The 144,179-nt window shown below is 46.3% G+C and overlaps 1 protein-coding gene across 2 annotated transcripts; it reads right to left on the reverse strand.

The window, feature by feature from the left end:
* Nucleotides 1-22,148: 22,148 nt before the first annotated feature.
* On the reverse strand, nt 22,149-100,272 carry LOC143776332 (sodium-coupled monocarboxylate transporter 1). Of its 2 annotated transcripts, none has more exons than XM_077265601.1 (15): nt 100,100-100,272; nt 68,677-68,742; nt 56,903-56,954; nt 50,162-50,229; nt 49,569-49,723; nt 49,169-49,309; nt 47,661-47,790; nt 43,725-43,813; nt 43,486-43,598; nt 40,322-40,389; nt 39,970-40,056; nt 39,480-39,679; nt 38,138-38,241; nt 26,412-26,506; nt 22,149-23,095 (listed from the first exon to the last, which is right to left on the reverse strand). In XM_077265601.1, exons 1-15 carry the CDS (start codon nt 100,142-100,144, stop codon nt 22,955-22,957), a joined length of 1,554 nt encoding a protein of 517 aa, XP_077121716.1. In that variant the 5' UTR covers nt 100,145-100,272; the 3' UTR covers nt 22,149-22,954. The 2 variants fall into 2 exon arrangements, with proteins under 2 accessions (XP_077121716.1, XP_077121714.1); XM_077265599.1 differs by lacking the exon at nt 100,100-100,272 and adding an exon at nt 70,661-71,089.
* Between the last annotated feature and the right edge of the window lie 43,907 nt (nt 100,273-144,179).

A 144,179-nucleotide genomic window follows, 5' to 3' on the forward strand; every position in this document is an offset into this window, starting at 1 on the left:
TCTAAGAGATAAAGACACATATAAATAACTTGACTCCAACCCAATGGAGAAATTTGTCTGTGAATTGGAGCACATTCTGGTTGGTGCTTATGATAGGGGCATAATTCCCAAACGTGTGTTGGATGGGTTGCTTACTGTGTCCCCGAAAGTTCCAACTTTATACTTTATTCCTAAGATCCACAAAAATCCTGTTGACCCACCGGGGCGTCCGATAGTCTCTGGCATGGGAGGCTTGAGCGACCCCATATGTAAATTTGTGGACTACTACCTTAAGCCTTTGGTTGAGTCGCTCCCCTCCTATGCCAGAGATACATCGGATGTCCTGCGTCGGATCAACGGGATACAGTTGGAGGATGATATGTGCCTTGTCACGGCGGACATACAATCTTTATACACCTGCATTGGTCACAATGATGGATTGGAGGCGGTCCGCTTCTTCCTGGGTGCGAGCAGCTGGGATGGTGCCATTTGTGAACTGGTCATGGAATTATTGACATTCATACTCACAAAAAAATGTTTTGTTTTCAAGGACGTTTTTTATTTACAGCAGCGTGGCACTGCCATGGGCGCGGCCTGTGCGCCCTCCTTCGCCAACCTTTTCCTGGGGTACTGGGAGAGGGAAGTTTTTGGTGGGGGGGGCGCGCGGGCCGTGGACCATGTGCAGTGCTGGTTACGCTATATAGATGACCTGTTCATAATCTGGCAGGGACCTGATGACGCATTGCATGAGTTCATGCAACAATTGAATAACAACGCATATAACATCAAATTGACATATCAGATGAGCATGACCGAGGTGGACTTTCTGGACATCAAAATTGAGGTGGATAGTGAACGATATTTACAGACGGATGTGTTCAGAAAGTCCACGTCGGTCAACTCTCTTTTGCATGCAAATTCAGGTCACCCTCAGAACACCATCAAAGCCATCCCAGTTGGTCAGCACCTGAGGATGAGGCGGATCTGCTCCTCTGCCACCAAATTTGAAGCGCAGGCGTTGGATCTTAGGTCTAGATTTCAAAATAGGGGATACAGTAATTGAAGTATTAAGAAAGGCTATTTGAGAGCCAAATATACACCACGTGAGGAGTTATTATGCCCTGTGAATAGGGGCAGCAAAAGAAAGGTAGAACAACAGGACCTAGTTAGGTTCATCTCTACTTTCAATAGTGAATGGCTCACGATGTGGAATTGTCTCCAGAGACATTGGGGCGTCCTCAGAAGTGATCCTACACTCTCCAAATGCCTGAAGGAGTACCCCTCGATGACCACTAGACGCAGCAAAAATTTGAAGGCCCTGCTGGTATCCAGCCACTATGTCCCTAGATTGCATGAATACAACTTTGGGTCTAGGGGTCCATCGAGGGGTTGCTTCCCATGTGGCAATTGTATCTCATGCCCCAACATCAGCCGTATTGCCTCTTTTGATGCAACAAATGGTGAAAGGACTTTCACCATAAACTATTATATAACCTGCAATACCATGCAGGTTATATATTATGCGGTGTGTAGCTGTCCGAAAGTATATGTTGGCCTCACCTCTCGCCGCCTCGGCACACGTATACGTGAACATGTACGTGATATAATGGCTGCAGCAAAGGAAACTGATATGGGAAAACTTAAGACCATACCACGCCATTTTAAGCAATTTCATGATTGCGATCCTAGGTCCTTCATGGCACGTGGGATCGATCACGTACAGTGTGGCATAAGAGGCGGTGATGTTAGGCGCATTCTGGCGCAAAGAGAGTGCCGCTGGATTTCCATCTTGGGAACCATGACACCCAGAGGCCTCAATGAGGCACATGGCTTTTCATCATTCTTATAATTTTTGTTTGTTGAGAGGTTTTCTGTGTTGTCCCTGCTCCTGACCTTCAATTTTAATTTGGTTTCTTCATTTTATATTAATTCTAGTGCGTTTATATTTATGCCAGCGTTCACATGATATTTGATGATGAAGTACACATGGCAGAAAATACATGATGGACGGATTCAACTTACCTGGTGGTGATGGAGGAGTATTGATGTCCGTTGGTGGATCGTTCCATCCATAAGAAATCTACAGATGAAATTTATATATGTATATGATGGGGGCTACCATCTGATGGACTCCACAGTTGCATAATATCATATTTAATGATGTGTTATATGGTAGATATGTGTTTCTGTATTTTCTAAAAAGTTCTTCTTACATCTTATATCTATTGGATGCGTCGATTGGTATATTTTAATGTTTCAAATAATAGTGAAATAAAGTTGTTATACTGTTTTTATAATGGTGCTATTCACTCGGTTATTTTGCTATCACTATGCACGAGTCACTTTAATGCACTTTCACTTTTATAACGTACATATACAGTACTTGCTATGCAAATGTGGCATTCATTCTTGTTTTTAGCACTTATTTTAAGTACCGTATTTTCCGGCGTATAAGACGACTTTTTAACCCCCGAAAATCTTCTTAAAAGTCGGGGGTCGTCTTATACGCCGGGAATCGTCTTGTACGCCGGTGTATATGGTGGGTGGGGAGGGGGAGTGATCCTGATGACGAGGGGGCGTCTCACAGGAAAGTGAGTAATCCCCATTACCTTATCCTAGCGGTGCAGCGTGGGGGTGTCAGTGCTGGGAGCGGCGGCGGCTGCTGTGTTCTGGTGCGGCGGCTCCTCTTCTGTGTGGGGCCTCTGTGCTGTGGGGTGGCGGCGGCAGCGGCGTATCTTTATCCAGTTGGGGCTCCTCCGGCATCTCCTTAGCCCTGGAGGCCCCGCCGCAACTCCATCGGTGCAATGTGGTGGCCTCCGGGAAAATGGCCGCTGCTCAGATTCAGATCTCGTGTCCCGAGATTTCGGGACGAGATCTGAATCTGAGCAGCGGCCATTTTCCCGGAGGCCACCGCATCGCACCTATTGAGCTGCCTCCGGGAAAATGGCCGCTGCATTGCACCGATGGAGTTGCGGCGGGGCCTCCAGGGCTAAGGAGATGCCGGAGGAGCCCCAACTGGATAAAGATATGCCGCCGCCACCGCCACCTCACAGCACAGAGGCCCCACACAGAAGAGGAGCCGCCGCACCAGAGCACAGCAGCCGCCGCACCAGAGCACAGCAGCCGCCGCCGCCACTCCCAGCACTGAGACCCCCACGCTGCACCGCTACGATAAGGTAATGGGGGATACTCACTTTCCTGTGAGACGCCCCCTCGTCATCAGGATCACTCCCCCCCCCCCCCCAAAAGGCACATATTCACCGGCCCTATAAGACGACATAGGGTGTATAAGAAGACCCCCGACTTTTAAGAAGATTTTATATTTTAACTGGTAAAGTTGGGGGGTCGTCTTATACGCCCAGTCGTCTTATACGCCGGAAAATACGGTATATATTATACTTACCTGCACTTGTCACTTGCCTCTGATCTCTGTCTTCTCGTCGGCGGTCCGGTGTCATGTGTAGTGGGCGTGGCGCTGACCCGCTCATGTGACCCGGCCTTACCTGACGAAATCGAGGCTTGAGGCGCTATACGGCATATTCACCTGCGGTTCACCGCAGCGCACTTTTTTCAACGTCACATGTGATCGGAAATGAATTGTATTTATACCGGATGGAGAGCCGGATTTAGCCACGCCCCTTGAGGAAGCGGCAACACGTGAACGCGAAACGCGCGTTGGAGTACGGAACCGGGACCCAGTTTGGACACTCTACCACAAATGGGTAATTAGTTTGTTTACCTTTTTCCAACTTATGCAATATGGGCAGCATTGATGTGGTGCATGATGATGGTATTGACTTCGGCAGTATAGCCTTGTAAATATAGTTACATCCTGTTATGTGCTGAAACGTTGGGCCCATTTTTTGTGGGTATGCACGGATACCTTTTACTATTTTGATTACTAGTGTCCTTCCTTGCGTACCGGTTTATGGGTTGCACCTTTTTTGATTAGACACTTTACACTAACCTTGTGAAAATTACTATTCAGTATATTATGTGTACATCTGTGTTAATAGGATTTTATTGGTTTCATAAATCTTAATAAATGATATCTTTTATATATCCAGGCGAAATATGACTCGTTTTTCTCCAGTTTAAATAGCTAATGATCGAGTAGCCGCATGTATAAATAAACTTACTGACGCGTTCTTTTTGTATAAACTGTATGGAGCATTATATGGGGCAAATATTTCTATGAAGCATCTTATGGGGCCCATCATAAACTGTATGGAGCATTATATGGTGCGTATTTTGTATGGAGCATCTTAAGAGGCCCATCATAAACTTTATGGAGCATTATATGGGGCGTATTTTGTATGTAGCATCTTATGGGGCCCATCATGAACTGTATGGAGCATTATATGGGGCTCCTGATTCAATATGGATATTCAAAAACACTTAACCTACTGATGTCTCAATTTACTTTTATTGGTATCTATTTTTATTGTTGAAATTTACCAGTAGCTGCTGCATTTCCCACCCTAGGCTTATGCTTGAGTCATTAAGTTTTCCCAGTTTTTTTGGGCAAAATTAGGGGTCTCGGCTTATACTCGAGTATATACGGTACTTTTTGTTTTCCGTTGGCTAATTTTATATACTTGACTGGTCCTCCATACATATCTATAGTTGCGCCAACCACAATTTCTCTCTTCCCCAGGTTACAGCTTCTATACAACTTGCAGCACTAATCACAATAGCTGTTGTTACAGCTGATTCGGCTCCCCTTCACAATGACCTTTGCACAGGCTCTTTAAATGTTTCAACACAAAAGATAGAGGGTCACTGGCAAAAAATACATTTAACACAAAATTCTGTTTAAAGCCCTTAATGACAGCCAATTTGGACCTTAATGACCAAGCCAAATTTTACAATTCTGACCACAGTCACTTTATGAAGTTATAACTCTGGAACGCTTCAAAGTATCCCACTGATTCCAAAACAGTTTTTTCGTGACATATTGTACTTCAAGATAGTGATAAAATTTCCTTGATATGACTTGCGTTTATATGAGAAAAAGGCGAAAATTTGGTGAAAATTTAGAAAATTTCACAATTTTAAACTTTTAATTCTTATGCCCTTAAATCAAAGAGATACAGTGGGGAAAACAAGCATTTGATCCCTTGCTGATTTTGAAAGTTTTCCCATCGAAAAAGACATTCTATCCTTTACCGGGTAGGCTAATTTTAACATTGAGAGATAGAATATCAAACAATAAAATACAGAAAATCACATTTCAGTGAGAAATAAGTATTAGATCCCTCTGGCAAACAAGACTTAATACTTGGTGGCAAAACCCTTGTTGGCAAGCACAGCAGTCAGACGTTTTTTGTAGTTGATGATGATGAGGTTTACAGACAAGTCAGAAGGAATTTCGGTCCACACCTCTTTGCAGATCATCTCTAAATCATTAAGATTTTGTGGCTGTCGCTTGGCAGCTCGGAGCTTCATCTCCCTCCATAAGTTTTCTATGAGATTAAGATATGGAGACTGGCTAGGCCACTCCATGACCTTAATGTGTTTCTTTTTGAGCCACTCCTTTGTTGCCTTGGCTGTATGTTTTGGGTCATTGTCTTGCTGGAAGACCCAGCCACGACCCATTTTTAATGTCCTGGCGGAGGGAAGGAGGTTGTCACTCAGGATTTTACGGTACATGGACTCCATCCATTTTCCCATTGATGCGGTGAAGTTGTCCTGTGACCTTAGCAGAGAAACACCCCCAAAACATAATGTTTCCGCCCCCATGCTTGACAGTGGGCACAGTGTTCTTTGGGTCAAAGACAGCATTTCTCTTCCTCCAAACACGGCGAGTTGAGTTAATGCCAAAGAGCTCAATTTTTGTCTCATCTGACCACAGCACCTCCTCCCAATCACAGACAGAATCATCCAGGTGTTCATTGGCAGACTTCAGGGGGACCTGCACATGTGCCTTCTTGAGCAGGGGGACCTTGCGGGCACTGCAGGATTTTAAGCCTTTGCGGCGTAATGTGTTACCAATGGTTTTCTTAGTGACTGTGTTCCCAGCTGCCTTGAGATCATTAACAAGTTCCCCCGTGTAGTTTTAGGCTGATCTCTCATCTTCCTCATGATCAAGGATACCCCTTGAGGTAAAATTTTGCATGGTGCCCCAGATAAATGTCGATTGACAGTCATTTTGTATTTCTTCCATTTTCTTACTATTGCACCAACAGTTGTCTCTTTCTCACTCAGCATCTTACTTCTGGTTTTGTAACCCATTACAGCTTTGTGCAGGTCTATGATTTTGTCCCTGAAATCTTGAGAAAGCTCTTTGGTCTAGCCCATGTTGTAGAGGTTGGAATCTGAGTGATTAATTGAGTCTATTTATTTCATTAATTATCCAATATTCTTTCAGTTTTTCATTTTTTTCATTATTTTTATTTTTACCATTATCTATCTATTTCATTTTTATTACTTATTTTCTAATTTATGTATTCTCATTTTATTCTTATTTTTTCCAAGTTCAGTTCCACTTTTATTTTTTATTTTTTATTTATTTTTTATTATCAAGCTCAGTTTACTTTAATTTTCTCTCGCATCAACTCAAGCCACTATGCCCATCTCTTCTCATGTTTCAATACCCCTATTCTTTTCTATACAGCCATTACTATTCCCTTTCTCTCTATTTCTCTCTCTCAGCCTGGCTACATCCACTGTGTGCCCACATCATTGCGCTATTACGCTGACACTATCGGTTCTTTGTGTCAGCAGCGCATCCCACTACCGTATGGCGCATCCGCCCATACCATCCTCATACTGCTCAGGCGCCCGCCGTCATTATACAGCGCTTGCGCTCACAGCCTCTCCATCTCCACACTGCACAGGTGCCCGTTCCTCTAGCCTTCTTGTTGATCTATACCGCACGTGCACTCCGCCTCCTACTTCCGCTCCTCTGCTATATTAGCCCACTGACTACCAATGACTGCGCACATCACCACAGGCACCGCTCTTGTCTCCGCAGGTATGCTCCCTTTATTTTGGCACCAGTGTTTCTAGTTGCACACCATGACTGTACACCTTCTTCACCCCCCTTTTTCCCCCGTCCTTGCTTTTTACAGCTCCTTCTGGGACCTCTGTCCCCCTCCGTGCCATACCGGACCCCTACATGTATTACCTATAGGTATGTTCCTCTTTCTCCCCCATACTTATGTGGCTTGTATTTGTTCTCTTAATTGATATCACTCCCTTCCTCTACAGCCCGTACTGGGAACTCTCACATTTTCTCCACTGCGGCTTCTCACTGAGACATATACACTCACTGGCCACTTTATTAGGTACACCTGTCCAACTTCTTGTTAACACTTAATTTCTAATCAGCCAATCACATGGCGGCAACTCAGTGCATTTAGGCATGTAGACATGGTCAAGACAATCTCCTGCAGTTCAAACCGAGCATCAGTATGGGGAAGAAAGGTGATTTGAGTGCCTTTGAACGTGGCATGGTTGTTGGTGCCAGAAGGGCTGGTCTGAGTATTTCAGAAACTGCTGATCTACTGGGATTTTCGCGCACAACCATCTCTAGGGTTTACAGAGAATGGTCCGAAAAAGAAAAAAAATCCAGTGAGCGGCAGTTCTGTGGGCGGAAATGCCTTGTTGATGCCAGAGGTCAGAGGAGAATGGGCAGACTGGTTCGAGCTGATAGAAAGGCAACAGTGACTCAAATCGCCACCCGTTACAACCAAGGTAGGCCTAAGAGCATCTCTGAACGCACAGTGCGTCGAACTTTGAGGCAGATGGGCTACAGCAGCAGAAGACCACACCGGGTACCACTCCTTTCAGCTAAGAACAGGAAACTGAGGCTACAATTTGTACAAGCTCATCGAAATTGGACAGTAGAAGATTGGAAAAACGTTGCTTGGTCTGATGAGTCTCGATTTCTGCTGCGACATTCGGATGGTAGGGTCAGAATTTGGCGTAAACAACATGAAAGCATGGATCCATCCTGCCTTGTATGGAGCATCTTTGGGATGTGCAGCCGACAAATCTGCGGCAACTGTGTGATGCCATCATGTCAATATGGACCAAAATCTCTGAGGAATGCTTCCAGCACCTTGTTGAATCTATGCCATGAAGAATTGAGGCAGTTCTGAAGGCAAAAGGGGGTCCAACCCGTTACTAGCATGGTGTACCTAATAAAGTGGCCGGTGAGTGTATATCGACTGTATATATGTTTTCACGAATATTTGAGGCCATGGATTCATTATATGTCCATTTTGCAAGCCGGCGAGAAAATCTCGCCATACGGATGACATACGGATGTCACACGGATACTTTGATACAAGAAAATCGCATCCTCGCATTGCACACGGATGACATACGGATCACTGTTCAAGGAACTATTATGCGATTCTCGGCCGTAAAAAAGGACCAATTTTTATACGTTATGTGTGACTCCAGCCTTAGAAGGAGGAAAGGGGTTTGTATGGGAAGGATGGATGTGATCACCAGTACCATAAAAGAACGTTTTGGGTGACTTTAGGTTGGGATGATGTCATTTGGAGGGCTTAAAAACTGTGGCGAAATCGAGTCCTTGTTAAATTTTATCAGAGTCAGCCTGTCTGCATTCTCTGTAGTTAGCCGTGCGTGTGCATGTAACTGTGATGATCGCCCCAGAGGCACTGAAAACACGCTCTGACACCACACTAGCAGCAGGGCAGGCCAGAACCTCCAAGGCATATAAGGAGCGGTCTGGCCAACTGTGCAGCTTGGATACCCAGTAATTAAATGGAACCGAAGCATCAGGAAGGATGCAGGTATGGTCACTTAGATACTTGTTGATCATGTTGTTCAACTTTTGCTGCCTTGACATTGTTACCGGTCTAGATAGCCCTTGCTGATGAGCCGGTTTATTGAAGATGGCCCAGTTTGTGGACATTTCCGCCTACCTCTTTTGGACCTGCTGGGTGTGTCTCTCCCCATTAATGCATGCTGTTGCAAAGAGCTGGTACCTCTGCTACCAGCGATGTCTGAGTCTGATGTTGTCATCAAATGATCGACAACGGCCCTCTTGATGGCTGCTGTGTTGGCTATGTGTACCAACAGTATAGGTCAGATCAGTGGACTCATCATCGACCACCTCGTCATCCATGACATCCTCCTTCCGTGTTGATGTTGTCGGCTGGCCAGATGGCAACTGTGTCTCATCATCATCAGCCTCCACCTCTTGAGCCGGTATATCACGTGGCTCAAAGTAGCTTTCTTCTGTCTGTGGGTTTTCAAACATTTGGCCATGAACAGATGATGCCTCCTCACGTTCCTCTTCAACGTTTCGCACTGAGAGGCTAGAGGCAACCAATTGATCATATGTACCAAACAGATCATCGGAGTGGCCAAGCATGGTGTCAAATGTTTCCTGCGACTGCTGAGGGGGGGAAAGTAGGAACAGGTTGAGGATTGGATGACCCAGCATTCTGTGTATCGACAGTAGACTATGTGGCCATGGAGGATTGGGTGCTACTAGAAAATTTCACTGAGGCCTTATCTGCCATCCAAGACAGCATAATAATAATAATAATTTTTATTTATATTCCGCCAACATTTTCCGCAGCACTTTACAATTGGAGCGCCCCCACACCGCCGCAGGGCCGAGGGGTACCCGGAGCCGGGCCTCTGGGTCTCAGTCTCGGGGTTGTCACGGTGGCTAGACCAGGTCCGTGGCCCTGTCCGTCAGTGGGGGACGTCCGGTGTAATCGGTGGTAGTAATGGTAGCGATGTAGCGGTGCAGTTGTGGGGTGTAAGTCGCGGTAAATAACGAGGACACCAGGTTGCAGTCTCTTTACCTCTTTACTGGAGATCTCGGAGTCCTCAGTCCAGAATACGGTTCACCAGGCTACGCAAGTCCGGCCGGTCCAATGGCACCTCCAGAGTTCTCCTCTCAGGTGGAAATCTGTGCCTTCCTACTTAGCGCTATGTGTTGTAGTCATTCCCTGCTGTGCTCTCGGAAAGTGACCCCACAACGGTTGTGTCTGTTTCTTAAGTTCCCTCACAACTCGATTTGATGTTCCTCTGTAATCCACCCCTTCCCTGTATTCAGGTTGGAATGGCACCCGTTTGTCAGGTAGGCCTGGAGTTCTTCCGGGACCCTAGAGACGCCCCTCTCCCGCAATTGCCCCCCAAGACTTCATAGGTGATATGTGGTAGACAGCCCGCCTGAGACCGACTGTCCTGCCGCTGTTTGGAGTATGGCTTGAAGCTGTATTCTAATCCACTCCCTCGGCGTTCCGGCCACCGGTATTGCGCCTCAGCAAGGTGCTGCCTCTTTCAGCACAACCCCTGCTGGTATTCTCCTTCTGCTTGATCTCGTTTCTCACTCAGCACAATCTGTCTCGCTTCTAGTCCTTTCTTGAGTCCCGCCGCTTCCAGGAGCCTGCGCGGACCCGTTACGTTCTTTCAATGCCAAGCCTCTGCCAGGATCCCACCCCTGGCAGAGACCCTACAGTCTCTCCCTTCACAACACCCCCTGCCACAGGGTGTTGCTCCGTTCAATCCCGTCAGCGTTCTCTCTAACTTCCTGCCTGACCCCCAGTTTACCCACTATGGTGGGGAGTGGCCTAATGAATAGCACCCTTAGCTCCCCCCGGAGGCCCAGCTGTGAAACATATTGGTGTCTGTGATACCTGATTGGAGGAACTCCTTCGGTGCCATCGAACGTACCATGGCTCCCCTTAGCGGCGAAGCCACAGCACTGCAACGACCAGGACTCTGGGGCGCTGCACTCCCCCCTGGTTAAACACAGTACTCCGGGACTGGGAAGAAAAACAACAATACAGATTAGCAAAAAGACATACAATTTTGTTGAGTGTAAAACAATAAGTATACTTGAACAGGCTTCCCTTTATGGGAGGTGAGGACACTTTTAACGTTACAAACATGGTCAACATTATAAATTACAGGCTATGCATAACTCCTGTTACCCAACCGGGTATTCTACTTAGTGCAAATTCTGGAACAATAAATTAACATTGCCTTTAAGAAACATACACTCTTAGTTTACCAAAGGCCTTCCTATAATCACATTACAGGGTAAGGTAACTTCACATTCTCCTACTTTGAACCTGCAGGACCGCCTGTCCCTATGGCACCAGACCTACTGCCTCTCCTTTCTTTTACAGGACCGCCCCGTTCAGCCAGGGCCTACTGCCTTTCGCTACTATACATAGTATAGACATAACATTCCTTTCTTTTTAGAGAACTCTGAGCCAGCTCTACTCGGCTCCTTTAAGGACTCACTCTCTAACCCCTACGGGTTCGCTCTCTGTCCTTAGTAACAAAGTAACTTTCTATGGGGACGCAGGGTTGACCTTCTATCCTCACCTTCATCATTACTTCCTTACTTTCAGCTATGCAGATCTCTATCTCTACCCCTACGGGCTCTCTGCATCCTTTTCTTTCTGCAAAACATTATTTAGATTTCACATTTCAACAAATTCAACACATATAACTTTTCATGTAAAACAGTTACATTTCTTTTCAAAGCATCATCATGGCATTACTGTTCTGCAACAGTATCTTTCTCAAGTTCAATTCTTCACATCCCCTTTAAGAGGGGACCAAGTCTTTCTGAGGTAGCTCGTCTCCTCAGCCTACCAGTCCATGCAAAGGTCCCGGTATGGTATCTTCGCAAAGTGTCTTTAACTAGAACCAGTAGAAAAGGTATCTTCACAAAGTGTCTTTGGCTCAAACCAATAAGGCAAATATCTTCGCAAAGTGTCTTTGGCTAAAACCAGTAGGGAGCACCCTTAAGAAGGTGCAAACTATTTACAAAGGAAGTTCGAATCATGCACAGTCCATGATTACTGCAGTTTGTATAACTTTGTGCAAAAACTTCAGAAAAAGGAAAACAAACAAAGGGGATCCCGGGTCAACAGAGGGATCCATTAACCCTGGGCGGGTTTAGCAACTTAAAGGAATAAAAGACAAACAGTAACTATTTACATTTTCATGGTATCGAGGTTTATTCTTCTTCTGGTGGCTTGGGTTCCTGAACCCCGGCCACTGTAGCACGGACACCAGCGACAAGCTCCGCAGGGACCACCTGGTCGCCTGCTGTCTGAATCTGAAGCCTAACTCTGTCGGCAAGTTCAGGAGCTGCTACAAAGCGTACAATAGAAACAGTAACAAGGTCTGGCAGCCCTGGATTGACCACAGTTGGGGCCGCAGGTGCCATTCTCTCAGACTCGTATCGCTGAACTTTCCGGGCACGCCATCCTTGTGTGTTCCAGTGACGGGTATACGTCACCTGATCCCCCTCCCGGAGTGGTTCACCTTCTCGATCACAGCAGGGAGTCTCCACATCGTAGCCGGCAACGAAGATGCCAGTAGGTAGACCCGACTCCCAAATGGAACCCCACCCCTTCTTTGGGTGGAATGCCGCCACCGTCCCTCGCCTGACAGCATCCGTCCCATCATAGATCATTTTTTTGCCCTGCAGTTCCCGTTTTTCAACTTCAGTGCGCTGCCCCCAATGCTGGAGCACGCATTGTTTGTATTGGTCCCAGGTAAGTACCGCAATAGTGAGACCTTCCATTGGAATCCCATCCTGCTCGACCCAGGGAACATCCCATCGGAACATCACCCCTCCTGGGTCCATTTCTATGGGCTCTCCCCACCTGGTTGGCAATGGTGGTAACAACTTCCCCAACGCGCCGGGGGTGAGAACCGCCCGGTCGATTGTAAACGCGGGGTTACTGCTGTGAGGAGGATCGGTCGGGAGAGCAGAACCGTCCAGGGGAGTAGGGGCGCCGCCCATACCTGCGCCTGATGTGGTTCCACCGGCGTCGCTCTGGTCCGTTAACGAGGACGCTGGAGTCTGCTGCAGCCCGGACCGGGGCTCCTCCAATGGGATGCTCGGACTCCGCTCCGCTTGCTGTGGTTCCTCCTCCTCTAACTCCGAGGTCGGGATTGGTGGACGTAGCTTCGCTGTCGGATCCGCAGGCTTCCGGTCTATCTCCGGTGAAGAAAGGCAGGCCTGAACCGCTTCTTCCTCGCTCAGGCACTCGCCGTTCATCATCGCAACCTGATAGTCGCTGGCAGTGCATGCACCTAACTCCGCCATTTCTCTGAGGTCGGGCTTCTCCGTCTCCAGCCTCTCGCCGTTGCATATCAAGGGGTGTTTCTCCTCTGCTTTGGGGCAGGTCATTCCTCTGCAGCCAGAAGTGCAGGGGGCGGTAGCCATTTCTCGCGCCACACTGGGAATCTCCGCCCATAACACGCCCTCCTTCCCCTTGGGTGTAGCAATGGCGGCGCCTTTTGGCGGGAACTTTTGGCGGCTAATGGCGCAGCACAGTCTTACAATAAAGTACAGTCCAAGCACAACAAATCACAGTCTCTAGGCACACATGACCTGATTCTTCAGGCTTAAGTAGATCCTGTTCGTGACGCCAAGTTGGAGCGCCCCCACACCGCCGCAGGGCCGAGGGGTACCCGGAGCCGGGCCTCTGGGTCTCAGTCTCGGGGTTGTCACGGTGGCTAGACCCGGTCCGTGGCCCTGTCCGTCAGTGGGGGACGTCCGGTGTAATCGGTGGTAGTAATGGTAGCGATGTAGCGGTGCAGTTGTGGGGTGTAAGTCGCGGTAAATAACGAGGACACCAGGTTGCAGTCTCTTTACCTCTTTACTGGAGATCTCGGAGTCCTCAGTCCAGAATACGGTTCACCAGGCTACGCAAGTCCGGCCGGTCCAATGGCACCTCCAGAGTTCTCCTCTCAGGTGGAAATCTGTGCCTTCCTACTTAGCGCTATGTGTTGTAGTCCTTCCCTGCTGTGCTCTCGGAAAGTGACCCCACAACGGTTGTGTCTGTTTCTTAAGTTCCCTCACAACTCGATTTGATGTTCCTCTGTAATCCACCCCTTCCCTGTATTCAGGTTGGAATGGCACCCGTTTGTCAGGTAGGCCTGGAGTTCTTCCGGGACCCTAGAGACGCCCCTCTCCCGCAATTGCCCCCCAAGACTTCATAGGTGATATGTGGTAGACAGCCCGCCTGAGACCGACTGTCCTGCCGCTGTTTGGAGTATGGCTTGAAGCTGTATTCTAATCCACTCCCTCGGCGTTCCGGCCACCGGTATTGCGCCTCAGCAAGGTGCTGCCTCTTTCAGCACAACCCCTGCTGGTATTCTCCTTCTGCTTGATCTCGTTTCTCACTCAGCACAATCTGTCTCGCTTCTAGTCCTTTCTTGAGTCCCGCCGCTTCCAGGAGCCTGCGCGGACCCGTTACGTTCTTTCAATGCCAAGCCTCTGCCAGGATCCCACCCCTGGCAGAGACCCTACAGTCTCTCCCTTCACAACACCCCCTGCCACAGGGTGTTGCTCCGTTCAATCCCGTCAGCGTTCTCTCTAACTTCCTGCCTGACCCCCAGTTTACCCACTATGGTGGGGAGTGGCCTAATGAATAGCACCCTTAGCTCCCCCCGGAGGCCCAGCTGTGAAACATATTGGTGTCTGTGATACCTGATTGGAGGAACTCCTTCGGTGCCATCGAACGTACCATGGCTCCCCTTAGCGGCGAAGCCACAGCACTGCAACGACCAGGACTCTGGGGCGCTGCACAATTAAGCGGGGACATGTACAAACAATAAATTCGGTACGAGTTAAGACAATTTAAACAGTGACATTAGGAGTGAGGTCCCTGCTAGCAAGCTTACAATCTACAAGGAAATGGGGGGACACAATAGGTGAAAAGTGCTTGTTATTTCAGGTCTGGCAATTATAATACATAGGGATTTTCATACAATGCTGCATGATCCGGTCATCAGCCCATGTATTTAAGTGCAATAGTCAAGTATCAAGTGCAGTTATTGTGTGCATGGAGGGTGTGGAGACAGATGAATAGTAGGGTGCAGATTCAGAGTAATATTTGGAAGGAGGAAACAGGGCAAAGTAAGTGTACTGAGTAGTTGATGTGGTAGGCTTGTTTGACAGCATCTGCTCTTGCTCTTCTGGCTTCCAGGCACTTTACGTTCCAGACCAGGAATTTTCGCCAGGAACATAGATGCATCAACCTTCTTCTGTCTCCCAGACTCAGTGCCTTGTCGGGCACCACTGACGACCCCACGCCCACGTCCCTGTCCCTTTACAACAGGCTTTTGGGGAATTTGGGGGTTTTGTGACATAGTTGCAGATGTTCAGATGCAGATATTGGGGAACAAGGAGCAGTTTGTGCTTTGTGGAAGGTAGCACTACAGCCTAGTACTGCTTTGCATTTTACAAACAGGAGGACTGTCTGCAATGTAAAAAAAATTGGCCTGAGTTTAACACTGAATATTTTGCTTGCCAGTCACCACAGAAGACAACGGTACTGGCTGCGTGTCAGTTGTGCAGTAACATGCGTGCTATTTGGTGTGCAAACAGCACCGTAAGTGAAAAAAATTGGCCCGAGTTTAACGCCGAATATTTTGCTCACCAGTCACCACAGAAGACAACGGTGCTGGCTGCATGTCAGTTGTGCAGTAACATGCGTGCTATTCGGTGTGCAAACAGACCGTAAAGGCAAAAAAATTGGCTGGGTTTAACGCCAAATATTTTGCTCGCCATTCACCACAAAAGACAATGGTGTTGGCTGCGTGTCAGTTGTGCAGTAACGTGCGTGCTATTCGGTGTGCAAACAGAACCATAAAGGCAAAAAAATTGGCCTGAGCTTAATGCCGAATATTTTGCTCGCCAGTTTCCACAGAAGACAACGGTGCTGGCTGCATCTCAGTTATGCAGTACCGTGCGTGCTATTCGGTGTGCAAATAGCACCGCAAGAGCAAAAAAATTGGCCTGCAGGGGTAAGTGTGACCCTAAAAATAGTTGAGAAAACTGTTATTACTCCCTGACCTTATACAGTACTTTCAGCAAGAGCTGAGATATTGAGGTACTATGTATGTACTGTAACTCTTCTGCCTGTATCCCTGTACTACTGCAGTCACCTACTACTAGAATAGCTCTCACAACAGCTTTTGTGTTTTTTAGATCATTTCTGGACGATTTCCAAAAGCACAACTCTCTCTAGGAGCTGCACACACTCTCTCTACGCTAGCACTAGCTGTGTTCTGGATGCAATGTGCAGAAAATGGCACCGGCTGGGCTTGTATAGAGCCTATGAGTCATAGCCTACTATGATGACTCATTTATGATGCTGTGCAGCCAGCCAATCACAGTAATGCCGCCTACAACCAAGAAGGCTGCGGCATTACTGTGATTGGCTAATGCTGGGTGGGAGATACGAATATTGCGAGGTGAGTAGTGAAATACTCACTAGGATTCGAGGACCGCGAGTACCGCATTACTTGCTGAGTACCGAATCGTAACGAATATACTCGCTCATCCCTGTGGAGAACGTCTAATATTCTGGAAATGTCTGGGCAGGCTGTGCTCTAAGTAGATTCCCCCACGTAAGAACAGAACCTCTGCCATATTTTGGAATAGATCGCCAACGTCACTGGTTTCCTACTCGCCTGCACGGTAGTTATCACCTTGTCTGATAACCCCATGGAGCTTAGGATTTTCCGCTCAGGATCCAGGCCATCAGGCACAGAAGATGAGGGTCTTGGTGCCAGAGGGGACCCTGGGACAGCAGGTCACGTCTATCTGGAAGGGGAACCAGATCTTCCAAAGCCATGAGGTGTAACACTGGAAACCAGCTCCTCTTGGGCCAGAAGGGGGCTACCAATATCACTGTGGCCTGTTCTCTGATTTATCACTGGTATGAGGGGAAAGGGGGAATTGCATACAGAAGACCTTCTTCCCAACTCTGAGATAGGGCATCTATGCCTTCTGGGTTGTCACCTGGATTCATGGAGAATCTTGCCACCTTTGTATTCTTCCGGGTCACAAACAGGTCTATGCGTGGTGTTCCCAATTTCCGGGACAACTGGTGGAATACTTCCGGGTTCAGTTCCCACTCGGAAGGTCAAAGTTTTTTTCTGCTGAGAAAATCCGCTGTTATGTTTTCAAAGCCTTTCAAGTGCACCACGGAGATGGACTGAACGTTACTTTATGCCCTGTGATGCAGCAGTATGACCATACACAGTGAAATGGCAGTGACCCAAACAAGTTCAAACAAAACGTTCTTTTATTGTGTTACTTTGCACAGTCAATATAGTATACGGCTTCTTCATACATCCATTAATAATGCATGGCTATATGATGCAGTCAATATTCAGGCCGAACTTCCCTCTGTCCAGTTTCCCTGGGTGACCACACGCCGGTAACAAGTCTCTGTACTCACTCAGCACACTGCACTCTTTATCCTCTGGAGTGCAGCCGGGTACACATAAGACAGCCCAAGACGCAGGGTGTCAGTCTCTCTGGTTCCTTTAGCCTCTGTGTTGCTCCACACAGAGAGAGCTCTGCAGACAACTGCCCTGTCTGCTTCCAAGAACACACTGACACACCTCCCCCACTGCTACAGGGCTTTTTAATCAGTCACTGCTTCACTATTCTAATTACAGCCACACCTGTGTCTGTAGTACGCCCTCATGGCCTCACTACGCTTCCATGCACATTCTGGAGAGCACATACAGCGCCCCCTAGCTGTAACAGGGGTCACTGCCTCACAGCCCATTGAAATATATTTTCTGCTAAGGTCTGTAAGAGCTGGCCCCTTGGACCTCCCTGGCGCCGCAGAAAGGAAACTGTTGTGATGTTGTTCGACAGCACTTTCACATGACGATCTATGACCGTATCCCGACAATGTTGCAGAGTCTCATACTGCCTTTAGCTCTCAGTAATTGGAGGATCTTTTCTGGTCTTCCAGGGACAATGTACCCTGCAGGAAACGACCCTCCACGTCTGCGCCCCATCCCTTCAAACTTGCATCGGCGATAATACGGATCAGGGAGAAAGGATCCATGGCACTCCTCTTCTGAGATTGTTCCTGGATGTCAACCATGACAGGGAATTTCTTGGACTGGCAGGGATTCTCATCTTTCTGTCCAGGCCAGAGTGATGCCTGTTCCAAGACACACGTATTGAAGCCTGAAGCCGTCTTGAGTGAACCTGACTCCAATGTATGCTTGGAATGCAGGATGTCATCAGGCCTAGGATCCTCATGGCGTATCTGATGGAGATAGTCCTCTTCCTCTGCAATGCCCGAATCCTGCTTCTGATTTCCTCATGTTTTAAGCGGGGCAGGGAATTCATCCTGCAACGGAAATTGACAAGGACTCCTAAAAACACTTTCTGGGTCCCTGGATGTAGTTTGGATACCTCCCAGTTCACTTGCCAACCCAGGCCCTCTAGAATGTTAACAGTTTGGGCCAGTTGTCGATTGAGGCAGGTAACTGAGTCTGCTACCAGCAGGATGTCATCCAGGTAGGGGACCACGATAATACCTTGCTTCCTCAGAAAAGCTGCCACCTCCGTCATTATCTTTGTAAAGATACGAGAGACTGAGGAGAGGTCAAATTGAAGGCACGTAAACTGGAAATGGTGGCCTGAACCCTGATAGTCTAAAGCAAACCTCAGATATTGCTGATTGTCTGGGTGAGGTGGCACGTGATAGTATGCGTACCTCAGATCTAAAGTGCACATGGTGCGGTCTCTCCCTATTAGCTGGACGCTTGATTTTATTGTCTCCATTTTGAATCTCCTGTACCTAACCCACTGATTCAGGGGCTTTAGATTTATGATGGTACGATATTTGCCTGAAGGCTTTTTAAGGAGAAAAGGGAGGAGTAGTGACCCTGACCCATCTCTAAAACAGGTACCGCTCGACAGCCCCCAACTCCAAGAGGTTTCCGACATTTGCCGAGTCTGTTTTGCGTGGAGAGAGATTGGGGTTTGGTGGTGCAAAACCGTTGGGGTGGAAGATGGGAAAGTCTATCATGTAATCTTTCCACATGGTCCGCAGGATCCACTGGTTCCCCATTCTCCCAGGAAAAGCTGCAGTCTCCCCCTTACCCTCCTGGCATCAAGATCTTCTATGTGAGCTGGAGGAGAACTGGGTCGGTCTACCCTTACTTTCCTTGGGGTAACTCCACCTGCCTGATTTACCCTTCCCCTTATAGTCCTGCCTAGGGGACTGACAGAGTCTACCAAAGGGATGGAATCTCTTGTCTTTTTCCTCTGGGAACCCCTTCCTGTCATCAGTGGCCCTCTCTAAAATGTCATCTAGAACTGGACCAAAGACATGTGTACCTGAGAAAAGGATGGAGCAGAGCTTGCTTTTAGACTGACTGTCTCCTTACCATGTTTTAAGCCAGATGGCCCCCTGCACCAAGTTAGAGAACACATTGCTACTAGCTGCAAACCTTACAGACTCCGCTGAAGCATCTGCAATAAACTGAGTTGCCATCTTTAACATAGGGAGGGACTCTGATATAACCTCTCTAGGGGTGTTAGATTTTATCTGGGTGGACAGCTCATCAATCATCAATCCAGACACACATGGACCTAGCTACCGAGGTGGCCGCTATACTGGTCTCAATAATCACAGCCGAAGACTCCCATCTCCTCTTCAACAGTCCTTCTGCTTTCCTATCCATGGCGTACCACAGCTAGGAAGAGTCCTCAAATGGCATAGAGGTCATTTTTGCCACTCTGGCAAAAGGAATATCCACTTTGGGGATTTCCTCCCACTCCTTGATCTCCAAAGGGGAGACGGGCCTTGAAGTCCAGAGGGATGACCAGGCGTTTTTCTGTATCTTTCTATTTTTGACCAGTAACACTCTATTCCGTTGTGTTCTCAATCCCCCAAACATCTCATCCTGAATTGTGCGAGGGACCTCCGTTTCTTCAATTTTCATAGTTGCTCTAACCGCCTTCAATAAGTCATCCGTATTTTCGGATGAGAAAAAATACTTTTTCTTCTCTTCTGATGGCCTCTGGGAAAAATTCACTTCATCGTCCTCAGCATCTTCCTCTGAGTAATACGAGCATGGGTATGCATCCTCCGAGGATTCTTCCATCTCCCATCTAGCTCTCTTGTGAGGGGAGGTGCTTGGATCCAGCTGCGGCGGTACGAGACTGGCAACGGTGTTCTGGACCTCTTCCCTAATTATGGTCAGCATATCCATTAAGAAGGACGCTTGTTCTTCTTTCAGGAATTTTTCAACACACTCCACACAAAAGTGCTTTTTGTATGAATCCGCTAACTTAGTGTTGCATGTCAGGCAACTCCTCATTCTTTTCCAGGAAGAGGAGCCAGATCTTAAGGGAGTCCCTTTATCCTAATACAAAAGATGGAACATTTTCTATTCTTACTGAGTGACCACTAACATGTGGTGAAGCAGGCGCTATTGGGGTTACTTACACTGGCCAAGAACTGCTCAGCTGGTGCTTCTGAGCAGGGCGGATTAACCTCCATGGCTATGCACACCGCCCATTCCATGAGTACCCTTTTAAAGGGTCTTACGTTGTCCAGGTGGCCTTCAAATTACACCCATAGCTCTTTCATGCATTCCTGCGCCACCCCGATCGGAAGTGCCCCTCTAAACCAGAAGTGTGCATCCTTGAAAGGCGTCCGGCTGGAAGCGCGTTTCACGGTGGAACGCATGCTCACTCATGCGGCCAGAAGTCAGCGGCCGGCTGTGGCATGGAGTCTAGAGCCCTCCAGAGAGGGAATCGGCAATGTCGGGAGCTCCCCTGCTCCACCGACAAGCTGAGGGACCCCTGCCCAGTGAGGTATCAGCATCGGAGCCTCTAGACAGCAGGTAGGGAAGAGATCCAGTCCCCTCCGATCCTGCTGTGCCCCAGTAAGTATCTCGCTCCTGCGCTCCTCTTGTGTGCCCTGTCCTGCTAGGGACAGGAAAAACACTGGGGGTGATGTGGAAGGTGGGGGGCTTTTAACCTCTTGTGAGTTTCCTGTCCCTAGAGGATAAATAGGAGTACTCATGTCGTGCTGTCATGAGGGACATCCTGGGGAAAAAATTATGAAACATTTATTTTATAATTTAAATCTAACTAAGGGGTGAAAAAGGGGGATTTGATTTACTATTGTTTTTATTTTGATAACTGTGATAGGGTCTATCACAGTGATCAAAAGAAACCAATAGGAAAAATGTCCAATTGTTGCGGGGTGCTGGCCATCAGATTTTGGCGCGTGCACTGCGCATCCGCCCACCATGTTTTTTTCAGGAAGATGACGACAGGCCCGGTGGACGGATCAGAAGGGCCTGGGGATGTCAGTGACTGGGGAGGTACCAGTGGGTCTCGGGGGGACATCATTTCTCTTTCCTCTGACATGTACAGTTGAAACCCGAAGTTTACCTACACTATATAAAAAGAAACATATGCATATTTTTCTCAATATCTGACATGAAATCAGAATAAACCTTTCCTGTTTCAGGTCAAATAGGATTACCATAATTAATAATATTTGCCAAGTGCCAGAATAAAGAGAGACAGAGAATATTTTGAGGCATTTTTACTACTTTCTGCAAAGTCAAAGGTTTACATACATTTCATTAGTTTTTGATACCGTTGCCCTTAAACTGAATGACTTGAGTCCAACGTTTGGAATATCCTTCCACAATAGTTGGTTGGAATTTGGGCCCAATTTCCTGACAAAACTGGTGTAACTGATCCAGGTTTGTAGGTCACCTTGCTCGCACCTGCCTTTTCAGCTTTGCCCATAAATTTTCAATAGGATTGAGATCAGGGCTTTGTGATGACCACTCCAAAACATTGACTTTGTTATCCTTAAGCCACTTTATTATCATTTTGGCAGCATGTTTGATGTAAAACGGGTAAGGTTTATTCTGATTGATTTCATGTCAGATGTGGAGAAAAACATGCATATGTGTCATTTTATATAGTGTATGTAAACTTCTAGTTTCAACTATATATCATGTCAGAAGAGAGAGAAATCATTGAAGCAGCGAGCACACCTTTTTTTGTGATCGCACACTAGAAAATCCAGCCCTGATCATGTTCTCCGGGGTCTCAGCTACACCCGGTATCCAAGACCCCAGAGATTTTCTGACTCATGGGGGCGCTACAGTCTTATTCCCAATCGCTTTAAAATGGCAATGAGGGAATAAATAACCTTAGCAGCCACCGTTTTAATGTGTATCGGCGGCTGTTAAGGGGTTAAACAAGAGGTCACTTTCTAATTACAGCTTCCCTACACTGTCTTCCATTTAAAGGGAAGCTATCATCACAAAATGACCTTTTGTTTAAATCAGGGTTTTGTGCTACATATATTTTAAAAAAATCTAAATCAAATGTTTTCATTTTTATATCACAATCTTTATTTTTTAAAAAAAAATCATAATCTTGCAATTTTCCCACTACACACTGGGGATTGTGTTTAAATCAAATTTGCTGTTCTTTCAGGAAGAGTTTACAACAGGCTCCTTACCAGCAAAGACATAATGACAATGACAGGTAACACCTCTATACCCTGCTGATAACACTGGATCCACAAATCACAATAGGTGATGTCACAGCTGACCCCTTTCAATGCCCTTTGCACAGTCTCATTAGTCACTTCAATATAAAATATGTGACTATGTACATGTGTTGTTTCTTGAGACAACAGAAAAATTAGAGTTAAAAAAAAGCTCTAGTGGTCAGTGTGAAAATTGTAAAGATTTTTTTTCTTAATTTAGTACAAAAACCAATAGGTTTAAAAATAGGTCATTATTTGATGACACATTTTCCCTGTAAGTACATCTCAGTTAACGGTCAAACAAAAAAGTTTGCATTGTACAAAAGTGTCTTTTGCAATACTGATATAGAATAACTCATTTTTATTTAGAAAATAATGTGACGGGTAAACTATATACAAAAAGATGCAAATACATAAATCTATAAAATATATTGTATCACAACGGAGTGAATTCCCTGAGTGAACTTTATGCAATTACAGCAGCGCTTCTGTGAGTAATCCCTATGTATTTATTTTTATATACATATCATTTCGACAAGAGAAGGTTGGCTGATGTGTTTTACGTGACTTCTACAGATCCATATAGACAGTATGGAATTGTTTCTGTTGTCTTTTGTTAATACAACAATATTATTTAAAACCTCAGTAACATCTCATGGGTTAACACCGTTAACTTTCTCGTTTTTTTCTGTGTTATACATTTCCATGTGACTGAAAGCAGGATTGTCTGTCCCTTTATCAGGATTTGGATCACTGTCCCGGATCTTCCAGTTCAGCACTTCAACTTTCTCAGTCTGCAGAAAAAAATAAAATCAGCAAAATGAATATAAATTGTTTGCCCTATAAATAGTAATGCAGTTAACATGTATTAAACACTAGTCAAATCAGCTAAGCCATGTGTACCTCATAAACAATACTGCAGTATGCTGTGTCCAAAATATATTAACAAAGGCCTGATTGGCTGCTACGGCTTATGATGCCCATACAAAATAATTTCCAAAATGAATTTAACATTTTTTCCTACAGTACTGTATTTTTCTCCATTTTTCAGAATTATTATTCCATGTACAGGCGCTTCTCACAAAATTAAAATATAATCAAAGTGTTAGTTTATTTCAGTTCTTCAATACAAAAAGTGGAACTCATATATTTTATAGAGTCATTACAAACAGAGTGATCCATTTCAAGTGTTTATTTCTGTTAATGTTGAGGATTATGGCTTACAGCCAATGAAAACCCAAAAGTCATTATCTCAGTAAATTAGAATACTTTATAACACCAGCTTGAAAAATGATTTTAAAATCCGAAATGTTGGACTACAGAAATGTACATTCAGTAAATGCACTCAATACTTGGTTGGGGTTCCTTTTGAATCAATTACTGCATCAATGCGGCGTGGAATGGAGGCGATCAGCCTGTGGCACTGCTGAGGTGTTTTGGGATTAAGGTCAGGCGAGTTTGCTGGCCAATCAAGCACAGTGATACTGTTGTTTCAAAACCAGGTATTGGTACTTTTGGCAGTGTGGACAAGTGTCAAGTCCTGCTGGAGAATGAAATTTCCATCTCCAAAAAGCTTGTCGGCAGAGGGAAGCATAAAGTGCTCTAAAATTTCTTGGTAGATGACTGCGCTGACTTTGGTCTTGATAAAACACAGTGGACCTACACCAGCAGATGACATGGCTCCCCAAACCATCACTCATTGTGGAAACTTCACACTAGACCTCAAGCAGCTTGGATTGTGTGCCTCTCCACTCTTCCTCCAGACTCTGTGACCTTGATTTCCAAATGAAATGCAAAATTTACTTTCATCTGAAAACAACCCCTTGGACCACTGAGCAACAGTCCAATTCTTTTTCTCCTTGGGCCAGGTAAGATGCTTTTGGCATTGTCTATTGGTCTTGAGTGGCTTGACACAAGGAATGCGACACTTGTAGCCCATGTTCTGGATACGTCTGTGTGTGGTGACTCTTGAAGCAATGACTCCAACAGCAGTTGACTCCTTGTGAATCTCCCCCAAATTTTTGAATGTCCTTTTATTAACAATCCTTTCAAGGCTGTGGTTATCCCGGTTGCTTGTGTGCACACATCTTCCTTCCACTCAACTTTCCATTAATATGCTTGGATACATGTTATGATCCGGTGACCTTGGAGCCGCATGAGACGTTCTCTGGAGTAGGTGGTACCTGTACTGACTGCAAACCCTAAACTGACACCGCAACTAGAAGTAGCCGTGGGGTGTACCTAACACGTCCTAGACACCTCGACACAGCCGGAGGACTAAATACCCCTATAGATGGAAATGGGAATTCTATCTTGCCTCAGAGCAGAAACCCCAAAGGATAGGCAGCCCCCCACAAATATTGACTGTGAGTATAAGAGGAAAGACACACGCAGGCAGAAAACAGGATTTAGCAAAAGAGGCACTTCTAGATAAATAGAAAAGGATAGGACAGAATTCTAAGCGGTCAGTATTAAAACCCTAAAAATATCCACAGCAGATAATACAAATATTCTACATCTAACTAAAGACATAGAATGTATATCTGCATCTCAAGAGAATCCAGCATGACTGAAAAATCCAAACAAAGTCTAAGCTGGACAAAAACACAATGAATTGCACTGAATTGTAAAGCACACTGCATGTGTGCTGCAGAGACAAAAAACCAGACACTTATCTAAGGGTACCGTTACACAAAACGATTTACCAACGATCACGACCAGCGATACGACCTGGCCGTGATCGTTGGTAAGTCGTTGTGTGGTCGCTGGAGAGCTGTCACACAGACAGCTCTCCAGTGACCAACGATGCCAAAGTCCCCGGGTAACCAGGGTAAACATCGGGTTACTAAGCGCAGGGCCGCGCTTAGTAATCCGATGTTTACCCTGGTTACCATCGTAAATGTAAAAAAAAACAAACAGTACATACTCACATTCCGGTGTCCATCAGGTCCCTAGCCGTCTGCTTCCCGCACTGACTGAGTGCCGGCCGTAAAGTGAAAGCAGAGCACAGCGGTGACGTCACCGCTGTGCTCTGCTTTTACTTTCCGGCCAGCAGTCAGTCTGTGCGGGAAGCAGACAGCTAGGGACCTGACGGACACCGGAATGTGAGTATGTACGTTTTTTTTTTTTTTACATTTACGATGGTAACCAGGGTAAACATCGGGTTACTAAGCGCGGCCCTGCGCTTAGTAACCCGATGTTTACCCTGGTTACAAGCGAACGCATCGCTGGATCGGTGTCACACACACCGATCCAGCGATGACAGCGGGAGATCCAGCGATGAAATAAAGTTCCAAACGATCTGCTACGATGTACGATTCTCAGCGGGGTCCCTGATCGCTGCTGCGTGTCAGACACAGCGATATCGTATGGATATCACTGGAACGTCACGGATCGTACCGTCGTAGCGACAAAAGTGCCACTGTGAGACGGTACCCTTAGCTGAATTGACAGCAGGGCATGAGGATCCAGACAGAGATGTAATCCCTCCAAGAACAATGGACAACTGGCAAGGACTAATGGATCCTGCACACCTAAATACCTAGTAGAGCTGCAATCAGCAGAAACACCTGCCCTGCATTACAACCCAGAGACAACTGCACTACCACCAACAACCACCGGAGGGAGCCCAAGAACAAAATTCACAACAGATACAGCACTCTGTGAACAGCCAGCTTCTTTAGTAACGACCTTTTGGGGCTTACCCTCCTTGTGGAGTGTGTCAATGACTGCCTTCTGGACATCTGTCAAGTCAGCAGTCTTCCCCATGATTGTGGAACCTAATGAAACAGACTAAGGGACCCTTTTAAACGCTTAGGAAGCCTTTGCAGGTGTTATTTGTTAATTATTCTAATTTGCTGAGATAATGACTTTTGGGTTTTCATTGGCTGCAAGCCATAATCATCAACATTAAAGAAGTAAACAGAAGTAATGACTCTATATAATATATGACTTTCACTTTTTGTATTGAAGAAATGAAATAAATTAACTTTTTGATGATATTCTAATTTTGTGAGAAGCACCTGTACATGACTATATTGGCATTCCACCCTTATTACAATAAATGTTACCACACACACCACCAACAAAAAAATCTTTTAGTTTACTTACTTCTTTGCCCCAACGGGAAGGAAGCAATACTTGAAGGTAGTCAAAGTCTTGAGATGTTAATAGGTAATCCCGATTTACATTTTGTTTTAAGCCTCCTGTAAGACAATATAGTATGATAAGTTAAGAAGCATTTACCAGCAGATTGGATATTAATCACATTGATTATTGCAGGTCTTCATATTTTTCTAACAACTCTCACTGTATATGTATATGTAAAAGACTTCACTGCGCTATAGTAAGTTCCATCAAATGTAACACTCCTAGGAAAGATATGTTCTAATCAATATAAATTTAGCGAAAAAAAACTGTTTTGGGTTGTTTATTTTGATTATAAGACTTTGTGACCAATGGCATTGGCGGGTTATTCTCACTACAGGTAATTATGGCATAACTACAGGATATCTTGGACTGCCACATATCTTGAGAATGTGGTTCTCTGCTGCTTACTGCTTCTCCCATAGACATGCTTTGCTAATATAGCAATGTCATATTCCACAGCGCTTTACAGACATTATCAGCACTGTCCCCATTGGGGCTCGCAATCTTAATTCCCTAGCAGTATGACTATGGAGTGTGGGAGGAAACCAAAGTATCAGAAGGAAACCCACGCAAATACGGGGAGAACAAACAAACTCCTTTCGGATGTTGTCCTTGGTGGTTTGAACCCAGGACTGCAAAGCAACAGTGCTAACCACTGAGCCACCATGCTGCCCATTGACTTGAAGTGAGAGAGTCACTCACATGCACAGACACCTCCTCGATCATTCTGTACTCAGTAAATGGGAAACAAGGTTTCGGGATCTAAAATCAGGCTCATCCGTAGATCCTCTGTGGGGCTCTTATTATTTCGCTGCTCCCCACCTCAGCATAATCTTGCAGTCTTTTGGCATATCTTTGCTTCACCTACGCACACCATGCTGATGCAGGCATATCTTTGTTAGCCCTTCGGGGCACATTTCCAGGTTCATGCCCTTTCGGCATTTTCTCTGTTTATCATTGATATGTTCCATATCCATCCTGTCATCAGTTCAAGCATATATTGTATTTCATTGCATCTAGGTGCAGTCCTTTTTGACTGCTCCTCTTGATACATTTATCTTATCAGATCATTATCTCTATTTTATTTCTCTAGATATATCTTTACATGGGTTTATTCACACAATTCATGCTGCAAGAATAACTATCACTACCTATTATATGGATATATGCTTCTATTGGTGGTATCGGCAGAGGTATAATCATTTTCATTATTATATTGTGTTATATATTTACTTTGTATGTCATGATATTTACATATTTTGGCATAATACCGATTTATGCATTGTCAGATACTATGGTCTGGGGATCCTTTTCTTTTCATTGTATTTTTAATTGTTTTTAGATGAATCTTGTCTGGTGTTAGATGTCCAATAAAATTATTAGTTTTTACATTATAAATTTTGTATGTGTGCACTAATATTCAGGTAGCCCTTTCTTCTTTGCGCTATTTCATCTTTTTTCTACCTGATATAGCACCTTATTTTGGTTATTCAATGTCCTAAATTGTGGTGTGCCCGATACTACATTATTTCAGAGATCCACAATCTTGACATAGGTAGCTATATCATAGGTGAGAACTGTCTCTTTTAAAAATGTGTAGAAAACCCAGTGAATATGCCTTAATTATAGTAGAAATACCCTTTTATTTCAGATTCTCTTTAACAAACACTTATTGCTCCCTTAAATTTGGACAAGTTAGTGGAGTCCATTAGGATGATATTGGTATTTATGATTTGACAAACCATACACTTATTCCGGTCTTCTGGTATAAATGGAAGCAAGGATGAAGATTTGAACATAGCCTGAAAGAGCTCTCTGCAGAGGTGTCAAACTCAACGCCAAATCCGGCATGCCATGTCATGTTATGTGGCCAGTGAGCTCAATATACAGAAGAATCAGCTCTCCACTTTCATTGGAAAGCTGGTTGGAGCAGTGTGGAAATGTGCGCCTGAGAGCAAAATCTAAGATACCACCAGCCCCGTGCTAGCGCCACCATTTCTACTAGGTACTGGCTGTGTGTAACGCTCGCGCCCAGACTGGTTGGCGCGGGGGTGCGGGGGTGTGGCCCCACTGGACCACAGACCAGACTTCCCTGGAAGGGGCGTAACTAAGTAGCTTCCTAGGTGTTCGCTGGAGCCTCTGATGGTGAGGTCAGACTTGTGCGGCAGGTTTCTACCAGGTACCACTCCAGGGTGGAGTCTGACTGTGGATGCTGATCCCATCGGGGGACAGGACACAGGCAGGCAGGCACAGCAGTAACACTGGCTGATGGATGGGTATGGCAGAGGCCCTGATGGTCAGACTGGCTTGACGGAGATACTGGCAGGCAGACGGGCATGGCTGGCACTCTGGCAGACAGGCGGGTGTATGGAGACAGGTAAGATACTGTTCAGACTGGAGGGTATATGGAAACAGGTAGGGACCTGTTCGGACTGGTGAATATAAAGAGACAGGCAAAGACCTGTACGGCAAGTTGCAGAACAGAGATAGAGCAAGGCCGCAACAGCAGATGCAAAGCAGAACAGGAGGTGGAGTTAAGAGCAGGAGGTGGAGCCTAGAACAGAAACGCAGGAAAGAGCAGAGAAGAGGAAGGCGGAGCTAAGAGTAAAGAAGAAGGTAGAGAAGGAGAGAAAAGAGCTAAAGACGGAGCCACTGGAGGCGGAGCCAAGAGCGGATACGCTGGAGGCGGAGCCAAGAGCGAGAATTTACAGAGCCACAGGTAGTGGCGAGCAAAGCAGAGAAGAACAGGACCACGGGTAGTGGCGACCAGAGCAGAGAAGTGCAGAACCACAGATAGTGGCAAGCAGAGCAGAGAGATAGCGCAGAGATACACACAGCAGAGTGGGAATGGCAACAACCAAAGCAGGAACAGGAACAGACATAGACCAGAGTACAGACAGGAGCGGACATAGACCAGAGTTCAGACACGGAAGTAACGGAACACAGATTCAGACCAGGGTATGACGCCCCAATGGGTGGAGAACACAGACCAGGGTACTACACCCCACTTGGTGGCAGACGCAGAGACAGAACCAGACACCTCAGCAGCAGAGTACTGACTGAGGAAGTAAGTTTGCTCCGGCATCCTCCAATGGGTGAGGACGCCTTAAGAATCAATGGCCTCTAGGCTATTGGCCAGAGACACCTTAGGGTGGTGCACACAGACTGAATAAGAAACAGGAGTTGCTGGCGCCACCCCCCTATGCACGCAGACAGAAAGTGTACACAGAGCAAGCGGCCATGAAGCACACGGCATGGAGCCGGCAGCAGACAGATCTCACAGCATGGCACTGGGTGAGTGAGTTGATGTAACAGGCAGGTGGGGTATGGAAGGCCATGCAGTGATGCCGGCAGGGTTGTTACACTGTGTTATACATCAATACAGTCAGAGCTTAGCAGACGGAGAGGAGTCAGCACAGGGAGCTTGTGTCATCTTGGAATCTGAGTGGACGCAGCAGTGCTTACAATAAAGGGTGGCGCCAGAACAAGGAGCAGGTGCCATCTTTGAAACCAAGTGAACACAGTCAGCCAGCACAAAAAATGCTGTCCACCAGTACAAAAAGAGAATGCAGTCAGCCAAGAAAAAGTGAATGCAGTAAATGCAGTCAGCCAGCACAAAAAGGGAATGCAGTGAACAAAAAGCCAGCACAAAATGTGAACGCAGAAAGCCAGCACAAAAATGCGAATGCAGTCATTCATCACAAAATTTGGACACAGTCAGCCAGCACAAATAGTTAATGCAGTCAGTCAGCACCAAAAGTGAACGCATCTGATGCAGTCAGCAAGCACAAAAAGTGAATGAAGTGAACGCAGTCAGCCAGCACAAAAAGTGAACACAGTCAGCCAGTAGAAAATATGAAAGCAGTCTGCTAGCACAAAAGGTAAACACAGTCAGCACAAAAAGTGAATGAAAGTAATGCAGTCAGCCAGCACAAAATGTGAATGAGTCAGCAAGCACAAAAGTGAACACAGTGAATGCATTCAGTCTTCCCAAAGTGTGAATGCTGTTAGCCAGCACAAAAATTGAATGAAGTCAGCTAGCACAAAAATTGAACGCAGTCAACCAGCACAAAAAGTGAACATAGTCAGCCAGCACAAAGAGTGAATGCAGTAAATGCAGTCAGCCAGCACAAAAAAGTAACTCAGTCAGTACAAAAAAGGAAGAAAGTCAGCCAGCACAAAACGTGAAGGCAGTAAGCACAGAAAGTGAATGCAGTTGACGCAGTCAGCAAGCACAAAAATTGACTGCAGTGAATGTAGTTAGTTAACACAAAATTTTAACACAGGCAGCCAGCACAAATACTGAACATAGTCAGCCAGCACAAGAAGTGAACACAGTCAGCCAGCACAGAATGTGAATGCAGTCAGTCAGCACAAAAAGTGAATGCAGTCAGTATCCACAAAGAGTGAACACTGTCAGCTAGCACAAAATGTGAATGCAGTCAGCCAGCACAAAATGTGAATGAAGTCAGCAAGTACAAAATGTGAACACAGTCAGCCAGCACAAAAAGGGAACACTTAGCCCTACTACACAGGTGTAAGAGGAGGTGACAATGCTCCTGAGAAATCCCGACTATGTGTATTATTGGTGTGAGAAGGCTGCCACCTGCTGTTTAGAAGGGACCGTGTGGAACTAACTGAAGCAGGAAGAATTGAAGGAGGGACAGATTCAGAAGGAACACCCAGCCAGGTGCCACCAATGACAGAGTGGGTTTTGATACAAAGAGATCCATGAAAGATACACTCACCGGCCACTTTATTAGGTACACCTGTCCAACTTCTTGTTAACACTTAATTTCTAATCAGCCAATCACATGGCGGCAACTCAGTGCATTTAGGCATGTAGACATGGTCAAGACAATCTCCTGCAGTTCAAACCGAGCATCAGTATGGGGAAGAAAGGTGATTTGAGCGCCTTTGAACGTGGCATGGTTGTTGGTGCCAGAAGGGCCGGTCTGAGTATTTCAGAAACTGCTGATCTACTGGGATTTTCACGCACAACCATCTCTAGGGTTTACAGAGAATGGTCCGAAAAAGAAAAAAAATCCAGTGAGCGGCAGTTCTGTGGGCGGAAATGCCTTGTTGATGCCAGAGGTCAGAGGAGAATGGGCAGACTGGTTCGAGCTGATAGAAAGGCAATTGTGACTCAAATCGCCACCCGTTACAACCAAGATAGGCCTAAGAGCATCTCTGAACGCACAGTGCGTCGAACTTTGAGGCAGATGGGCTACAGCAGCAGAAGACCACACCGGGTACCACTCCTTTCAGCTAAGAACAGGAAACTGAGGCTACAATTTGTACAAGCTCATCGAAATTGGACAGTAGAAGATTGGAAAAACGTTGCTTGGTCTGATGAGTCTCGATTTCTGCTGCGACATTCGGATGGTAGGGTCAGAATTTGGCGTAAACAACATGAAAGCATGGATCCATCCTGCCTTGTATGGAGCATCTTTGGGATGTGCAGCCGACAAATCTGCGGCAACTGTGTGATGCCATCATGTCAATATGGACCAAAATCTCTGAGGAATGCTTCCAGCACCTTGTTGAATCTATGCCACGAAGAATTGAGGCAGTTCTGAAGGCAAAAGGGGGTCCAACCCGTTACTAGCATGGTGTACCTAATAAAGTGGCCGGTGAGTGTATATATCTTTGTACCATGTTAGCCAGTAGATAGAATAATATATGGAATTGAGAGTCCTCTGTGGCTGATACCTTTTAATGGCTAACTGAAAAGATGGTAACAAATTGCCAGCTTTCGAGATTATGCAGGTCCCTTCATCAGGCATAGTTTATGTCTGATGAAGGGACCTGGTAGTCTCAAAAGCTTGCAATTTGTTACCATCTTTTCAGTTAGCCATTAAAAGGTATCAACCACAGAGGACTCTCAATTCCAAATATTATTCATGACACCAAGAGAGACAGAGGTGCACAGGAGAAGACGCTGCATGACAGGCCGCAGCACGAAGCGTGTGCGCACAGGTTGATGCCTGCTTGCAGATGGGATCCAGATGACACCAAATCAGATCCAGTCCCCGAACTACACCACCATAGTCTGTGCCAGACTGTGCCATTCAAGGCTCAAATCCCAGACCTGCACCGGTCAAGGTACCAAATACTGATGACGCCAGTCAAGATCCGGAGCCCATCCCTCTTCTCCCCATATCCAGGAGTCAAGCACTGTCGGTTAAGCACAGAAGATCCCTGAGGAGACTCCACCAGGAGGAGGATGCCTGCGGTGGTACAAGGAAAGCACAAGAGAGCCGAGCCATTGCTTCCAGTACTAACGTACGGAACAGTGATCAGCCTGGGCTTGGACAGCGGACAGAGTGGGGGTAAGGTGGAGTGAATGAGGCTCAATGTGCATTAATAGACTTTGTCAGGAGAACATACAGACTAGCGGGAACAACCTGCAACCCATGCTAGTGTAACACCCCAGGTAACCGGTTGTTACATTGATGTTGCCTTCCTTTCGGGGAGGGTGATATCATGCTTGGAGGCAAGGAGGATTCTCTTTATCAGGTAAGCATCTACATTCAACACATTCTGAAGTCCAGGTCAGAAGGAGGAGCTGTGAACCCGGATTCAGGGGAGCTTCCCCAACTTTATGTATGCTGGTCCGGAGGAGGAGCTAGTTAGTCTGTTGGAGGGAGAGATAGGAGAAGGACGTCTGGAACAGACAGTGGGGCTGAGCAGCCACATGGGAGCTGCAGCCCCTGGAATAGGAAGAGATAACCTGGGTTGGATTGTAGCGGAGCTTAAGAGGAAAGGAGCACAGTGGAAGAGATAGGGCTCAGAGGGGAATGGCGACCGGACACTCTCAGAGCCAGAACGCAGAAACCGGGCACCGGGAGCCCAAGGTCGTGTTGTTCTCCAGGATGCACGGCAGAACCGGTGGGCATAGGACTGTATGTTAATTGCCCACACCAAGGTGAGGTGAAGCAGTAACCTGAAGAGCCCGGGTCATGATAGAGACCCTATAAAACGGCTCACACTGCCCACCGTGTAGACATCTGTCTCGGGACAGGAGAGAGGGGACTTTGCCAGCAAGCTACAAGCAGCAGGGACCTTGCCAACTAGTGCAAATAGGAAAGGCTTACGAACCTCACCTGAGAGAGGGATCCCCTATTGCCTCCAAGCCGGCCGGACCACAGCTACCCCTGCACTTGGTACCTTGGACTGAGGCTGACTGCAACCACCAGTAGACCAGGTAAAGACTGCAAACCTGTTTCCTGGTTCTTTACTATATCATCCTCCACACCATCTGTGCCATACACCTTGGGAGCCCTGGGGACCCCGCTTCACCTGTGGGAAGCGTCACCATCTTGCTGCATAACATCACCCCAGAGGACCCCTTTAGGCAGCATCGGTCCCTACTGACCGAAAACCACAGGTGGCCTCACGAACACAAACTTTAATTCTAATTCCCTTAAAAGACCTTTCCCCATCAGCTTGAGCGCCCAGGGCCACGGACCGGGTCGCAGCCACCGTGACATCCCCTTTAAGTGCGACCGGACCCACTGCCCAGGCGGGTGACTCACTAGGGCCATTGCTTTAGTAACATCCAAAATAGTATCTCCCACTGGGACAAGTGTATCACTACTGTCAGAAGAACACTAGTATAATTTCTGAGAGACGTTACTGCCATTCTAATTGTACTTTGAAACTCATATGTTCTGTACTGTATAATCTACTTGTGATTACCCTGTTCAAATTGTTTAACTGTTTCTTAACTACTGTAAGTCCTCATCAAAGCAAGGGAAATAAATAGTTCATTGGCTGTTCCTGCCTTGTGTCTATCTGTGCTTTGCATCCGGTCACCTGCATTACATTTGGTGTAGTCAGCAGGATGCAACATTCTAGTGCAGAGATGGCAGATCAGTCAGTAACTGTGCCCACCAGGGAAAATACACCCCAGCTATGCTCAGTAACCGTGTGAAGTTCACTGGAAGCAATTTGTTACTTTGGGATTGGGAAGAGAGACTAAATAGCATGCTGCACATGTCCCCCCTGAGTCCCATCATATAAGCAGAGTTAGCCCTTTTGACCATCGACTGAGAGACCCGACAAACGTTCATGTTTTGCCAGCCAAGAGACCGTGACACTGTGGATAAAGTGATTAAAATTTTAGTGGACATGCACTGTGACACCATGGACTTACGCCACCTCCATATGCGTTTGTTCCAGTGGGTCCAAGGGGGGGACAAGACTGTAGCCCAGTACGTAAATGAGCTGCAGGAAGTAACGGCCCATGATGGGTACAGAGGGCTGGGGTCGTTAGATGAAGGGCTGCAGGACCAACTGGTTGCTGGACTGAGGGATCCTTACCTAAGCCAGGCCTGAAAAGAGCACCTACACCTGAACTCCAATATGAGCTTCCTGGAAGTCGGAGCAGAGGCCCGAGTCCGAGAATGGGAAGCCCCTGCTTTGACGGGTGCAGTACGGAGTCATGAAGTGGCCACCCAGGGCCCGACTATGCAGCACGAGACCCCCCATGAGAACCACTGCCCCCATTCAAGAGAAGTATTGAAAAATCCCACCTCAGAGGGATTTGTACCAAGATGTGAAAGAACTACTGTTGCATATGCTATGTAATGGAGTAATATGTGAAAGCCAAAGCTCCTGAGCGGAATCCATTGTGTTAGTTTGAAAGAAAGATGGAACACTGAGGTTCTGTGTAGACTACCAATGACTGAAAGCTTTCACTGTGTAGAACCTCTATACCCTACTCAGAATTGAGGATTCACTGTCTGCTTTGGGAAAGGCAAAGTACGTCTCCTCTCTCGACCTAGCCAGTGGCTACTGGCAGGTTCTGGTAGCTGCTGAAGACAGTCCAAAGACAGCCTTCGTCCTCCCTATGGGCCTATTCAAATTTAACCGGATGCCTTTCAAGCTGACAAATGCACCAGGGACGTTCCAGCGCTTGATGAAAAGATGATTGGGAGATTTGAATTTTGATGCGACCTTGACATATTTTGATGACATCATCATCTACTATCCCATGTTCGAAGACCATCTTATCAAGCTGGAACAGTTATTAGAGCATCTTGAGAGGCATGGGCTAAAGATCAAGCGTCAAATAATAATTAGAGAGGATATGAGGTGCGTTCACAGTCAGGGGTCCACTGCAGAAAGGACACCTGCTGCTCAGTAATGGCGGACTAGATGGCAGTATAATGTGAATACACACACATTAACTGTTAGCTTCACCAGGTGTGAAGGAAGCGAACCCTGTTGTGTCACAGGGCCACGATACCGCACAGAGAGCGCAAGTAAAGAGTCACAGAACTCTGTCCCAAGACACGGGGAAAGAGTTCCTCTAGACCTCTTAGGCTCGACATCGCTACTGTGGTGTCAGGGATAGAACTGAACTAATAACTTATCACACAAGAGAGCGTACAACGCCGCTCTGGCGGACGCCACTAACCACCCTAACGAGGACCAGGAAAGCGCACTAAGCGTACGGCGCCGCACTGGCGGTCGCTGCTGAGAAGACGCTGAATTGTGTGCTGGATGTGCAGAGTAGCACTGTCTGGCACTAGGTAGATTCCACCATTCGCGAGCAGGCAACAACACTAGGAATGGGAATGATTCGGAGCTTTCATCCATCGACAGACATACATCCACACACACATTAGCAAGTTTACACTAGCGCATGGCCGAGTGGCCATGCAAACCTTTTATAGCAGTAGTGCTCCGGGACCTTCCTGATGGTCCAATAGGAGCCACAACAGGACCTGAGCATGTGACCCCTGACCTCCAATGGGAGGTCGTCCCATGGGCATGCTTAGTATGGGAAAAGCAGGACTTAGTCCTAGAAAGGCCTGCTCACTGCTGATCAGTGCTGGCTACAAAGGCGGAGCCTGGAAACTGGAAAGACAGCAGTAACCATTCGCACAGTATCAGCTTGAGCCAGACGCTGGGACTGATGTCTCCGCTGAGCAGGTTCCACTGCGGCTGGATGAGAATGGGAGACCGCAGCGGACCTGGTTCGAGCTTCCCCCTGTGCACTTAGGAGTCTCTGCCTAGAGGAGGACGCCTGTAGTGGCAGAAAGAAAGCATGAGTGAGCCAGGTCATCGCTTCCAGCTCTAGTGTACCGAACAGGGGTCAAGACAAAAGAGCAGACAGGGTGGGGGACAGATGGAGCAAAGGAGGCTCAAAGTACATTAGTAAACTTTGTCAGGAGGACTTACAGCCTAGCAGGAACAACCAGAGACTCCCGCTAGGGCCATTCCTTAAGAAGAAGCCAAAGTAGTAGCTCTAACAGGGACAAGTGTATCACCCTTGTCAGAGGAACACTAGTATAATTTCTGAGAGACTTTACTGCCGTTCTAATTGTACTTTAAAACTCATTATATGTTCTGTACTGTTTAATCTACTTGTGATTACCCTGTTCAAACTGCTTAACTGTTTAACTACTGCAAGTCCCTGTTCTAAGGGCAGGGTGGCATAAACACTTCTATTTAACATGTTAAAGGAGTTTATATGGTGACACATTCCCTTGCAGATGAAAAACAGATTATTTGACATGTTATATTTGCAATATAAAGTTATACTGTATCTAGCTTGCATTTCTTATCCCAAGTGCAGAGGATGGCACATTGTGGAAAAAAATAACTTCAATATGAGTGAATATTGCTTCTGAGCAGTGTTATCATTGTCTTACAAACTACCGTACATGCTATTTTAATTATATGAACACTAAAAAGCAAATACCAACATCATGAAAAGGAATGATTCAAAATTTCCAAAATTTTCAAAGTACTTCACTATCACCCCAATATATAATTGTTCTTTCTACAGTTTTCTGGAGTAATTTGCTCTTTAGTGGATAATATATAGTATATGTGCTTTATTATCTATAAGATTTCCTCCATTTATTGTCATCTTTCATTTTTAGGCCTTTCTTAAGATTTTTTTAGATAGATTTACAAAATGCAACTTTTTTCAAATGTCGCATTTTTTGGCACACCTTACTACAGTCCTTGCCTATAGAAAGAATTCTGGCAGAATTTTTACTTTGTCATATTTTTAGACAAACATCCAACTTTTAGGCTATCTGCACACGTCAGGATTATTTGCAGAAAATTCCTGAACAAAACCGGATTTTTTCCGCAGGAAATCCGCATGCGTTTTTTGCGCGTTTTATCACGTTTTTCTAGCAGTTTTTGAGTGTTTTTTGTGCGGATTTTTTGCGTTTTTTTCCGGAGCTTCCCAATGCATTAAATAGCAGTAAATCCGCGAAAAATCCGCAAAATTAATGAACATGCTGTGTTTTTTTTCCGCGATGTGTTTTATCACGGAAAAAAACGCAACATATAAACAAAAATTGCGGATTGCATTCTATTAATAGGATGCTTAATGGATGCGTTTTTTTCACGGTTTTATCACCTTTTTATAGCGGAAAAAAGGCAAAAAAAACGCAAAAAATCCGGAACGTGTGCACACTAAAAGCTGCAAAAAAAACTGTTACAGACAACAACAAAAAAATTTTTGATTTTGCACCAAATCTGTGAACTGTGTGAGCCATTTTGAAGAATTTGTTGCAAAAAAAATCAGCAAATTCCACAAGACAAGCAAAAAAAGTGACGTCAATAAATCACAAATGATGAATCAAAAACCTATTATTTTCTATTTCTGCTTTAGCATATTATATTATATATCTATAAAAAAAATTAATTTTGCTTACCAGATAATAGACTGACTACTACTCCAACAATAACAGCTATGATTGTACCAATAGTACTAAAGTACAGATAGGACATTGAGTACCAATCATCAGCCAGTGCTGGTCTGGAAAATAAATGGAAACAAATGTAAAAACTGGATATTCATATTTATAAAGATACAATAATTATCTACAGGTAATAGTAATCTAATTTTTGTTTCTTTAAAAAAAATGCCATGCTCTTACAGTGATATAGGCCTTTTTATTTAGGGCAAATTTTTAGGGTCTTTGCTAAGAGGGGTATTACTTAGAGCGTAATAATGCATTGCGGCCTAAAGATATGCCCCCAGAAAATTCAGTAAAGCCACACATTTTGCTAAAAGACATAAAATGTATCACTACATATAAAGGCTCATATCTCTGGAACAAAATTGTGGATTTAAAAAACAAACAAAAAAAAAAAGCAAAAGCATAAAACGCAGGAGGGCACAGGTAATAAAGTAAGAAAAAAAAAGGCCAGATTTGACCTTGTGACAAGTTCTCTTTAAGGTTTTTTTTTATTATTTTTCTTACAAGTGAGAGTAATTGCTGACACCATTAGGGAACAACTCTGTTCAGAACATTAATAGATAGCTAACATTCCTAATTCTGGGCAACAGACCAAAGACTTGGAAAAAATTGTATAGCTACTTCCTTCATGTTTTTGTGTATTACTGATGTCCAAATATGTCATAATGTAAAAGCCATCAGCTATCGCATGAGTTCTTGATAGTCATGATGATAAACAAATGTCATCATCACACAGAAAATTCTAGAATAGATTTGTTAGATTTACGGTAATCAGGTGGTAACAACTACTTATTCCTTAGCCCGTAAGTAGGAAAGTTATTGAGATATCATGTCAAGATAATTAATATCTTAAACAGCGTATTATACTTTTTTATAGTCTGAATTCTAGGGTCAATTGTTTTTTCCTACAGTGGCAGGATTGCTTTCTAATTACTGATACATTTCAGCCTGTGTCTTGACTTTCCATGGCTTTTTGCACCTCTCTACTTTTCCCCTGTGTAATTTCTCAGTATTACACATAACTTCATTTATGGGCATCTATGGTTTGAGTTCTTTGCCTGTGTGGATTGGATGGGTTGTTGCTGACATCTGGTGAGAATTTCATGTCAATAGCACATTTAAAAATAATAACATTAATTACAAAATTGGTGATGTGTTCAATACTCATTTCATAAGCTGTATATTCACGATTTGGTCTAATTCTATCAATTATTTCTGTGACAGTCAAACATTATTTCAAAACGTCTTCGTTTCACTAGCATTAATGTCATACAGTGCCAGATACATCACATACCTCTCACTAACATCCCCCATTAAGTCTGTCACTAGGGGCAGTGCTGTTGTTGTCCAGTTGGTATCGATGGTACTAAAATTACAGCCTTCTATAGACAAGTGTTTAGGCAATGATCTTATAGGAAGCGGAGGGTAAATCTGAGATCCAATCCCAACCCACAATGAAACTGTGAATCCAACCAGGAGACCAACTATTGCACCCTGCAATACAAAACAAGACTGGATTTAATGGGTTGGGTTGAAGATGAAATAAAAATAGAAAATATGTATATTGGAGAGAGTATCGTAAGGAGATGGCAATAGCTAGCTAGCACTAGGACATAACATAGCAATGAAACAAATATGGAAAAAAAACTAGCTGACATGCCTTTTCCTGTCTGCTCCACGCAAATTGGCCTTGTCTAGGAGTAAGAAGGCTGCTGGACAACTGAAATATTATATAAGTTTATCAAAGAAGAATTTACAATCAATGCGTGATTATATGTACTTACTAATGAGTTTACAAAGGGAAAGAGGATTCCTAAAGAAAATAGCCCCAGCAATGGACCTCCAACCATGCCAAAAATAGAGAGCGCTGCCTGTATAAAATATAGACATAAGTTTAATTGAGGACGGACATACAATGTTTTATCGTCAACTCAAAAGCTACAGTGTCTCGTTTCATGGTTCATAATTCAAAATTATAACAAAACAATACTTCATACACTATGTTTTATATTTGTTTTAGATTTCATAGCCGTGAGCCATCTTACACGGAACACCAAGTATCAGTTTCTTGTAGAAGGAGAAGTGATCAACGTTTTTGTATAACACACTCTTAATGGATGTAAGAAGATCCCTTACTTGTAATAATCCTCCCATCATGGATGCCAAGCCAGCCATGCCAATACACACAGCACCATAGAAGAAACCTGAAAAGTATACAAATCTTTTAGAAGCTTGGTACATGTGAAAAATGAATTTGGTATATTTTTAAATAGATAATTTTATGTGTGAATACACCCCTTAACATTGAAATTAGAACACCAAGAAGTAAAATTCATAATTATGGAAATCACAGAATAAAATGTTAATTTCATTGCAAATGATGAAAAGATGGAAACAAAATTTTCAAAATATTTCAGCTTATTTAGCATCAAGTAAACGTGCAGAAATATATGCACTTGCATGGCTAGCTATGTTAGCAATGAGGTTATTAGTGGTCACCAGAGGAATGTTCTGTCATGTTGAATGCACTTGCTCATGCAATTAATCAAGATCTACCGCTGGCAGCTCTCTTAGCAATCGACGACCAATGACGAGCCAGAAGACAAGTCCAGAGATGCTGCAGTCCATGGCATCACATTTAGGTCCCACAAGCTGCTCACAGTAGTTTGAGCAACATACAGTTTGCCATGATGTTAAATTACAGCTTAATTCCATAATCCCAGAAATAGGATTGGTGTGACGTTCCCTTATGAAGACCTCCTCATTGTGTTGCCCAAATGGTCTTATCAAATAAAAATGTTGCATATTGATCCATTCTGCACTGCAAGTGAACACACCGAGCCCAAATGGTGAAATCTACTAAAACCATCAGAAGATGTTTACACGGCAATTGATTATGAGCCAGACATGCAGCTATAGGTGTTCCACTGACATCTATAAATACCTCTTTGTGCAGAGCAATTCTGGAATGGAGGCTGGAATGGTAGGCTATCGTCTTCACAGATGAATCCTACTTTGGGGAGCAATGATAGCCACAGATTGATCTGGGGACCACATCAAGGTGTCCCAGGGTCAGCTTTCCAGCAAGATGCTAGGTCGCATGTTGCTCATGCTATTGTGAGTAGCCTACATGGCCTAAATGTGCTACTCTGGCCTGCACTGTCTCTGTCTTGTCTGCACATCATTGGTCAACAATTGTAAAAAGAGCTGCCAGCAGCGATCTTCACGATTTTAATGACCAAATGCATTCAGCGTGGCCGAACATTCCTCAAACAGCCAATAATATCCTTGCTAATAGCAGCCAAGGCATATACTGTAAGTGCGTGTATTTCTGCATGTGGCACTCATGCTTCATAATGAATAAATCGAGATGTTATACAAACGTTGTTTCCATTTTTTAATTATTTGATATCATCAAAATGTTTATCGATCCTGGGATTTTCATAATTCTGCAACTTTTGCTTCTTGGTGTTGTAATTTCAATATTGAGGAGTGTATTTATAGGAGGAAAACCTGGATAAATTACATAGAGCGGTGGTGCAATTTATACTTTTGTTTTCTTAGTTCAGCAATTCACTATCTCTTACTCTCTCCATATCCAGTTGCCCACATTTCACAGCGATGATAATTTAATTATCCCCATAACTCCAAGCTGCACAGCATTGATCCATTTTGTGCAGAAGACTAAATACAGAACGGCACTGAAGCAGGTAATAAATACAGGGGAACTTTTCTCAGCAAAATGTTTGTAATTTAAAGGGAGGCTGACAGGAGGTTTGAGCATTGGAAACTGCGGACAGTACTTTATAAGTGATGGACTTGGTGTAATGGACCTTTCAGCACTTGGATCACATTAAACGGGCCACACAATGGAATAGTGGCTGCAAAGCTGAATAAAAATGGAGTTTTTATTTTTTCCACTCTGTTGAAGAGATATTAGCTTATAAGGTGTATGTTATAATTTATGTTAAGTTCATGGGGGCGTTACCAGAAGATCAGAAGGGCATGCTTTCTCCTGTGATAAGTAATGATAGACAGTCCTGTTTTCAGCCTTGATCTCTGCAGCTTCAGAGTAGAATAGAGAGGAGCATGATTACACCTTTAGGTCGGAGTCTGACTAGCATATGGCATCCGATATGCTAATGACCATCGACTCCTGCTCTGCTGCGAGCGGGATCAGAGTGCTATGCTACTTTGCTCCAGTCCTCTAGCACAGCGAGAATCGGAGCACAGCTGGGGAGGAGACGGAGAAATCAATTTCCCCATCTCCCCTGCTGCCTGCATCGGAGCATATCGCACTGCACTCAGATGATATCCGATGTGCGTTGTGTCACTCGCACCCATGGGCTTATATGGATGCGAGTGAGCCGGAACTCAACAGAGTCTCGGTGCCAATCAGAGCATGCTGCGATTTCACACGCACGGGCGAATACTTCAGAGAAAAAATACGCTGATGTGTATTGCCCCATAGAGTAACACTGGGCTGAGTGCTATGAGATGTTTTATCGCATAGCAGTCGGCAATATTGTACGGTAGTAAGATTCCAGCCTTAGCTCTTTCATCTCATGGCAGTCAGGGTGAGGGTATGAAAAGCAAAACTGAACTGAGTGTGATTATATACTGTACACCTCTGCAGCTCTCCCACCATGATGTTGTCAGTTCTGCTGTATACCCCTCCCCCACACTGACTGCCATGGGATGAAAGTAGAAGGTGTAATCTCACTAAGTTCTGCTTTGTAATACACAGTAAATGCAGAGATCAGGGTTGAGAGCAGGACTGTCTATCATTACATGTGTCAGAGTAGATGATATGTTCTAGGGGTGTGTTCTGCTTTCCCCAATTGTCACGTTCGCAGGTGTTGCACGTGGTTCATGGATCCACTGTGCCACAGGGCAGTGCCTGCCTTCTGGCTAAGTGGCTACCAGGTGTTCAGGACACCGGTCACACCGGGACCAGGGATTGGGGTACAGGACCATGGCCACACCGGGACCAGGGAACCTCACAACTGCACTGAAGAAACACCACACTTCCAAATGACTAAATGTGTTTCTTGGCACCTCCACATTGGAGAGGGTGCCTTTTAAACAAGATGCCTCTCAGATATTGCTCCCAGGTGCCGGGTGCTGAATCCTGATCTCATCATTGCTGCCTGGCTTCCCTGCGATCAGCGTGACCAGGCAACGCTGATGAGAGTTGAAGTCAGCACCCGCTGTCTGTGTATCATGTGTACTAAGTAAATACATTTTTTTTAAAAAAATGCGTGGGGTCTCCCTTATTTTTCTGTCAGTTATTATCTCACTTGCTCCTTTCGAAATCCACGATAGTTTGGTCTCACTGAGAGATTTGAAATAAGGCTTCACAAGGTCTTCTACTGTAACGGCTGCCAAAGCATTTATACTGGATGACACCGTGCTGAAAAACATATGAAAGAGTGGAATTAGTGGTAGTATTTTTATTTTATAGTAATAAAAAACAGAAGTAAAATGGTTCATGATGTGCAGACATATATTTAAATTACATTGAAAAGAAATGTTTTACCTTAAGGTCCCACTGTATGCACATGCTACAAACAATCCAGGAAGTCCTGGATAATCCCGCAAAATGTCAAGAGATAGGTAAGGCATCAGCTGTGGGCAAATAAGATGATATATCTAATATAATCTATACCCTAAAGTATAACAAAAGAATATTAGATATTGCAATGCATTGGTCATTTTGTAGATATGGAGTGATTTAAAAACTTGAAAAGTTTCCAAGTCTTTAGGGTTTCTGGAGTATTAATCAAACACATAAGAAGGCATGCGCTTTTGAGAAAATGGCATGGCAGTTCAGACAACTATTAATAACGTCATTGATAGCATGCCAAAGGCATGTAAGTGCGCACTTTTGCAAGTCACTGTTTACAAAAGCAGAGCAAAACACATAGTGGAATTTCCTTCAGACAAGATACTTTAAACAAAATGAAAGGTTTTCAATTTAGATGACTGAGTACTCATGCTTAATTAAATAGCAAGTTTTAACAGTTCTATAAAAACAAGCTCTTCAGATAAAAGACCAGAAAAAATTATATTCAAAAATGTACATGGTTTAAACATCTCCCTGCCTCTTCTCTCACTTACAATTTTTTGAGAGGAAAGACAGGTCGTATGTTATCTTTTTTTGCATTTTCAATATTCATTAATAAAAACAAATTGAACATAGGATTAAGATTAGGTTTAGGAATAGAGTTAAGCTTATGATTAGGACTAAAAGATTAGGGTTAGTACTAGGGTAAGGACTATGAATAGACTTAAGCTGGAGTTACACTAAACGACTTACCAACGATCACGACCAGCGATACGACCTGGCCATGATCGTTGGTAAGTCGTTGTGTGGTCGCTGGGGAGCTGTCACACAGACAGCTCTCTCCAGTGACCAACGATCAGGGGAACGACTTCGGCATCGTTGAAACTGTCTTCAACGATGCCAAAGTCCCCCTGCAGCACCCGGGTAACCAGGGTAAACATCGGGTTGCTAAGTGCATGGCCACGCTTAGTAACCCGATATTTACCCTGGTTACCATTGTAAAAGTAAAAAAAAAAAAACACTACATACTCACATTCTGATGTCTGTCACATCCCCTGCCGGCGTCCACCGGCGTGCACTGAATGTGTCAGCGCCGGCAGTAACAGCGGTGACGTCACCGCTGTGCTCTGCTTTACGGCGGGTGCTGACACAGTCAGTGCAGGGAAGCTCTCGGCAGCAGCGCGTGCATTAGCAGCGCTCTTGCCGAAAGCAGTTTTAACCCTGTGGACGCCGGGGGACGTGACAGACATCAGAATGTGAGTATGTACTGTTTTTTTTTTAACTTTTACAATGGTAACCAGGGTAAATATCGGATTACTAAGCGCGGCCCTGCGCTTAGTAACCCGATATTTACCCTGGTTACAAGTGAACACATCGCTGGATCGGCGTCACACACGCCGATCCAGCGATGACAGCGGGTGATCAGCGACCAAAAAATGGTCCTGATCATTCCCCAACGACCAACAATCTCCCAGCAGGGGCCTGATCGTTGGTCGCTGTCACACATAACGAGATCGTTAGCGGGATCGTTGCTACGTCACCAAAAGCGTGACGTTGCAACGATATCGTTAACGATATCGTTATGTGTGACTCAGCCTTTAGGATGAAGGATAGGGATGGGGTTTTGGGTACTCTTACACACTACACTAATGTTTGATGCACCCACTAATATTGGCGAGATTGGCTGGCAGTCTAATATGTATGGTAGCGAGAATGTTGATTTTTCAGCAACATTAAAAATTATTTCTCCTGATGAATGTTTTTACTACTTTATCAAGTGATTGGTAGCCTGATTAAAAAGATCAGGAAGCAAGCCTTCTACGGAATTCTTGCTGCACATTATAAGGTAGTCTAAGTGTATTCTTAGGGGGTGTCATATATAGTAGTTGCCATGCCTCAAGCATCTCTAACCTCGCTTTGCCACTATGAACATGCATTTTTTGATGCACACAAAGAGTTCTGTAACACAATTGACATGCTACTGATTTTAAAATCTGCACTGCATGTCAATTTACAAATAGTAAAAAAAATCTGCAGTGTACACATTGGGTGAGGAGAGCCACGGACAGTCCATGCATCTCAGTCTGTGCTCAGACTGTGACAAATGGTTGAGTGAATGCGGCAAGAATGATTGTCCAGAAGGACAAGGTGCATGCTTTTGGAGGATGGCCTGGAGTCAAGAAGGGCAGCAAAGAACCATTTCTCTCCAAGAAAAACATCAAGTACAGACTGACATTCTGCACAGAATTCAGGGATTAGCCTGCAGAGGTCTATGGTAAAGTTATTTTCTCTGATGAAGCCTCCTTCAGACTGTTTGAGAAACCTGGAAGATTGATTATTGATTGTCTAGAGAAGTAAAGGTGTGAGCTACCATGAGTCCTGTGTCTTGCCAACTGTATCTGAGATCTGAGATCATTCATGTTTGAGGGTTGCGTTTCATCCAGGAGAGTGGGTTCACAATTTTTCCTAAGAACACTGCCATGAATAATAAATGGGATCTAAACATTCTCCAAAAGCAACTTCTCCCAATGATCCAGGAGAAATTTGGTGATGAACAATGCTTTCTTTCAGCATGATGGAGCACCATGTCACAAGACAAAGTGATAACTAAGTGGCTGGGTGAAGATGAAATTTAACTTTTTGGTCCTTGGCCAGGAAACTCAGAGATCTCAATCCTATTGAGAATCTGTGATCAACTCTATAAAAGCATAAGGCTAATAAACATATATAAAATGTGATAAAGCACTGATTAAGCAAGAATGTTTTTCCAGGATTTAGCCTACTAGCTGATATCTGGGAGCTAGGGCAAATTGCAGAAGTCTTGGAAAATAAGAGACCACACTGTAAATGTTGAGTCTTTGCATAAAATGATGCATTTGTTAATAAAAGTTTAAAAACTTTATGCTTATAATTGTATTTCAGTAACTATAGAAACATCTGTCGGGGCGCGTTCATGCATTCACCCTCATTCATTTGTTCACATTTTGTGCCTGCCATTTCTATACACTCTGCTTTACTTCCACTGTGCACTCGGGACAGTCTGCCCTCTTTTGTGTTTGCAATATCTGGCACTTCCACACAGTGACGATGTGTACATAAAGACGACTATATACAGATCCTCTACAGCTGTATATGCACGTCATCCCCATCTTTGACTTTTTCTGCGCCATTTTTTCTTATGCTATCCTTACTACATTTGTTTGACACCCTGTTTCCCTCTGCAGCTCTTTGGTCATAAAGCCTTACTACCTTCTGTGTACAGTGACATGTTATACGGTTACCTTCTTTTAACCATTGACCTCACCTTTAACTGATTACATCCCCCTCCTTACTTAGGCATTCGCCACTTTTTATGTATCTTTCACCTTCCTTTGACACAAGTATTTACATTCTTCCCCTTGATACACCCGATTGGTGTTGTTTACCTCTTACATATTTGTGTTCTATATATTTACATGTTTGGTACCCCTGGTACCCCACTACTTGGTCTATTGTCTTTCATGCTCGTCTCATGTTAATTATGTCATCATCAGTATATGTGGTCACACCTGTGTGTGCAGGCACTCTTTGTATGTTGTTAGTGCCATCTTTTACCCTTTCTTATCTTTGTCTAAATAAAAACAATGTTTTATCCTTTACAACCATTGTCTTATCATCCTTTGTGACCTTCTTGTTGGTTTTTTCTCCTTATTTAATTATCTCACATCCGAATGGTCTGCCATTTATTTCTATAAGCAAGTATATATGTATATTTAATACTAAATTTACTTTTTGGTACTACATACATTACGTCCCAGCATATACTATTGCTTTGTTCAGTGTGTATTTTTTCTTTTTAAGTATAAGTAGACCCTTGACTAACGAATAAAGTAAAAATACCATATTTGTCCTTTGTTTTTTATTACATACCTGGTCAGGGGCTGATACAAATTTTGCAGTCCAAGGGTCACAGTCCTTATAAATAGAATACATAGCCAGCCCACTAAGCACAGCACAGCAGAGAATAGCCCAGAGTCCTACTAGATTCACATACAGCGACCTAAGAAAATATGTAACATATAAGGCCCAGGTAAGAATGGAAAACTATTAGTTACACATATTATTCATCATCACTGAAGCCGTCAATCATACCAGACATTATAATCTGCATGCATGGAAATATATAATTCCATTCTAATGAGCGCTAATTGGAAAGGATTTATTTTAGATTTTTGTCCTTTTTGGTCGAACTTTTAAGTGGGTAGACTGTGATTTTGGAAAGGTTCATTTAATCCTTTTACGACATGCGGGAGCGGGTGTATGGAGCAGACACTCAATGTGAGCTCGCCCCATATTCAGTAAATAATGGCTGGGTGTTACAGCCAAAACCTGTCTCAAATAGCTGGCGGTGGCGCAAATCGCCGCTCGTCATTGTGAACCTTTTAAATGTAGCTGTCAAACTCTCACAGCAGCATTAACAACGCACTGACATGCGGGCACAACATTCTAGGTGCCCATCTGTGTTCCAGCAACGTGATCGTGGGTCACCAATGGGTTGCTATTTCAGATGGAGATCTGTTGAAGATCTCCGTGCTGGTCATTACAGAGCTCCACTGAAACCCTGTCCTGACCCTGTGACCGTGATTTTTACTATATCTATACTATAGCATTGCTATCTATAGCATAAGTGATCAGATAATAGCAGGTTCAAGTACGCTAAAGGCTCTAATAAAGAAAGTGAAAAATAAAAAAATAAAGGATTTAAAAACAATATGAAAAAAATGAAAAGCAAAAGTTCAAATCACCCTCCCTTTCTCCACATTAAAAATAAAGATAATATTAAAAAAATTAAAAAAAATACGTAATTGCGTTCAGAAAAGTCTGATCTATCAAAATAAAAAAAATAATTAACCCGATCGGTAAACACTGTAAACGGAAACAAATGAAGGATGACAAAATTACAATTTTCGGTTTCTGTAATATCACAAAAAGTGTTGTAACAAGTGAGTAAAACATCAAATATATACCAATATGGTATTAATAAAACACTCGTCTCACCCCGCAAAAAAATAAGCAATCACACAACTTCACTGCCAGAAAAATGAAAATGTTACGAGCCTTGTGAAAGAGTGACACAAAACTGTCCCAAAACATACACCATAAAACTAATTCCCATAAAAACAATGTCAGCATTGCGAAGGCTTTTTTTTCACAATTTCTCCACACAATTTTTTTCACTTAATTTTCTTTTCCCCGTTTTCCAGTACACTGTGGGGCAAAATGAATGCCGTCATTCAAAAGTACACCTTGCCCTGCAAAAAACAAACAATCATATGTCTATATGGACAGAAAAATTTTAAAAAAGTTTTAACCCTGGGAAGAAAAAACGAAAAAGTAAAAATGGAAATTGGCCGCCCCGTGAAGTGATTAATACTCACATTTTAGCATGGAATCTGGTTTTACAAGCAATATATCTCTGTACTTGTGACTGATTGACACCATAGATTCCAGTCCATGTAAAGGTTCCTCCAATTACAATTGTCCAAAAGGAATGCCGCTGCAGTGGATTGGGGTTGAAGCTAGAGATGATCAAAAATCTAGATTAGACTCACATTCTAGTATCAGAAGTATATTAGTAAATACTGTAAATGAAATTCTGATGGTGCCCATGTTCTTGATATTCTCCAACAGTAAAAAGAGCGATAAAACAAAGTCTGCTTATAAAACTTTTAATATAGTTATATGTACTGAAATGCTCCATCTATTTTACAGTTTTCACTATTAAAGTTACAACCAAGTAAAGACGTGCAGTAAAACACAAGTGATACATTTACTTACTCCCAAAAATTTAGTCTTCCTCCATAATAAGAGTCATTCAAAATGGGTTCAATTCCACCTTGGACAACCACAGCCCGAATAATTACAGATGAAAATCCGGCAACCATGATCCCGACTTGGAAGACATCTGTCCATACAACAGCTTTAAGACCACCCTGCAACAGAGAAAAAAGACGTTAAAGTAGGAATATAGAATACTAAAGCAGTATAGTTTATCAGCCCCGTAAATGTGAGCTAGTCCGTCAGTACATGATCACATAATTGGGCACATATGCCCAGAACCTAGTGGTCATGCTGATATATTGAAGTTATATGATAACAGAAAAATTAAGTCATTTATCAGATATTATGAAAAAAATAATAAAATAGATGCTTGTTATATATTGTAGTGTTTTGTGTCAATTTAGCCAACAGTTACTAGAACTGATTTATTTCCACTGTGTCTGATTTTGCTACAATCTGGTTTTAACAATTTGTAGAATGTCTGACAACACAGTTAAATTATCCCGTGACAAAAAAAAAATACATAAAAAAATTAAATATCCATCATTTTAACTATTGTTTTTGAATAGTAATATGACGGCATTACTAACCAGTGTGCAGTAGAAGGTACAGACTACCCCCGTGGCCACGACTGCACCCCACAAATCAAATTTAGTCACTGAAATAGATAAAAATATTGAAAAGCATTAAAATTAGTTTAGCCTGCACACAAAAGTACTGATACAGATGTGGCCATAAATTCACTTAGCTGTCCACGACAGCTATCCTTTCCGTTTCCCATACAGAACACATGTATGCTCAACCTGGCCAAGTGTGCATGTGTTCTGAATGGAGAAATGAGGTGCATGAGCCACTGTATCTGTTCTCATGACTTATTCCACCTAGAATGAGAACCATTCCCTGGAATACTATAGCTTCCTTTAGCTCCTGTTGTGAATAATTATAATCTATAGAGTTGTGGCATTTCTCTAACCTTATCACAGGACATTAGGACACGTAATGTATAAACTGATAAAGAAGCTAAAAAAATTCAATCAATACTAAAATCCATAATAGAGCTTTGTTCTAATAAGAGCAGCCATTCATCTACTACACCTCCCATGTAGTGTGCTAGTAGAACATGCCATGTTAATACATTGATTTAATATAAGACCAGGAACTGTAGCTGAGGAAAGCAGCTGTATTTTATTTGACAGCTATTTTATTAGATTTAGATATGTACGATAGCTATTCCTAGTGACAGTTTTTTTTTATTTAACCTGTTTACTATATGGTAAAACTGAGTTGGCAATATTATTCTCCAAGTACGAGTATGCGATACCAAACATGTACAGTTTTTTTTTGTTTTATTTAAGTGGTGAAAAAAAAAATTTGGAAATTCGTAAAATAATAATTTGTGTCGCTATTTTCTGAGAACCATTACATTTTCATTTTTTGGGATATGGGGCTCTATGGGGTCCTATTTTTTGTACCATGAGCTGATGCTTTTAGTGATACCACTTTGGAGTAGATACAATATGTTGATCGTATCTTATTTCATTTCATTGCAATGTTGCGGTTGCCAAAAAAAATTATTCTAGCGTTTTAGTTTTTTTTCTTGTTACACTTTTCACAGATTGGATTATTTTGTCTTATATTTTGATAGATCTGACTTTTATGAAAGCAGCGATACCAAATATGTGTATTTTTATTGTTTTACTAGATGGCAGCCCGATTCTAAAGAATCGGGAGTCTAGAATCCATATATAGTTTATTTATTCAAATGTAAGAATAATACAATTAATAAATAATAGTAAGAAAGAACAAAAAATGGCTGCACTCACCAGCTCTTGACAATTCTTGACAGTACGGCACATTTCTGATTGGTTGCCGCCTGCCGCGAGCGACCAATCAGAAAAGTGCCGCGCACCACGAAGGCATATATCTTTGTCCACCCTGAGCGGGTGTAGGACGCTGGTGACGTCACTTATCTCTGGACATTATCTCCGGACAAAGCCACGGAAGTTGGCACAAATTGCCGGAAGTAGTATTCTAGGCAATTATATATTAGATTTTAATGTTATCAGTGTTTACCTTTGAACGTTTATATTGTATTGTCCTGTCACCAGCCATGTGTACGATTATCGGCCGAAAGCCTCTCTGGAACCAATAATCACCCCATGTAAAGGTATCTTTATAAGTTAAAGATTCAGAATACTATGACTTTTATCATATCCTGAACAGTCAAGTTTTTTATGAACCGTTAAGGTTTTCTGGTTGAAGTAAAAAAAACTCTGAGTGTTTACAGTTTGAAACCATAAAATGTTGAAAAATTATGTCATTCTTGAGTATATCACTCAATGGTGCTCATAAACGTGTCAAATTTGATCTATAATATACTTTAATATACGTTACTTTAATCTTTAATATACTTAAGAACAGGGCCCCAGACATCACACAGGGGGTCTGAAACACCGCACAGTGGTCCAAAATATCGCTGTGCTCTGCCTGGGGCCCCATATGCTGCCTGGGGCCCCTGTGCTCTGCCTGGGGCCCCATATGCTGCCTGGGGCTACTGTGCTCTGCCTGGGGCCCCATGTTCTGCCTGGGGCCCCTGTGCTCTGCCTGGGGCCACTGTGCTCTGCCTGGGGCCCCATATGCTGCCTGGGGCCCCTGTGCTCTTCCTGGGGCCCCATATGCTGCCTGGGGCCCCTGTGCTCTGCCTGGGGCCCCATAGGCTGCCTGGGGCCCCTGTGCTCTACCTGGGACCACTGTGCTCTGCCTGGGGCCCCATATGCTGCCTGGGGCCCCTGTGCTCTGCCTGGGGCCCCTGTGCTCTGCCTGGGGCCCCATGTTCTGCCTGGGGCCACTGTGCTCTGCCTGGGGCCCCATAGGCTGCCTGGGGCCCCTGTGCTCTGCCTGGGACCACTGTGCTCTGCCTGGGGCCCCATATGCTGCCTGGGGCCCCTGTGCTCTGCCTGGGGCCACTGTGCTCTGCCTGGAGCCCCATATGCTGCCTGGGGCCCCTGTGCTCTGCCTGGGGCCCCATATGCTGCCTGGGGCCCCTGTGCTCTGCCTGGGGCCCCTGTGCTCTGCCTGGGGCCCCATGTTCTGCCTGGGGCCCCTGTGCTCTGCCTGGGGCCACTGTGCTCTGCCTGGGGCCACTGTGCTCTGCCTGGGGCCACTGTGCTCTGCCTGGGGCCCCATAAGCTGCCTGGGGCCCCTGTGCTCTGCCTGGGGCCACTGTGCTCTGCCTGGGGCCCCATATGCTGCCTGGGGCCACTGTGCTCTGCCTGGGGCCCCTGTGCTCTGCCTGGGACCACTGTGCTCTGCCTGGGGCCCCATATGCTGCCTGGGGCCCCTGTGCTCTGCCTGGGGCCACTGTGCTCTGCCTGGAGCCCCATATGCTGCCTGGGGCCCCTGTGCTCTGCCTGGGGCCCCATATGCTGCCTGGGGCCCCTGTGCTCTGCCTGGGGCCCCTGTGCTCTGCCTGGGGCCCCATGTTCTGCCTGGGGCCCCTGTGCTCTGCCTGGGGCCACTGTGCTCTGCCTGGGGCCACTGTGCTCTGCCTGGGGCCACTGTGCTCTGCCTGGGGCCCCATAAGCTGCCTGGGGCCCCTGTGCTCTGCCTGGGACCACTGTGCTCTGCCTGGGGCCCCATATGCTGCCTGGGGCCCCTGTGCTCTGCCTGGGGCCACTGTGCTCTGCCTGGGGCCCCATATGCTGCCTGGGGCCACTGTGCTCTGCCTGGGGCCCCTGTGCTCTGCCTGGGACCACTGTGCTCTGCCTGGGGCCCCATATGCTGCCTGGGGCCCCTGTGCTCTGCCTGGGGCCACTGTGCTCTGCCTGGGGCCCCATATGCTGCCTGGGGCCACTGTGCTCTGCCTGGGGCCCCATATGCTGCCTGGGGCCCCTGTGCTCTGCCTGGGGCCACTGTGCTCTGCCTGGGGCCCCATATGCTGCCTGGGGCCCCTGTGCTCTGCCTGGGGCCCCATGTTCTGCCTGGGGCCCCTGTGCTCTGCCTGGGGCCACTGTGCTCTGCCTGGGGCCCCATATGCTGCCTGGGGCCCCTGTGCTTTGCCTGGGGCCCCATATGCTGCCTGGGGCCCCTGTGCTCTGCCTGGGGCCCCTGTGCTCTGCCTGGGGCCCCATATGCTGCCTGGGGCCCCTGTGCTCTGCCTGGGGCCCCTGTGCTCTGCCTGGGGCCCCTGTGCTCTGCCTGGGGCCACTGTGCTCTGCCTGGGGCCCCATATGCTGCCTGGGGCCCCTGTGCTCTGCCTGGGGCCCTATATGCTGCCTGGGGCCCCTGTGCTCTGCCTGGGGCCACTGTGCTCTGCCTGGGGCCCCATAGGCTGCCTGGGGCCCCTGTGCTCTGCCTGGGACCACTGTGCTCTGCCTGGGGCCCCATATGCTGCCTGGGGCCCCTGTGCTCTGCCTGGGGCCACTGTGCTCTGCCTGGGGCCCCATATGCTGCCTGGGGCCCCTGTGCTCTGCCTGGGTGTAGGACACTGGTGACGTCACTTATCTCCGGACATTAGCTCCGGACATTAGCTCTGGACATTATCTCCGGACATTAGCTCCGGACATTATCTCCGGACATTAGCTCCGGACAAAGCCACGGAAGTTGGCACAAATTGCAGGAAGTAGTATTCTAGGCAATTATATATTAGATGGGCATTTCCTGAAGGAAATACATGGTGCTTGAACAGCGCTACCAGCTTTACAGCAGCACTTTTCACACACGGGACTGGGGGGCGCGCTTACTTTTGCACCAGGGGCCGGGGGCGCGCTTACTTTTGCACCCGGGGCCGGGGGCGCGCTTACTTTTGCACCCGGGGGCGCACTTACTTTTGCACCCGGGGGCGCACTTACTTTTGCACCCGGGGGCGCACTTACTTTTGCACCCGGGGGCGCACTTACTTTTGCACCCGGGGGTGCACTTACTTTTGCACCCGGGGGCGCACTTACTTTTGCACCCGGGGGCGCACTTACTTTTGCACCCGGGGGCGCACTGACTTTTGCACCCGGGGGCGCACTGACTTTTGCACCCGGGGGCGCACTGACTTTTGGGGCCGCACTTACTTTTGCACCCGGGGGCGCACTGACTTTTGGGGCCGCACTTACTTTTGGTGGGCGGGGCTCCTCGGCCTCCGATTTGGTTGGTGGGGCCCCTCGTCCTCCGATTTGGTGGGTGGGGACCCTCGGCCTCCGATTTGGTGGGCGGGGACCGGCCTCCGATTTGGTGGACGGGGACCATCGGCCTCCGATTTGGTGGGCGGGGACCCTCGACCTCCGATTTGGTGGGCGGGGACCCTCGGCCTCCGCTTTGGTGGGCGGGGCCCCACCGCCTCCGATTTGGTGGGCGGGGTCCCTCTGCCTCCGCTTTGGTGGGCGGGGCCGCTCGGCCTTCGATTTGGTGGGCGGGGCTCCTCGGCCTCCGATTTGGTTGGTGGGGCCCCTCGGCCTCCGATTTGGTGGGCGGGGACCCTCGGCCTCCGATTTGGTGGGTGGGGACCCTCGGCCTCCGATTTGGTGGGCAGGGACCCTCGGCCTCCGATTTGGTGGTCGGGGACCCTCGGCCTCCGATTTGGTGGGTGGGGTCCCTCTGCCTCCGATTTGGTGTGCGGGGACCCTCGGCCTCCGATTTGGTTGGCGGGGCCCCTCGGCCTCCGATTTGGTTGGCGGGGCCCCTTATCCTCCGATTTGGTGGGCGGGGACTCTCGGCCTCTGATTTGGTGAGCGGGGACCCTCGGCCGCTGATTTGGTTGGCGGGGCCCCTCGGCCTCCGATTTGGTTGGCGGGGCCCCTCGGCCTCCGATTTGGTTGGCGGGGCCCCTTATCCTCCGATTTGGTGGGCGGGGACTCTCGGCCTCTGATTTGGTGAGCGGGGACCCTCGGCCTCTGATTTGGTGGGCGGGGACCCTCGGCCTCCGATTTGGTGGGTGGGGCCCCTCGGCCTCCGATTTGGTTGGTGGGGACCCTCGGCCTCCGATTTGGTGGGCGGGGACCCTGGGCCTCCGATTTGGTGGGCGGGGACCCTGGGCCTCCAATTTGGTGGGCGGGGACCCTCGGCCTCCAATTTGGTGGGCGGGGACCCTCGGCCTCCGATTTGGTGGGCGGGGACCCTCGGCCTCCGATTTGGTGGGTGGGGACCCTCGGCCTCCGATGTGGTGGGCGGGGCTTCTCGGCCTCCGCTTTGGTGGGCGGGGCCAGGCCCCTCGGCCTCCGCTTTGGTGGGCGGGGCCGCTCGGCCTTCGATTTGGTGGGCGGGGCTCCTCGGCCTCCGATTTGGTTGGCGAAGCCCCTCGGCCTCCGATTTGGTTGGCGGGGCCCCTCGGCCTCCGATTTGGTGGGCGGGGACTCTTGGCCTCCGATTTGGTGGGCGGGGCCCCTCGGCCTCCGATGTGGTGGTCGGGGCCCCTCGGCCTCCGCTTTGGTGGGCGGGGCCGGGCCCCTCGGCCTCCGCTTTGGTGGGCGAGGCCGCTCGGCCTTCGATTTGGTGGGCGGGGCTCCTCGGCCTCCGATTTGGTTGGCGGGGCCCCTCGGCCTCCGATTTGGTGTGTGCTCTGCCTGGGGCCACTGTGCTCTGCCTGGGGCCCCATATGCTGCCTGGGGCCCCTGTGCTCTGCCTGGGGCCCCATATGCTGCCTGGGGCCCCTGTGCTCTGCCTGGGGCCCCATGTTCTGCCTGGGGCCCCTGTGCTCTGCCTGGGGCCACTGTGCTCTGCCTGGGTGTAGGACACTGGTGACGTCACTTATCTCCGGACATTAGCTCCGGACATTAGCTACGGACATTAGCTCCGGACAATGCCACGGAAGTTGGCACAAATTGCAGGAAGTAGTATTCTAGGCAATTATATATTAGATTTTTAATGGGGCAAAAGGGGGTGTGATTTTGTGGAGGGGTTTCATATTTTTAAAATCTTTTTTCTCACTTTTTACTGTATTTGTTAGTCTCCTCGCACTCTGACCACTGCTAGATCTGCATCATTTATCAAGATAATAGAATGCAGACCAGCAAGTGACAAATTGCTGCAATCGGGGTCTCAGCACCTACCTTATGCTGCTACCAGATTACATAACAAAATCTGGTGACAGATCCCTTTTAATAAATCATGAAGTTATACCTTAGTAAAGTCACTATCTACATTCACTAGACATAAATCAGACCTCACCCCCGAGTAGGACATCAGCACATAGTTCTGGATCTGGAGCTAATGTTAATGGTCCAGCAATGGTGTGTTTATAGGAATACCATTACTATTAGTCTAGAGATACATATATCAAAAGGGAATGATGCCTAAAGGACTATAGAGATCTCTTCATTATATTTCTCCTCTACCTTCTTTCTTACCTTGATTCAGTGCCAAAGCTGGAGCATAAATAACAATTCCTGTATAAAGAATCTAATAAAACACAAAAACAAGAACAAGTATTTTATATGAGTAAAAAAAATGCAAAATACATCCCTAAACAAGTAAGTGATTATTATATTTGCATAAAAATAGAGTATACTGTACTTATCTAGTAAAGATTTGTATCTTCATTACCAACCTTCCTCATCTGCCCAATGAGACACACCTCAGCGGGCAGGCAGATGTTGGTAAATAATGTAAGCACTTCTGCCTGTCCCTCCAGATAGGAGACCGTGCTGACATGTAAAATTATATTATATGACAGTATCTGGAGTTGGTTTAGGAATGCTGCTTTCACATATATTAACATTTGAGAGTCCTCAGTGGTTGATACCTTTTAATGGCTAACTGAGAAGATAGTAACAAATAGCAAGCTTTCGAGCCTACCAGGAACAGGACACAGGAATTATGCAATAGATAAGGCAAGTGACGGGAAGCAGAATTATCAATGTGGGACAGGAGAAAACAGTTGTCGCCGTAAATATTGTAATAGTTCATAGATAAGGAGTGTGAAAGTTTTATTGTTTTGTGATTGTAACAATGAGGGATCATCTACATTACAAATCTAAGCAAACAAGCAACCGGGTGCCTCTAGTAGTCACCTACAATCCAAATCTGGAGGTGTTAAGGGGAGCTGCACAAAAACTACAACCTTTATTACGAAAAGATGCCCGCTTACAATCTATATTTCCAGATCCTTCCCACTACTGTGTTTCAGGCAGCCCTCAAATCTAAGAAGCATCATTGTCAGACGCTCCCTGTCCTCTCCATCAGCTACAGGAACCTTTACCTGCAAGCAGACAAAATGTAAAACCTGTCCATTTATAATGACTACGGATAAGATAAAGATCCCCAATTCACATCAGGACTACAAGATCCCAGGTACTTTCAGCTGCGACACATCTAATGTGGTGTACTTAATTATTTGTACTAAATGTCCAACTGGGGGTCTGTATGTGGGGGAGACAGGGCAAAGAGTTAGAACAAGGATGAATTCTCATCGCCACACAATAAAAGAAAAGATAATATATCTACTTGTGGCCAAATATTTTTGTCTCCCCGATCATAGCATTATGGACATGAAATTTCTGGTATTTAAAGGTAACTTAAAATCTCAGAGACAGAAGAGTCTGGGAGTATAAACTTATGACAACCAATGACACTCTCAGTGCAGGAATGAATGTGTCAAATGGATTTATGTCTTTCTACATCAACTAAGGAATGTGTTCCTCAACCATTTGGGTGCATCACATCTCAGTCATGGACCAGACTTCAATCACAACACTCCTTATCTATGAAGATGGATCGCCCTGTCAGGGCAGCGGGGTACTCGGTAACGGGTCCTGAGTTCACAGGGGGATGTCACAGTGGCGACCCGGTCCATGGCCCTGGAGTGTCCATGTAAAAGGGAAAGGTCTTTTAAGGGAATAAAGTTTGTGTTCGTGACGCCACCTGTGGTATTCGGTCAGTGGGGACCGACGCTGCTTTAAGGGGTCCTCTGGGGTGATGTTATGGCAGCTAGATGGTATAACTTCCCACAGCTGAAGTGTATCCCGACTGCTCCCGGTGTGTAGATGGAAGATGGTGAGGAGTGCAGTAAAGAATGAGGACACAAGGTTGCAGTCTCTTTACTTTAGTTTACTGAAGACTTCGGCATCCACAGTCCAGAGCACCAGATCGCAGGGCAGGCAGGATCCGGCCAGCTTGAAGGCAAGTTAGGAGTCCCCCTTACCCAGGTGGAAATCAAAAGCCTTCCTCTAGCGCCGTAGTGTTGTAGTCTCTTACTGCTAAAAGCTCACATAAGGTCCTCACAGATGGTGTCTCTCTCTCTGTCCCCCGGGTAGGATAGGACATAACCCGTATGACTGGTGGCTTGAGGCTGTTTATAGGAACTCTAGCACGCCCCGGCCTCAGAGGGGTGCCACCGTGCCTCCTGGGTGTAGGTGCGGACAGGTAATGTAAAGTTCAGCTGTCCTGCCGGTCTCTGATGTAAGTCATAGAGTTCCTCACGATCCTCGGTGGTCCGGCTACCGGTCCTGCACCTCAGAAGGATGCAGCCTGCTCGGGGCTGCTCTCCCTCTGATATCCACTCCTGTGCTTTGCTCTCCTGCATGCTCTCTGCAATCAATTCGGCTTTCTGAATGTCTCTTTCCAGGAACTGCTGCACTGGGGCTCCACAGCTCCGTAAAACCTTCGCCTCCCTCAGATGGCTCCTGTCTGCTTCCTGGCAGGAACCCTCTGGAAAACAGACTAACTTTCCCTACAAACTACCAGTTATATATATATGGGGAGTCACCTAGCAAGTAGGATCAAAAGCTCCCCCTGGTGGCCTGGAGTATGAATGTGTTGCATGTTTGTGGTACCTGGTTGCAGTTATCCCTTCTTGCCTTCAAGCGTATCATCACTCTCCCCATGAGGAAAGCAATGCTACTGTGACGACCAGGACCCTGGGGCGCCACAAACAGTTCCAATATTTACGGCCAGAACTGTTTTCTCCTGGTCCCACATCTATAGTTCTGCTTTACGTCACTTATCTTATTGTTGCATTATTCCTGTGTCCTGTTGTGTATAAATATGTGATTCTTCAGATTTTGTGTTATTTTAAGCGTGATGAAGAGACCCGAGTAGTTGTGACCATTTATTCAGTTAGCCATTAAAAGGTATTAACCACTGAGGAGTCTCAAATTTTAATATATTTCTATCTACTGGCTAACACGATACAAAGATATATATTTTTCCTCCTTTCACATATGTCACTTGAGGAACAGTGGTAGTTTAGAATGAGAAAGATGACAGCTTATCATATTTCATTTATGAATCACTTGACACAGACCCTCCCCCCTTTTGTTCTTTTTCAAGAATATATTTGAGAATTAAAATGAACCTGACATCTGATGCATGCTGTTGGAGCCACGGACAGCATGTATCAGACACTGGCTTTATTATCTCAGCATAGCATACTTTTAGCAACCGCAGGAACCAAGCTGCGCAGACTAGTTGGACAGGCGTTGGACAGGTGGATCCCCAGCAGCTGCTCCCTGCCAGCTGACAGTAATTGGCAGGCCTCTGCCTAAATGTACAAGTAGACAGAGACCTGTCACTCCAGGGCAGCAGGCGGCGAGAAACCATCTGGGATCCGCTTGTCCGACTAGTCTGCTGCGTGGCTCGGTCCCTGGCGGCTATTAAATGAATGTTTTTCTCTGAAATACCGCATTGTTTCAGAGTCACACAAACTTAGCTGAGATCGCATGGCCAGTTTTTAATATATGCTGTCCATGGACTAGGCAGCATGTATCAGATGTATGTCAGGTTCTCTTTAAATATAGATAATGATTGTTCTTTTACAGATATGATGGCATCTATACTTATATCTGAAGGCTATGATGTGATGCTTCACTTTCAGGGATTAAATACATTATCTCGTGTGATGGAGCTCAATGCAAATTAAATACATTATTATATATAGTGACGTTCACTGTGAATTAAATACATCATCATATATGGTGAAATACATTATCATATATAGTGAATTTTATTGATCATTAAATGCGTTATCATATAGATTGGAATTTACTGTACACAGCGCATTATAAGAAGAGCCATATAATAAATTGCATTGAGACTGTGAAATGGAAAGTCTCTACACTTAGCTAGCTGAGTATTACAACACATTTATCTATGCATAAATACATATATTCCTGTTATTCTTTATGCAACTTTCATTGTAAATTATTGACCTATGAAAACAGTTTTTTGGTGGAATATGTGTATTATCTCAACGTACATTGTGATCAGTGGTCCAGACGAGATTCTTTTGTGAGAGTATCAAAGTCATTCTAACATACAAGGTCGGAGGCCGTCTCAGCTTTAGTCTGCTTCTATTGATCCCGGGGTAAGAGCCTCTTTTACAAAGGCTTTTGATTGGCTGTGATATCGGGTGTATGTCATAGTTCTAATTAATAGGAGCAGATGTGCCTAGCAATCTTGCTAGTATGTGCACACTACTTATTAGCATTGCTCTAATAATGGAAAAAATGTAATATCTAATTTATTGCCTAGACCCTGATGAATCAAGGCAACGATTGATGAAACGTAGGGGTTTTCAAACTAGATAGAGCACAGTAGATACACTATTTCTCTCCATGATTTCTCTTATGGCGGTGCATCTTTCTGTCATCTTACCCGTTAGTGTAGGACAATTGGGAATTGATGGAGGTGTCACAAATGGCACGATAGATGCAAACTACAGTGCTGGAATATTCGAGACTTGAGCTCAAATCAATCTACTATTTGGATTGTGGAAACTATTGGTAACAACAGCAGCAATACCATTCGCAATGATGCAGAAACTAAATTATGAATACATTGCCTTGAAAAAGTATTCATACCCCGTGAACTTATCCACATTTTTTCACGTTACACCCGCAAACTGAAATGTATGTCATTGGAATTTTATGTGATATACCAACACTAAATAGCAAGTATTTGTGAAGTATGAAGGAAATGATACACGGTTTGCTAATTATTTTAAAAATGTAAATCTGAAAATTGTGACATGCATTTGTATTCAGCCCCCTTGAGTAGGACCACCTTCACTGCAATTACTGCTGCATGCTTTGGGGTCTCTACCAGCTCTGCACATCTAGAGGCTGAAACTTTTTCCTATTTGCCCTTTGTAAACTAGCTGTAGCTAAGGCCAGGTTCATATTGCGTTAATGGCAATGCGCTGAAGGCATCCGTTACACAGCGGCACTAACGCAATGTAACGGATGCTTCAGCGCACCCATTGACTGCCATTATGTAGCGCATCGCTAACACATGTCATAACCGGTGTAACAGGCCAGATTATACCCCCAGGCCAGACTATACCCGGGGTTAAAGTGGCCTAGGCTAGATTATACCCCGGGTATACTTTGGCCTAGGCCAAACTATACCCCGGGGTATAAAATAGCCTAGGCCAAAGTATACCCCTCCAGGCCAGATTATACCCCCCAGGGTAAGCTGAGGGAAAGCTGCTCATTCTTCTAGGTCACAGCTCCCCCTCCCATCGGGCACTGCTCCTTTTCAAGCTCCTCCACCTCTGGTGACGCCAGGGATCTCCCTTTCTAAGCCCCACCCCCTCCCTATAGTCACATGTGACATGAAATCTTCAGCCCTGCTCGTGCCAGCTCGTTGTCTTGGCGCCTTGGATATGCTTGGAAAAGGGCTTTGTATACCTAGGGGGCACTGACGAGCACTGAGGGGTGGGTGGGGAACCCCTTTACTGGTTGCTATGGGATATAGCATGATCACTCTATCCTAGCAACACCTTGGATACGCTTGGAAAAGGGGTTTATCTATCTTGGGGGCACCATTGCAGCACTGCGGGTGGGTGGGGAAACCTTTTACTGGTTGCTATGGGATTTTACATGATCACTCTATCCTAGCAACGCCTTGAATACGCTTGAAAAAGGGGTTTATCTACCTTGGGGGCACTCTCGCAGCACTTAAGGATAGGTGGTTAACCCCTTAGGTGGTTGCTATGGGATTTTACATGACCACTTTATCCTAGCAACGGCTTGTATACGCTTGGAAAAGGGGTTTATCTACCTTGGGGGCACCCTTGCAGCACTGTGGGGAAGCCGGGGAACCCTTTTACTGGTTGCTATGGGATTTTACATGACCAATTTATCCTAGCAACGCCTTGTATACGCTTGGAAAAGGGGTTAATCTACCTTGGGGGCACCCTCACAGCACTGCGGGGTGGGTGGGGAACCCTTTTACTGGTTGCTATGGGATTTTACATGGCCATTCTATCCTAGCAACGCCTTGGATACGCTTAAAAAATGGGTTTATCTACCATGGGGGCACCCTCGCAGCACTGCGGGGAAGCCGGGGAACCCTTTTACTGAGGAAGGAAACAGCACAAAAATTCAAAAGCTGACTTAGGCCATAGTATACCCCCGGGGGATAAACTTTATACCAGGGGGTATAAAATAGTTTTTATAGTATTTCTCTAGGCCATAATGTTATCACTTCACTGTTTTTCTCACCCTATTGCTTATTTGTTGAAAAGTGTGCAGATCTGAACTGACAGTAGATGGCGCTGTCCTGTCAGTGCATAGTTAATGATAACTTGTTTTGTATGTTCTCTATGACACCTCTCTGCTCTCTATGACACCAAATCTTTTCCAATTTTGACAACCATGGAAGATCAATTGTATGACCAGCTTTTGAGATTCTACACTGCAACAGAACAAAGGTACCCTCAGTATACCTACGATCTACCTCCTGAGAAACGTGCAAATGCCAAGTCCCAGTTTAGACAAACAGCAAAGCCATATCGAGCCCAAGGAGGAATTGTTTATCATAGGGAAAAGGAGGTTCTTACTAAAAGTCGACTGCCAAATATCCTGAAGGCCTGTCATGACAACCCAATATCTGGGGGCCATTTTGGCAGAGATAAAACTTTAGCCAAAATCTCTGACCGGTTTTACTGGAAGGGAATGAAAAATGACGTTCACCAGTATGTGAAAGCCTGTCAAAAATGTTTTGTTATAAATCCCAAAATCACAAAGGAAGCTCCACCACTCAACAGTATATCAGTGCCTGGAAAAGTATGGAGCTTAGTTGGGATTGATATGATTGGCCCTCTTCAGGAAACATCAAATGGCAACAAATATATAGTTGCTGCCACTGATCATTTCTCCAAATGGACTGAAGCAACAGCTGTCCCAGATAAGAGTGCCAAGTCAGTGGCAAATTTTTTGTACTCCGTTATCTGTCGCCTTGGCTGTATGGAGACTCTGATTAGCGACCAGGGACGAGAGTTTGTAAACTCGATCATTGACAACCTGATGGAACATTTTCAAACAGATCACCGTATTTCATCTGCATACCACCCACAAACAAATGGCCAGCGGGAACGTGATAATCGGACACTTAAAGAAGCTCTTAGTAAGCTTGTCAATGACCAAGGAAACAACTGGGATCAATTCATCCCTGGTGTTCTGTTTGCCTATCACACATCTGTGCATGCTTCAACCAAGGTTACTCCATTTGAGGTCATGTATGGACGGAAGGCCAAGCTTCCCATGGACCTTAATCCCTCAAAAGATGATACGGTGGATCCCATGCCCATTTCAGATCATGCCACCCCTGATGTGCTAAATACACTGTCAAGCATTCTTAAAAAGCTGCACTCAGACGTCAGTACCAACATCCACTCTGCTCAAGAACACCAGAAGTGTGCCTTTGATCGCCGACACAAAAGCAACAAAGAAATCACTGCTGGTACCATAGTTTATATCAAGAATCAGCGCCGTATTCAACGCATAGGTTCAAAGATGGAACCACGCTGGATTGGACCTTATTTAGTTGTGGAATCCTTGACCAAGGGACGAGTAAAACTTAAGAACAACAAAACTGGCAAGATATTAAGCAACACATACCACACCAGCAACCTAAAGATTTACCAGGATAAAGAGGCTTCTCCACCATCCGATGATGATTATTCCAGTGACTCTGCCACACAGAAAAATAAGCAAACTAAGGCTTTCAACCTACTACCAAGTTCAAGAAGGAAGTATCTTAGCACCACTCTTGGCCTTACGTTTAGTAAGGTTGTATACTGTGGATGCAGACGAGACCTTGAACAACCACGGCGTACATATAAAACCAAAGGTGATGGAAACTGCTTCTTCCGGGCCATCAGCTACATCTTGACAGGAACAGAGGACAACCATTCCCTTCTCAGAGATAAAGTCATCCACCATATGAAAACTGACTTGACAAAAAAACTACAGGACTACTTGAACCAAAATGTGAATGAATATGTGAACATCTCTGGAATCTCTCGTGATGGAGTCTGGGCAACTGATGCAGAGATCATGACCACGGCGAATCTGTTGAGTTGCGACATAATAATCTACACAAACGTCGGTGACTCCATGGATTGGTTGACATATCCTGCAAGCTTCAATCTGCAGTCAACAACTGAACATGCACTGTATCTTGAAAATAAGCACGATCATTTCAATGTTGTTATCAGTGTTTAGCTTTAAACGTTAATTTGGTAGCAAGGACATGCTAGACTAAATGTCATAATACACAGAATGACTGTTGGGCGATTTGTTGCCCCAGATAATTGCATTGCATGATAAGTGACTTATAGCTAATGAGAAATTATTGCCCCCCCTCCCACCGCTAGGTGGTGCTGGCTCTGCTTCTACAAGCTCCAACGGCACTAGCCAGGTGCCGCTCTCCTCTATGGCGCCTGGCTGTGACGTCGGCGCATGGAGAGGCAGCGCCACCTAGCGGCAGGAGGGGGACCCCGTCTACCAGGAGACGGGCAGCGGCGGTTAGCGAGGGGGGGTAATCGGGCAGCCCCCCTAAGGTAACTATAAAATGGGGGGGTATTTGTAATGCATATGCATTACAAATACCCCCCTTTACAACTACTTTTGCCATGGGCAAAAGTTTTGTATAGTGGGAGGTACTCTTTAAGAATTGTCAGTTTGGTTTCTCAATAAAATGTTGAAGCATTAAGTAATTCTTGTGTATATCACTCAATGCAAATGATTTCATTGGGGTATAATATGAGCTGAGAGGTATAAATTGGGCTAGGCAACTTTAACCCCAGATTAGTTACATAATCTGGCCTGGAGGGGTATAGTTTGGCCTAGGCTATTTTACACCCCGGGGTATAGTTTGGCCTAGGCCAGTTTATGCCCGGGTATACTCTGGCATAGACCAAATTATACCCGGGGTTAATCTGGGACAGGGTTACTTTGGCCTGTTACACCGAGGAACCCTTTTACTGGTTGCTATGGGATTTTACATGACCACTTTATCCTAGCAATGCCTTGTATATGCTTGGAAAAGGGGTTTATCTACCTTGGGGGCACCCTGCTTGCTATAGGGTTTTACATGGTGTAAGTACCTTAGATTGATCATTTGAAATCGCTTAGCAACCAGGAAAAGAGTTCCCCAGCCTCCATGCAATGCTGCGACAGTGCCCCCAAGGTAGATAAGCCCCTTTTCCAAGCGTATCCAAGGCGTTGCTAGGATAAAGTGGCCATGTAAAATCCCATAGCAACCAGTAAAAGGGTTCCCCGGCTTCCCCGCAGTGCTGTGAGGGTGCCCCCAAGGTAGATAAACCCCTTTTCCAACCGTATCCAGGGCGTTGCTAGGATAAAGTGGCCATGTAAAATCCCATAGCAACCAGTAAAAGGGATCCCCACCCACCCCGCAGTGCTGTGAGGGTGTCCTCCAAGGTAGATTAACCCCTTTTCCAAGCGTATACAAGGCGTTGCTAGGATAAATTGGTCATGTAAAATCCCATAGCAACCAGTAAAAGGGTTCCCCGGCTTCCCCGCAGTGCTGTGAGGGTGCCCCCAAGGTAGATAAACCCCTTTTCCAACCGTATCCAGGGCGTTGCTAGGATAAAGTGGCCATGTAAAATCCCATAGCAACCAGTAAAAGGGATCCCCACCCACCCCGCAGTGCTGTGAGGGTGCCCCCAAGGTAGATTAACCCCTTTTCCAAGCGTATACAAGGCGTTGCTAGGATAAATTGGTCATGTAAAATCCCATAGCAACCAGTAAAAGGGTTCCCCGGCTTCCCCGCAGTGCTGTGAGGGTGCCCCCCAAGGTAGATAAACCCCTTTTCCAACCGTATCCAGGGCGTTGCTAGGATAAAGTGGCCATGTAAAATCCCATAGCAGCCAGTAAAAGGCTATAGTCTGGCCTGAGGGTATAGTGTGGCCTGTTATAGTTTGGCCTAGGCTGTTTTACATCCTTAGGTATAGTTTGGCCTAGGCCAAAATATACCCAGGGTTAAATGTAGCCTAGGCCACTTTAACCCTGGGGGGTATAATGTGGCCTGGAGGGGTATAGTTTGGCCTAGGCTATTTTACACCCCGGGGTATAGTTTGGCCTAGGCCATTTTATGCCTGGGTATAGTTTGGCCTAGGCCAGTTTATACCCCGGGGTATACTCTGGCCTAGGCCAAATTATACCCGGGGTTAATCTGGGACGGGGTTACTTTGGCCTGTTACACCGGCATGTGTTAGTGATGTGCCGTCATTCTGTGACGGACCCTCGACGCGGTCTGCAGCGTTTCCGGGTTCGTCACCGATAGCGAAGATGGAGCATCTGCGCTATCGCGATAGCATGATGCGATCTTTGAAAAGGCACTAGCGTTGCGCAGTCCGTTTAACGCAAGCGTGGAACGGAATGCACCAACGCAATATGAACCTGGCCTCAGTTAGTTTGTATGAAGAGAGTCTGTGAACAGAAATTTTCAAGTCTTACCACAGATTCTCAATGGGACTTAGGTCTGCACTGTGGCTGGGCCATTCACACACATGAATATGCTTGATGGAATGGTTTAATTCCATTGTAGCTGTGGCAGTATGTTTAGAGCCGCTGTCCTGCTGGAAGGTGAACTTTCACCCCAATCTGAAGTCTTTTGCAGCCTCTAACAGGTTTTCCTCGAGAATTACCCTGTATTTAGCTCCATCCATCTTCCCATCAACTTTGACTAAAAATCCCTGCTGAAGAAAAGCATCCGCAGACCATGATACTGCCACCATGTTTTGACAATTAGGATGGTGTTTTCAGGGTGATGTGCAGTGTTAGCTTTCCGCCACACACAGCGTTTTGCATTGAGCCAAAAAAGTTCTACTTTGGTCTCATGTGACTAGAGCACCTTCTTCCACATGATAGCTATGTGTCCTCTACATGGCTTTTTGCAAATTGCTAATGGGACTTCTTATGGCTTGCTTTAAAAAATGGCTTTCTTCTTTCACCTTTTGTAGCACATACAACTAATAGTTGTCCTCTGGACATATTCTCCCACCTGAGCTGTAGCTATCTGCAGCTGCTTCAATGACCATGGGGCTCTTGGCTGCTTCTGCTCTAGTTGCTTGGGATGTCAGTCCAATTGAACAGCTATGTCTTGGTAGGTTTTCAGTTGTGCTATACTTCTTCCATTTTTGGATGATGGATTCAACAGTGCTCTGAGAGAGGTTCTAAGTTTGGGCTATTTTTTTATAACATAACCTTTTACTCTCCTACAGAACTTTATCCCTGACCTATCTGGTGTGTTCCTTGATTTTCTTAATACTGTTTGATCCCTAATGTTCTCAATCAATCCTTCAGAATAGCTGTAGTTCTACTGAGAATAAATACAACAGGTGGTGTATGTGACTTCTGGAGGCAATTGGTCACTCAGGATTTTATTTATGAGTAAAGACCCTGGATCATTTTCTTTACACTTTTCAAATACTTTTGTTGGTAAATCACATAAAATCCCAATAAAATAAATTTAACCTTGTGGGTGTAAAGTGAAAAAAATGTGGAAAAGTTTTTCAAGGCATAGTATATTTAATTGGACTCAATGTGGCATTGCTCATTATAAAAATATTTTTACTTTCATTTACAGGTGGACACTAATAGCAATTTATTAGTGTCATAATATTGACATCGGGAATTGTGCATTATACAATAATATATACTGTAATATATTATATACTACATAACACATATCACTGTGGATATTAATTTAGAAGTACATAGGAAAAATATTGATAGTAATCCTATATATGTAATAAGATATTGCTTTTGGAATGTGAAGCAATGGTGGCTTTAGTCAGAGTGCATTAAAATATTGTGCGCACAATAGTAAAAGTTAATTTCAATAATATTTTTACTGCGTTTTGGGCATTACATACCGTTTGGATGATGAACAAGATGGTGCCAATAAGTCGTACATATTTGTTAAATCTGAGCTCAAGGTACTGGGAAAATAATAAATATGGTTAGTTATTATATGGACGCTAATCAATAAATAGCAAATGACTTCTGAATGAAATATTGAATATAAGTAATATTATATAGTATGTTATAAAAACCAAGCAAATGATCATTCATCCAGCTATGATTAGATATTATAGCCCATAGCATGGCTCTTGTTACAAACTACAGGTTACAGGTAGCAAGGTTTAATTTTCCGAGTTACCAGAAGGAATTATTAACCAGCATCTTGAGAAGCTTCTGTAACAGTTAACTACACCGGAATACATTGCCTTCCCTAGTGATGATTCATCGTAATAACGGATTCATTTTCAGACACACCAATAAAAGGGAAAACTTCTCTTTGTAGTAGTTCTGAATAAACTTATCACGTTTATAATTAATCAGCACAGATATTGTTACACAGGCGTGTGAATCATGGTAACAATATTTCAGTCATTATAAGCCTTCTAATGATTAAAACTCCAGGAGATAAGCAGGCAAATTAGGCAAGATTTATCTAAACTAGTGCCATTTGCCAGCGATCAGATTGCAGTTCTCGATTTTCAGAGAATATTCAGAATTGTTTGTTCTGATTATGAAAAATATCCACTACAATATAAAGCAAACTGACTCCATATTTTGTCTCGGACAACTATTCTTAAGGACTTTTTGTTACTTCTACTTCCTACTTTTTGCATCAAAACCAAAATCACAGAGGAACTGCAAAACTTTCATTTCATCCTTTTCACTGCATAGGTTCAATCTCTGGTTATGGCTTACAAATGCTGACGAAAAATACAGATCCAGATAGTAATACGAGAATAAGCATGAAGTTGTTAACACGAGTGCTCCATTCAGCTACATGAAAAACAATGTGCAAAAGGTTGCACTCCTGATAAAACCTCGATGGCCGAGGTAAAATCAAAGGAGTTTAATAGTACAGTTTTTACAAGTCAATGCGTTTCAAGGTTCTGCATGACCTCTTCCATCAGGACAAAAACCTATGGTTGCTGTCAGAAATGTTCATCTTATAACCGATATTTTTATAATAAGATTTATGTGTTATATATGCCAAATAGATCCAGATTAACTGTTTGAACTCTACTCAGTCACGTGCCCGGTTTGGCGGGATTTTTTTTTTTTTTAAATGAACGCTTATAAGATGAACATTTCTGACAGCAACCATAGGTTTTTTGTCCTGATGAAGAGGTCATGCAGAACCTTGAAACGCATTCACTTGTAAAAGCTGTACTATTAAACTCCTTTGATTTTACCTCAGCCATCGAGGTTTTATCAGCAGCGCAATTGAATGACACCACCTTTTGCACATCGCTTTTCCTGTGGTATTTCTGACCGGTGTTCTGCAGCAGCTGTTACATACACCTTCCTCATGTTGCTAGTCTGCAACCTTATCAGGTGAGTGGTCTCACATGTCTATTTTCTCCGTACCATCGGATAAGAACCTATTGCGCTTTTTGTCTCCTAGGCTTCTCTCCATTGCTATTCCGCTACATAACATTTCATAATTTAACGATTTTGCTTAATCTACAAACTAGGGCTTTTTTGCTTTTAGAAAAGTGGAACCAAATATCGCCTGTAGTATAGCATAACAAAATCAGATAGTAGTCGTTTTTTCAGAGTCCAGTGACAGCTTTCCACTGCTACTTTGGTCTCACTGTTTTGGCTGTAGTGGTGCCATCACATCAACAGCGCACATCACAACTGCAGCCAATCATGGAGCCCAGCGGCTGAGGTAAATGGCATAAGACACTTAGATTGGTGATGTGTCGTGACCTGCAGCCAAAATTTTAAATTGCTTTGAAAGTTTCTAAAATTAGAAAACCTCTTTAAAACTGTTAAACAAAATACGATTACTCACATCTTGCTATTATATCCAGCAAGCGATATATCTGCACTTACCTCATAGGTGCTGGTGATGCCCAATCTGTAGAACACTGGCAGAAATATTTCCGATGAGATCAACACAACAAAGGTATAAGATATAGCGAATATGCTGAACATGGCGCCAAATCTGTATACCTCTGCTGGGGTACCCAACACTGTAACAGCAGACATGAAGCTGGCAGTAAGGGAAAGAGCCACTGGTACGGCCGTCATGCTCCTGCCTCCCATTAGGAAATCTGTTGAGGTTTTCTGTCCGCCACCAGCAAAGGCATAGTAAATCCCAATGACAGCAGAGATAAGCAGCATTAGGGCAAAAACAACATAGTCCCAAACTGTAAAAGAGCCAATGTCACCTGCAACAGCCATAGTTGCTCCGATGTGCAGTTGGATGTGATCAACTTCAAGTAGAAGTCAGTGGGTATCACGGGCAGAATGAGCAAGGTGTGATCGGATACCTGGGCTGGCTTTCAGCTACCTCTGAACTGTTATATGCAAATCACAACTGCACTTATTAACTGAGTAAAGGAAAAAGAAACGCCAAAGTACACAGAGTACTCAATGACTGGCAAGATGCAGATGGGATTGTGCCTCAGGACAAGGTTGTCATTACCGCACTGTGACAGCAGGTGGAATTGCCACACAGCTAGATAGTGCCAAAAAGAAGACATAAACTATGATAAAGAAGTTAGCCTATGCTATAAGAAGAGAGCAGGCTTAAAATGGATAAGGACATAAAAAAGGAATAAGGGGGAAATAGAAGTTTGGGTAGAAACCAGCAGCTAAAAAGCTAAGATGGACTGCCTAGCAGAAAAAGCTGATTGAAATCTGAGTGATATGCAAGCTAAGTATATGGATCCTGGAGCGAGGAGTAGATGGGCTCAACAAGAAAAAAAATATGGAGATGGTAGCCTTATAAAACAGCCAGCCCATAAGGTGGGCCACCACATTGTCCTGTCACGGAGAGTCCGCACTTCTAGTTTGTAAACTAAGCAGGTTTCAGAGTAAACTTGATTAATTTAGCATAATACGTTAAGAGATGGCACAGGAGACAATGAGGGGACATCAAGGATAGAATTGACCCGATTCATTGTCCTCTAACTCTACTAAGCATAAGTCAACATGACAATGAGTTTCACCTGATAAAAGGAATTCTAAGAAGGAACTTGAATTTACACCTAATATTTTTTTCAGTAGACAGCAACCAACAACAATTCTGTCATCGTAGCTTCTTAACAAAGGTTTCGTTGTATATGTCACAATCTTGGATGAAAGTTCATACAGTGACTACATCTTAAGATCTTTGTCTTTCCACAATGGCACTTTTGTCTAGCCTCTATGAAAAGTCTGAAAAGTACCATAACACAGCTGCAGTCTAGTGTTATAAGTATTATAAGTATGCACGGCATAAGAGTACTGTTATGTAGAGAATATATGTGCTTAAAGGGGTTGTCCACTACATTCTATAACACTATGTAACACAATTTTTGTTACTGGCTTCCAAGTGTAATATTTCAACTGCTTATGTTTAAAGACTATGGAAGAACGACTTCATTCAGCACAAACTTTGATTTTATGACCATGGGGTAGAAAAATATTGTATTTTTCGCTTTATAAGACGCATCTGATTAAGACGCACCCCCAAATTTGGGGAAGAAAAAGAGAATTTTTTTAAATGTTAAATGGGGGTCTGTCTTATAATACCAGTGTCCGTCTTACAAATCATATGTCCCTCATCCTGGTATCTATATAACCCCCACCCTTGTGCTGGCACATGCACATGCCCCCCTGGTCACTATATGCCCCCCTGTGCTGCTGGCAGACACATGTCCCCCTGGGTCACTATATGCCCCCCTTTGCTGCTAGCAGGCACATACTCCCCTAGTCACAATATGTCACCTTGTGCTGCTGGCAGGGACATGCCCCCCCGTCACAATATGCCCCCGTGCTGCTGTCAGGTACAGCCTCCCTGTCACTATATGCCCTCCAGTGCTGCTGGCAGGTACAGGCCCCCCGGTTACTATATGCCCCCCTGTGCTGCTGGCAGACACATGCCCTCCTGTGCTGCTGGCCAGCGCATGCCCCCGTGCTGCTGGCAGACACATGCCCCCCCATGCTGCTGGCAGACACATGCCCCCCATGCTGCTGGCAGACACATGCCCCCCCCCTGTGCTGCTGGCAGACACATCCCCCCTGTGCTGCTGGCAGACACATGCCCCCCATGCTGCTGGCAGACACATGCCCCCCGTGCTGCTGGCAGACACATGCCCCCTGTGCTGCTGGCAGGCGCATGCCCCCCCTGTGCTGCTGTAATAATTATAGGGGATAACTCAGGAGACTCTTTGCGTGGAACAAGACAACTACAGGACACAGTTTTATAAGTGTTTACCACATATTATCACACGGTGATTCAAACAGGTGCAGAGAGAAACTCAAGTCCACAACACTTGGTGCAAATAATAAACACAGCTTAGCAGTCTTCAGAGAAAAATGCAATCAAGCAGAAAGTCTATAAAGCACAGTTATTCTTGAGGATACTTGACAGGAATAAATCCTTGTCTTAGTCCAGACACAGATAGATATGCTTATAGGCAGATCAAATCACATCTTAGCTCAACCAGGGAGGCCTGGTTAATAGTCTCAGGTTATTGCAAAGCAGCAGCAGCTTACATGTCCAGCAAATGCAGATGAAGTAAACACGAGCAGCAGATGAAGGAGGATTACTGGAAACTTGTGTATGCAGCAGGAACTCAGAGCAGAGTAGCAGGATCACCACACAGGTTCACAGGAGCAGGTGTATAGCCAGGGAGTAATCAGAGGTCAGGAGCTGGATGCAAGGCAGAATACTCTAGCACAGACTGAAGGCTTGGGTGGAGTTTTATAGCAGGAAGACACAGTGCACATGAGACCACAGACGCCATCTTGGAAGAGGGCAGTAATGCACAAAAGGTAAAAAATGTTCCGAGTCCTGACAGCTGCTGGCAGACACATGCCCCCCTGTGCTGCTGGCAGGCGCATGCCCCCCGTGCTGCTGGCAGACACATCTCCCCCGTGCTGCTGGCAGACACATCCCCCCGTGCTGCTGACAGACACATGCCCCCCTGTGCTGCTGGCATACACATGTCCCCCCGTGCTGCTGGCAGACACATGCCCCCCCGTGCTGCTGGCAGACACATGCCCCCCCATGCTGCTGGCAGACACATGCCCCCCCTGTGCTGCTGGCAGGCGCATGCCCCCCTGTGCTGCTGGCAGGCACATGCCCCCCATGCTGCTGGCAGACACATGCCCCCCTGTGTTGCTGGCAGGCGCATGCCCCCCCTGTGCTGCTGGCAGGTGCATGCCCCCCGTGCTGCTGGCAGACCCATGCCCCCTCGTGCTGCTGGCAGACACATGCCCCCCCGTGCTGCTGGCAGACACATGATAAAATAATAAACACTTAACTCACCTTCTGATGATGAGTCCGTGCTCACAGCTCCTCGGTTGTGCTTCCTGTTTCCCAGGCATCGGATCATGTGACCTGGGCACACAGTGATGACATCACTGTGCTGTGCCGATCACATGATCAGATGTCAGCACAGACACAGGAAGCACAACCGAGGAGCTGTGAGCACGGAGCCATCATCAGGTGAGTTAAGTGTTTGTTATTTTATCATGTGCCTGCCAGTAGCACGGGGGGCATAAAAGAGTGATGGGGGGCCATATCCATGATGGGAGGGGGGAGATGCAGGCACAGGTAATATTCGCTGTTCCCCTGTGAATCAACTTGGGCAGCTTCAACACCGAGGTGATGGACAGCAGGTGCAGTGAATATTACATGAGGCTAATGAGCGGGAGCACCAGACCTCCTGCTGTCTCTGCCGCCTGCAGGCAGCCCACCCCAGCCCCCTGACACCACTCCAGTGCCGCCCCCTCCTCTACAGCACAGCTAACAGATTCGGATTATAAGACGCACCCCCCACTTTCCCCAAAAATTTGGGAGAACAAAAGCGCGTCTTATAATCTGAAAAATACGGTATATTGTGTCAAAAAAAGAAAATTACTGTACACTATAGCAAATTTTTATATATTTTTTGTTCCTGGGTCCAAAGTGTGTTTTCCTAACCCATTATGCCAAAAACAAATAGAAAATAGTTGTTGTTCCACAAAAACTTTGCTTCTGTGATCAGGACAATGAAATTTTGAAATTTGTCTGTTTTCTGGAAAATTCTCCATTCGTATTCAATACTGAGTAGTCTTCATTGTTCTGATCACAGAAGCAAAGTTTTTGTGGAACAACTATTTTCTATTTGTTTTAGGCATAACGAGTTAGGAAAACACACTTTGGACCCAGGAACAACAAATAAATAAAAATGTGGTACATAAAGTAATTCCCCCACCAATGTAGCCCTTGTATAGAAGTATTTTTGTAAATACCTCTTGTTGTCCTCTCTGCCTGTGAGTGGCGCTATTGATGACTGCTCACTCGACATCACGTGACCCTGACTGCTGCTGCCGCTGATGTCATGTGAAGTACCAGAATGCATTGCTTCACCTGGGCGTAATTGACAAAATTTCTTCTATACATGGGTTAAATCGGTGGGGGAATTATTGAATGTAGTGGACAAAGAGGTTTTCCAGTTTTTTACATTTGATGGTGTAGTATAAATTAAATCAGTGGAGCTCCATTCCTCAGCAACTCGTTCAGCAGTTGTTTAATAAGAGCATTCCATTCATTGCTCCATACATGTCAGGCACAACAGCTACCAAAAGATTGGAGTTGTCCTGTTCTGAGAGGGGCTGTGCTTTACTGTACTGCCTGAAGTACTGTAGCCCCTTTAACCTCTTCCTAACATGGCCAATTTTAAATTTTTGCGTTTTAGTTTTTTCCTACCATTCTTCCTAGAGCCATAACTTTATTTTTCTGTCCACATGGACGTGTGAGGGCTTGTTTCTTACGGGACGAGTTATACTTTTGAATGACACCATTCATTTTATCACATAATGTACTGGAAAATCTGAACATTCCAATTGTGAAAATTTGAAAAAAAATGCAATTGTGAAATTATCCTTTGGAGAAAAAAAAATTCTGGCATAAATGGTAATCAGTATGATTACAGCAATACCAAACTTTAAGGTTTTTTTATTATTTTAACAGTGAAAAAATCAGAAGTTTAAAAAAAAAATTGGGGGTTTGTGTTGCCATTTTCCGACACCCATAATATTTTAATTTTTAGATCGAAGGATCTGTTTGACAACTTATTTTTTTAAATTATCTTTAACTTTAATGGGTTACCGATCAAGGGCGGTGCTTCACGCTACCCGTGATTGTTAGAGGCAGGTTCTGGCTGTAACACACAGACATGATCTGCCAGGCATAGGGTGACCTCACCCCGTGAGCCCACTCGATACACCCGCTACCGACTTGTGCCGTATATGTACTGCAGATGTCGGTAAGGGGTTAAGAGGCTGATTGGGTGGGGTTGCCGAGAGTTGAACCTCCACTGAACTAATTTTGATGTCTACTTTGAAAATCAATCCATTAATTATAAATAAAAGCTTGCTAATTTGTACTGTGGCTCTCTCTTTTTAAAAATCATTTGTGATTCCAATAGCTAACCCTAACTAATAAGATCAAAAGTAGCCTGTTTTTGCTCTTAACTTATTCCTGAGATGTGTGCATTCGCATTTTTGTTTGGCTGAAAATCGTATTACAGTACAGTATGGGTTCATGCAAACTGTTGTTTTACAGCTCTATATAGCCCCTGATAAGTTTAAAAAATTAGTTTTTGTCAGATTTCATATAAATTCAACAGAAATAATCATGTTTTGGTCCATATGATGTTGTATTTGTGAGATATCCTCCTTAGTATTGCTTGTAGTGGAAAGTTGTGAGGGTCTAGTCACCACAGAGGTACTGCACCTCAGCCAGAGGTGTGGTACCCCAACTCTCTGGTAAGGAGGGGACACTGTACAGAACCCTGACACTAGCACCCATCACTAGACTTCTACAGGCCAGGGAAGGATTAGGTGGAAGGTGTGGGTGGAGAAAGGGAAGAAGGGAGGAGTTAAGTGAGATGTGAGGAGTAGGAGCTGGGGACTTGAGCTGTGAGGTGCTCGTCCCAGCTCGAGATGGAGAAGAAGAGAGGCTGAGGAGAAAGAGAAGGGAGAGAGGCTCCCAGAAGGAATGAAGGGTTCCTAGTGGCACAGGAAGTGTGGAAACCACCTGTGGGTCCCACATCCACGCTGACTATAGTCAGGTGGAGGGACCAGGTCGCAGTAGGGGACCGGCCCCGAACTAGTGGAGGCAGTACAATTTCCAGCTAGAAATCTGGAGGCTGTCATATCTGTATGTGCGACAGCCACAGTCATGCACAGATCGCTTAAAAGGGAGTCACAGAGGTTCAAGGGGACAGTGAGGACATCGCCCAACAGGACTCGCTCTTACCGGCTTAGGACACTGTGTGTGAGGCGCAGGGCAGGAGGGTGAGAGCCAGCACAGTGAGTCGGCCAGGAAAAGGTACATACTAAGGGGATCCTGGACAAGTGCCCCAAGCTGCTGGAGATTTGGCTGGACCACTAACCCGGAGGACACAGCACCCGACTGGATACCGTACTCTGAGAACTGTGAGTAAAACGTGAAGACTGCACCCTGCTGTGTCCTCTCATTTATTACCTGCGACAATTGTCCTGCACCACTACCATCTATTCGTAACTCTATTATACACCTTTAACTGCCTTGGGGCACCACTCCACCTGTGATGAGCAGAACCATTCCAGCTGTATCACCATCGGCCCCAGGGGTCTCCTTAAGCAGCGTCGGCCATCTGTAGCCGAATGCCACAGGTGGCGTCACAAACAATCCTCTTTCCAATATAAACTTTACTTCCATCATCTTTCCCTTTTAATTGCACACCAAGGGCCACAGACTGGGTCACTGCTGCCATGACCACCCCTTTAAAAATGTCCGACCCTGTTCCGAGTACCCCACGGCCCTGGTGGGCGCTCCATTTTGGCGTCACAAACAAGATTTCATAGCCTGGTATAACCGGGTCCTGTGTGCCATAGACTTTGTTGAATTGTGAAAATCGTCGCCATTACGGCATCACACAGCATGCGTGAAAAAAGGCGTGAAAACCATGCCCGCCCATTGTAAATACTTCTATGGACTGAGAACAAGTCAGTCAGCCTCCTAGTCTGGGATGGCGGGAAGAAAAAGAAAAAAAGGACTGCTCACGACGGAGAGAACAGGAACAGCACATGGGTGCAGCCAAGGACTTGACAAGGTAGATGGTGGGTGGAGGTCACCTGGAGTGTGGGGTGGAAGCAAAGGACTCCCCCAGCTGACGTGATGGGAACCAAGACCAGCATTGTGCACACAAGCCACCCAGACCCCGGCTGCAGGACTTGCACCGTTTGAGTCATTTGCTGTGATGCCTGACCAAGAACTTTGCAGGCCAGGAGGTTGCAGGCCTGAGGACCTGCCCTGGAGGAAAAGTAAGAGGTAACAGAAGCAAAAGTAAGCAAACAGCAGTATGTGACTGTAAATAGTTGAAAGATTAAATTAACTTGGTTAGGTTTTGCTAAAGACAGAGTGGTCATGGACAGTGAATGACCAAAACTCCATTGTACATAATTAGCACATCCTAATGTGCTCCTTGTTGGTTTTACATTACCCCTTTAGAATGCGAGTAGGACACTCTATGACTTTAACAAAAGACCAAAGGACAAAAACCGTCTGGCGTGGCCGAAAAAGTGGTCCAACAAGGTGACCAGCTATGCCCTGTAGCCACACCCAGAGCCAACATTGGGGGTTTGAGACAGGTTCCCCCATATTGCACTATGGCTTGGGATCTCACTGAAGCCTGTTGAACTTGATGGAGAAAGTTTTATCTATAGTAATGCTATATTCTATGTTTACAGTAAAGTCTCCGTTTATAGTAAAGCTGTATTTATGTTTCTAGAATTTATATGTAACGTTTAAGGAAGAGAGTACCTCCCATAAAGGGAATAAGAGTTACCGGTTCAACTGTTTACCTTGTTTAGATGCATCTCAGAAAATATTTGCATGTTTTTTAACATATTTGTTTACTATGTTCCAGCCTGCAGACGTGCTATATTTAATGGGGGGATGTGGCGCCCCTGAGGGTCCAGTCACCACAGAGGTACTGCACCTCAGTCAGAGGTGTGGTACTCCACTCTCGCGTAAGGAGGGGACACTACCCAGTACACACACGCTAGCATCCAACACTAGACCTCTATAGGCCTGAAGGGAATTAGGTAGAGGGTATGGATGGAGGGAGAGGCGTTGTCATAGAAACAAGAAAGAGGAGTTAGTCAGTTAGTGAGAGGCAGAGAGAGTTGGAGCTGGGGACTTGAACAGTGAGGAGCTCATCCGAGCACCAGAGAACAGAGAGAGAAAAGTTCCAGAGAGTGAGAGAGGAAGAAAGGGTCCTAGGGGCACGGGTAGTGAGGAATCCACCTGTGGGGCCCGAATCCACGCCGACTGTAGTTGGATGGAGGGACCAGGTCACAGTTGGGGAACCAGCCCCCAGACTAGTGGAGAACTACAAGGCTCAGCTAGCAAGCCGGAGGCTGTGGTAATTCTATGTGCCACAGCCACAACCACACACATTCGCTGAAAAGGGAGCCACATAGGATCAAGGTGACCAGGAGAACGTCACCCGACAGGATCCGAGGCTGCCGGCTTGGGACACTGTGTGTGAAGGCGCAGGGTAGGAGAGGCAGGAGCCATCGCAGAGAGATGGCCAGGAAAAGAACACAAGAAAGGGGTTCTGTTAAAGTGCACCCCAAGCTACCTCAGAGCTGGCTGGACCACTGACCTGGAGGACACAGCACCCCGGCTGGGGAATATCATCTGGAAACAGTAAGTAAAGTATGGAAACTGCACCCTGCTGTGTCCTCTGAATTATTACTGCGACACCTGCCCTGCATCATAACATTCATAATCATTGACTTTAAAGGGAACCTGTCACCCCCCTGGCGTTTTTATCTAAAAGAGCCACCTTGTGCAGCACTAGTGCTGCATTCTGTCAAGGTGGCTATTTTATTTGGGGTCCCTTCCAATGCTGAAATATTCATTTTTATAATATGCCCGCCATACCTGTAGTCTGCCGAGGGCATGTCTTTTCCCCCTCCGACACAAACAACTCCCAGCCATCACTCATTTCCTCCGTACACCGGGCGCCGCCTCCTCTGCATTCATTTATGTCCCCGGTGCCTGCGCTGCAATTTTTTTTTCGGGAATGTGCAGTTTGCGCTGCCCTTCAACTCACATCACATGATGGGAACTTACAGCGCAGGCGCCGGGGACGTTAATGAAGGCAGAGGAGGCGGCACCCGGTGCACGGAGGAAATGAGCGATGGCTGGGAGGCGTTTGTGTTAGTAACACACTACGCCGCAATGGATTAAAATCCTGGAGGGCACACAAGGTCCCCCTGCTCATGCCAGTGGAGAGCCCCCACTGCTGCAGGGCCGAGGGGTACCCGGTACCGGGCCTCTGAGTCTCTGCTCTGGGGTTGTCACGGTGGCTAGGCCCGATCCGTGACCCTGCCGAGGGGCGCACAGTGAATGATGTGACGGATGTAGATGGTGCGGTGCAGTAAATAACGAGGACACCAAGTTTGCAGTCTCTTTACCTCTTTACTGAAGATCTCTGGGTCGTCAGTCCGGAATCTGGATAACCAGGCTGCGCAAGTCCGGCCGGCCCAATGGCACCTCCAGAGTTCTCTTAGGAGGTGGAAATCTGTGCCTTCCTTCTAGCGCTATGTGTTGCGGTCCTTCCCTGCTGTGCTTACGGAAAGTCCCCACAACTGTTGTGTCTGTTTCTTAAGTTCCCTCACAACTCGATTAGATGATGTTCTGCTAATCCTCCGTCCCTCCCTGATGTTACGGTTAGGACGGCACCCCACGGCACCCGTTTGACGGGTAGGCTCGGAGCTCTTCCGGGACCCTAGAGTCGCCCCTCTCCACAAGTTGCCCCCTGTTATGACCCCAATGGCGAGGGTCTCAGAGATATCAGCAAGTCTGCGAAGTACAAAAATCCAGCTCATAGGGCAGTGGTAACTGGGTTGACCATATATCTACTCCTAACGCCAACACTAGAAGTAGCCGGGGAACATGCCTACGTTGGTCGCTAGATGTCTCGCGCCAGCCGGAGGACTAACTACCCCTAGAAGAGGAAAACAAAGACCTCTCTTGCCTCCAGAGAATAGACCCCAAAAGTTGGATACAAGCCCCACAAATAATAACGGTGAGGTAAGAGGAAATGACAAACACAGAGATGAACTAGGTTTAGCAAAGAGAGGCCCACTCACTAATAGCAGAATGTAGTAAGATAACTTATATGGTCAACAAAAACCCTACAAAAATCCACACTGGAGATTCAAGAACCCCCGAACCGTCTAACGGCCCGGGGGGAGAACTCCAGCCTCCCTAGAGCTTCCAGCAAGGATAGGATACAGATTATGTACAAGCTGGACAAAAATGCAAACAAAAACAATAGCAAAAAGCAAGTAAGCAGACTTAGCTTAATCAAGCAGGAACCAGGATCAGTAGACAAGAGCACTACAGATTAGCTCTGATATCAACGTTGCCAGGCATTGAACTGAAGGTCCAGGGAGCTAATATAGCAACACCCCTGACCTAACGACCCAGGTGAGCATACAAGGGATGATAGACATACCCAGAGTAAAAACACTAGTAGCCACTAGAGGGAGCCAAAAGGTAAATTCACAACAGTACCCCCCCCCTTAGTGAGGGGTCACCGAACCCTCACCAAGACCACCAGGGCGATCAGGATGAGCGGCGTGAAAGGCGCGAACTAAATCGGCCGCATGCACATCAGAGGCGACCACCCAGGAATTATCCTCCTGACCATAGCCCTTCCACTTGACCAGGTACTGAAGCCTCCGCCTGGAGAGACGAGAATCTAAGATCTTCTCCACCATGTACTCCAACTCGCCCTCAACCAACACCGGAGCAGGAGGCTCAGCAGAAGGAACCACAGGCACAACGTACCGCCGCAACAAGGACCTATGAAATACGTTGTGAATGGCAAACGACACCGGAAGATCCAGGCGAAAGGATACAGGATTAAGGATCTCCAATATCTTGTAAGGACCAATGAATCGAGGCTTAAATTTGGGAGAGGAGACCTTCATAGGAACAAATCGAGAAGACAGCCATACCAAATCCCCAACACGAAGTCGGGGACCCACACCGCGGCGGCGATTGGCAAAACGCTGAGCCTTCTCCTGTGACAACTTCAAGTTGTCCACCACATGATTCCAGATCCGCTGCAACCTATCCACCACAGAATCCACTCCAGGACAGTCAGAAGGCTCCACATGTCCCGAGGAAAAACGAGGATGGAAACCGGAGTTGCAGAAAAATGGCGAAACCAAGGTGGCAGAACTAGCCCGATTATTAAGGGCAAATTCAGCCAACGGCAAGAAGGTCACCCAATCATCCTGATCAGAAGAGACAAAACACCTCAAATACGCCTCCAGAGTCTGATTAGTTCGTTCCGTTTGTCCGTTAGTCTGTGGATGAAAAGCGGACGAAAACGACAAATCAATGCCCATCCTACCACAAAAGGATCGCCAGAACCTGGAAACAAACTGGGATCCTCTGTCCGACACAATATTCTCAGGAATGCCGTGCAAACGAACCACGTTCTGGAAGAACACAGGAACCAGATCAGCAGAGGAAGGCAGCTTAGGCAAAGGAACCAGATGGACCATCTTGGAGAAACGATCACATATCACCCAGATGACAGACATGCCTTTAGACACCGGGAGATCCGAAATGAAATCCATAGAGATGTGTGTCCAAGGTCTCTTCGGGACAGGCAAGGGCAAGAGCAACCCGCTGGCACGAGAACAGCAAGGCTTATTTCGAGCACAAGTACCGCAGGACTGCACAAATGACCGCACATCCCTTGACAAGGAAGGCCACCAAAAGGACCTGGCCACCAGATCTCTGGTGCCAAAAATTCCCGGGTGCCCTGCCAACACTGAGGAATGAACCTCGGAAATTACTCTGCTGGTCCATTTAGCAGGCACAAACAATCTGTCAGGTGGACAAGAGTCAGGCCTATCAGCCTGAAATCTCTGCAACACACGTCGCAGATCTGGAGAAATCGCTGACAAGATAACTCCTTCCTTAAGAATACCCTCAGGTTCAGCGACTCCAGGAGCATCAGGCACAAAGCTCCTAGACAGAGCATCGGCCTTCACATTCTTAGAACCTGGTAAATACGAGACCACAAAGTCAAAACGGGAGAAAAACAATGACCAGCGGGCCTGTCTAGGATTCAGGCGTTTAGCAGACTCGAGATACATCAAATTTTTGTGATCAGTCAAGACCACCACCCGATGCTTAGCACCCTCGAGCCAATGACGCCACTCCTCAAATGCCCACTTCATGGCCAATAACTCCCGATTGCCCACATCATAATTTCGCTCTGCCGGCGAAAACTTCCTAGAGAAAAAGGCACAAGGTCTCATAGTAGAGCAACCAGGGCCTCTCTGCGACAAAACGGCCCCTGACCCAATCTCCGAAGCATCCACCTCAACCTGAAAGGGAAGTGAGACATCAGGCTGGCACAAAACAGGCGCCGAAGTAAACCGGCGTTTCAACTCCTGGAAAGCCTCCACGGCAGCAGGAGCCCAGTTAGCTACATCAGAGCCTTTCTTGGTCATATCCGTCAGCGGTTTAACAACGCTAGAGAAATTTGCGATAAAACGACGGTAGAAGTTAGCAAAACCCAAGAACTTCTGAAGACTCTTAACTGACGAGGGTTGAGTCCAATCATGAATAGCTCGGACCTTGACTGGATCCATCTCCACAGCAGAAGGGGAAAAAATGAACCCCAAAAAGGGAACCTTCTGTACACCAAAGAGACACTTTGAGCTTTTTACAAACAAAGAATTTTCACGCAAAATCTCAAAAACCATCCTGACCTGCTCCACATGCGAGTCCCAATCATCAGAAAAAACCAGAATATCATCCAGATAAACAATCAAAAATTTATCCAGATACTTCCGGAAAATGTCATGCATGAAGGACTGAAAAACTGAAGGTGCATTAGAGAGCCCAAATGGCATCACCAAGTACTCAAAATGACCTTCGGGCGTATTGAATGCGGTTTTCCATTCATCGCCCTGCCTAATGCGCACAAGGTTGTACGCACCACGAAGGTCTATCTTGGTGAACCACTTGGCACCTTTAATCCGGGCAAACAAATCTGACAACAACGGCAAAGGATACTGAAATTTGACAGTGATCTTATTTAAAAGCCGATAGTCAATACAAGGCCTCAAAGATCCGTCCTTTTTGGCCACAAAAAAGAATCCCGCACCAAGAGGGGAAGAAGAAGGACGGATATGCCCCTTCTCAAGAGACTCCTTGATATATGAACGCATCGCGGTATGTTCAGGTACCGACAGATTAAACAGTCTCCCCTTAGGAAACTTACTGCCAGGGATCAAATATATTGCACAGTCACATTCCCTATGAGGAGGCAGTGCACTGGACTTAGACTCGCTGAAGACATCCTGATAATCAGACAAATACGCCGGAACTTCCGAAGGCGTAGAAGAAGCAATAGACAAGGGCAGGGAATCTCCATGAATTCCATGGCAGCCCCAACTTGACACCGACATAGCCTTCCAGTCCAAGACTGGATTATGGGTCTGTAACCATGGCAAACCCAAAACAACCAAATCATGCATTTTATGCAGAACAAGAAAACGTATTACCTCCCGATGTTCGCGAGTCATGCACATGGTAACCTGTGTCCAAAACTGCGGTTTATTTTTTGCCAATGGCGTAGAATCAATACCCCTAAGAGGGATAGGATTTTCCAATGGCTCAAGAACAAATCCGCAGCGCTTGGCAAATGACAGATCCATAAGGCTCAGGGCCGCACCTGAGTCCACAAACGCCATGACAGGATACGATGACAGTGAGCAAATCAAAGTTACAGATAGAATAAATTTAGGTTGCAAATTACCAATGACGACCGGACTAACAACCTTAGTAAGACGTTTAGAGCATGCTGAGATAACATGTGTAGAATCACCACAGTAGTAACACAAGCCATTCTGGCGTCTATGAATTTTCCGCTCATTTCTAGTCAGGATTCTATCACATTGCATTAATTCAGGTGCCTGTTCAGACAATACCATGAGGGAATTTGCGGTTTTGCGCTCCCGCAACCGCTGGTCGATTTGAATAGCCAGGGCCATAGAATCATTCAGACCTGTGGGAATGGGAAAACCCACCATCACATTCTTAATGGCTTCAGAAAGACCATTTCTAAAATTTGCAGCCAATGCACACTCGTTCCACTGGGTCAGCACGGACCATTTCCAAAATTTTTGGCAATACACTTCAGCCTCGTCCTGGCCCTGAGACATAGCCAGCAAGGCTTTTTCTGCCTGAATCTCAAGATTGGGTTCCTCATAAAGCAAACCGAGCGCCAGAAAAAACGCATCAATATCAGCCAATGCCGGATCTCCTGGCGCCAGCGAGAAAGCCCAATCCTGAGGGTCGCCCCGTAAAAAAGAAATAACAATCTTCACTTGCTGAGCGGAGTCTCCAGAGGAACAGGGTCTCAGGGACAAAAACAATTTACAATTATTCCTGAAATTTCTAAACTTAAATCGGTCTCCGGAAAACAGTTCAGGAATCGGTATCTTAGGTTCTGACATAGGATTTCTGGTAACATAATCTTGTATGCCCTGCACACGAGCAGCAAGCTGGTCCACACTTGTAATCAAGGTCTGGACATTCATGTCTGCAGCAATCACAAGCCACTCAGAGGTAAAGGGGAAAAGAAAAAAAAAATGAGAGAGAGAAAAAAAAAACTCAGAACTTTCTTTCTTATAATCCCGCTTCTGCAATGCATTTAACATTTAATACGGGCCTGGCAAACTATTATGACCCCAATGGCGAGGGTCTCAGAGATATCAGCAAGTCTGCGAAGTACAAAAATCCAGCTCATAGGGCAGTGGTAACTGGGTTGACCATATATCTACTCCTAACGCCAACACTAGAAGTAGCCGGGGAACATGCCTACGTTGGTCGCTAGATGTCTCGCGCCAGCCGGAGGACTAACTACCCCTAGAAGAGGAAAACAAAGACCTCTCTTGCCTCCAGAGAATAGACCCCAAAAGTTGGATACAAGCCCCCCACAAATAATAACGGTGAGGTAAGAGGAAATGACAAACACAGAGATGAACTAGGTTTAGCAAAGAGAGGCCCACTCACTAATAGCAGAATGTAGTAAGATAACTTATATGGTCAACAAAAACCCTACAAAAATCCACACTGGAGATTCAAGAACCCCCGAACCGTCTAACGGCCCGGTGGGAGAACTCCAGCCTCCCTAGAGCTTCCAGCAAGGATAGGATACAGATTATGTACAAGCTGGACAAAAATGCAAACAAAAACAATAGCAAAAAGCAAGTAAGCAGACTTAGCTTAATCAAGCAGGAACCAGGATCAGTAGACAAGAGCACTACAGATTAGCTCTGATATCAACGTTGCCAGGCATTGAACTGAAGGTCCAGGGAGCTAATATAGCAACACCCCTGACCTAACGACCCAGGTGAGCATACAAGGGATGATAGACATACCCAGAGTAAAAACACTAGTAGCCACTAGAGGGAGCCAAAAGGTAAATTCACAACAGCCCCCCAAGACTGCATAGGTGATTTAAGTGAGACAGCCCGCCTTAGACTGACTGTCCTGCCGCTGTTTAGAGTATTGCTTGAAGCTGAATATTGTAATACTCCCTCGGCGTTCCGGCCACCGGTTGTGCGCCTCAGTAGGATGTTGCCTCGGTCTTACAGCACGACTCCTACTGGTGTTCTCCTTATTGCTTTGATCTCGTTTCTCACTCAGCACAATCGATCTCGCATCTGATCCTTCCTTGGGCACCGCCGCTATCCTGAGCAGGCACGGTCCCGTTACGTTCGCTCAAGTCGCCAAGCCTCTGTCAGGATCCCACCCCTGACAGAGACCCTACTGTATCTTCCCCCCACAACACCCTCTGCCACAAGGTGTTGCCTGGTTCCAACCCAGTCAGCTTTCTAACTAACTTCCTGCCTGACCCCCAGTTTTTACCAGTGTGTGAGGAGTGGCCTAATGAACAGAACCCTTAGCTCCCCCTGAAGGCCCGGCGGTGAAATGTATTGGTGTCTGTGATACCTGATCAGATGAACTCCTTCAGTGCCATCAGACGTACCATAGCTCCCCTTAGTGGCGGAGCCACAGTACTGCAACGACCAGGACTCTGGGGCGCTGCACTCCCCCCTGGTTAAACACAGTACTCCGGGACTGGGAAGAAAACAACAATACAAGTTAGCAAAACGACATACAGTTTTGTTGAGTGCAATAACAATAAGTATATTTGAACAAAGCTTCCCTTTATGGGAGGTGAGGACACTTGAACGTTACAAACATGGTTAACATTATAAATTACAGGCTATAAATAACTCCTGTTACCCAACCGGGTATTCTACTTAGTGCAAACTTTTGAATAATAAGTTAACGTTGTCCTTAAGGATGTACACTCTGAATCCGCTAAAGACCTTCTTATAATCACATTATAAGGCAATTTAACTTTTACATTCTCCTTCTTAAAATCTGCAGGACCGCCTGTCCTAACGGCACCAGACCTACTGCCTCTCCTTCCTTACAGGACCGCTCCTTTCAGCCCGAGCCTTCTGTCTTTTCAACTACTATACACAGTATAGAACATAACACTACTTTCAGTTTAAGAGCACTGAGCCATCTCTATATGGCTCCTAGGAGGACTCAGGGTTCACCTTCTGTCCTCGTTGTCTATCAACATTATCAAACATTTTCTATATAACATTAAACCTTCTCATTACTTTCTTACTAACACGTATGCAGGACACTACGTCTACCCCTACGGGCTCACTGCATCCTTCTTCTAGCTTTCACTTTCTTTCAGGGAACATTATCAGCATTTCATTACAATTAACTAGTTGGATACATATAACTTTCTCATACAAACATCATCATCACTTTCCTTTCGTCAAAACATTATTGCTACCTGTCTTAAAGCAATATCACCATTTAAGTGCAACAAATGAACATCCCCTTTAAGAGGGGACCAAGTCTCTATGAGGTAGCATATCTTCTCAAGCTACCAGTCCGTATTCAGCAAAGGTTCCAGTGTGGTATCTTCACAAAGAGTTCTTTTTGAAGTAAAACCAGTAGGGAGCACCTTTAATAAGGTGCAAACTATTTACAAAAACTTTGTATCATGCACTGTTCATGATTGCATCAGTTCTTTTCAACATGAATAGACAAAAACAGAAACAAAAGACAAAAATAGGGATCCCGGGTAAACTAAGGGATCCCTTTAAGAATAACCCTAGACGGGTTTTAGCAGCAAAACAGCAAAAGACAAACAGTCAACTATTTACAGGTTCAGGTTTCCGAGGTTTAGTTGGACGGCTTCCAGGGCTGTACCTGGCACTTAACCCCTCTTGGCCCGGGAAGGGTGAAGTCCAGGGTTGCACCCAGTGCTGGACAAACGCCGTTAATCCGTCTTTCATGTACAGTTAAATCATGCGCAGCGATGGAGGTCTGCGCAGCTTGAGTATGGGCATTTGCTGCAGCAGAGGTAGCGGCTGCTGCAAAGTCAGTCACTGGAACGGAGTCAGCAGCTGTGGCACTAGCAGTCACTGGAGTGATGTCGGTTGTCAGGGCAGGGTCATTCTTCATACCTGCTTCAGATGCGGTCCCTCCGGTGCCGATCTGCTCCGTCTCCACTGGGGTCTGTAGCGCTGGTTGCAGGGCCTTGCGCTGCGGTGTTGTCATCTCCGTTTGCAGCATCTCGCTTTCCGGCAGGGCCTTGCTTTCTGGCTTCGGAGCACTGGAACTTCTTTCCTGCTCCGGACCAGACGAGGCTGCCGACAGATGTCTAGTGAGGCTCCCGATGATGGTCTTCTTCCACCCGGCCTCAGTGCTCGACTGCGTCTGCAGGAGGTCAGCGTCAACTGCGGAGGTCTGGCTGTGGTGCCTCTCCGGGTAGCTGGGGGAGTCCTCGGCTCCGACCCCACGCTCCGGCTCCAGGCGGCCGGCCATGGCGTCCTCCATGTCGCTGACTTCTTCTTCCTGGTCCTTTTCCCGCTCTCTCCTTCGTGGGCGGTTTCGCTTTCTCTGTCTCCGCCCACCATTGAGGATCAGGAGGCGGATCTCGGCTGCTGACGGACACGTCCTCAAGGGGCCGAGATATTTAGACTGGGCGGCCATTGTCTTTCGCGCTCTTCAGCTTGTTCACGCCCACTTCCACGCCCTTCTTCTTCTCCTGCGCTTTCCTTAGCGCTGTAATGGCGGCGGTTTTGGCGCGAACTTTTGGCGGCAAGTGACAATCCACAGTCTTTGCAATAAAGTACAGTCCAAGCACAGTAAATCACAGTTCCAAGGCACACATGACCTGATTCTTCAGGCTTAAGTAGATCCTGTTCGTGACGCCAACTTGGAGAGCCCCCACTGCTGCAGGGCCAAGGGGTACCCGGTAGCGGGCCTCTGAGTCTCTGCTCTGGGGTTGTCACGGTGGCTAGGCCCGATCCGTGACCCTGCCGAGGGGCGCACAGTGAATGATGTGACGGATGTAGATGGTGCGGTGCAGTAAATAACGAGGACACCAAGTTTGCAGTCTCTTTACCTCTTTACTGAAGATCTCTGGGTCCTCAGTCCGGAATCTGGATAACCAGGCTGCGCAAGTCCGGCCGGCCCAATGGCACCTCCAGAGTTCTCTTAGCAGGTGGAAATCTGTGCCTTCCTTCTAGCGCTATGTGTTGCGGTCCTTCCCTGCTGTGCTTACGGAAAGTCCCCACAACTGTTGTGTCTGTTTCTTAAGTTCCCTCACAACTCGATTAGATGATGTTCTGCTAATCCTCCGTCCCTCCCTGATGTTACGGTTAGGACGGCACCCGTTTGACGGGTAGGCTCGGAGCTCTTCCGGGACCCTAGAGTCGCCCCTCTCCACAAGTTGCCCCCCAAGACTGCATAGGTGATTTAAAGGGAACCTATCACCCCGTTTTTTCGGCATGAGATAAAAATACTGTTAAATAGGGCCTGAGCTGTGCATTACAATAGTGTAGTTTGTGGACCCCGATTCCCCACCTATGCTGCCGAAATACGTTGCCAAAGTAGTCGTTTTCGCCTGTCAATCAGGCTGGTCAGGTCAGATGGGCGTGGTGTCTTCCCCCAGATATTGCGTAGTTTTCCATTGGTGGCGTAGTGGTGTGCGTATGTCCAAGGTCCCGAATCCTGCACAGGGGTGTGAAAATAGCAGCGATGTCCGTTATTCCATTGGTGGTCGGTGGGCGCGGCCATCTTCCTTTGGCCGCGCGTGCGCAGAAGCGGCGCTCTGCTGGCCGCGGCTTCAGGAAAATGGCCGCCGCGATAGCCATCTGCGCACGCGCGGCCAAAGGAAGATGGCCGCGCCCACCGACCACCAATGGAATAACGGACATCGCTGCTATTTTCACACCCCTGTGCAGGATTCGGGACCTTGGACATACGCACACCACTACGCCACCAATGGAAAACTACGCAATATCTGGGGGAAGACACCATGCCCATCTGACCTGACCAGCCTGATTGACAGGCGAAAACGACTACTTTGGTAACGTATTTCGGCAGCATAGGTGGGGAATCGGGGTCCACAAACTACACTATTGTAATGCACAGCTCAGGCCCTATTTAACAGTATTTTTATCTCATGCCGAAAAAACGGGGTGATAGGTTCCCTTTAAGTGAGACAGCCCGCCTTAGACTGACTGTCCTGCCGCTGTTTAGAGTATTGCTTGAAGCTGAATATTGTAATACTCCCTCGGCGTTCCGGCCACCGGTTGTGCGCCTCAGTAGGATGTTGCCTCGGTCTTACAGCACGACTCCTACTGGTGTTCTCCTTATTGCTTTGATCTCGTTTCTCACTCAGCACAATCTATCTCGCATCTGATCCTTCCTTGGGCACCGCCGCTATCCTGAGCAGGCACGGTCCCGTTACGTTCACTCAAGTCGCCAAGCCTCTGTCAGGATCCCACCCCTGACAGAGACCCTACTGTATCTTCCCCCCACAACACCCTCTGCCACAAGGTGTTGCCTGGTTCCAACCCAGTCAGCTTTCTAACTAACTTCCTGCCTGACCCCCAGTTTTACCAGTGTGTGAGGAGTGGCCTAATGAATAGAACCCTTAGCTCCCCCTGAAGGCCCGGCGGTGAAATGTATTGGTGTCTGTGATACCTGATCAGATGAACTCCTTCAGTGCCATCAGACGTACCATAGCTCCCCTTAGTGGCGGAGCCACAGTACTGCAACGACCAGGACTCTGGGGCGCTGCACCAGCACATATCCAGGCCCATTTGAAGTTCGCTAATGACCATGTGGATGATCCATAGGAGGCATGGGAAAAGGTCATGTGGTCAGATGACCCCAAAATAGAACTTTCTCGCTGTGTTTGGAGGAAAAAGAAGGATGTGGGGGAAACATCATAGTTTAGGTGTGCTTTTCTGAAAAGGGGACAGGATGACTACACCGCATTGAAGAGAGGATGCATGGGGTAATGTACCGTGATATTTTGGCCATCAACTTTCTTCCCTCAGTAAGAGCATTGAAGATGGGTCTTGGTTGGGGCCTTCAGCATGACAATGACCGGAAACACACAGCCAGAGTAACTAAGGCGTGGCTCCGTAAGAAGCATTTCAAGGTCCTGGAGTAGCCTAGCCAGTCTCCAGACCTGAACCCAATAGACAATCTTTGGAGGGAGCTGAAACTCAATGTTGCCCAGCGACAGCCCCAAAACCTGAAAGATCTGGAGAAGATCTGTATGGAGGAGTGGGACAAAATTCCTTATGCAGTGTGTGCAAACTTGGTCAAGAACTACCGGAAATGTCTGACCTCTATAATTGCAAACAAAAGGCAGCAAAAAGATCCAAAGGAAGAGCACCAGACACAGAGAGACAAACCACAGAAAGCTGAATGTACGTCTAGCACAGATCTGGGACTCACGGCCCAACAAAGTAGCTCAGCATGCCTCTGCACCAAATTGGACAGTAGAGCTGTCAAAGTACTGACAGCTTCCACACGTCCCTGCAATAGATTGGACGGCTAAGCTGCCAGTAACTGTATCCCAGACATATTGAGGGGTGGAATCGTGACACGTTTAAAAAAAGTCAGCTACATATTAAAAAGCTGTAACTCCTAAATCCGTACTCCAATTAGGTTGTGAACACACTCAAATCAGAACTACGAATATGCGCTTTAAGCCTATATTAACCCCTTTCTGCCATTGGACGTACTATTCCGTCCATGTGGGGTGGACCCTACTTCCCAAGGATGGAATAGTAAGTCCAGCGCGATCAGCTGCGCTCACGGGGGGAGCGCATCCGATCGCAGCCGGGTGTCAGCTGACTATCGTAGCTGACATCCGGCACTATGTGCCAGGAGCGGTCACGGACCGCTCCTTGCACATTAACCCCCGGCACACTGCGGTCAAACATGATCGCAGTGTTCCGGCGGTATAAGGAAGCATCGCGCAGGGAGGGGGCTCCCTGTGTGCTTCCCTGAGACGATCGGTACAAGGCGATGTGCTCACCTTGCACCGAGCGTCTCCTCCCTGTAAGCCCCGGATCCAAAATGGCCGCGGGGCTGCATCCGGGTCCTGCAGGGAGGTGGCTTCACAGCGCCTGCTCAGAGCATGCGCCGGGAAGCCTCCCTGCTGTGCATGTCAGATCGCCGATCTGACACAGTGCACAGCAAGGTGTCAGATCAGTGATCTGTCACTTTACTGTGATGCCCCCCCCCCCCCCCCCGGGGCAAAGTAAAAATGTAAAACAAAAAAAAAATTACATGTGTAAAAAAAAATTAAAAAAAATTCCTAAATAAATAATAATAAAAAAAATATTGTTCCAATAAATACATTCCTTTATCTACAGAAAAAAACAATAAAAGTACACATATTTAGTATCGCCGCGTCCGTAACGACCTGACCTATAAAACTGTCCCACTAGTTAACCCCTTCAGTGAACTCCGTAAAAAAAAAAAAAACGAGGCAAAAAACAACACTTTAATATCATACTGCCGAACAAAAAGTGGAATAACACGCGATCAAAATGATGGAAATAAATAACCATGGTACCACTGAAAACTTCATCTTGTCCTGCAAAAAACGAGCCGCCATAAAGCATCATCAGCGAAAAAAGAAAAAAGTTATAGTCCTCAGAATAAAGCGATGCAAAAATAATTATTTTTTCTATAAAATAGTTTTTATCGTATAAAAGCGCCAAAACATAAAAAAATTATATAAATGAGGTATCGCTGTAATCATACTGACCCAAAGAATAAAACTGCTTTATCCTTTTTACCAAACGCGGAACAGTATAAACACCCCCCAAAAGAAATTCATGAATAGCTGTTTTTTTGTCATTCTGCCTCACAAAAATCGGAATAAAAAGTGATGAAAAAATGTCACGTGCCTGAAAATGTTACCAATAAAAACGTCAAATCGTCCCACAAAAAACAAGACCTAACATGACTCTGTGGAAAAATTATAGCTCTCAAAATGTGGTAATGCAAAAAAAATTTTTTGCAATAAAAAGTGTCTTTTAGTGTGTGACGGCTGCCAATCAAAAATCCACTAGAAAACCAACTATAAATAGTTAATCAAACCCCCCTTCATCACCCCCTTAGTTAGGGAAAAATTAAAAAATTAAAAAAATGTATTTATTTCCATTTTCCCATTAGGGTTAGGGCTAGGGTTAGGGTTAGGGTTGGGGCTAAAGTTAGGGTTAGGGATTGGATTACATTTACGGTTGGGAATAGGGTAGGGATTAGGGTTAGGGGTGTGTCAGGGTTAGGGGTGTGGTTAGGGTTACCATTGAGATTAGGGTTAGGGGTGTGTTTGGATTAGGGTTTTAGTTATAATTGGGGGGTTTCCACTGTTTAGGCACATCAGGGGCTCTCCAAACGCTACATGGCGTCCGATCTCAATTCCAGCCATTTCTGCGCTCCTTCCCTTCCGAGCTCTCCCGTGCACCCAAACAGCGGTTTACCCCAACATATGGGGTATCAGCGTACTCAGGACACATTGCACAACAACTTTTGGGGTCCAATTTCTCCTGTTACCCTTGGGAAAATACAAAACTGGGGGCTAAAAAATAATTTTTGTGGGAAAAAAAAGGTTTGTTTTCACGGCTCTGCGTTATAAACTGTAGTGAAACACTTGGGGAATCAAAGTTCTCACAACACATCTAGGTAAGTTCCTTGGGGGGTCTAGTTTCCAATATGGGGTCACTTATGGGGGTTTCTACTGTTTAGTTACATCAGGGGCTCTGCAAATGCAACATGACGCCTGCAGACAAAATCCATCTAAGTCTGCATTCCAAATGGCGCTCCTTCCCTTCCGAGCTCTGCCATGCACCCAAACGGTGGTTCCCCCCACATATTGGGTATCAGCGTACTTAGGACAAATTGGGCAACAACTTTTGGGGTTCAATTTACACTGTTACCCTTGGAAAAATACAAAACTGGGGGCTAAAAAATAATTTTTGTGGTGAAAAAAAGAATTTTTATTTTCACGGCTCTGCGTTATAAACTGTAGTGAAACACTTGGGGGTTCAAAGCTCTCACAACACATCTAGATGAGTTCCTTAGGGGGTCTACTTTCCAAAATGGTGTCACTTGTGGGGGTTTTCAATGTTTAGGCACCTCAGTGGCTCTCCAAACGCAACATGGCGTCCCATCTCAATTCCAGTCAATTTTGCATTGAAAAGTCAAACATCGGTCCTTCCCTTCCGAGCTCTCCCTTGCGCCCAAACAGTGGTTTACCCCCAAATATGGGGTATCAGCGTACTCAGGACAAATTGTACAACAACTTTTGGAGTCTAATTTCTTCTCTTACCCTTGGGAAAATAAAAAATTGGGGGCGAAAAATCATTTTTGTGAAAAAATATGATTTTTTATTTTTACGGTTCTGCATTATAAACTTCTGTGAATCACTTAATGGGTCAAAGTGCTCACCACACATCTAGATAAGTTCCTTAGGGGGTCTACTTTCCAAAATGGTGTCACTTGTGGGGGGTTTCAATGTTTAGGCACATCAGGGGCTCTTCAAACGCAACATGGCGTCCCATCTCAATTCCAGTCAATTTTGCATTGAAAAGTCAAATAGCGCTCCTTCGCTTCCAAGCTCTGCCATGCGCCCAAACAGTGGTTTACCCCCACATATGGGGTATCGGCTTACTCAGGACAAATTTTACAACAACTTTTTGGGGTCCAATTTCTCCTGTTACCCTTGGTAAAATAAAACAAATTGGAGCTGAAGTAAATTTTTTGTGTAAAAAAGTTAAATGTTCATTTTTATTTAAACATTCCAAAAATTCCTGTGAAACACCTGAAGGGTTAATAAACTTCTTGAATGTGGTTTTGTGCACCTTGAGGGGTGCAGGTTTTAGAATAGTGTCATACTTGGGTATTTTCTATCATATAGACCCCTCAAAATGACTTCAAATGAGAAGTGGTCCCTAAAAAAAAAATAATGTTGTAAAAATGAGAAATTGCTGGTCAACTTTTAACCCTTATGACTCCCTAACAAAAAAAAAGGTTGGTTCCAAAATTGTGCTGATGTAAAGTAGACATGTGGGAAATGTTACTTATTAAGTATTTTGTGTGACATATCTCTGTGATTTAATTGTATAAAAATTAAAAGTTGGAAAATTGCGAAATTTTCTAAATTTTTGCCAAATTTCCATTTTTTTCACAAATAAACGCAGGTAATATCAAAGAAATTTTACCACTATCATGAAGTACAATATGTCATGGGAAAACAGTGTCAGAATCACCAGGATCCAATGAAACGTTCCAGAGTTATAACCTCATAAAGGGACAGTGGTCAGAATTGTAAAAATTGGCCCGGTCATTAACGTGCAAACCACCCTTATTGTATAACTGTATCTTGAATATGTTTGGTAACAAGCTAAACTGCCCAAACTTGTGTAACTGTCCAAATATTTCTGGACCTAACTGTTGTAGGCATCTTTGCTCTCAGGTAAGCATTAGGTAGCTTTCACACAGGCAATGCGTTTTTTTCCAAACATGTGCAGTTGTATTGCTTTCATAAAACTCCAGGAAATCAAAACCAAAACAGCTTCTTCTGGGCACAAAGGTATAATGGCAAACAAATAATTAATTTTGCAGGCATATATACAGGTCCTTCTCAAAAAATTAGCATATAGTGTTAAATTTCATTATTTACCATAATGTAATGATTACAATTAAACTTTCATATATTATAGATTCATTATCCACCAACTGAAATTTGTCAGGTCTTTTATTGTTTTAATACTGATGATTTTGGCATACAACTCCTGATAACCAAAAAAACCTGTCTCAATAAATTAGCATATCAAGAAAAGGTTCTCTAAACGACCTATTACCCTAATCTTCTGAATCAACTAATTAACTCTAAACACATGCAAAAGATACCTGAGGCTTTTAAAAACTCCCTGCCTGGTTCATTACTCAAAACCCCCATCATGGGTAAGACTAGCGACCTGACAGATGTCAAGAAGGCCATCATTGACACCCTCAAGCAAGAGGGTAAGACCCAGAAAGAAATTTCTCAACAAATAGGCTGTTCCCAGAGTGCTGTATCAAGGCACCTCAATGGTAAGTCTGTTGGAAGGAAACAATGTGGCAGAAAACGCTGTACAACGAGAAGAGGTGACCAGACCCTGAGGAAGATTGTGGAGAAGGACCGATTCCAGACCTTGGGGAACCTGAGGAAGCAGTGGACTGAGTCTGGTGTGGAAACATCCAGAGCCACCGTGCACAGGCGTGTGCAGGAAATGGGCTACAGGTGCCGCATTCCCCAGGTAAAGCCACTTTTGAACCATAAACAGCGGCAGAAGCGCCTGACCTGGGCTACAGAGAAGCAGCACTGGACTGTTGCTAAGTGGTCCCAAGTACTTTTTTCTGATGAAAGCAAATTTTGCATGTCATTCAGAAATCAAGGTGCCAGAGTCTGGAGGAAGACTGGGGAGAAGGAAATGCCAAAATGCCTGAAGTCCAGTGTCAAGTACCCACAGTCAGTGATGGTGTGGGGTGCCATGTCAGCTGCTGGTGTTGGTCCACTGTGTTTCATCAAGGGCAGGGTCAATGCAGCTAGCTATCAGGAGATTTTGGAGCACTTCATGCTTCCATCGGCTGAAATGCTTTATGGAGATGAAGATTTCATTTTTCAGCATGACCTGGCACCTGCTCACAGTGCCAAAACCACTGGTAAATGGTTTACTGACCATGGTATTACTGTGCTCAATTGGCCTGCCAACTCTCCTGACCTGAACCCCATAGAGAATCTGTGGGATATTGTGAAGAGAAAGTTGAGAGAAGCAAGACCCAACACTCTGGATGAGCTTAAGGCCGCTATTGAAGCATCCTGGGCCTCCATAACATCTCAGCAGTGTCACAGGCTGATTGCCTCCATGCCACGCCGCATTGAAGCAGTCATTTCTGCCAAAGGATTCCCGACCAAGTATTGAGTGCATAACTGAACATTATTATTTGATGGTTTTTATGTTTGTTATTAAAAAACACTTTTATTTGATTGGACGGGTGAAATATGCTAATTTATTGAGACAGGTTTTTTTGGTTATCAGGAGTTGTATGCCAAAATCATCAGTATTAAAACAATAAAAGACCTGACAAGTTTCAGTTGGTGGATAATGAATCTATAATATATGAAAGTTTAATTGTAATCATTACATTATGGTAAATAATGAAATTTAACACTATATGCTAATTTTTTGAGAAGGACCTGTATGTTATTGTGGACTCATCCGAACAGATTACAGTCCTCTCCCTCTGGGCATCTGGCTGAGACTGCCAACACTAGAAGTCTTGTCTTCCTCCCAGATACCAAAAGGAGTACATTCTCCTAGAGCAAACGTTGCACAACGAAGAGGTATGGTTCTACCAATCTCAGTACTTCAGCAGCTTCCAACACCAAACAGAAATGTCCAAGTCCATGCACAGCTCACACTGAATGTGCTGCAGCTTCCACACATTTCTCTGCGGCACCAACACACAGACTGCTCAGATTTCCCTGCCGACCCCTGCAGTCTCCATTCAGAGACAGATTCTGGTTTGTCTCTCTCCCAGCTACAGCTCACATTTTGGAAGGCCTTTCACCAGCTTTAACACACTCCTCTCTGCTCAACCCCTAGCAGGTTTATGCAAGGTGAACCCATTTCATGGTTCTTAGATGCACCAGGCTAGCTTTGACTAATTTAGACATGCAGTGCTTGGATTTAAACCATCCCTACCTGGCTTTGCTATTTTGTATACACAAGCATGAAAAAGTGAAATGAAAATTGCATAATATTTAAAATGTGTATTTACTGAGCTTTATGGGTAATTATTGTTTTGTATACACGATTCTAAAAGGTCTAAAGTGCCAAACGTATTTGAATAAAAATATATAATTTATTTAATAAAACAATGAATGTGCTAGCTGGCTAATCTAATATCTTTCAGGTTGCATATTTTGTTGACACAATGTAATCAGTGATTAAATATCCACTGATATCATTATGGATAAAATGTGCTGTGATGTTGCAAGCTGCGCATTGAGAACCAGTAATTTATTTGGCAGATGACTGTAAGCATCATTCACTTTGCATATTGTTAATTCTCTGTTCTTACTGGCATCCTGCAACTTTCAAGTCTTTATTTCATAGCATGTTGACATAAGGAAAGGGTTTGGTTTGTAATAATTGCAGAATCATTACCACCAGGTAAAATGCTGGGAACATCCAATGTCTCCAGTGATTGTGGTTTATATTTCATAATGTGAGTAATGACTTGTGAGAATGAAACAGTACAGTTGGTAGCAGTAAATATGAATGTGATTAATTAATAGGTATTTAATAGCGATGAATGAGCACTTTGGACTGATCGGGTGCTCGACTCAAGAAAAGAGTATAATGGAAATCAACGACAAACCCGAGCATTTTTCCAGCAGACCCCCCCAGGATATTAAAATCGCTGAAATGGATGGAAAGGAAGTGCTCAAATGGAATGGGCACTGTATGGGGAAGATGCCTGGATGCCTCTCTGACTCACAGATCGCTGCTGGTAACAATGTTGTCAGAGTATTGCGCCACTTTTATGAACTGACAATAAAACATACCAAACTGAAGATAAAATGGATTTTTACAGTAAAAAAAGGTTAGAAAACATTATTTCCAGTATAATGACTTGTATATAAGGCAAGTAAAAAGGGAAAAGGAAGCACACTCCCAAAACCCCTTAGGCTATGTTCACACATAGCATTTTTGCTGCACTTTTGCACTCTCATTGCTTTCAATGGTGAAAAAACTGCAGTAGTTTTACATTCCAGTAAGTAAAAAAAAAAGGAATAAGGAATGAAATTTCTGATTTTTTTTCCCATTCATAAGGAGTGGGACTCTTAGACTAATGAAGCCTATGCAGTAAGTGTAAGGCCTGTCAAAAATTGAAAGGAGTGATTGCAATGCATCCTTGAACACATGTAGAGGATGGCTTCAGAATTTTTTTTTCCCCCATTTGGAGGCAGTGGGACTCCTAGACTAGTAAAGTATATGCACTATGTGCAAGGGCTTCCAAAAATTAGAAGGAAGCACTCAAATACACCCTGGAACACACGTAGAGTAGGGTCTCAGAAAACATTTATGTTTAGAAGGTGTGGAACTTCTGTGGCCAACAAAAAGAAGTACTGGATTCGAGGCCACTATTCAGGGTACAACTGGCACAACAAGGACCTTCAGGCATCCGACTCCGTTTTTGCTCTAGTTAAGGTGGGGGGCAGTTCCTTCTGGGCCAGCTCAGGGAGTCAGGCAGCGCTGAAGCTTCAAATAGAATGAAGCAGGGGTTTCAAAACATTTTTTTACCTTGACAGTGAAAATTCTTGAACCCTGTGAGAGTAACTTCTTCAACCCACATCTTGGGTAAAGGACACCACAAGTCCTTTGTCCATTTATTCACACAAGATGTGCATTTGGCCCTTTCTCTCATTGTATGAATGCATCTTTATTTTTATTTTACACAGAGTTGAGGCAAATCTGAGGCTTGTAGGCTGCAGTCACTTCTCCTTCCCTGCTTAAGTCGATTCCATGGGTTCTTAGTATCACCGTGGCATAATAACTAATAGGCGCGTTCGCCTGAAAATGCTGACAGGATGACTGTTCTCACAATAAACAAGGCCTGTATTGGCTAAGGCTTCTCAGCCCTACTAGATGACAGCAGTGGAACATAAAGGCACTTAAAAAAAATTTTCTGGTGCATTACTATGCACCCCTTCCTACCCCAAAAGGGTTTTACGGTTCTTTGCTTTATTACTTGTCACGGCCACTCCTTCCGCTCATTCTTACCCGCTGCGGCACACTCCTCCTGCAGGCGCGCGTCCTCTCCTTCATTCTTCTCCGCTCCCTGGTTCTCGTCGGGTGCGCATGCACACCGCCCACTCCAGCACTTCCTCTTTCTGATTTACAGGCGCTCTGTATCTCCTCTCTGTGATCCTGGAGGACCGTATCCTGGAGGACCGTGACCCGGATGTCCTCCAGCACTCCATGTATATAAGGCGTTTCCTTCCTCTGGTCCTTGCCTGTCTGTCATTTGTGCTTCTGTGACTCAGGTCCACCTTTGTCTTTGTACTGCCTGTTTTGAGTCTCCACTCTGTCCAGCCAGTTCAGCTTCTCTGTCTCTCCCAGGCTTCCTTGTCTCCTCATCCAGTCCTCCCAGTGTCCTCTCCGTACTCTGTTAGTCTGGTGTCTCTGTCCTGCTTCCTATGTGTCTTCCCCTTCTCAGTGCTTCTTTGGTCTCGCCTGTACCCAGCTCTTACCTCCTACTACCTGTCTCCGGGTTCCAGCTTCTGCGGCAATAGTCTCCCTTGGGTCTGCCCCTAACGCTCCCTGTATAGGGGGTGGTCTATCTGGTCAGCTCACCCTTGGGAGGTTCGTTGTCATGGATCTGCGGGTCCACCCCAGGTATTCCAAAAGATCTCACAATAGGACTGCACTCAGATGACATCTGAGTGCAGTCTGATTCTCACAGTACAGACAGGCTGGGACCTCAACTCCAACTGTGAAGGAGTTACTGTTCCTATGGGAAAACCAGTCCAGGATTATGTCCCTTTTGAAGTCCATGGAGTCTCGTCTCTCCGTGCTACATGCTTCTGATCCCGGTAGTGCTTCGCAGCTGGCTACTTTCCAACAGGAGCTAGCTCAACAGCGAGATACTCAAGCCCATATACTTAATTTTATGGCTTCAGTGGATGATCGCCTTCGTGCTCTTCAAGCTTCTGCTCCCGTTTTTCCCCCGGCCTCGGTCCCTCACCCACCTCCTCGTCTGGCTAAACCTCCTCGCTATAGTGGGGATCCAAAATTGTGTAGAGGGTTTCTAAACCAATGCCAGCTCCACTTTGAGTTACTTCCCTTGTAGTATCCCACTGGCTAAAGTAGCCTTTGTAATTTCACACCTGGAGGGTGAGGCTTTGGCATGGGTTAATCCTCTCTGGGAGTGGGATGATCCTCTCATTTCTCAACTTTCCATCTTTCTTGATACTTTCCGCAAGGTATTTGATGAACCGGGTCGTTTGGCCTCTACCACCGAGTCCCTTTTTAACCTCCATCAAGGTACGCTTTCGGTGGGTCAATACGCCATCCGGTTTCGCACTCTTTCATCCGAATTAAGATGGAATAATGAGGCTCTGGTAGGCGCTTTCTGACGGGGGCTTTCTCCTCAGATCAAAGATGAGTTAGCGGGTCGTGATACTCCGACCTCCCTGGAGGATCTTATTTCTTTGGCGACCCGCATCAATTTACGTTTTCAAGAACGTTCTCGGGAAACTGCTAGAGAGAGAAGGTCTCCTCGTCTTCTTCCGGCTACTCCTAGTTCTTCCCGTCCTCGTTCAGATTTGACTTCTGCTAGTACTGCTCCAGAACCTATGCAGGTGGATCGCCTAAAACCTGTAGACCAGCGTCGGAAGGAAAGGCTAACCCGAGGTCTTTGCTTTTATTGCGGCAGTGCATCACATCTTTTGCGTTCTTGTCCAGTCAGGCCGGGAAACGCCTCCACCTAGTGCAGGTAGGAGAGGTCTCCCTAGGTATCTCTGAACCCTCTCAACCCCTTACTCTTTCTGTTCTTTTGCATTTGGGTGATAAACGTTTTTCTGATTTTGCCTATATAGATTCTGGGGCTGCTGGGAATTTCATCCATCTCGAGGCTGTTAGGAGATTGCGGATTCCGGTCAGATCCCTGGAGATTCCTCGACAGATTGCGTCGGTCGACGGTCAACCTCTGCGGGAGTCCGTTACCTTGGTTACCGAAGAATTGGAGCTTCAAATTGGAATTCTGCACCGGGAAAAGATCGCCTTCTATGTGCTGCCTTCCTTGTCTCATACTATTTTGCTTGGTCTTCCTTGGTTGAGGATTCATGAGCCTACTCTTGACTGGCGGTCAGGTGAAATCCTGCGTTGGGGTCTCTTCTGTCAGAAGAACTGTCTTCTTCCGGTTCAGCCAAGAAAACCTTCTCGTCTTATTTCTGAGTCCTCAAATTTACCTTCCTCGTATCAGACTTTTTTAGATGTCTTCAATAAGAGAGAAGCAGAGACCTTGCCTCCGCATCGACCATACGACTGCCCAATTGATCTTGTACCAGGCTCTACTCCGCCTCGAGGTCGAATCTACCCGTTGACTCCTACCGAGACACAAGCCATGTCTGAATATGTTCAGGAGAATCTAGCTAAAGGCTTTATCCGCAAATCTTCCTCTCCAGCAGGCGCAGGTTTTTTCTTTGTTAACGATCAAGAACAAGTATCCACTTCCACTCATTCCTGAGTTGTTTGATCATCTTAGGGGAGCACGTATTTTTACGAAACTGGATCTTCGTGGAGCCTACAACCTCATCCGTATTCGCTCTGGTGATGAATGGAAAACCGCCTTCAGCACCCGAGATGGCCACTATGAATATTTAGTCATGCCTTTCGGCCTGTGTAATGCTCCAGCGGTGTTTCAAGAGTTTGTGAATGATGTTTTCCGGGACTTACTCTACTCCAGTGTAGTGGTATATCTGGACGACATTCTTGTGTTTTCTTCAGCTCTAGCTTCCCACAGAAGACAAGTCCGCCAAGTTCTGTCTCGACTAAGAGAAAACCATCTTTACGCCAAACTCGAAAAGTGCGTTTTTGAACAAACTTCGCTACCGTTTCTTGGCTATGTAATTTCTGATTCTGGTTTGCGGATGGAGCCAGATAATGTGTCTGCTGTGCTTAACTGGCCGCGTCCGCAGGGAGTAAAGGCAATTCAACGCTTTCTCGGATTCGCAAATTATTATCGGCAGTTTATCCCACATTTTTCTTCTTTCCTCTCTGGTCGCCTCAATTTCAGCCTTGACTCGTAAAGGATCTAACCCTCACATTTGGTCTTCGGAGGCTGAAGATGCTTTTCGCTCTCTAAAACAAGCCTTTGCCTCGGCTCCTGTACTCCGTCGACCTGAGATCAATAAGCCCTTCATTTTAGAAGTAGATGCCTCTGCCATCGGCGCTGGCGCAGTACTTTCCCAGAGATCTTCTTCCGGACAACTGGCTACCTGTGGTTTCTTTTCCAAGATCTTCTCCGTCTCTGAAAGAAATTACACCATTGGCGACAAGGAACTATTAGCCATCAAGTTGGCGTTGGAGGAGTGGCGGTATCTGCTAGAAGGCGCTGTTCATCCTTTCAAGATCTATACTGACCACAAGAATCTGGAGTATATCTGCTCAGTGCAAAGACTTAACTCCCGACAAGCCAGATGGTCGTTATTCTTTGCCCGCTTTGACTTTGAATTACATTTCCGTCCCGGCGACAAGAACCTCAAGGCTGATGCTTTATCCAGATCTTTTCTCGCATCCGATGCGGAAGAGGAGCCTTCACATATCGTGGATCCAAGCAAAATCATTCTTGTGGCTCCGGTTAGCATCTCTTCCTTGCCCCCTGGTAAGACCTTTGTCCAGGAGAACGAGAGGACTCAAGTTCTTCGTTGGGGTCATGCCTCTAAACTGGCAGGCCATGTGGGATATAAGAAGACACTTGCTCTCATTTCGTGCCACTGTTGGTGGCCATCTCTTCTTCCGGATGTCCAAGGTTTTGTCGCTGCATGTCCTTCGTGTGCAAGGAACAAGGTTCCTAGACGTCTGCCCTCCGGTCTCCTGCATCCGCTTCCAGTTCCTTCGGCTCCATGGCACCATATTGCAATGGATTTCATTACCGATTTCCCCCAGTCTTCTGGTCATACAGTCATATTTGTGGTCGTAGATCGATTCTCCAAGATGGCTCATTTCGTTCCTTTGCCAGGCTTACCTTCTGCTCCAGAATTGGCAAGAATCTTCATTACTCATATCTTTCAGATTCACGGTTTCCCGCTACACATTGTCTCTGATAGAGGAGTCCAGTTCACCTCTCAATTCTGGCGGGCTCTTTGCAAACTAATGAACGTTACTCTAGATTTCTCTACAGCTTACCATCCACAAACCAACGGACAAGCAGAGCGCACAAACCAAATTCTAATGACTTATCTTCGTCATTTTTCCAACGGTCATCAAAATGACTGGTCTGATTTGCTTCCATGGGCCGAGTTCGCATACAATAACCATATCAATATTTCTTCTTCCAAGTCTCCCTTCTTTATCATCTACGGGCAACATCCTGGTATTCCTCTGCTGGTACTTCCTGTCTCGGATGTGCCGGCGGCCGATCTTCTGTCCGACGAGTTCTCCAGGGTCTGGCGGGAAACCAAAATCGCGTTAGAACAGGCACAGGCCAGGACTAAGAGATATGTTGATAAGAGACGCCTGGATCCTCCGTTATTTCAGCCTGGTGATAAGGTGTGGTTGTCTTCCAAGTTTATTCGTCTTAAAATCACCTCGTATAAACTGGGTCCACGCTACGTAGGTCCTTTCAAAGTTTTGTCTCGTATCAATGCCTACAAATTGAAATTGCCCACCTCACTTCGCATCCCCAACTCTTTTCATGTCTCCCTTCTAAAACCTGTCGTTTTCAATCAGTTCCATGTTTCTCCTGCTCAAACTCCTTTACCTGTCTCCGACCCAGATGTCTTTGAGGTTAAGGACATTTTTGCCATGAAAAAGTCTCAAGGTAAAACTCTCTTTTTGGTTGATTTGAAGGGTTTTGGTCCCGAAGAGAGGTCTTGGGAGCCCCGTGAGAACATACAAGCTCCTCAGATTTTATCTAGGTTTCTGTCTGGTCTTAGAAAGGAGGGGAGTAAGGGGAGGGGTACTGTCACGGCCACTCCTTCCGCTCATTCTTACCCGCTGCGGCACACTCCTCCTGCAGGCGCGCGTCCTCTCCTTCATTCTTCTCCGCTCCCTGGTTCTCGTCGGGTGCGCATGCGCACCGCCCACTCCAGCACTTCCTCTTTCTGATTTACAGGCGCTCTGTATCTCCTCTCTGTGATCCTGGAGGACCGTATCCTGGAGGACCGTGACCCGGATGTCCTCCAGCACTCCATGTATATAAGGCGTTTCCTTCCTCTGGTCCTTGCCTGTCTGTCATTTGTGCTTCTGTGACTCAGGTCCACCTTTGTCTTTGTACTGCCTGTTTTGAGTCTCCACTCTGTCCAGCCAGTTCAGCTTCTCTGTCTCTCCCAGGCTTTCTTGTCTCCTCGTCCAGTCCCCCCAGGGTCCTCTCCGTACTCTGTTAGTCTGGTGTCTCTGTCCTGTCCTGCTTCCTATGTGTCTTCCCCTTCTCAGTGCTCCTTTGGTCTCGCCTGTACCCAGCTCTTACCTCCTACTACCTGTCTCCGGGTTCCAGCTTCTGCGGCAATAGTCTCCCTTGGGTCTGCCCCTAACGCTCCCTGTATAGGGGGTGGTCTACCTGGTCAGCTCACCCTTGGGAGGTTCGTTGTCGTGGATCTGCAGGTTCACCCCAGGTATTCCAAAAGATCTCACAATAGGACTGCACTCGGATGACATCTGAGTGCAGTCTGATGCTCACATTAATTTTCTTTTCCTCCTCCTCCTACGCCATATCAACAGGGTTATCATGCGGCCCTTGCTCCAAATTTATTTGAGGGCCATCAGGCGGCCCTCAGTCATACATTTTGGAGAGCCATTAGGTGGACAACAGTCATACATTTTGTAGGGCCATCAGTCATACATTTTAGAAGGCCATCAGGCGGCCCTCACTCAATTTTTTGAGAGCAAGCAAGCGGCCCTCACGCAAACATTTTGGAGGGCCAGCACACAAAACTTTTGGAGGGCCATCAGGAGGCCCTCACTCCTAAATTTTGGAGGGTCATCAGGTGTCCCTCATGCAAAAATTTTTGGAGAGCCTCATCCTCCATCTCTAAATTGAAGTCCATATCAGTCACAAGCTGGAAAGCACTGCAGCAATGCCTCAGTGAAGCAGCAAAAGGCACTGCTGAATCTCATTTGTTTAGATGACAAACAGTACACCACTGCAGAGTTGTGGAAAGATATAACAGACCAGACTGAGCAGTGAATAGAATCTATTTACATTATCACTGAAAGGAATTTTGCTTGTATGTGGCAGTACCAAGGACTGTAATGCAATAAACCTTAACTAGATGCCTGTAATACACTATCTCTACTCCTCCAGCTAACCCTACACGAATTGCAGTTAATAGCGGTCTTATTAGAGAATGTAATCTATTTAAATTGTCATTGAAAGAAATTTTGCTTGTATGTGGAAGCATCAAGTACTCTAATGCAACCAACCCTGCTCTAAGTGCCTCTACTACACTATTCCTACTCCAGCAGCATCATAGAATAGAATCTATTTGAATTAGCCCTAAAAATGGCTATTCATTTAATGTTGCACCAGCAGGTAATGGAACGCTATATACCACACTGTCCCTTCTTCAGCAGCATCTCTTTCGACACTATTTCCTGGTACAATGTGGCCAAGATGGAGTTATTGGGTCTTATATAGACCAGATGGCTCTATGTGGTCAGTCAAACACAGTAATGCCAGTAGCCAGCCTGGCTACAGCATTACGTGATTGTCAGCCAATCCCTGCATATTTAGTGGCTAAAAATCAGGAGCTTGATCGAGCCCCAAGCAGTACTCGCACATCACTGGTATTTAAATGAAATATACATTACATTATTAGTGCAGCAAATACCATTAGTTATCACTAGGGTTGAGCGACCTTGACCTTTTTAGGGTCGAGTCATGTTTTCTGAAACCCGACTTTTTGAAAAGTCGAGTCGGGCGAAATCGGCCGATTACTGCGAAAAGTCGAGGATCGGCCGGAACACGAAACCCTATGCACGTCAATGGGTTTTTTTTTGTTGTTTTTTTTTTCTCTCTCTCTCTCTCTCTCTCTCCCCCTCCGTCCCAGCCCCGAAAATTTCGTTTTACACATTGCTGCGCACAAGCGCTAAAATGATCATAGGCGTACACGCCCCTAACCCCTATGTCATCACTCTGTCCACACTCCTACATTGGCTGAAAAAATGGCGCTAAACGCGTCATACGAAACGCGACTTTGGCGCCAAGATCGCGTACCGCATGGCCGACCCCACACAGGGATCGGGTCGGGTTTCATGAGACGCTGACTTTGCCAAAAGTCGGCGACTTATGAAAATGAACGATCCGTTTCGCTCAACCCTAGTTATCACTCCTGGTTTTGGCTAAGACCTCATTCACACATGTTGCACTGTGTTGCACCTATGTGTTCAATCCTTTTTTTCATGGATAGAACAAGTAACCATGGTGCTATTCACATGTCCATGTTTTTCCTCACACCGTGTGTCCATGTGAAACTCACGCAGATGTGTTAATTTTCTTCCGACAGCATGGGTGAAAAGGGCCAATTCAAGTCTATGGGCCCGTCAAAAACAAATACAGCACACGAATGGCATCAGTGTGCAATTTGTGTACGGTCTTTGATTAGCATTGCAAAGTATAAGGAAAGCTTTGTCATTTATTTGCGGTCGAGACATCCTGGACACTTCAGCGGGGTATTGAGAGTGGGAAGCGCCGTGCACCCGGACGAGGGTAAGACCGTGCTTGTGCAGGAGATCGAGGGCTGGTTACAGGACATTAAGTTGCGGTCCCCCCTGCTGAACAGCGTGCATCAGCCCACGTTTGATACTGTGGATCTCTGCAGCTCTCTTTACTTTTGCTGCACAGGCTTATGGACTAGGGGCTCAACAGGCAAAACTGGAGACCGCCCGTTGCCACCGGAAGTTGGACCATTAGTTTTGGGATCCCATCTGAGGACACTACGCCGGCCGTTGCCGGTACTACAACCCCCAACTGATCATCTGCGGCTGAGGAACCTAAGGACACAATAAATTTGTTGTTAACTGGACTGTTGCTACAGTGTAACTTTCTCTTTCAATTTAACTATTATCTCCCTGCGGGGAGCCTGTTCATTGTACCAAATTAAATTGTTAATCTGTTAACCCTTGCTCTGCCTCCATTGTGTCACTGCATCTCGCAACCTGCTTACATTTGGTGTAGTTGGCAGGATGCAGTCCATGGGCGCAGAGGCAGCAGACCAAGTGCTCATAGGCACCCCAAAGGCCAGCTTGCCGCTGGGGCCATGCTCAGCAATCTCACAAAGTTTACGGGGAGCAATTCACTGGTGTGGGACTGGACTGAGCAGATTAAAGGCATGCTGATGATGCACCCTGTGACCCCCGCTATACAAGCAGAGAGTAATGTGATGGCCCTGGAAGGAGAAGCAAGATGTTCTGTAATGTTTTGGCCCCAGCATGAGCGAAACACTTTCACCAAGGTGTTGCAAATTTTGGTGGAGATGCATGGGGACCCCACTGATGTCGGAGAATTGTGTATGCGATTGATTAGCCGCGTTCAGGGGGATGGGGAATCTGTGATCCAATATATGAACATGTTATAAGAGGTGCATGCGGCGATCGCCAAGTGGGATGATGTGGGAGTGGGGCCTCCTGATGTGATCTTGAGAGACCAACTTGTAGCAAGCCTCAGGGATGCACTGCTTAAGCAAGCTTTGCGGGAGTGCCTGTGCACTAATCCATGCTTGACTTTCTTAGAAATTGGGGCAGAAGCGCGTGAGAGCAGGATCAGGGGACGGCAGCCTCGGCAGGAAAGGTGTGGAGCAGGGAGGTACCCGCCTCCCCGCGGCCGAGCCAGGATGGGCCAGAGAGATCCGGAAGGAAATGCAGGAAATGCGGAAAGAGTTATCTGGCCTCAAAAGAGCCTCTCCTGTCAGAGACAAGATTGACCCCGAGTCTCACTTACCCAGTGCGCCTCACTAGGAATTGGGGCAATCCCAGGCATAGAGAAAACTGACCTGTTTCAAGTGTGGGGACATTGGACACTATGCCCGAGGGTGCACAAGATGGGGGCGGCCTCTTACACAGCAGCAATTAAACTAGTGGGCTCCATGGCCGGGGGACGGTGTCCAGAGCCTAGGCAGCAAAGGAGGACAGAAGGCAGTCCCGAAAGTTTAATTTCCCTGAGCCCCCTCATATGGGCTGAAATGAATGTCGAGCCGTCCGCTGCCTGGTTGATACCGGTTCCCAAGTGACCACCATGCCAGAAACTTATTTTACATGTCATTTTCCTGATGTGATGTGGCCCAAATGGGGCTCAGTGATCAAGTTAACGGTGACCAATTAGTTGCCCATCCTGGTTGCAGGGGTGGTATGGATGCAAATTACAGTGTGCGGCAAAGATGTGGGTCGGAAAGGAGTTGTGTTGACCGCCAGAGACCCAGGCAATGGCCCTGCAGTGACTTGGGGGATGAATGTGCTGAAAGAACTCGGGACTCTCTTGATCAGCGAGTCACCAGATGCTTTCCTGGACCGATGGAGCCCACAAAGTCCCCAGAGGAAAGTGTTTCAACAATTGATACGGGTTGCCCAGGCCCAAGAAACGTCGAGTGAAGGGAAAGTCTTAGGAAAAGTGATAGTCCCTGCCACTGCAAAACTCGTTCTATCACCTGGTCAGACTGTGCTCATGCTGCCCATACGAGCTTGCACACCCCTCGAATGGTTGGAAATCCAAATAGAACCAACCTTAATGGACCAAATACCCTCGGACTCCTCATTACTTGGACATTAGCCATCGTCCATGACAGTAACGTGGTGGTGCGGTGTGTCAACCTGGGGGAAGACAATCTTACTCTCTCGCCCAATAGTGAAGTGGCACAGGTGCTGGGCATGCCGGAAGAATTGATGCAGCCGGAGGCCTTTCAGTTGGTTGTAAAACAAGGAGATCCATGGACTATAGCCGTTACCATGATCCCAGAGCACCCCCCTGGAAGTATGAAGGAAGGGCGTCGAATCCTGGAACAGATGCGGGCTGAATTGATGGGACTCTCACTGCAACAGGTGGAATCTGTACTGGAGCATTACCAGAATGTCTTCGCCCATCACGAAAATGACTTCAAGTGCACTACAGCCATAACCCACAGGATGCCCACAGGAAGTGCGGCACCGATCCGGGAGAGATATCGGCAGATCCCGCCCCAGATGTACAAGGAGGTGAAAGAAATGTTGGCACACATGCTGCAGAGTGGAGTTATATGGGAGAGTCAGAGCCCGTGGGCAGCTCTCATTGTTCTAGTTCAAAAGAAGGACGGAACCCTGCGTTTCTGTGTTGACTATCAGCGACTGAATGCCTACATGGTGCGGGACTCCTACCCCATACCTAGAATTGAGGAGTCATTGATTGCCTTGGGGAAGGAGAGGTATTTCTTATCTCTGGATCTGGCCAGCAGCTATTGGCAGGTGCCCATGACTGAACACGATCAGCCGAAGACAGCATTCATATTGCCCATGGGATTGTTTGAATTAAATCGGATGCTCTAAAAGTGTCACCTTTTACTTATGCAGATCAAGTACCTGGGTCACATCATATGCGCTGAAGGGGTGAGACCTGAATGCGAGAAGATAGCGGTGGTACAGGACTGGCCCACCCTGAAGACCATGAAGGACGTTTGGGGCTTTCTGGGGCTTACTGGGTAATATCGAAGGTTCGTGAAGAATTTTACTCACATCGTTAATTCACTGCTGTAACTGTTAAAAGGAGTGCCGTCTGGTGCAAAGAAATGGACCATTCAGTGGGGAGTTAGCCAGGAAGAAGCCTTCTGAGCCCTGAAGATGGCCTTGACCAAGGCCCCAATACTTGCCTATGCAGACTTTTCCCAGCTCTTCATTCTACACCCCGATGGAAGTCTACATGGTCTGAGGGCCGTGCTACCACAAATGCAGTAAAGGAAGGAATGAGGGATTGCCTATGCGAGTCAGTCCCTCCACGACATGGAATGGGACCCAGATAACTACAGTTCCTTCAAGATGAAATTGCTGGCGTTAGTGTGGGCGATGCCCAAAAAAGTTTGCTGAATACTTGTCCGGATCCGACGTCTTGGTGCGCACTGATCACAATCCCCTAACCCACCTGGAAAATGCAAAACTGGGGGCCTTGGAACAAAGATGGGCGGCCCGCATGGTGAAGTATCGGTACAAGATTGCATATTGGACAGGAGCCGAGAACACGCACGCTAATGCTCTGTCAAGAGTGACCCATGAGAGACCTGGACGCGACCAAGACGAAGAGTTGGAGGCAGAAAAGATTCCTGGTTTTCGCAACCTCACCAGGTCATTGATGGCAATGTAGGGACAGATCGGAGAGATGTCTGGAGAGCAGGTGCTGGGACGACCTCAGGATGACTGGGTGCAACTCCAACCAGAAGACAGGGAACTCGCCCAAGTGAGACAGTGGGTGGCAATGAAGTGACTCCCCAGCCGGAGGGAGAGAGACACTCTGTTCCCGGTGTCTCTGCAAATTCTCAGGCAGTGGGAGAGGCTCCAATTAGAGGACAGCTTACTGTATGGAAAAGTGCAGTTGGTACGAGAGTTGGGGATCACCTGGCAAGTGGTGCTCCCAGAGAAGTTGATCCGTGCAGTGGCTACGGAGGCCCATGAGAGAGGAGCTCACTTTGGCCCGGAGAAGACATTCCAGTGGTTACAGAAGTTGGTATATCACCCCCGATTGAAGATTGCAGTCGAAGAGGCCTGTCAGTAATGTTGGAGCTGTGAGCTGGTTAAACCCCCGGAGCAGAGAGCACCCACACAGAACATCGTGACTTCTGCCCCCTTGGAGTTATTGATGATCGACTACTTGACCATGGGTCCAGCTCATCAAAGGTATGAACATTGTCTAGTGATGACGACCACTTTACCAAGTTCGCTGTGATTACTCCGACTCGGGATCAGACTGCTGAGTCAGCCGCGCAGGCTATCTGCCGAGACTTCATCCGGGTGTATGGTAGCCTGAAGAGATTTTACTCCGACCAAGGAGCTTGTTTTCTAGGTCGAGTGATGGAGGAGTTACATCATTTGTACCAGATTGAAAAGTCCAGGACGACACCCTATCATCCTCAGGGGAATGGATCCTATGAAAATTTCAACCGGAGGCTATTTCATATGTTGAGAAGAAGATCGGAAAGTATGATGGACTGAGTATGTGGCTGAATTGGTCAGGGTGTACAACAACCGAGTGCATAGTACAAACGGATACACTCCGTATACCCTACTGTTAGGGTGGAAAGGAAAGGAGATCACAGAGTTGGAATTGGATCCAGAAGAAGACTGCACATGGATGGGGGTGTCTTTCTGGGTCTGAGAACATCGACATCAGCTGCAGACTCTCCACTGGCTGGTACAGACTAAGTTGCAGGAACTCGAACATCATGAAGTAACACCCATTCGAGGGACAGCTCTTAAGGCCGGAAACCGAGTGTTAGTACGAGACAAGCGACCTCGTCGCAAGTTAGAACATCGATGGGAAAATACTCCATATTGAGTGAATTGCCAAGTTGGATCCAATGGGCCAGTGTATGAAGTTCATCCCGAGGGAGAAGAGGGGCGCCCACCTGAGTAGTCCACCATAGCATGCTGCATGCTTGCCCGTCACGGGATCCTGAGGAAGAGGAGAGAGGACCAGGCGCCACCAAAACACTCACTCCCACAATTCTTAACTGTGATGAGGAAGAACCACTGGCCTCATTCTCAGACTTGGATAGTCTGCCGCCCACCAGTCCAAGGGGAAGTACGTCAGTCCGAAACTCCAGACATGGCTTCTCCACTGGAACCGGATGTGCTCCCGTCTTCTACCACCCAACCCAACTCTACCACTAAACCTGAACTACGCCATACAGAGCGGACGACCACTGGAATACCTCCCACTTGTTTTTTGGCAATGGATTGTTCGAGAAATGGAAGAGTGACAACGTCTACTGAAGGAACTTTCGTCAATGGAATGGTGAGCTAAAGGAGAGGGGGGAGTGTGAGGAGGAAGACTGGGATGCGGGTGCCTGTATTGAGCCGGGTTCGGAACTGTCGAGGCTGCTTCCCATGTTGTCCGGGGGAAGGAAGAGGGGACCAGACAGGCCCCATGACCTGGGAAGGGGAGGCGTGTCTAGATAGAAAACAGAGTAGAAAGCGCACGAAGGTGCAGTCAGTTTCCAGCCATCAGGGAGAGTACATGAGAGTGAGCAGCACGCTCCGCACCCAGAGCAGCAGCGCTGTGATGCATTGCGGTCGAGACCTCCTGGACCCTTTAGCGGGGTATTGAGAGTGGGAAGCGCCGTGCGCCCGGACAAGGGTAAGACCGTGCTTGTGCAGGAGAACGTGAGCCGGTTACAGGATTACAGGACATTCAGTTGCGGTCCCCCCTGCTGGACAGCATGCATCAGCCCACGTTTGATACTGGGATCTCTGCAGCTCTCTTTACTTTAGCTGCACAGGCTTATGGACTAGGGGCTCAACGGGCAAAACAGGAGACAGCCCGTTGCCACCAGAAGTTGGACCATTAGTTTTTGGACCCCATCTGAGGACACTACGCTGGCTGTTGCCAGTACTACAACCCCCAAGTGATCATCTGCGGTTGAGGAACCTGGTACATATGAGGTGCAAACTGTATGTGGGGTGTACATAAGGGTGCATAGTTTCCACAAAAAGGTTGATTTAGCCTCAAATGTTTTATTTTCACATGGGTAAAAGGGAAAAATGGACCCCAAAATTTGTTGAGCAATATCTCCTGAGTACATCCGATACCCCAAGAATTGTAATTTAATTCTTTCTTTATCCATATCAGAAAAACACTGATGGTAAACACGGACACGTGGATGACGCACTGATGGAAACACTGATGGCACCAGTATGGATTTTTCACGTACGTGTTTAAACACAGACATGTGAAGGGGGTTTAAGTTCAAATTCCCAGCTTTTCATGAGTTTTTAATATTGCAGATTTTCTGTATTTTTCTCATTGCATTTGTTTTTTTGCTTTTTTTCATGCGTTTTTATCACATTTTTTAAGCTGCTGTATTTGTTTCTTTTTTGGTATGTTATGTTTAAAATTAGGTTGCTTAGTTTTTAATGCTTCCTTTTATTTGGCTTTGCTAAAAAAAAACTTTACGTACGTATTTTCCGCATCTCATGCAATTCTATGGGTACAGCTGGCACATAAAACTCACCGTACCTGCAAGAAAAAATAACATGTTGGGCACTTCGAAAATGCACCATAGGATAGTTTATGGAGAGTAATAATAAGCACAGTGGAAATGAGATTTATATAACTCCTATTCACTTTGCTGGAACCATAAGACGCTGTGTTTTTTTCCCAGCAAAAATCTACAGAGTCAAAAGATCACCACAAACTCAATATGGGAATTTAACTGAATGGATTTAGGAGAAGATATTATTTTCATACATAAAATGCAGATGCAAAGAGTATTGTAAAAACTGACACACAAACGGATAGAGGACACTGAGAAAACATGGACTGTTTTTAACATATATGAAAAAAAGGATGTGGGAAAATGGCCTAAGTAATCTACATAGGCTCTTGTGACCCTGACCTAAGTCTATCTCACATATATGAATTGCAATGCCTTGACTCACCGCGTGTCTCTGAAGACCCAAAACTTACAGCCGCTTGAACACATATGAGGCTGTATATTTGGCCTGGTAGAGCCGCTGTTGTTACAGGCATTGAGGTCTGTACACAGACTGAAAAATGCTAACGTGTGCCCAGCCTTATAAAAAAAAAAGCTTAATTAAATCAATATTTGTAAAATCTACACATATATACACTGGTCAAAAAATAAAGGGAACACTTAAACAAACAACAAAATGTAACTCCAAGTCAATCACACTTCTGTGAAATCAACCTGTCCAGTTATGAAGCAACAACAATTGTGAATCAGTTTCTCCTGCTGTTGTGCAAATGGAACAGACAACAGGTAGAAATACAATAAAGTAGTGGTTCTGCAGGTGGTGGCCACAGACCATTTCTCTGTTCTCATGCTTTTAGTTATTGTTTTGGCCACTTTTGCATTTTGTCATTGCTCCCACCTCTAGAGGTACAGTAGCGTCAAGCGGTGTCTACAACCCCCAGAAGTTGCTCAGGTAGTGCAGCTCATCCAGGATGGCACATCAATGCAAACTGTGGCAAGAAGGGTAGCTGTGTCAGGACAGTGTCCAGAGCATGGAGCAGATACAAGGAGACAGGCCAGTACACCAGGAGACATGGAGGGGGCTATAGGAGGGCAACAACCCAGCAGCAGGACCACTACCTCCTCCTTTGTTCAAGGAGGAACAGAAGGAGCAGTGCAAAATGACCTCCAGCAGGCCACTAACATCCATGTGTCTGATCAAACAGTCAGAAAATGACTCCATGATGGTGGTATGAGGGCCAACAAAGTTGTGTTTACATCCCAACACTGTGCAGGACGATTGGCATTTGCCAGAGAACACCAAATTGGCAGATTTGACATTAGCGTCCTGTGCTCTTCACAGATGAGAGCAGGTTCACACTCACATATGACAGACGTGACAGAGTCTGGCAATGCCATGGAGAGCATTCGGCCGCCTGCAACATCCTCTAGCATGACCGGTTTGGCAGTGGGTCAGTAATAATGTGGGGAGGCATTTGTTTGGAGAGCCGCACAGCCCTCCATTTGCTCACCAGAGGTACCCTGACTGCCATTAGGCACCAGAATAATATCCTCAGACCTATTGGGAGACTATATGTAGGTGCAGTGGGTCCTGGGTTCCTTCTGATGCATGAAAATGCTAGGTCTCATGTGGCTGAAGTGTGTCAGCAGCTCTTGCATGATGAAGGCATTGGTGCTATAGACAGGCCTGCCTGTTCCCCAGACCTGAATCCAATCGAGCACATCTGGAACATCATGTCTCGTTCCATCCACCAATGCCACGTTGCACCATAGACTGTTCAGGAGTTAACTGATGCTTAGTCCAGGTCTAGGAGGAGATCCCTCTGGAGAACATCTGTTGCCTCATCAGGAGCATGCCCAGGCTGTACGGAGGTCATACAGTAAGGTGGTGGCCACACAAACTACTGAGCATCATTTCCTTGTAAGGAGGCATCTCCACTGAAGTTGGATAAGCTGTAATTTGATTTTCCACTTTGATTTTGAGTATCATTCCAAATCCAGACATCCATGGGATATTAATTTTGATTTACATTAATCATTTTTATGTTTTATTGTTCTCAACGCATTCACCTATGTAATGAATAAAGATTTTTAACTGGAATATTTCATTCAGTAATTTCTAGTATGTGGGATTTTAGTGTTCCCTTTATTTTTTGTGCAGTGCATAATATCCCAAATACAGCATCTATAGAAATCCATGGTCTACACTGCATTTCTGTGTGCCTTTAATTTTACATACTGTAGATGCAATCAGCGGTCTTGATAAAATAAATAATCCCGTATTGAATTGCAAGTCATATTTGGGAGGTATTGTCCCATAGGGCATTGAATCTTGGGCATAGCAGGGAACCTAATAGAGGCATTATACATTGGCACACAGAGTGAATCCTGTTGGTAGTATGGACCTAAAGGCACTTTCTGTGTACAAGTTTCATGCATATGGAGCGCCCCCACACCGCCGCAGGGCCGAGGGGTACCCGGAGCCGGGCCTCTAGGTCTCAGTCCTGGGGTTGTCACGGTGGCTAGACCCGGTCCGTGGCCCCGTCTGTCAGTGGGGGACGTCCGGTGCAATAAGTGGTGTAGTAACGGTGTAGCGGTGCAGTTGTGGGGTGCAGGTCGCGGTAAATAACGAGGACACCAGGTTGCAGTCTCTTTACCTCTTTACTGAAGCTCTCTGGGTCCTCAGTCCAGAATACGGCTCACCAGGCTGCGCAAGTCCGGCCGGTCCAATGGCACTTCCAGAGCTCTCCTTGCAGGTGGAAATCGGTGCCTTCCTTCTAGCGCTATGTGTTGCAGTCCTTCCCTGCTGTGCTTACGGAAAGTACCCCACAACTGTTGTGTCTGTTTCTCGTGTTCCCTCACAACAACTTAATTCGCAATGATCTTCCTCGTCCCTCCAGATACTATGGTAGGAACGCACCCGTATGACGGGGAGGCTCGGAGATCTTCCGGGACTCTATCTGCGCCCCTCTCCTGTTGGTACCCCCCTTTGCCTTCCTGGGTGATGCGTGAGACAGTCCGCCTAAAGCTAACTGCCCTGCCGTAGGTCTGAGGTATGGCTTGAAACTCTTTACCTCCTCGGCGTTCCGGCCACCGGTAGTGCGCCTCAGTAAGGTGCTGCCTCTTTCAGCACAACCCTCACTGGTATCTCCTCTCGCTTGACTTCGTTTCTCACTCAGCACAATCTATCTCGCTTCTAGTCCTTTCTTGAGTCCCGCCGCTTCCAGGAGCCTGCGCGGACCCGTTACGTTCTTTCAATGCCAAGCCTCTGCCAGGATCCCACCCCTGGCAGAGACCCTACAGTCTCTCCCTTCACAACACCCCCTGCCACAGGGTGTTGCTCCGTTCAATCCCGTCAGCGTTCTCACTAACTTCCTGCCTGACCCCCAGTTTACCCACTATGGTGGGGAGTGGCCTAATGAATAGCACCCTTAGCTCCCCCCGGAGGCCCAGCTGTGAAATGAATTGGTGACTGTGATACCTGCTCAGAGAACTCCTTCAGTGCCATCGAACGCACCATGGCCCTCCTTAGTGGCTGAGCCATGATACTGCAACGACCAGGACTCTGGGGCGCTGCACTCCCCCCTGGTTAAACACAGTACTCCGGGACTGGGAAGAAAAACAACAATACAGGTTAGCAAAAAGACATACAATTTTGTTGAGTGCAAATAACAGTAAGTATACTTAAGCAAGCTTCCCTTTATGGGAGGTGAGGACACTTTTAACGTTACAAACATAATCAACATTATAAATTACAGAGCATAAATAACTTCTGTTACCCAACCGGGTATTCTACTTAGTGCAATTTTTGGAACAATAACTTAACATTGCCTTTAAGAAACTCACACTCTTAGTCTATCAAAGGCCTTCCTATAATCACATTATAAGGCATTTCAACTTTACATTCTCCTTCTTGTGAACCTGCAGGACCGCCTGTCCCTACGGCACCAGACCTACTGCCTCTCCTTTCTTTTACAGGACCGCCCTGTTCAGCCAGGGCCTACTGCCTTTCGCTACTATACACAGTATAGACATAACATTCCTTTCATTTAAAGAACTCTGAGCCCGCTCTACTCGGCTCCTTTAAGGACTCACTCTCTAACCCCTACGGGTTCACTCTCTGTCCTTAGTAACAAAGTAACTTTTCAATGGGGACGCGGGGTTTACCTTCTATCCTCACCTTCATTATTACTTCTTTTACTTTCAACTATGCAGGCTTCTACATCTACCCCTACGGGCTCTCTGCATCTTTCCTTTCTACAAAACATTATTCAGATTTCACATTTCAACAACTTCAACACATATAACTCGGCATGTAAAACAGTTACATTTTCTTTTTCAAGGCATCATTATCACATTACTGTTCGGTAACAGTATCTCTTTCAAATTTACCTCGTCACATCCCCTTTAAGAGGGGACCAAGTCTTTCTGAGGTAGCTCGTCTTCTCAGCCTACCAGTCTTATGCAAAGTTCCAGCCCGGGATCTTCACAAAGTGTCTTTAACTAGGACTAGTAGGAAAGGTTTCTTCGCAAAGTGTCTTTGGCTCAAACAAATAGGGCAAATATCTTCGCAAAGTGTCTTTGGCTAAAACTAGTAGGGTGCACCTTTAAGAAGGTGCAAACTATTTACAAAGGAAGTTCGAATCATGCACAGTCCATGATTTCTGCAGTTCTTTAAACTTGTGCAAAAATTTTAGGAAAACTCAGAACAAACACAGGGATCCCGGGTCAACAAAGGGGTCCCTTTAAGAGTTAACCCAGGACGGGTTTTAGCAGCAAAACAGCAAGGAAATAAACAGTTAACTATTTACAGTTTCAGGTTTCCGAGGTTTATTCTTGTAGTAGGTTGCAAGGCATCAGTTGGTAGTGAACACTTCCTGGCCTGGGAAGATCTGCGTTCAACTTCTCATCCGATGCGGTATCAATGTCACTAATCGGTCTTTCAGGTATAATCTGGGTTCGAATGTCAATTTTGGTAGTAAATTCAGTGATAGAGATAATGTACTCTGTAGTAGTAGTGCTGGGACTCGTCGGTTCAAAGGTAGTCTTAATCAGGGCAGCAGGTAGTGCTGCTGCAAGTTCAGTCACTGGAACGGAGTCAGTAGCGGTGGCACTAGCAGTCACCGGAGTGGTGTCAATCATCAGGGCAGGGTCGTTCTTCCTACCTGCTTCAGATGCGGTTCCTCCGGTGCCGGTCTGCTCCGTCTCCGCTGGGGTCTGGAACGCTGGTTGCGGGGCCTTGTGCTGCGACGCTGTCATCTCCGCTTGCAGCACCTCACTTTCCGGCAGGGCCTTGCTTTCCAGCTTCGGAGCGCCGGTCCTTCTTCCCTGCTCCGGACCAAGCGAGGCTGCCGACAGACGTCTGACAAGGCTCCCGATGATGGTCTTCTTCCACCCGGCCTCAGTGCTCAGCTGCATCCGCCGGGGTTGGTGGATCAGCTCGTCCGCTTCGGTCTGCAGGAGGTCAGCGTCAACTGTGGAGGTCTGGCTGCGGTGCCTCTCCGGGTAACTGGGGGAGTCCTCAGCTCCGACCCCACGCTCCGGCTCCGGGCGGCTGGCCATGGCGTCCTCCATGTTGCTCGCTTCTTCTTCCTGGTCCTTTTCCCGCTCTCTCCTTCGTGGGCGGTTCCGCTTTCTCTGTCTCTGCCCACCATTAAGGATCAGGAGGCGGATCTCGGCTGCTGACGGACACGTCCTCAAGGGGCCGAGATATTTAGACTGGGCGGCCATTGTCTTTCGCGCTCTTCAGCTTGTTCACGCCCACTTCCACGCCCTTCTTCTTCTCCTGCGCTCTCCTCAGCGCTGTAATGGCGGCGGTTTTGGCGGGAACTTTTGGCGGCTAATGGCGCAGCACAGTCTTTGTAATAAAGTACAGTCCAAGCACAACAAATCACAGTCTCTAGGCACACATGACCCGATTCTTCAGGCTTAAGTAGATCCTGTTCGTGACGCCAAGTTTGGAGCGCCCCCACACCGCCGCAGGGCCGAGGGGTACCCGGAGCCGGGCCTCTAGGTCTCAGTCCTGGGGTTGTCACGGTGGCTAGACCCGGTCCGTGGCCCCGTCTGTCAGTGGGGGACGTCCGGTGCAATAAGTGGTGTAGTAACGGTGTAGCGGTGCAGTTGTGGGGTGCAGGTCGCGGTAAATAACGAGGACACCAGGTTGCAGTCTCTTTACCTCTTTACTGAAGCTCTCTGGGTCCTCAGTCCAGAATACGGCTCACCAGGCTGCGCAAGTCCGGCCGGTCCAATGGCACTTCCAGAGCTCTCCTTGCAGGTGGAAATCGGTGCCTTCCTTCTAGCGCTATGTGTTGCAGTCCTTCCCTGCTGTGCTTACGGAAAGTACCCCACAACTGTTGTGTCTGTTTCTCGTGTTCCCTCACAACAACTTAATTCGCAATGATCTTCCTCGTCCCTCCAGATACTATGGTAGGAACGCACCCGTATGACGGGGAGGCTCGGAGATCTTCCGGGACTCTATCTGCGCCCCTCTCCTGTTGGTACCCCCCTTTGCCTTCCTGGGTGATGCGTGAGACAGTCCGCCTAAAGCTAACTGCCCTGCCGTAGGTCTGAGGTATGGCTTGAAACTCTTTACCTCCTCGGCGTTCCGGCCACCGGTAGTGCGCCTCAGTAAGGTGCTGCCTCTTTCAGCACAACCCTCACTGGTATCTCCTCTCGCTTGACTTCGTTTCTCACTCAGCACAATCTATCTCGCTTCTAGTCCTTTCTTGAGTCCCGCCGCTTCCAGGAGCCTGCGCGGACCCGTTACGTTCTTTCAATGCCAAGCCTCTGCCAGGATCCCACCCCTGGCAGAGACCCTACAGTCTCTCCCTTCACAACACCCCCTGCCACAGGGTGTTGCTCCGTTCAATCCCGTCAGCGTTCTCACTAACTTCCTGCCTGACCCCCAGTTTACCCACTATGGTGGGGAGTGGCCTAATGAATAGCACCCTTAGCTCCCCCCGGAGGCCCAGCTGTGAAATGAATTGGTGACTGTGATACCTGCTCAGAGAACTCCTTCAGTGCCATCGAACGCACCATGGCCCTCCTTAGTGGCTGAGCCATGATACTGCAACGACCAGGACTCTGGGGCGCTGCACATACAGATGTCTATCGTTGAGCATGCCATTGCTGCTTCTTTGCTTCTCAAAGACTACTCTGTGACACTAGGCTATGGCGTCTTTCAAGAGATAATCATGTGTACAAAGATTGTATACACCTGAACACCCAGATCAGATACCAGAAAACAGACTGAACTGATGACATTTCCCATGAAAGATGTTAATCAAGAAAAAGAGGATAAGGAGTATTTAGTTTTAGACAAAAGAGTGTCATTCAACTCAAATCATTCTTTCCACTATCAGAACAGAAACTTGGTTTGTGTAACATCTTAATCTGAAAAGACATTTATCTACCCTGGATGATTAAGATTTAATGGAAACATTAACATGTTGTAATCAATTGGCTGACCTGCAATTCATTTCAACAAACAGAGAAGTAGGGATTTGTCACCTAGCATTTAATATTTTACATTCAAAGGAACAATGGCTAGCACCACAGGACTATGCAAATGTGCTGTGGGCATAGAATTAGCTGGTAAGTTGTGTATTTTAAATAATGGTCATATCACTCTTTGGTTACAGTACCTACATCCTTTCCTTCTATGCAAAAAGTTCATACCGATTAAAGAATAACTCTAGGGCCTCGTGCACACCACCGTAGTTTCAGTCCAAGTGGTATCCGTAAAAAAAATAAATAAAAAAAACAACACACAAATCACAATCAGCACAACATTATTCAATGGAGCAGTGCTGAGACTGATCCATTCAAGTCTATGGGTGCACACAAATAATCGGATGCCATATGAAGCCACAGTGTAACATCCCATTTGTATGGATACATTGCATTTCTAGAATATAGGAAACTGTAAATGGTCTAAAGATGATTAACACCTGCTGCTGTTAAAAAAAACGTATTGCATATGGACTGCACATGGATGACAAGTGAGAAAAAAATTCTCCCACTGTTTTGGATGAAACTCTGAACACTTTTTTATTTGATCGTGTGAACCTAGCCTAATGATAAATCCACTCCACCCTCGCCTGCTTCACGGCGTTTGCACAAACATTTCACTGTATTTGGTGCATCTGAAAATACATCACTGTCATCTATAGATGTTTTATCCACTGTGTCTCATGAGACATGCAGTGGGCAGCTAAAGCTGTCAGACATACTCCTGATTAGAGATGAGTGAATTTGTGCAGGTCAGGGCTTATTCGGCAAGCTATAGAGCTTACTGAATAAGCTGCAGAGGGAACCCGGCTTCCTGGTGCGCTCTGATATCAGCTGTTTGGCGCCATAGCTGCATGTGTCGCTGCTTTGTCACAGTCACAGCACATGTATGGAGACCCCAACAAACAGGCTCTCCATGAATGTGTTGTGACAGTGACACAGCCATGACACATGCAGCTGCGGCGCCGATCAGCTGATTATCGGGAGTGCTCCAGGTATCCGGGTTCCCGCTGTAGCTTATTCAGTAAGCGCTATAGCTTGCTGAATAACCAGGGACCCAAACATATTCCCTCATCTCTACTCCTGACTTCACTTCACTCCTGAGAGAACTGCTGAATGGATGAGATGCACATGGATGAGATTTCAAGTGGGAACATGAGCTTGACCAAGCACCAGAAATCCAGTCAAGAGCTGCAGTACATTTGTGCTATAACTTACCAGGTGTAATATATCATCTGTTAGCCATGCTAGTCCACGTTCCCTTTCATCAAGCTCAACCACAAGAAAATGCCAAATGACTTCAATGAAGCCCTTCTACAGCTCCGTATGGCTCTATACACTGTAGAGTATGTTCACATGTGGTGTTTTTTTTCGTGTGATTTTTTTAGGGCTATAAGATTTCAGATTTTTCTTTCTGACTGACTTCAAAGGAAACCTTTCATCTGAAAAAACACTATTAACATATAGATATGGGTTTAATCTGCAAGTTAATAGCATTCTGAATCTGCCTGGCGCCGGCACTTAGAGTCCTGCTGCTGGAAACAGCGGCTGTAACCGTGTCCCCCAGAACTGACTGACAACCGGCCCTAATATTGAGCTGATGTCAGTCAGTGCCAGACATGGTTACAAATGCTGCTTTCTATACACAGAGCGGTGACTGAACCACAACGGCGCCACTTCCACCTCCATGATTGAACACCTAATGCTGCCAGGAGGAATAAAGTTAATTTCCTCCTGGCAACGGGGCTCTAAGAGTCGGGCATGGGAAAGATTCAAAACACAATTAACCTGCAGATTATCCCCATATCTGCAGGTTAATAGCATTTCTCCACATGACAGGTTCCCTCTAAGCACTACAGTGTTTTTGAAATTCTGCAGCTTGTCAATTCTTTCAGCATTTTTGCACCTTTTTTAACTATGGAAAGCAATGAGAAACTGCAAAAACAAAAACAAATAAGCAGAACATTTGGAGAGCTTTTGGTGAATATAACTAATTTTATTAACCCCTTAAGCCCCGAGGGTGGTTTGCAAGTTAATGACCGGGCCAATTTTTACAATTCTGACCACTGTCCCTTTATGAGGTTATAACTCTGGAATGCTTCAATGGATCCCGGTGATTATGACATTGTTTTATCGTGACATATTGTACTTCATGATAGTGGTAAAATTTCTTCGATATTACCTGCGTTTATTTGTGAAAAAAATGGAAATTTGGCGAAAATTTTGAAAATTTTGCAATTTTCCAACTTTGAATTTTTATGCCCTTAAATCACAGAGATATGTCATGCAAAATACTTAATAAGTAACATTTCCCACATGTCTACTTTACATCAGCACAATTTTGGAACCAACATTTTTTTTTGTTTGGGAGTTATAAGGGTTAAAAGTTGACCAGAAATTTCTCATTTTTACAACACCATTTTTTTTTAGGGACCACATCTCATTTGAAGTCATTTTGAGGGGTCTATATGATAGAAAATACCCAAGTGTGACACCATTCTAAAAACTGCACCCCTCAAGGTGCTCAAAACCACATTCAAGAAGTTTATTAACCCTTCAGGTGTTTCACAGGAATTTTTGGAATGTTTAAATAAAAATGAACATTTAACTTTTTTTCACACAAAATTTATATCAGCTCCAATTTGTTTTATTTTACCAAGGGTAACAGGAGAAAATGGACCCCAAAAGTTGTTGTACAATTTATCCTGAGTACGCTGATACCCCATATGTGGGGGTAAACCACTGTTTTGGGCACATGGCAGAGCTCGGAAGGAAAGGAGCGCCATTTGACTTTTCAATGCAAAATTGACTGGAATTGAGATGGGACACCATGTTGCGTTTGGAGAGCCCCTGATGTACCTAAACATTGAAACCCCCCACAAGTGACACCATTTTGGAAAGAAGACCCCCTAAGGAACTTATCTAGATGTGTGGTGAGCACTTTGACCCACCAAGTGCTTCACAGAAGTTTATAATGCAGAGCTGTAAAAATAAAAAATCATATTTTTTCACAAAAATGATCTTTTCGCCCCCAATTTTTTATTTTCCCAAGGGTAAGAGAAGAATTTGGACCCAAAAATTGTTGTGCAATTTGTCCTGAGTACGCTGATACCCCATATGTGGGTGTAAAGCACTGTTTGGGTGCATGGCAGAGCTCGGAAGGGAAGGAGCGCCGTTTGACTTTTCAATGCAAAATTGACTGGAATTGAGATGGGACACCATGTCGCGTTTGGAGAGGCCCTGATGTGCCTAAACATTAAAACCCCCCACAAGTGACACTGCAGCGCCCCAGAGTCCTGGTCGTTGCAGTAATGTTGCTCTGCCGCTACGGGGAGTGATGTTACGTCTGATTGCACTAAAGGAGTTTCTCTGACCAGATAACACTCACACTACACTTCACACTCCGGCCACCAGGGGGGGTGGTTCTATCTAGTAGGCCACTCCTCACACTCTGGTAAAACTGGGGGTTGGACAGGAAGACAGGGAGAGAAGTAACTGGGAAGAGCTAGTGAGAGGACCTGTCAGGGATGGGATCCTGGCAGACTCCTAAGAGCAGAACTAACCAGTGAACAACGGGAATACAGTAAAGAGGAATTAGGACCAGAAGGAGTCGTGCTGTTAGACCGAGGCAACATCCTTCTGAGGCGCAAACAGTCGGTGGCCGGAACGCCGAGCAAGTAAGAGACTCTAAGTACTACTGCAAACCACGGCCGGACAGCCAATTATAGGTTGGCTGTCTCACACAAATCACCTAAGCAGACAACGGAGGCAGCTGTGGGAGAGGGGCGACTCTAGGGTCCCGGAAGAACTCCAGGCCTACCCCGTCATACGGGTGCGTCCTACCATATCACCTGGGGGACGGAGAGAACGAACATCAGAGACAGACACAGCAGTTGTGAGGACTATCCCGGGGTGCTCAGCAGGGAAGAACTACAACACCCAGCGCTAGAAGGTAGACACTGATTCCCACCTGTAAAGGGAACTCCTGATGTGCCTTTGGACCGGCCGGTCTCTGACAGCCCTGTTGACAGCGCACTGGACTGAGGACTCTAAAACCTTCAGTAAAGAGGTAAAGAGACTGCAACCTGGTGTCCTCGTTATTTACTACGACCTACACTGCACCGCAACATCACCACCATTTACCACCACTTTTCATTGGACGCCCCTCAGCAGGGTCACGGACCGGGTCTAGCCACCGTGACAACCCCAGAGCAGAGACTCAGAGGCCCGGTACCGGGTACCCCTCGGCCCTGCGACAGTGGGGGCGCTCCAATTTGGCGTCACGAACAGGATCTACTTAAGCCTGAGGAATTAGGTCATGTGTGCCTTGGAACTGTGATTTATGGTGCTTGGACTGTAACTTATTGCAAAGACTGTGCGTCGACAATTGCTGCCAAGAGTTCCCGCCACGATTCGCCATCGCAGTGTGCGGAGGGAGGAGCCACAGCTTCGTGGGCGGAACCGGCCAAAAGAAGCGCGGAACGAGAAAGCGCGGTAACGTGCCGATCCCAGAAGAGGAACCCCGATCTCCAGCAGGTTAGCGGAGGAAGGGCCAGCCATGTCCGAGTCGGGAGGAGCAGAGGAGGAGGCCGCAACCGGGGACGCAGGGGCACCTCCGGGCCCCGCAGAGAGCGAAGCCGCGGCCCTAATACCACCACCGGTTGCCGCAGAACCCGCTGCCCCCAGCAGTCAGTCAGACACTGCCGCTACCACAAAAGCCATAATGCCCTTCTCTATGCCGTACCTGCCCGGAGCGGCCTGGCTCCCGCGATACTCCGGGGAGTCGCATGCATTCACTGACTTTAAGGAAGGGCTCTGCAGCCTGCTCGAGTTCTATCCCCTGACAGAGCCTCAGAAGGTTCATATGATAACCGGCCAACTCTTTGGGGCGGCTCTGAGAGAATTGAAGTCCTGGCCCGCCGAGGATAAGGGAACTGCACAGCAGATTTTTGCAAAGCTTAAAGCCACCTTCGATACTCGCACTGCTACAGAAATTAAACTGACTTTCTATGGATGCAAACAGAGACCGCAGGATAGCTTACGGGACTATGCCCTTAATCTCCAGGAGGCGATGCGGGCCATTAAGCAGAGTGACCCCGGCAGCATGCAGGATGAGGATAAACTCCTGAAGGAGCGGTTCATTGAGGGGCTCCTGTGCAGTCACCAGCGGGGCCAATTGCACTTCCTGGCCATGCAAAATCCAGACTTGACTTTTGCGCAATTCAAAGATAAAGCTATCCAGGCATTGCAGGAGCGACAACCCAGCCGTGCAGCACCTCCCCGGCGCCCCGCTCTCACATACCACCAGGAGGTGGCGTCGGATGCCCCAGTCGCCGCCGAGACCGATGCCCAGAGCCTAGAGGACGACTCCCCTGCAGGACTTCACCTCCAGATGCAGGAGCTAACCAAGAGCGTTGCTGCCCTGGCCCGGACGGTGCAGTCCCTACAGGAGGCCCCCAAGGAGAAGATCCAGTTGGCCTCCAGACCAGAGGATGTCCCTTGGATGCGACAGAGGAGGACTCCGCCGACCAGAGGCCGGAACGACGATCGCTTCCACCAGGACGGACGACCCATCTGCCGCCGCTGTCACCAGGTGGGCCACCTTGCAAGGTACTGTCCTTTAAAAGAGCAACCCCTGGGGCAAAGGGCCAACCCCCAGGAGTAGGACGGTCAGGCCCGCAGCATTGGAGAACCAAGTACATTGGAGGACGACCAGTTCTCCCTGTGGTGGTTGATGGAATCCCCTTGAACGCTTTGCTGGACACCGGTTGTCAGGTGACGACTATACCTTACGTGCTTTATAGACGGTATTGGGAGGACACCGATATTACTCGTGGCCCTGACGATGATTTCACCATAATAGCCAGTAATGGTCAGCCGTTGCCACAAGTGGGGTATAAGGAGGTCACCATCAAGGTGGGGCGGGTGGAATTGAAAGCCCAAGGGATTGTGATTGTTGATATTGACCGTCGAGAATGTAATCCCATGATGACTCTTGGTACTAATGTTATAGAAAATTGTCTTGCAGAAGTTATTGTTTTATTGCAACAGGTGGCAGAAACCGCTGGCCACAGTGAGCAACGTGCCCTGCAGAAGGAAATCAGAGCTCTGATGCAGAGACAGCAGGTAGAGCTGACTGGTGGTGAGATTGGTCGTGTCACTGTGAGTGATTCAAACCCCATCGCGATACCCCCCAGGAGTGAAATGTTAATATGGTGTCGGGCAGCCATAGGCCTCAGGGGAAAGGACTACCAGGCCTTGGTAGAACCCGTATATTCAGACAATAGGCCTACTATTCTGACAGCCCGGGGGGTGGTCGACGTTCGCCAGGGGAGAGTGCCCGTACGTGTCCTCAATTGTGGGGAGGAAGAGGTTCACCTCACCAAGTATGCCACGCTTGCCAAATTGTTCACTGTTAATAATAGTGTGATACAGACACCTGAACCCTTGGTCCCGTCAAACGTGGCGGAGGACAACGGTTCTGCAGAGCACTCGAAAGACTGGTGTCGGGAATTGCATGTGGGCACTGACTCTACCCCATCCCATCAAAAGCAGGGGGCCTGCAGGGTGGTACACGAGTACGAGCAGGTATTCAGCAAACACCCCTTAGATTTTGGGTAGGTGAAAGGGATCCAACACCATATCCCCACGGGAGATCACCGACCCATAAAAGAGAGATATCGCCCTGTACCCCCAGCTCATTACCAGTGTGCCAAGGACATGTTGCGGGAAATGAAGGAGGCTGGGGTGGTGAGAGACAGCTGTAGCCCCTGGGCAGCTCCGTTAGTCCTTGTTAAAAAGAAAGATGGTACCATGAGAATGTGTGTTGATTACAGGCAGTTGAATCGCATTACACATAAGGACGCATACCCACTGCCCAGGATAGAGGAGTCTCTGGCTGCCTTAAAATCTGCTAACTACTTCTCTACCTTAGATCTCACCAGTGGGTACTGGCAGGTTCCTGTAGCGGAGGCGGACAAAGAGAAGACGGCCTTCACGACGCCAATGGGTCTCTGCGAATTCAATTACATGTCCTTCGGATTGTGCAATGCTCCCGGGACGTTCCAGAGGATGATGGAGTGCTGCCTGGGACACATGAACTTCGAAACCGTGCTGCTGTATTTGGATGATGTCATTGTCTTCTCTAAGACCTACGAAGACCATCTGAAGCACCTGGCCGAGGTGTTTGAAGCCCTGTCCAACTTTGGCTTAAAGGTGAAACCGTCCAAGTGTCATCTGCTGAAACCTAAAGTGCAGTACCTGGGCCATGTGGTGAGCGCTGAAGGAGTGGCCCCAGACCCCGACAAGGTCATGGTGATCAAGGACTGGCCAAAGCCCAGTGACCTTCACGAAGTCCGGCAGTTCCTCGGGCTGGTAGGCTATTACCGGAGGTTCATTAAGGACTTTACCAAGAAGGCCGCACCCTTGCAAAACCTGTTGGTGGGCCAACCAAAGAGGACCAAGGGGAGGAGCACCCCCTTTGATTGGAACGAGGAGCTGGAGGGATCCTTCACTTGTTTGAAGTCGGCACTGACGGGAGAAGAGGTACTGGCTTACCCCGAATACGACCAACCGTTTGTGCTGTACACAGATGCCAGCAATGTGGGATTAGGAGCCGTGCTGTCCCAGGTCCAGAAAGGCAAAGAAAGAGTGATCGCTTACGCCAGCAGGAAACTCCGTCCCACGGAAAGAAACCCTGATAACTACAGTTCCTTTAAGCTGGAATTCCTTGCCATCGTCTGGGCAGTGACAGAGAGGTTCAAACACTACCTGGCCTCCGCGAAATTCACCGTCTTCACGGATAACAATCCGCTAACGCATCTGGATACTGCCAAACTCGGGGCCTTGGAACAGCGGTGGATGGCCCGGCTGTCCAACTACGATTTCACCATCAAGTACCGGGCAGGACACAAGAATGCCAATGCCGATGCCTTGTCCTGAATGCCCAATTTGCCAGAAACGGGAGAAGACCCGGAGGCACTTGAAGAGGTGGAGCTGCCTGCATTCCATCGCCCCAAAGCCACTCAGAACTCTCATCATGTGAAGAACAGGCACAGGAACCAACCGGATGCCACGCTGAATCCCCTGCCCCATCACGGATGGGCGGAAACTCAGGATGGTGACCCCGCGGTCCGTCGGGTGAAAGAGCTCTTGACGCAGGCAGGGTTGCATCCCGGCCCAGATGATCCACAGGAAACCCAACAGCTGTGGAAGGGGAGAAGCAAACTGTTTATCCATGATGGCAAGCTGTGCAGGAGGAGCATCGACCCACGTACTCATGAATTGGTGTGGCAGATAGTGGTTCCAAGGCGAGATGCGCCAAGGTTCTGGGAGCCTACCACGATGGAGCCGGACACTTCGGGTGGAGGAAGCTAGAGAGGCTACTCCGAGGGAGGTTCTATTGGATTGGCATGAAGAGAGCCATTGAGAAGTGGTGTCGGGAGTGCGGTCCATGTAGCCTGCGCAGGAAGGACCGTGGCAGCCAACGGGCTCCCCTGCAGCCTATCATCACCAAACGGCCGCTCGAACTGGTCGCGCTGGATCATGTGAAGTTGACACCTAGCCGGTCCGGCTATATCTACGCTCTTACCATCATAGATCACTACTCCAGATTTCTGGTGGTTGTACCTGTCAAGGATCTAACGGCCAGGACTGCCGCCAAGGCCTTCCAGCAGTACTTTTGTAGGCCCCATGGCTACCCGGAGAAGGTACTGACTGATCAGGGACCAGCATTCGAAGCAGAAGTGTTCCAAGAGTTCTGCCAACTGTACGGGTGTAAGAAGATCCTAACCACGCCGTACCATCCTCAAACCAATGGGATGTGCGAAAAGATGAACCAGGTGGTGATCGACTTATTGAAGACCTTGCCCGTAGAGGAACGGAACCTGTGGCCGACAAAGTTGCCTGACTTGGTGGATATCTACAATCACATCCCAGTAAATTCCACCAACTGTACTCCAGCGTACCTAATGAGGGGAAGGCCTAGCCAGTTACCCGTTGATCTGGACATGGGGGTCCTAGTCCCCGAAGATACCTCGCCGGATGCAGATTGGGATGCAGAAAGGCAGCGAAGGTACCGCAAAGTACAGGAGTGCGTGGAAAGAAGTCTCGCCCAGGCTAGGCAAAAACAAGAAAGGGACTACAACCAGCACGCTCCTGCGATTCCCCTGTCACCTGGTGAGCAAGTACTTAAACGAAAGAGGAGACAACACAAGCTCGATGACCAATGGGAAGCAGAACCGTATACCATCCTGCCATCCGATTTCGACAACACGAAGGTCTGTCTCATCAGCAAGGACAGAGGGGAGACCTCGACAGCGGTATCCAGGGATCACCTTAAGGTCTGCCCCGATAAGTTGAGAGAGAGGGACACGGCCCCAGGAATCTCCCCGCCGGTGGAAAAGGAGAAGATGATCCATACCGTCCTAGGTGACTTTCCCCAGTCCTGGACTCAGATAAATCAGGCCATCGTGGTACCTGTTCTAACGTTTCAACAGCCGGACCCACCAGAAACAATGGTGGTACCAGATCATCCGGCCCCGCAACCTCAACAAGCCCTACCTGAAGATGCCATGCCAACCGTTGAACCGGCAAATCCTCCCTCTGCTATCAGTGAGCCTGCCGTGCCTACTGTTGCCAGCAGCAGCAGCCCTGAGAGCTTCAGCCTGCCAGTGCTACCCAGACTCACTGAAAGTGTAGCTAGAAGGCAATACACTACACCAGGGGTAGCAAGTATAGTGGGCCCTGTTAGGCCAGTAGCAACCCCTGTGCTGCGAAGGTCCACACGCAGCACTCAGAATCAAATTCCCCTCCGCTACAAAACTTTGAGATACTAATAAGGGCTGTTATTTAGTTGAAAATGTTTGTGTATATATCTTTTGTTACAGGTTTTAAAATGGACAATAGAGTAATGGACGGTGAATTGCTCCAAAAACTTCTAAAAGGGGACCCCTTTGTTTACCCGGGGTCCCCGCTGTTTCAACCACTGAACTGAGAGTCATAAACTGTGCATGACCTAACTTTCGCAACGTTCAAGAGTCCTCACCTCCCATAAAGGGAAGCACTGCTATGTTTAATTGTTTATGATATTTCAAAATTTTGTGTGTTTTCTGTTAACATGTAATGTTGTTCTTGTTTTCCCAGTCCGGGAGTACTGGATTTAACCGGGGGGGAGTGCAGCGCCCCAGAGTCCTGGTCGTTGCAGTAATGTCGCTCTGCCGCTACGGGGAGTGATGTTACGTCTGATTGCACTAAAGGAGTTTCTCTGACCAGGTAACACTCACACTACACTTCACACTCCGGCCACCAGGGGGGGTGGTTCTATCTAGTAGGCCACTCCTCACACTCTGGTAAAACTGGGGGTTGGACAGGAAGACAGGGAGAGAAGTAACTTGGAAGAGCTAGTGAGAGGACCTGTCAGGGATGGGATCCTGGCAGACTCCTAAGAGCAGAACTAACCAGTGAACAACGGGAATACAGTAAAGAGGAATTAGGACCAGAAGGAGTCGTGCTGTTAGACCGAGGCAACATCCTTCTGAGGCGCAAACAGTCGGTGGCCGGAACGCCGAGCAAGTAAGAGACTCTAAGTACTACTGCAAACCACGGCCGGACAGCCCATTATAGGTTGGCTGTCTCACACAAATCACCTAAGCAGACAATGGAGGCAGCTATGGGAGAGGGGCGACTCTAGGGTCCCGGAAGAACTCCAGGCCTACCCCGTCATACGGGTGCGTCCTACCATATCACCTGGGGGACGGAGAGAACGAACATCAGAGACAGACACAGCAGTTGTGAGGACTATCCCGGGGTGCTCAGCAGGGAAGAACTACAACACCCAGCGCTAGAAGGTAGACACTGATTCCCACCTGTAAAGGGAACTCCTGATGTGCCTTTGGACCGGCCGGTCTCTGACAGCCCTGTTGACAGCGCACTGGACTGAGGACTCTAAAACCTTCAGTAAAGAGGTAAAGAGACTGCAACCTGGTGTCCTCGTTATTTACTACGACCTACACTGCACCGCAACATCACCACCATTTACCACCACTTTTCATTGGACGCCCCTCAGCAGGGTCACGGACCGGGTCTAGCCACCGTGACAACCCCAGAGCAGAGACTCAGAGGCCCGGTACCGGGTACCCCTCGGCCCTGCGACAGTGGGGGCGCTCCAACACCATTTTGGAAAGTAGACCCCCTAAGGAACTTATCTAGATGTGTTTTGAGAGCTTTGAACCCCCAAGTGTTTCACTACAGTTTATAACGCAGAGCCGTGAAAATAAATATATTTTTTTTCCACAAAAATGATTTTTTAGCCCCCAGTTTTGTATTTTCACAAGGGTAACAGGATAAATTGGACCCCAATAATTGTTGTTTAATTTGTCCTGAGTGCTCTGATACCCCATATGTGGGGGGAACCACTGTTTGGGCACATGGCAGAGCTCGGAAGGGAAGGAGCGCCATTTGGAATGCAGACTTAGATGGATTGGTCTGCAGGTGTCACGTTGCATTTGCAGAGCCCCTGATGTACCCAAACAGTACAAAACCCCCACAAGTGACCCCATATTGGAAACTAGACCTCCCAAGGAACTTATCTAGATGTGTTGTGAGAACTTTGAACCCCCAAGTGTTTCACTACAGTTTACAACGCAGAGCCGTGAAAATGAAAAATGTTTTCTTCCCACAAAAATGATATTTAGCCCCCCAAATTTTTATTTTCCCAAGGATAACAAGAGAACTTGGACTCCAAAAGTTGTTGTCCAATTTGTCCCGTGTACGCTGATACCCCATATGTTGGGGTAAACCCCTGTTTGGGGGCACGGGAGAGCTTGGAAGGGAAGGAGCACTGTTTTACTTTTTCAACGCAGAATTGGCTGGAATTGAGATCGGACGCCATGTCGCATTTGGAGAGCCCCTGATGTGCCTGAACAGTGGAAACTCCCCAATTCTACCTGAAACCCCAATCCAAACACACCCCTAACCCTAATCCAACGGTAACCCTAACCACACCCCTAACCCTGACACACCCCTAACTCTAATCCCAACCCTAATCCCAACCATAAATGTAATCCAAACCCTAACCCTAACTTTAGCCCCAACCCTAATCCTAACTTTAGCCCCAACCCTAACCCTAACTTTAGCCCCAACCCTAACCCTAACTTTAGCCCCAACCCTAACCCTAACTTTAGCTCCAACCCTAGCCCCAACCCTAACCCTAGCCCTAACCCTAGCCCTAACCCTAGCCCTAACCCTAGCCCTAGCTCTAGCCCTAACCCTAACCCTAGCCCTAACCCTAGCCCTAACCCTAGCCCTAACCCTAACCCTAGCCCTAACCCTAACCCTAGCCCTAACCCTAATGGGAAAATGGAAATAAATACATTTTTTAAATTTTATTATTTTTCCCTAACTAAGGGGGTGATGAAGGGGGGTTTGATTTACTTTTATAGCTTTTATTATAGCGGATTTTTATGATTGGCAGCTGTCACACACTAAAAGACACTTTTTAAAGCAAAAAGTTTTGCGTCTCCACATTTTGAGACCTATAATTTTTCCATATTTTGGTCCACAGAGTCATGTGAGGTCTTGTTTTTTGCGGGACGAGTTGACGTTTTTATTGGTAACATTTTCGGACATGTGACATTTTTTGATAGCTTTTTATTCCGATTTTTGTGAGGCAGAATGACCAAAAACCAGCTATTCTTGAATTTCTTTTGGGGGAGGCGTTTATACCGTTCCACGTTTGGTAAAATTGATAAAGCACTTTTATTCTTCGGGTCAGTACGATTACAGCAATATCTCATTTATATCATTTTTTTATGTTTTGGCGCTTTTATACGATAAAAGCTATTTTATAGAAAAAATAATTATTTTGTCATCGCTTTATTCTGAGGACTATAACTTTTTTACTTTTTTGCTTATGATGCTCTATGGCAGCTCGTTTTTTGCGAAACAAGATGACGTTTTCAGCGGTGCCATGATTATTTATATCTGTATTTTTGATCGCGTGTTATTCCACTTTATGTTCGGCGGTATGATAATAAAGCGTTGTTTTTTGCCTCGTTTTTTTTTTTTTTTTTTTACGGTGTTCACTGTAGGGGTTAACTAGTGGGACAGTTTTATAGGTTGGGTCGTTACGGATGCGGCAATACTAAATATGTGTACTTTTATTGTTTTTTTTTATTTAGATAAAGAAATGTATTTATGGGAATAATTTTTTTTTTTTCTTTATTTAGGAATTTTTTTTTTTTTTTTTTTACACATGTGGAATTTTTTTTTTTACTTTTTTACTTTGTCCCAGGGGGGGACATCACAGATCGCTGATCTGACAGTTTGCACAGCACTCTGTCAAATCAGCGATCTGACTTACAGTGCTGCAGGCTTACCAGCGCCTGCTCTGGACCCGGAAGTAGTCCCTGCAGGACCCGGATGCAGCCCCGCGGCCATTTTGGAGGTAAGAGACGCTCAGAGCAATGCGATCACATCGCGTTGCTCCGAGGGTCTCAGGGAAGCACGCAGGGAGCCCCTCCCTGCGCGATGCTTCCCTATACCGCCGGAACACTGCGATCATGGTTGATCGCAGTGTGCCGGGGGTTAATGTGCCGGGGGCGGTCCGTGACTGCTCCTGGCACATAGTGACGGATGTCAGCTGTGATAATCAGCTGACACCCGGCCGCGATCGGCCGCGCTCCCCCCATGAGCGCGGCCGATCGCCCTGGACGTACTATCCCGTCGGTGGTCATACGGGCCCACCCCACCTCGACGGGATAGTACGTCCGATGTCAGAAAGGGGTTAAATCATAGAGATATGTCACACAAAATACTTAATAAGTAACATTTCTCACATGTCTACTTTACATCAGCACAATTTTGGAAACAAATTTTTTTTTTGTTAGGGAGTTATAAGGGTTAAAAGTTGACCAGCAATTTCTCATTTTTACAACACCTTTTTTTTAGGGACCACATCACATTTGAAGTCATTTTGAGGGGTCTATATGATAGAAAATAACCAAGTTTTACACCATTCTAAAAACTGGACCCCTTAAGCTGCTCAAAACCACATTCAAGAAGTTTATTAACCCTTCAGGTGTTTCACAGGAATTTTTGGAATGTTTTAAAAAAATGAGCATTTAATTTTTTTTCACAAAAAATTTACTTCAGCTCCAATTTGTTTTATTTTACCAAGGATAACAGGAGAAAATGAACCCCCTAAGGATCTTATCTAGATGTGTTGTGAGAGCTTTGAACCCCAAAGTGTTTCACTACAGTTTATAATGCAGAGCCGTGAAAATAAAAATTATTTTTTTTTCCACAATTCTTTTTTAGCCCCCAGTTTTGTATTTTCCCAAGGGTAACAGGAGAAATTGGACCCCAAAAGTTGTTGTCCAATTTGTCCTGAGTATGCTGATACCACATATGTGGGGGGTAACCACCGTTTGGGCGCGAGGCAGAGCTCGGAAGGGAAGGAGCGCCATTTGGAATGCAAACTTAGATGGAATGGTCTGCAGTAGTGTTGAGCGATACCTTCCGATATTCAAAAGTATCGGTATCAGATTGGATCGGCCGATATCAAAAAAATATCGGATATCGCCAATACCGATACCCGATACCAATGCAAGTCAATGGGACACAAATATCGGAAGCGATCCTGGATGGTTCCCAGGGTCTGAAGGAGAGGAAACTCTCCTTCAGGCCCTGGGACCATATTCATGTAAAAAATAAAGAATAAAAATAAAAAATGAGGATATACTCACCCCTCCGACGGCCCCCGGCTCTCAGCGGTGCAACCGGCAGCCTCCGTTCCTAAGAATGCAGTGAGTGTAGGACCTGCGATGACGTCGCAGTCACGCGACCGGTCACGCGACCAGTCACAAGACCGCGACGTCATCGCAGGTCCTACACTCACTGCATTCTTAGGAACGGAGGCTGCCGGTTGCACCGCTGAGGTCCAGGGTCCGTTGGAGGGGTGAGTATATACATATTTTTTATTTTTATTCTTTATTTTTTACATGAATATGGATCCCAGGGCCTGAAGGAGAGTCTCCTCTCCTCCAGACCCTGGGAACCATACGCACCGCACACGCCGAAGATGACTGGGAACTTATAGGAACTTCCGATTCCGATATCACAAAAATATCGGAACTCTGTATCGGAATTCCGATACAGCGAATATCGGCCGATACCCGATATTTGCAGTATTGGAATGCTCAACACTAGTCTGCAGGCATCATATTGCATTTGCAGGGCCCCTAACAGGGCCGGACTGGCCATCGGGCAGTTCTGGCAAATGCCAGAAAGGCCGGTGGCAGTAGTGGGCCGCTCGAGTGTGCCGCTGTCGGCACACTCCCCCGCTGTCAGCTTACTCCCCCCGCTGTCGGCGCACTCCCCCCGCTGTCGGCGCACTCCTCCTGCTGTCGGCGCACTCCTCCTGCTGTCGGCGCACTCCCCCCACTGTCGGCACACTTCCCCCCGCTGTCGGCACAGTCCCCGCCCCGCATTCAACTATACCGGCGTCATAGACGCTGAAACAGTTGAATGCAATGATGGAGGAGAGAGTGTCTACTGACGCTCCCTCTCCCATCATTCCCCGCTCTGCCTGGCACTGACACTGCGTGTGCGCGATGACGTCATATCATCGCGCACCTGCTGTGTGTCGGGCGGGCAGACTGCAGCTGCTGAGACCGGAGCCAGGAGCAGCGCGGGGCACGAGGAGAGGTGAGTAGAGTGTTTTTTAGTTTATTATATATATATATATCAATGAGTGATAACTGGATTGTGTGCTTTTGAGGGGGGGCTGCATTACATTCTATGGGAGCTGTACTGTATTACATTCTATGGGGGGCTGGCTGCATTACATTCTATGGGGCTGGGCTGTATTACATTCCATGGGGCTGGCTGCATTACATTCTATGGGGCTGTGCTGTATTTCACTCTATGGGGGCTGTGCTGTATTACATTCTATAGGGGCTGGCTGCATTACATTCTATGGGGGCTGTGCTGCATTACATTCTATGGGGCTGTGCTGCATTACATTCTATGGGGGCTGTGCTGCATTACATTCTATGGGGGCTGGCTATATTACATTCTATGGGGGCTGTGCTGCATTACATTCTATGGAGCTGTTCTGCATCACATTCTATGGGGCTGTGCTCCATTACATTCTATGGGGGCTGGCTGTATTACATTCTATGGGGGCTGTGCTGCATTACATTCTATGGGGCTGTGCTGCATTACATTCTATGGGGCTGTGCTGCATTACATTCTATGGGGGCTGGCTGTATTACATTCTATGGGGGCTGTGCTGCATTACATTCTATGGGGGCTGTGCTGTATTACATTCTCTGGGGCTGTGCTGCATTACATTCTATGGGGCTGTGCTGCATTACATTCTATGGGGCTGTGCTGCATTACATTCTATGGGGGCTGGCTGTATTACATTCTATGGGGGCTGTGCTGCATTACATTCTATGGGGGCTGTGCTGTATTACATTCTATGGGGCTGTGCTGCATTACATTCTATGGGGGCTGGCTGTATTACATTCTATGGGGGCTGTGCTGTATTACATTCTATGGGGGCTGTGCTGTATTACATTCTATGGGGGCTGTGCTGTATTACATTCTATGGGGACTGTGCTGTATTACATTCTATGGGGTCTGTGCTGCATTACATTCTATGGGGACTGTGCTGTAATGCTGGATACAGCTGTGATTATATGTTATATAGTTGTGTTACACTCCTCTCGCTTCTTGTAACCTACAAGTGTACAAAGATATTATACAGTCACCAGGCGACAAGTGGGCCTGTGTAACTTCAAATGCCAGGGCTGAATTTTAGTCCCAGTTCGGCCCTGGCCCCTAATGTACCTAAACAGTAGAAACCCCCCACATGTGACCCCATATTGGAAACTAGGCCCCCAAAGGAACTTATCTAGATGTGTTGTGAGAACTTTGAACCCCCAAGTGTTTCACTACAGTTAATAACGCAGAGCTGTGAAAATAAAAAATCATTTTTTTTCCACAAAAATTATCTTTAACACCCAGTTTTGTATTTTCCCAAGAGTAACAGGAGAAATTGGTCCCCAAAAGTTGTTGTGCAATTTGTCCTGAGTACGCTGATACCCCATATGTGGGGGGGAACCACCGTTTGGGCGCATGGCAGAGCTCGGAAGGGAAGGAGCGCCATTTGGAATGCAGACTTAGATGGATTGGTCTGAAAGCGCCACGATGCACTTGCAGAGCCCCTGATGTACCTAAACAGTAGAAATACCCACAAGTGACCCGATATTGTAAACTAGACCTCCCAAGGAACTTATCTAGATGTGTTGTGAGAACTTTGAACCCCCAAATATTTCACTACAGTTTATAACGCAGAGCCGTGAAAATAAAAAATAATTTTTTCCCACAAAAATGTTTTTTTAGCCCCCAAAATTTTTACCCCAGAAGTTGTTGTCCAATTTGTCCTGAGCACGCTGATACCCTATATGTTGGGGTAAACCCCTGTTTGGGTGCATGGGAGAGCTCGGAAGGGAAGGAGCACTGTTTTACTTTTTCAACGCAGAATTGGCTGGAATTGAGATCGGACACCATGTCGCGTTTGGAGAGCCCTGATGTGCCTAAACATTGGAAACCCCTGAATTCTAACTGAAACCCTAACCCAAACACACCCCTAACCCTAATCCCAACCCTAACCATAACCCTAACCACACCTCCAACCCGAACATGCCCCTAACGCTAATCCCAACCCTAACCACACCCTTAACTCCAACACACCCCTTACCCTAATCCCAACCATAACCCTAACCACACCCCAAACCCTAATCCCAACCGTAAATGTAATCCAAACCCTAACCTTAGCCCCAACCCTAGCCCTAGCCCTAACTCTAACCCTAGCCCCAACCCTAACCCTAGTCCTAACCCTAGCCCCAACCCTTGCCCCAACCCTAACCCTAACCCTAGCCCTAACCCTAGCCCTAACCCTAGCCCTAATGGAAAAATGGAAATAAATACATTTTTTTAATTTTTTTATCTTTCCTTAACTAAGAGGGTGATGAAGGGGGGTTTGATTTACTTTTATAGCGGGTTTTTTAGCGGATTTTTATGATTGGCAGCGGTCACACACTAAAAGACGCTTTTTATTGCAAAAAATAGTTTTTGCATTACCACATTTTGAGAGTTATAATTTTTCCATATTTTGGTCCACAGAGTCATGTGAGGTCTTGTTTTTTGCGGGACGAGTTGACATTTTTATTGGTAACATTTTCTGGCACGTGACATTTTTTGATCGCTTTTTATTCCGATTTTTGTAAGGCAGTATGACCAAAAACCAGCTATTCATGAATTTCTTTTGGGGGGGCGTTTATACTATTCCGCGTTTGGTAAAATGGATAAAGCAGTTTTATTCTTCGGGTCAGTACGATTACAGCGATACCTCATTTATATCATTTTTTTATATTTTGGCGCTTTTATACGATGAAAACTATTTTATAGAAAAAATAATTATTTTTGCATCGCTTTATTCTGAGGACTATAACTTTTTTATTTTTTCGCTGATGACACTGTATGGTGGCTCGTTTTTGCGGGACAAGATGGCGTTTTTAGCGGTACCATGGTTATTTATATCCGTCTTTTTGATCGCGTGCTATTCCACTTTTTCTTCGGCGGTATGATGATAATAAAGCGTCGTTTTTTGCCTCGTTTTTTTTTTACGGTGTTCACTGAAGGGGTTAACTAGTGGGACAGTTTTATAGGTCGGGTTGTTACGGACGCGGCGATACTAAATATGTGCACTTTTATTGTTTTTTAAAAAAAAATTAGATAAAGGAATGTATTTATGGGAACAATATATTTTTTTTTCTTTATTTAGGAAATTTTTTTTTTACACATCTAAATATTTTTTTTTTTAACTTTATAACATTGCCCTGGGGGGCAGCCGGATGCAGCCCTGTGGCCATTTTGGATCCGGGGCCTGCAGGGAGGAAACGTTCGGTACAAGGTGAACACATCGCCTTGTGCCGAGGGTCTCAGGGAAGCCAGCAGGGAGCCCCTTCCCTGCGCGATGCTTCCCTATGCCCCCGGAACGCTGCGATCATGTTTGATCGCAGTGTGCCGGGGGTTAATGTGCCAGGGGCGGTCCATGACTGCTCCTGGCATATAGTGCCGGATGTCAGCTGCGATAGTCAGCTGACACCCGGCCGCGATTGGCCCCAACCCCCCCTCCCCCCCGTGAGCGCGGCCGATCGCTATGACGTACTATCCCGTCCCTGGGAATTAAGTTCCAGGTCACCTTGACGGGATAGTACATCATATGGGATTAAGGGGTTAATTGTAGACAAATCATAGATGTAATCTGCATGAAACAAGCAGCAAATAGCTGCGTTTAATATACAGCGTTTTTACTGCCAACAGTGTATGCTTTGGTTGCAGGAAAAAAAATCTGCAAAATTGCCTTGTGTGAACACATCCTAAGTGTACTTGACTCTTTGACACATTGCAGATTGAACATTACATGGACATTGAATAATTGCTGCCTGAAATCTCTTTCAGCTAATATTTGCAACCAACTTCCTTATCAACATTTGGCATGTGCATATTTATTCTGTGCTGGCTGGATAAGTAACATTTCTGGGATCTTTTGTCTTAGAAGGAAAACAATTAAGCTGTGTGCACACGTTGGATGCAGAAATTTCTGCACCATTTCTGCTTCTCTTGGAAGATAAAACTCAGTGGACAATAAGCATCTTTCTAATGTGTTTTTGATGCGTTTTTCACCTGTGATTTTGTTCAGCAATGATTGCTATTTTTCACTTATAAATATAATTTTTTTAATCTATGTGAGGTCCACCCCATTTTAAAGCAGACATCTGAGAGATGATATTATCAGGCTGTGAAGGTCCCTGGTTATTGGTCGCCCTGGTAGTGGAGCGTCAGTTGAGATGCTCCAATTCTGGCACTTTGTCTTCCCAATGCCATGGTGCTTTTTAGCTCTGTTTGTTTCTCTGTGCACCACTACCTGCTCCATATTTGCTTTCTGTAATGATCCGTTCCAGAGTTTAATCCTGTCTGCCCTTTTTTAGGGCTGATCATGTCAAGGGTTAACTTGGCTCTGCCTCATTCTGGGTTCAGGTTTGCTATTTAGTTCCCATGCAGTCTGCTGGCAGTGTCAGCTATAATTCTGCCTTTGGCATGTGAACCTGACTCTGGTAGCTCTTGGTTTGTCCTGCTGTGATCCCTGACTTGCCCCGTGTCTGTTGTCTCCCTCTGTCTGCCCATTTCCCAGCGTTTCCCTGTGTTTCAGTTTTTGATTCTCTGGTTTCTGACTTGGCTTGTATTCGGACTTTGTCTTATCTGCTTCTGACCGTTGTTGAACCTCCTGGCTTGTTTCTAACCATGTGTATTGCTGATCCCTTTAGTACTTCTGCCTTTTGTTGTTTTTTGACTTGGCTTGTTTGACCACTCTCTCGCCACTTGGTGGCACCTATGCTGCTGCTCTGTGGTGCTTCTTGGTCCTTACACTGCTGGAGTTCATCCTCAGGAGGAACTTTTTTCCTCTTTGGGGATGATTACTAACTGCAGTTACAGGGTACTGCCATGGGGTCCAATGTGGCCCCATGTATGCTAACATCTACATGGTGGTATTCGAGGACCAATTTGTGTACAGATCCAACTTCTGGCGCCATGTCCAGGCCTGGTGGCGCTACATTGATGACATTTTTTGTATATGGGAGGGGACCATGGGAGACCTTCTTGATTTTCAGGCTGAACTTAGTGATATATTTTTGGAGCTTAAATTTACAATATCATACTCTGTTGAGAAAATACAATTTTTGGACACAATGGTGTACAAACAGGGAGATATGCTATCAACAGATTTATTTACAAAAGAAAAATTACAGAAATAGTCTTTTATGTTATAGTAGTCATCACCCCAGAAAGATGATCGATTCTCTTCCCTGGAGCCAATTGGTTCGGGTACGAAGAATCATCTCTGAAGAAGATAAGTGTGATGCAAGACTGGACGAGATGTGTAATAGATTAATTCAAAGAGGCTATCCAAAGAACAAAGTGATTCTCTATAAAAAGAGGGTCACTGATTTAACGTCGGAAGAATTAAGTGCTAAAAAGAATAAGATTAAGCAGAAACGTGTTCCATTTGTTTCTACCTTTTGTCCAGCTAGTAATGGGGTTGCTAATATCTTGAATAAACATTGGAGTCTTCTGAACAAAGGTATGCCTCAAATCCCCGACTTAGCCTCTCGGCCTATTTTCTCATATAGACGTGGACGCAATTTGAGGGACAAACTGGTAAAATCGGATGTGGGCACTGGAAAAGTTGCATTGCATCCACCTCGAATGGGTAATTTCCCTTGTTTAGGGTGTGCCTGTTGTGGCAATATGCTAAAGGGGGATAGTTTCAATCATCCACGGACTGGTAAAAAATTTCTGATTAAGGAACAATATACTTGCTCCTCTGTTGTGATTTTGCTTTTTGCTCCCTCTAGTGGTCATTAGTGATTTGACTCTGGAGCTTCTGTCTTTTCCTATATCCTCACCTGGGCCGTTAGTTCAGGGGCGTTGCTATATAAGCTCCCTGGACCTTCAGTTCAATGCCTGGCATCGTTGAAATCAGAGCTAATCTGTTGTGCTCTTGTCCTATGATCCTGGTTCCTGTATTTCAAGCTAAGTCTGCTTCCTTGCTTTTTGCTTTTGTTTTGTTTGGTATTTTTGTCCAGCTTGTTCCTATCTGTATCCTGACCTTTGCTGGAAGCTCTAGGGGGCTGGTGTTCTCCCCCCGGACCGTTAGACGGTTCGGGGGTTCTTGAATCTCCAGCGTGGATTTTTATAGGGTTTTTGTTGACCATATAAGTTACCTTTCTTTATTCTGCTATCAGTAAGCGGGCCTCTCTTTGCTGAACCTGGTTCATTTCTGTGTTTGTCATTTCCTCTTACCTCACCGTTATTATTTGTGGGGGGCTTGTATCTTGCTTTGGGGTCCCTTTCTCTGGAGGCAAGAGAGGTCTTTGTTTTCTTCTCCTAGGGGTAGTTAGATTCTCCGGCTGGCGCGAGTCATCTAGCGATCACCGTAGGCATGATCCCCGGCTACTTCTAGTGTTGGCGTTAGGAGTAGCTATTTGGTCAACCCAGTTACCACAGCCCTATGAGCTGGATTTTTGAATCTCGCAGACTTACACGTTCCTCTGAGACCCTGTCCACTGGGGTCATAACAGTATGCCAGGCCAGTATTAAATGTTTAATGCATTGCAGAAGTGGGATTATAAGAAGGAAAATTTTGAGTTTTTTTTTCCCTCTCTCATTTTTTTTTTTTTCTTTTCCCCTTTACCTCAGAGTGGCTTAATCTTGCTGCAGACATGAATGTCCAGACCTTGATTACAAGTGTGGACCAGCTTGCCGCTCGTGTGCAGGGTATACAAGATTATGTTACCAGAAATCCTAGGTCTGAACCCAAGATTCCGATTCCT

The sequence above is a fragment of the Ranitomeya variabilis genome, chromosome 5 (genome assembly GCF_051348905.1).
Source record: "Ranitomeya variabilis isolate aRanVar5 chromosome 5, aRanVar5.hap1, whole genome shotgun sequence".
Lineage (NCBI taxonomy): Eukaryota > Metazoa > Chordata > Amphibia > Anura > Dendrobatidae > Ranitomeya > Ranitomeya variabilis.

What these genes read in the sequence shown, in the direction of transcription:
- LOC143776332 (XM_077265599.1), bottom strand. Translation starts at nt 71,011, where the DNA reads ATGGCTGTTGCAGGTGACATTGGCTCTTTTACAGTTTGGGACTATGTT. An exon ending in GTACCTTCTACTGCACACTG is followed by an intron (nt 49,724 to 50,161) that starts GTTAGTAATGCC and finishes TCTCTGTTGCAG; the next exon opens with GGTGGTCTTAAAGCTGTTGT. An exon ending in GTGGATTTCGAAAGGAGCAA is followed by an intron (nt 40,390 to 43,485) that starts GTGAGATAATAA and finishes TATACTTTTCAG; the next exon opens with GTTTCTTCTATGGTGCTGTG.